The 144,179-nt window shown below is 39.7% G+C and overlaps 1 protein-coding gene across 1 annotated transcript; it reads left to right on the top strand.

The window, feature by feature from the left end:
* Positions 1–34,391: 34,391 nt before the first annotated feature.
* Positions 34,392–131,608, top strand: LOC310638882 (vitellogenin-1-like; the record flags this gene model as incomplete). Its single annotated transcript, XM_083360243.1, has 31 exons — positions 34,392–34,431; positions 34,817–34,965; positions 36,884–37,204; positions 41,209–41,370; positions 44,787–44,944; positions 45,739–45,883; positions 46,022–46,167; positions 46,267–46,432; positions 47,972–48,097; positions 49,202–49,408; positions 51,617–51,834; positions 51,922–52,022; positions 55,007–55,131; positions 55,834–55,923; positions 59,839–60,025; positions 60,140–60,233; positions 60,359–60,544; positions 64,470–64,608; positions 65,910–65,931; positions 67,309–67,433; positions 68,941–69,309; positions 69,759–69,815; positions 71,447–71,509; positions 73,759–73,965; positions 74,812–74,954; positions 75,757–75,895; positions 77,891–78,014; positions 78,559–78,757; positions 80,813–80,889; positions 81,302–81,396; positions 131,297–131,608. The coding sequence occupies 31 exons, from the start codon at positions 34,392–34,394 to the stop codon at positions 131,606–131,608; spliced, it is 4,692 nt and encodes a 1,563-aa protein (XP_083216369.1).
* Positions 131,609–144,179: the final 12,571 nt, after the last annotated feature.

The raw sequence follows: 144,179 nt of genomic DNA, 5'->3' as shown, positions 1-144,179 counted from the left end.
TATTTTGGCATGTAGGGTTTGGTTCAGTCTGTGGGTAATACTGATGTTGTATGGACCTAATATCCATGCCATTGCCTCTGACACATTGTTGACATACGGCAATATTGTCCATGCCATAGGTGTACCTGTATGTTGATTCTTACGAGGCTCAAATGGTCTTCTGTACTGTCTAATGAAATCCACTGGATAGCCATTTCAACTGCAGAAACGATAGAGGTGACTCTTCTCCTTGACTCTTGCCCTGTCAGTGTTGCAGTGAGTATTAACACACTTGAACAGTGTCCTGATACAGCCAATTTTATGCAACATAGGATGATTGATCCTGTAATGTAAGATTCTATCAGTATGTGTTGGTTTTCGGTGGACGGTTGTGTGGAGGGTGCTGTCAAGCTGGCGGCTAACCAGCACATCCAGAAAAGCAAGTGTGCCATTATTCTCTTCCTCAGCTGTAAAAAGGATGTCTGGGTAGACTGAATTTAATTCCCTCATGAACCTGGTGCTGTCTTGCCTCTTGATGATCATAAATGTGTCATCCACGTATCTTACCCAAAACTTGGGGCGATGCATGGACATCACTTTGGCTTCAAGGACCACCTCTGCGATGATTCCCAAAATCGGGGATCCCATTATTTCACTTGCTCATAGATGGCGCCCTGGAACATAAAATACGTTCTAAGACATAGGGTCATGAGTTGTATAAGGTCCTCAGTGTGGAGTGTCCTGGTATGGCCCTTCCTCTTGTTGCAAATGGCTCCTTATTACTGCAATGGCCAGGTCTTGCAGAATCAATGTGAAGAGTGAGATGACATCAAAAGACACCATACCTCATCTTCCTCTACTCTTAAAGAGTTTATCCTTCCTAGGAACTCTTCCGATGATTTCACCGTGGTCTTGCTGTTCTCCACCAGATATCCAATTTGACCACTTAACCATTTACCTGAACAAAACTGGCCTTAAGAAGGTCTGGCCTCTTAAACACTAATGAAACTGCCTTTCCTTCTAGCCAAGCTATCTTACATTCTTCAATCTTCTGATATCCTCACCATCTTTAATTGCAATGTAATCTTTGGTCCTCTTTTGCTTCTAAGGAGTGTCTTTTTCTAGAAGATGCTATACATCTGGCTAAGTAGTTGGATCCTTGACGGTTTGGCTGGTTAATAATAATGATAAAAAAAGCTTATTTTTAATCCCAAAATTATAGCTTCAAGCTTTCATACAGCATAACACAACAGGAACTCTTAGGTGTTTGGCAATTTTCATGCTTTGTACTGCCTGCAGTAAAAAGGGGAAAAAAAGAAAGAGAAAGAAATCAACAGAAATCAACAGAAAGCAAGCCACCATTTATTTACTTTGCTTTGTTCCAAGAAGATAACTGATGGATAAAGTGTGAGTTGCCCTTCATTTGAGTTGCCCCAAATGAGTTATTGGTGGGACAAAGATATGAATCCACTGCTAATGTATAGTTAATGATATACTAAACTATTAATTTAACCTATTGAAAAAAATGTTCCAAAAGATCACAAGATAAAAGGCATAAACATGCAGGCAAGGTTCCAGTCTGTGTTTGCACTCTGCATTAGGAAAAGCCCTGTTACCATGAAATCCTCCTCACTCTTAAATCAGCTTAGTAAATCTTAACAGTGCCGGCTGAATGTTGTGATTGCATTCTAAGATGTTAAAAAGATTCACGCAGCTTAAGATTCATGCAAAGTGGAGTGAATCACTAGAAGTTCAGCTGTCTGGTTTTACATTGGATGGCAAATTCAGAGTTAAAATAACTGTGAAGATAACAGAACGTCTGAGTTTCAATTAACAACTCATTAGTCTCAGAAGAAGAATATTGGAATAAACACTGTCTGGTTTTTTTAATACTTACCAGTGTCTCAGATCTAATTTAACAATCTAATAATCTAATCTATCTTTCTCTAATCCGGGGAATTTTGTGGAATCCCAATATTTTTTTCATGCATGGAACTTGCGAACCCAATTCATGATGCTGTACAATTCCAATTTTTAATACAATATACTAGGAAATATTTGCTTCCTTTGACATAGTGTTTTCAAATGCTTTGAAAGCAGCGGTGGGATTCAAATATGTGAATAACTAGTTCTCTGAGTGGATGCCACTTCTGGAAGTCCATTCTGGGCCTGGGCAAAAAAAAAAAATAGCTACCGGTTCTGCCGAAGTGGTGCAAACTGGCTGAATCCCACCACTGTTTAAAAGATAGCAACAGTGGCAGTGGCTGCTCTTTTTAAAAGTAGCTTGTACTGTACATAAAAATGTTAGGCTTTAGATTGTGCAGTTAAGTCATTATCTTGACTTTGTGGACCCCAATGGACAACTCTGTAGGTAACTGCCTGAGGGATTATTTTTGTATTTGAATCTGCCCAGCCCTAATATTTATCATTCCAATAGACTCAGACGTTTTTGAGAGTTTTCAAGTTCAGAAAAAAAAATGGCAAGCAAACAATAGAAAGAAGCTCTGAAGTGAAAACAGTTCTGGATTAGATATAATATCATCTTGGGGAAAAACATTTTTTGTAGACACAATGAGATATGTCTGGAATTTCTTGATAGTTTGGTTACTACACTTTTGATGTCACACACACACCAAATTTTATTGTTCACTAACTCTCATTTGTTTCTGTCCTATCTATGAAACCCAACACTTTGATATATTATCAGTCCAACTTACTAACTTATTTTATTCAATATGTCTTTCAATTAGGTTTTGGTTTTTTGCATAAAAACTCTTCTACCAGTAATCAGATCATACACCGAAGATTCATTCTTGGCAGTAAAAGCCCTTTTATAGCATTACCTATATCAGACTGTATTTTCTACTGGAATCTCAGGAACTCTTCTTTATAAGTTACATTTAGCAATAAAATAATCATACAGAATAAAGTAAAATATAAGATTAAATCTGGGTTCTTACTGATTCATTGCAAAGCTAATGCTAATGTTTAGAATTATCAGACTTAAATCACAGTTGTAACTCGGTTCAGTTAAAATAAAACCTCTTTCTCTGTATCAAAGAGTAATATACATTACAAGAATGCTATGTGAGAAAACAGTATCACAGTAATAATACTGTATGGTATTCATTGAATTTAAGGAGTAGCACAAAACCGGTTTGCTGTAGAGCTTAAAAACACTAAAATAAAAGCTGGAAAATGGGATTCTAACCCTGCCTTAGATATGGAAGCCAACTGAATGACCTTGGACTGGTCATTCTAGCTCAGTCCTAGGAAAAAAAAATCAATGGCTAATCACTTCTGAAATTGTTGTCAAAATAACTTGCCTAGGTGGTTGCCAGGAGGCAAAACAGGCTTGAATGGCTGACAGCAATATATAATTATTACCTTTTTTCCAAGAGTGTATAGCAGTGGTGGCGAACCTATGGCACATGTGCCAGAGGTGGCACTCAGAGCCCTCTCTGTGGGCACGTGTGCTGTCACCCCAGCCCTGCCTCCCCCGATGCCCCTCTCCTCACCAGCAGCACCCCCGGAGGAAAGTCACTCCTCCACGGCATGGCCCATGCAGAGCAGCGCAGCCAAGGACATGGCAGCTGGGCAGCAGGAACAAGACTCCACCCTCATGTTTTATCATGTGCAGATGATGCTGTGGGGTGTGGGCAGGAGGCATGGCCACCATGGTGCTGCAAGGCTGCCTGGGTGAACTGCGGTGGGCCATGGGTGGGTGGAGCTGAAGGCAGAGTTGGGTGGAGCAGGGGTGGAGCTGGGTGAGGGAAAGTGGGTGGGGCAGGGGGCAAAGCAGAGGCGAGCCGGCGGTGGGCCATTTTTGGGGCAGTCAGTCTCTAAAAGGTTCGCCATTGCTGGTGTATAGGTTCCAATATCCTATAATAAATTCTGTATGCTCCACAATCACATAGGGGTGCTAAAAACAAAGTGAATGATCATTGCATAAATTGTTTCTTAATTATGAAGATCCATAGCTATCTTTTCTTCACTTTTTCAGAGCTTAAAGTATTTTGCAATAGTTTAGATGATATTGGGGTGTGTTAATATGATGCTGAATACCAAATTTAGGGCTGATGGTGCGATTTTTTTCCCATTCCAGCAGCCAGGAAGGGAACAAGCCATGCTTTATCTTCTCTTAGTATTGACTGAATTTGACACTTAAGTATATTTCACTTCCATTTCTCCCATCCCATCTTGTTTCTTTTTTGGGTCGCCTGCCAATAATTTTATGTGCCTTAAATCAAAAATAAGCAGAAGGTTGTATAATTTTGTAAGCTGCCAGTAGGCCATCTGTGACGAACTCAAGCCCACAAAATGTGCAGAATATATTTTGCCTCCAATGGACAAGGGTCTTATATATCTGGAATGTGTGACTGCATAGTACTGTTCAGAAAAATATTACCCATTTTTCACCCTCCCTCTCCATCCTTTTCTAATATCTAGCATTTATCAACTTCTGCAGGAAGGGAATGTTTCTGTGGCATATATATCTCTGAATTAATTAAACATGAATTAAGGAATGCTGAGCTCATAAACAGTTACAGAGATGTTTTAAAAAATAATTTCATCCCTAAAAGTTCATTTGCTTTTTCCAATATTACATGAAATGCATTTATGAAATGAAATAGCTAAGATATATCTGTTAAATAGAATAAATGTACCATGTGCTTATTGTCGTGCATAAAGAAAAATTCATTCAACCATTATTTGCAATAATGAAAAATAAATAACTCAAGAGGACAAGATATGGATGTTTTTTTAGTAGTTAGATATATTGATTTCAAATGGCAATGTACTTTTAGAGTTTCACTCAACTCATTAATGATTTTTGTCAACAATATCAGAACAGCTAGAAGAGATTAAAGATCCAGCAGTCTTAGGCCTTGGTTCTTCCTGGCTTTTTGGATTATAATTTCTGTGAACCAAAAATGCCTAACAAATTAAGTGAAATTTAATCCAATATATTTGGAAGAGATAGCTACTGTTTCTCTTACATTTAAACCCATTCTTAATTTCCAATCTTTAAATTTATGTATTTCTGTTGCTGTTAAATTTATAGCCTATCTTCCCTGCAGGAACTGAGGTCAGGATACAATACAACACTTTGTCTTCCTTGTTTGTTTGTTTTCTTTTTCTTACAACAATCCAGTAGGGTAGGTTAAGTGAAAGATACCAGTGTATGACTATTCAGTGAGTTGCAATGGCTCAAAATAGATTGGTTTGTTTGTTTGTTTGTTTGTTTATTTATTTGATTTGTATACCGCCCTTCTCCCTAAGGACTCAGGGAAATCAAATTTGTATGTCCACCTTTCTCACAAAAAGTTACTCTGGGGGGGGGATACAACAAATTATAAAACAAGCATACATACATACATACACACACACACACATATACATACATACACACACATATATATATACATATATACATATATACATATATACATATATACATATATACATATACATATACATATACATATACATATACATATACATATACATATACATATACATATACATATACATATACATATACATATACATATACATATACATATACATATACATATACATATACATATATATATATATATATATATATATATATATATATATATATATATATATATATATGTAGGCGTGAGCTTAGATGGACTCCAGAAGATGGTAGAGGACAGGAAGGCCTGGAGGAACATTGTCCATAGGGTCGCGATGGGTCGGACACGACTTCGCAACTAACAACAACAACAACAACATATATATATATAATTAGTTTTGAAAACTAACAAGGCCTAAAAGAGAATACATGTTAATAGCAGTAATTGGAGCCACCTCAGCAACTGCTGGAGGTTTTTTGGGGGGGAGGGGGGAACTACCAGGCCTGGTGACGTAACCAGGTACTGAACGAAATCAACAGGATGGACCTAAGCTCACCGAGAGGCCGGGGATGTTCTATAAGGAAAGTATCACAGCAGGGAAGTGTAGTTGCCAAGTGTAGTTCCCTAACAGACAGGATCCACAGCATGTTCTTCTGCAAGGTCTGATGGAAGAGGCAGATATAACTGGGGTGAAGTGATCCCTCAGATAAACCAGTCTTATTTCATGAAGGAGTTTAAAGGTCAAAGACTGGGATTAATATTTATATGTTACTTATATGTCCTTACAGGCCTAATACATATGTTGTATATAGTATGTTTTAAATGTGTGTTATGTACGTGTACACTTTGAGAGGAAGCAACTAAATTTCATTTTTAATGTGTGCCGTTGTGCCCACAGGAAAAAATGACAATAAAGGTTATCTATCAATGCAGTTTATGCAGCAGAGGTATAACTATTCTAGAGGCCACACATAACTATATTCAGTGTCAGCTGAAGCTTCTGAATACTCTTTAAGCCACATGCAGAATGCATGTTACTAATCCACTTTCTCTGACAGATGCTGAGTCAGTTCTCCATTTGACCCTTCAAGTTCTCCAATCCCCCTCTATCTCAGTGGGCACACGTCACCTGATATAGGTCTTCAAGACAGATATCCACAGATGCAATAAGGGCAGAGAAGAACTGTTGTTTTGCCGCCCTCACTACCACAAAGTAGGCCTTAATAATGGCTCTAGCCTGTGTTTGGTGGAGTTCATGCCTTGCTGACTGCCAGCAATGTCCTAGTTGTCTCTACTCTCATTATATCTCCTTCAGATCCTTTGTGAACTACAAGGGGTGATGGAATCTATGAGATGAGACAGGACGCATGGGTGCAATGTGCTCCAAGCCCTCAGCCACCTCTATTATTCCAAGCAAGACCCAAGGCTTCAGATGGAACGAGCATCAGAACAGCAGAAACAGTCTCAAATCAGTCTGAAACACATCTGAGTCCATCAGTTGCTGGGGTGGACCAGTTGTAATGGGTCTGGCCTCCCTGCAGTGGATAATAATGCTAGAGAATCCCATTGTATAGGTAGTCCTCGACTTATAACCAACATTATTCAGCCCAACATTTCTGTTCTTAAACGAGACATTTGTTAAGTAGTTTTGCCCCATTTTATAACCTTTATTGCCACAGTTGTTAAGTGAATCACTTCAGTTGATAAGCTAGTAACCTGGTTGTTAAGTGAATTTGGCTCCCCTATAGAATTGGCTTGTCAGAAAGTCGCAAAAGGGGATCACGTGACCCTGGCACACAGCAGCTTTCATAAGTATGAATCTGTTGCCTAGCATCTGAATTTTGATCACATGATCATGGGGATGCTGCAAAGGTCGTAACTATGAAAAATGGTGATAAGTCACATTTTTCAGTGCTGTTGTAACTTTGAACAATCCCTAAATGGTTATAAGTTGAGAACTTCATGTAATCAGGACCTAATCTGACCATGACAAGAGAAACATCAATAGTCCCTCATTTCAGATTGCATAGCTATTGTTCCAGCAAGAACATCGTGATATATGATGATAGCCAAAAATTATCTAATAATCCTGTATGATGACTTCTTTAATTCCTTGGTAGGTTTGAAGACTGGCAGTAGATGTTGCATGAAAACATCCATAGTAAGCATAAATTGAAATATGGATGTTTTATGGACTCAGCCATGAACGTAAATATTATTTAAATTTAAACATAAATTTATTTACAAAGCTTTTAAAGAAACAGAATAAATAGCTATAGAAATAGGGGGGAAAACACTGAAACAGACCTTGTAGATAACAGATTTTACAATTATCATGATTTTTTTTAAAAAATCATTAATTGCTTAATTAAATGTATAGAACTAAGTTCATTATGGCATCTTAAGAAATAACTATAAAATTATGATATTGATATCTCCACTATTTCTCATTGTTCCACAGATAGTTGCATGTAAGTATGTAAAGGAAACGAAAAAAAGAGATAAAAGGAAAAGGGGAAAATTAAATTTAAAAAAAAAGAAATCACTAAAAATACTATTGCAAAACTACTGTACATCGTTTAAGTTCCCTTCCATTTTACCTGACTGAATATTAACTCTTTTTTTTCTATTTGCCATCTTTACAACATTGCATCCTTAAAACCATACTCTAAGTCTCTGGGTTTATTTTGTTTTTCGACATAAGATGTATCAGGAAGCCATTCTTATTTGAATTTAGTCAAACTTCTGTTCTGAATGTATGCTGTTAATTTTGCCACTAAAGCTTTTTTTTTTGACAGATCAATTGTTTGATTAAAGTACCAGGATAATGTTAAGATACCTTGGAATCCCAGATATCACTTATAATAGAGTACGCTTCTTCTTTCTCCACCCCAGTCCTGAATTAACTCAGTCTGTTCTTTTGAGTTGCCATTATACATCCTTGTCCACTGTACTGGGTTAGTCCCTCCTTAGCTATAATGTGTCTGGAAAAGAATCGAGGCTCCAGTCATCAAATGGAAATTTTTGGTGACTTATTAAAAGATTCCCCGCGGTATTAAAAAAAATGCAGGTTTGCTGTCATGTAGCTATCAATCCCTTTTAGAAATCCTTCATTTTTTTATGTGAGTAAAGAAAATTTCTCTACTTCAACCCTTTGATTCCAGCCTGAAGGAAATGGCTTCAGTAGGCCTCTATTTCAGGAGGGAGGGAGGGAGGGAATGAGCCCCAACGGTTCCAATTGCATTTTGTGAGAGGTGAAAGACTATAAAGTTCCTATATCTAGCTTTCCTTCAATGAGTTCACAGAAAGTGATCCTTCATTACTCAGTGCCAGGTTTAGATGAAATTGAATAAAATCAGATGAGAGGCAAGATGAGCTGCATCCTTCTTGGTCACGAACAACTGAAATAAGAGAGCGCACACACACACACACACACACACACACACACACACACACACACACACGCCGGGAAGCCCTACCTGTTCTGTAATAAGTTTAATATACGGCGTAATAAGAGAGTTTCTTATTCATAAGCTAAGGGTAGGGAAAGAGAACAGAGGAATAAAATCAGATAATTCATTTTCACTGCCAGGCAAAAGATCTCAAAGCTTTCTCTCATCAGTATATCCCAGATGTGTGGCCTTTAACTCCCAGATTCTCAAAGTGAGCCCATGCTGAAACCCTGTTTGAGGAGCAGCAAATTGGAATAATACACAGCCTGACATTTGATGCTGATCCCCAAGAAATTTCTTGCCTAGCTACTTCATTTCCCATCATACCTACCATATTGAGAACATTGCCATGCAGCCAGTGTGTCACTGCCATGTGTTGTGTATATCCAATGTGACCCTGAGGGTTGAAATTTGAGGCCATGAATGTATGATAGTTGATCAATAATGAAATCCAGGAAGCACAGGAATAGTATCAAAACGGGGAAGGGACAACTCTGATATTTCTGTGTGTGCAACAGAAGCTGAGTGTTCCTGTTATCCGAGAATCATTCTGATCGGAAGAAAAGTATTGCCTGGGAACTACTAAATCCAACTCTACGTGGAAAGCTCTTCTGATATTTAAATGAGCTCCAAGTGCCAGAAATGTGGGATTGTGTGATGCTTTTTCAGGAACAGAAAGAGGGGGGAAAGAGAGAGGAGATTAAGGCAGGAACAAATAAAGAGGAAAGAACAGAAATGGCAAGGATTAAAAAAAAGGATGGAATAACATCAGCTGAACCTGTTGCAGATTAGGAAGAAAAAAAGGATTGATAACCTATTTCAATTGAGAAAAATGTAGATCAGAGATCATAAACTGGGAGTTAGAGGGTGGGACTCACAGAGAAAATAGGAAGGAAGACAATCAAGTGTAATGGCAAGTTCTTTTAATACAACCATTATCCAGGAAACAGGTACTTGTGGAAAGACTGTCATCCTAAGGATATTTCTCTGATTTACTGTTCCTAGTCCCCTTTTTTATTACCTATGCATTAAACTTTCTTTAATTTCCTTTCCTGATGGTTTCCCAAAAATGAATTTAAAGATCACCTTTTTAAAATTAAACAGCAAATTGGAAAGCACATTCTGCCATGACTCCCTACATGCAAAGTAATGCATTTGAGAAAGATGGATGGATGGATGGATGGATGGATGGATGGATGGATGAATGGATAGATGGATAGAAAGGAAGGAAGGAAGGAAGGAAGGAAGGAAGGAAGGAAGGAAGGAAGGAAGGAAGGAAGGAAGGAAGGAATGTTGTGGTTATGTGCTGTGATTTGGCCTTATACAAAATCTCTGTTTTCAAAGAGAAAGGATGTCTAAACAGAGTTTAATCAGTGAAACAGCCATGTTCTCCGAATACATTGTAATGGATGTATTTACCCCAAACCAGCAGCAGTTCAGCCCACATTTTAACAGTGCAGCAGATTAGACAGTCTTTGCATTCTGGAAATCCAGAAATAAAACTGTACTTAATTTACTTCATCCCAATCCTGCTCTAGAAGTAAGTTCCCATAGGAAAAAGATTTCATTCTCTAAAGCATAGAAAATGCTGCTCTTCCTTCACTCTTTAATAACCATTGTAGCTTTAGCTAACTTTATCCTTGAATCTCAGCTTTTTTTTCTCATGTATTTTTGGACTAACTTATACTTTTAAAGCTTTTTAAGTACAAGCATACAAATACATGGAGTCTTGTAAATACATCTTGAAGTTTCATCTGAAATCTCAGTCTGTCCCACCCACCTCCTCTCTTTTCTCAAGAGATTACTCTGGCTTGCCAAATGATCTTTTAATATAACTATCTTTTCCAAGCTTCGTTAACATGCATCATTTCCTCTTCTTTGTACCGAAACCATCTAGGTACCTGTATTTGCACTGTGATCACTCCCTTTTATCTCTTCCTATATATCCCCCATAGGTGAATGGAAATTTATGGCGGGAGTTACTGATGTGCTTTCAAGTAAAGCAGACCTTGTTTAAGACTGAGAGATTTCCCATCGAAGTGGCTTTCTTTCCCCAGTCAGTTGCAGTGACTTCTCAGCTTGAAGATTAGATGCCTTGGGCATTTTTTTCAAGTAACATTTCTTTATGGTTTGCATAGCAAGGCAAGAATGAAAGATTATCGTCTAAGTAGCTTCCAGTTACATTCCGAATGATGCAGTGGTAACAAATGGTTCAAACACTGAACATATCCCACTTCTGGCTTTAAGAAATTATTGTTGCATAGTTTATCAGTGGTGCAGATAAAAAGATAAAAGAGCATTGTCCTATAAACAGTTTATAAAGCATTTATTTAATACAATTGGTGCTAACTCCTTAGTGAAATAGCCAGTTCTGAATCCCTTTCTAAACAACAAGGTTGCCATTACAGATAACTTGTGGAAGTTTTGAAAAACCTTTAGTCATGTAAATGTGTGGAGGGGGGGAGGAAGGGAGAGGGAAAGAGAGAAGGAAAGGTAGAGGGGGGAGAGGGGGGAGGTGGAGAGAGAGAGAGAGAAAGAAAAAGAGAGAAAGGGAGGGAGGGAGGACACAGTGACACCATCTCACTTACAAGATTCAGGCAGTAATTGAGTCTACACCAGCATCTTTCATTCTTTTGCACATGATATAAACAGGAGCGGATAATTCAGGAGAGCTCATAAGAAATGTAACAACAAAATCTGAAAAATCTTTACAGGTTTCCAATACTGACATTTTTTCCTTACTTTGAACAACTACAGAAAGCTATAACCATATAATGGTGCATCTATACAGCTTAAAACCAGTAAGATTCCAGTTACTTGACAGCAGTGTTCAAATTAATCAAATTACTCTCTCTGTATTTCTCTCTGTGTGTATGTGTGTGTGCACATGAAGGTGTGTATGTATGTCTGTATCTGTCCCTATGTGTCTGTGTGTGTGTTTAGTTGTTTCAGATATTTTTTTCTCCTGGGATGAAACAAGTAAAAAAAATGAGTTATATGATACACATAACTAGAGAGGAATTTGCTCTCTTAGACTAATGGAGGAAGCGCTAGAGTTCACTCCAGAGAGTTGTAAAGAAAGTAATGGAAATCTAAATAAAATTCATAGTTGTTTGTGCCATTTGTACTAAGGGTATTCATCATTATTTTTTATTTTATATCTATTTTTTCCATTATGTACAGTTTTCTTATGATACATGGTTATCTTAATATTAGCAATGCCTAATTTATATCCAGATTGTTCTATGAGATAGGTTTTTTTTTCATGTGCACCGCATAGAAATACAGTTCATCTTTGGAATGAAGGTGCTAATAACTACTTTATGTGCTGGATTTTGTTGGAATCATCCTGCTTGTTTGAAACCAGAAAAAAAAGATGAATATTTTATCACCAGCGCTAATAAATGATTGCAGAAATGATATTGCTTCCTTACTCCTCTATTTTCTCAATCAATATTCTCACATGCTGCTCGATTGTTTTCCTTCTTGTCTTCCTTCTTTTCCTCTCACTAACATTTATTCTTCCATCTCATCTTCAATAAACTGAAATCCAACTATTTTGAATGGGAAGGCTGTATTTTATGAATGAGAGGAATGGCTTTTGAAATCAAGTCGTAGGTGACATATCAGAAGGGTAACATTCCAGTCACTTTATTTTCCTGTTTCCTGACTTGGAAGCATCTGGTCAAATCATTCCCTTAAAGATGAATATTACCTAACATGGATCCCAGTTCTCAGAACCTACTTTTACAAGTGAGATTTGAATTATTTCCTGAGTGAATTGATGATCAACGAAGCATACGTAGGATCACGCTGAGAAATTACAGTATTATGAACTTGCATCTTATCTAGCTGAGGTTTATTCTAAGCAAACATCCATGAAATTAAGAAACAAGTTCTGCCAATCTCACTTGTGATGAAACACAGCAAGACGCTTTTTTTCTTAGTTAAAACCAGTGTTGATAATTTGCACAATGTGAAAAAGAACACAATATTTCTTCCCAATCATTTTCTTATCTGTCACTCCTTCTGTGAGATCCAGAGTATCGTAACTCCCAAGTTTCATTTACCCACTAACAAAATGTAAAAGATTACACAAAACCAGTTTTCATGATAAAACTCCTGAAACAAATAGAACTGCCAAATGCAAGATTACACTCTCGGTTCAGTTCACTGTTCAAAAGAGAAAAAAAGGTTTGACAGTGTTTTTATAGAGGAACAGAATTATTTGGTGCTAGCATCTTTAAGGGAATACACACCCTTTCCCATCTTATTTTGGCTATTATGGCAAATGCTAGCAGTGAAGATCCATCTGATGACCCACCAAGTCATACTATTCAATAATAAATACTATTTTAAGTTGCAAGAAAAATGGACCCATATAGCAAAATGTTATTTTGCTTTTTCCAAACATTGCCTTGAAATGATTTTACTTGGTAAAATTGCATGGCTTTTAAAGGCAAGTAGGGGACGTGGTGGCTCAGTGGGTTAGGATGCTGAGCTTGTCGATCAGAAGGTCGGCAGTTTGGCGGGTCGAATCCCGAGTGCCGCATAACAGACTGAGCGCCTGTTACTCGTCCCAGCTTCTGCCAACCTAGCAGTTCGAAAGCACGTAAAAATGCAAGTAGAAAAATAGGGACCACTGCGGTGGGAAGGTAACAGCGTTCCATGTGCCTTTGGCATCTAGTCATGCCGGCAACATGACCACGGAGACGTCCTCGGACAAGTGCTGCCTCTTCGGCTTTGAAACGGAGATGAGCACCGGCCCCTAGAGTGGGAAAGGACTAGCACGCATGTGCGGGGGAACCTTTACCTTTACCTTAGGGCAGGGGTCGGCAACCTAAAAAATAAAAAGTGCCACTGGGAACCGGTTCCATCACAAATTAAAAAAAGAGGGAGCCGCGTGCGTGTGTCCATGCACGCGCATGCGCAAAAAGGTTTTTTGCGCATGCGCGGACGCACGCGGCTGCCATTTTTTAAAAAATGAGATGGAACCGGTTCCCAGTTGCCCGACGGCGACGGCCCGTCTGCAAAGCTGCCGCTTTCGGCAGCTTTGCAGACGGGCCGTGGCAGCTTCCTCAAAGAGCGGCGCCCCTGCCCATTCCGAGAGGTGCGCGCGCACCTGTCCGAACGACCGGAGGTGCGCGCGTACCTCCGCGTGAATGGGCAGCAATGCCGCTCTTTGAGGAAGCTGCCGCGGCCCGTCTGCGAAGCTGCCGCTTTCGGCAGCTTCGCAGACGGGCCGTGGCAGCTTCCTCAAAAAGAGAGGCGCCCCTGCCCATTCCGAGAGGTGTGCGCGCACCTCTCCGAATGACCGGACTTGCGCGCGCACCTCCCCAAACCTTTGGGGAGGTGCGCGCGTACCTCCGTGCGAAGGGGCAGCGGCGCCGCTCTTTGAGGAAGCTGCCGAAAGCGGCAGCTTCCTCAAAGAGCGGCACCGCTGCCCGTTCGCGCGGAGGTACGCGCGCACCTCCCCAAAGGTTTGGGGAGGTGCGCGCACAACTTCGGTCATTCGGAGAGGTGCGCGCGCACCTCTCGGAATGGCAGGGGCGCCGCTCTTTGAGGAAGCTGCCGCGGCCCGTCTGCTAAGCTGCCGCTTTCGGCAGCTTCACAGACGGGCCACGGCAGCTTCCTCAAAGAGCGGCACCGCTGCCCATTCGCGCGGAGGTACGCGCGCACCTCTCCAAAGGTTTGGGGAGGTGCGCGCGCACCTCCGCCCATTCGGGGAGGTGCGCGTGCACCTCTCCAAACGGGCGGTGCTACTCTCCATTTGGAGAGGTGCGCGCGCACCACTGCCCGTTGGAAGAGGTGCGCGCGCACCGGGCGGCTGGGAGCCGCAAGAGACGGCTCAAAGAGCCGCATGCGGCTCCGGAGCCGCAGGTTGCCGACCTGTGCCTTAGGGGATAATAAAAGGCCAACTGCCAAGTGAGTTCTACTACCAGGGAAAGCACAGGTATAGAAAGGTAGAAAAATCCCACAGCTATCAAATTACTGAATTATAAATTAATAAATGGAAATTTACTCGTATTTCATTTTATGGTTCCATACCTTTCCATCTCCACTGCACTAACGTTACCTAACAGATGCATCAGCCTATCTTTTCTGGTTTTGCTAGAGTTCTGAAATTTCTTTCTGTGAAGTATGGTAGCCTTAAACCGATTAAGCCAGTTAAGGATCTAAACATAGACATACTTCTCTCTCTTTTTCATGGTTCAACTCAAATTGTTCACTTATTTTCAATATATGAATAGAATACGTATTCAAGATGCCATTAAAGTGTTTCCAAGCCAAACTTGAGGAAAAAAATCAGCAGCTTAAATTCTCCTTTATAAACTTAAATGAAAGCAGGAGAATAATTGTTAATTGAGAGATGGCTGTGCAGGAACAGGGGCCTCAGATATAAATTTAATAAGAGGCCCCTGGTTACTTTTTTAGCCAATTTTTTTGTGGGGTTAGGGAGGGGGGAGGGTTGTGGTTGGTTGGAGATGGGGGGTAATCCACCAACTGTTGTTCAGGCCAGGTCCAGGATAGATCGCATAGAGAGGGAGCCAGGGTTGGCCACCTCCGGAGCTCCGGAGCGGGTCGTGGGATTGCCTATTCCCACGACGGTAGGGAATGGCAGCAGGTGTAAGATCAGAGGGCCGTACCGACCTTCGGGAGGGCATCTCCGCTATTTACAAGCGGTGAGGCGCTCCAACCCTCTGTCTTCGACCCGAGGTCCCGGGAGCGGGGATGTGCAGCCACCTGAGCTCCGGCTGGTGTACCTAAATGCCAGGTCTGTCGCTAATAAGGCTCCTCTCGTCCGGGATCTGGTCGAGGGGGAGCATGCGGATCTGGCCTGCATCACGGAGACCTGGTTGGGCCCAGAGGGCGGTATCCCCCTGGTTGATCTTTGCCCACCAGGCTTCCGGGTGCTACACCGGCCTCGGACTCAGGGTAGGGGTGGGGGAGTGGCTGTGGTTATGAGGGAGACCTTATGTCCGCAGGAGGCCACCGTTCTTCAGATAGTCAGGTGTGAATCTCTCTTATTGAGGTTTGGTCCTAGGGCACAGTTGGGCTTGCTGCTGGTGTACCTTTCGCCTAGTCGCGCAGCAGCAGCCCTACATGAGCTTCTCGATATCCTCTTGGGGCTGGTGATTGAGTTCCCCAAACTCATGGTTCTGGGTGACTTCAATCTACCATCCCTGGGAGGAGCATCTGAGTTAGCTCGGGAGTTCATGGCTTCCATGACGGCCATGGACCTGACGCAAGTAATTCATGGACCGACTCATGAGGGAGGCCACACCCTTGACTTGGTTTTCTTATCTGGACGGTAGTTAGATGATCTTGGTGGGGGCTCTCCAATTATTATGTCCCTGTCATGGACCGATCATCATCTCCTGAGGCTGGTCTTCCGTTTTGCCACTCCCCACCATGGGGGTGCTGAGCCAACTAGATGGTTCTGCCCCAGGCGCTTAATGGACCCTGAGAGGTTCCAGGCAGCACTAGGGTCCCCACCTGCCTCCGCTGCTCACAGCTCGGCAGATGCCTTAGTGGAAACCTGGGAAAGGACGGCCACGGAGGCACTTGACCGAGTTGTACCCTTGTGGCCCCTGACCCAGCGCAAATCCCAGTGGGCTCCATGGTTTTCCGCGGAGCTCCGGGAGATGAAGTGTCAGAGACGGGGCCTAGAGAGCGGTTGGAGGTCCAGCCGATCTGAATCCGACCGATTGTGACTAAGAACCCATATTAGATCTTATCTCGCAGCGATGAGGGTGGCGAGGTCTAACTACTTCGCTGCCCTCATCGCGTCCGCAGATAATCGCCCGGCCACCCTGTTTAGGGTGACCCGCTCCCTCCTTAATCAGGAGGTGAGTGAGGAACCCTTGCAGGGGCGTGCCAAGGAGTTTAGTCAACATCTGTCGGACAAAATCGCTCAGATTCGGACCAGTCTGGACTCTGACTGGGCACAGTCAGACGATCAGGACACGGGTGGTCTTGTCAATGTTACCTGGGAGGAGTTCAATCCTGTAACTCCAGAGGAAGTGGACAGGATTATGGGGAGGCTGAGCTCCACCACATGTTTATTGGACCCGTGCCCTTCCTGGCTGGTTTATGCAGCCCGGGAGGGGACACGAGGCTGGTTCCAGGCGGTTATATCTGCCTCTTTGAGTGAGGGTAGTTTCCCCACCGCCTTGAAAGAGGCGGTGGTGAGACCTCTCCTCAAGAAGCCTGCCTTGGACCCGGCTGTGTTAAATAACTTTCGTCCGGTCTCCAACCTTCGCTTTCTTGCGAAGGTTGTTGAGAGTGTGGTGGCGCATCAGCTCCCTCTGGTCCTGGATGAAGCGGATTATCTAGACCCGTACCAATCGGGCTTCAGGGTACAGCATGGAGACGGCATTGGTCGCGCTGGTGAATGATCTCTGGCGGGCTCGGGACAGGGGATATTCTTCTGTCCTAGTCCTATTAGACCTCTCAGCGGCTTTCGATACCATCGACCATGGTATCCTGCTGCGGCGCCTCAGGGGATTGGGAGTGGGAGGCATGGTTCTTCAGTGGTTCTCCTCCTATCTCCTGGGACGCTCGCAATCGGTGTTGGCAGGGGGGCAGAGGTCGACCGCGAGGCCTCTCGTTTGTGGAGTTCCTCAGGGGTCAGTCCTCTCGCCTGTCCTGTTCAACATCTACATGAAACCGCTGGGTGAGATCATTCGTGGCTTTGGAGTTGGGTATCATCAGTATGCTGATGATACCCAGCTTTTCATTTCGACCCCAAACCACCCCAGTGATGCCCTCGATGTGATGTCCCATTGCCTGGAGGCGGTCCGGGTCTGGATGGGGAGGAACAGGCTTTGACTCAACCCTGACAAGACTGAGTGGCTGTGCGTACCGGCATCTCGGGATATTCAGGATATCCCACCCCTCTCTATGGGGGGTGAGTTATTACCCCCTGTAGATAGGGCTCGCAACTTGAGAGTCCTCCTAGATTCACAGCTTTCCCTAGAAGACCATATAGTAGCTGTGACTAGGGGGGCCTTCACCCAGGTCCGCCTGGTGCGCCAGTTGCGGCCCTATCTAGACCGGGATGCCTTACGTACAGTCACTCATGCACTTGTGACCTCTCATCTTGACTACTGCAATGCTCTCTACATGGGGCTACCCTTGAAGACCACTCAGAGGCTCCAACTGGTGCAGAATGCAGCCGCGAGAGTTGTGTTGGGAGTTTCCCGACACTCCCATGTCACACCTTTGCTCCGCGAGCTGCATTGGCTTCCAGTTGTCTTCTGGGTGAGGTTCAAGATGTTAGTAATGATCTACAAAGCCCTACATGGCATGGGTCCGGAATACCTTGGGGAGCACCTGCGGCCGGCGTCAACTTCCCTCCGCCCAGTACGCTCTCACAGAGAGAGCCTCCTCAGGGTGCCACCGGTCAAAGAATGCCGACTGGTGGCCCCCAGGGGGAGGGTGTTCTCTGTGGGCGCGCCGGATTTATGGAACCATCTTCCGGTCGAGCTCTGGATGGCGCCTGATCTCCGCTCCTTCCGGCGCGATCTTAAAACCCACCTTTTTGAACAAGCGGGCCTGGCCTGATGGGACTGGGTTGGGTTTTATAAATTGGTCTTAACTTTTAATCTGTACTAATTTATTACGGGCATTGCTGTTTAATAACTTTTTAATAATTTTTAATTTTTGTATCTTGTTTTTATTATGTATTGCCCTGTTCACTGCCCTGAGTCCTTCGGGAGAAGGGCGGTATACAAATTAAATTAATAATAATAATAATAATAATTCACCCTACATTTCTGTCTAAAACAGAAGAAAAGTAAAAGATTGAGAGAGAGCTCAATCAAGTGGTGGGAGAGAAAAAACGTTCTCTGCAAAATTCTCAGCATAGGACTTGGGGGATGGTGTAGGAAATCCTGGAAAAACTCATCTTAAGATTTTTTTTCTCCACTAGTTGGTTGCTGGGCTAGGGAATACAGGAAGAAAACAACACCCACCCACCCTCCAAACACACCAATTTCCTAGCATTTATTAAATTATTAAAGATCTACTTTTATAGGTAATGTCTGGAATTATTTGGAAAAGTGTGGGTGATCCTGATTGTAACACAATGAGAATTAAGAAATAAAATAATAATGATGACGTTCAGAAGCTCCCCCCTCTCATATATTATGAACAACATGGATTAGCCACTGAGAGACAACCATTAATACAATCCCATTATGTGAAATTATGTTGGTCCCAAGCCCAGAGACGACACGGCGATAATCAATACAGTTCAATCTTTTATTTGCTTGCATCTAATGGACAGGATCTTTCCAAACTGAAGTTGCAACCTTCTAACCTATCACATATATTCTGAGCAATTCTAGGGTGCAGCTACCTGAAACCATTCAGCTCAGGATTATACAGTCTCTTAGCCTGGGCCTCTCTCCGGGAAAGCTCTGAGTTGCCAAAATTCTGCCCCCTGTTCCTGCAGGTGTACATGCCATCACAAGTTACAACACTCTGAGTCCTACACTTATTTACTGCACTGTACTAAACCTTTAACTGTTTTTCAATAAGCCTGGTGATACATATCAACCCATGTAAAGGTGCATAATGTTTGGGGTGTTTTCTTATAACCTACAATGATCGTCTTTTCTGATTTGTCGCCTGTGAGTAGTGTGCTCATTATTTATATTGGCAGAGATATATTTGTTTCTCTTTTGATATTATAACCTGACTCTCTTATCAACTGAGTCACTGTGACCCGATCAAAAGTTTATTTACAATCTATCTTGTCTGTAAGTAAATTTAAAAGGAACATTTAACCTGTCGGTGTACTGTAGAATCACTTTGGTGTTTGACCTGCTAGAAAGAAAAGGCTTGCAAAGTAAAATAAAACATGGAGGCAGTACCTGGTCATGTCTGTCCCTGAAAGCTATGTAGGAGATCATGTAGGAGGCTACCAAAGAACACCTCACATCTTAGAAGATAGAAAATCACCTCAGCACTGTTGATAAGAAAATTGCTTTCAGTGTGTCCCTGAAATCAAGAAATGAGCTTGACTTAAAGGAGATTTTATTGATTTAACTATTGCAATGAATATTCAGTTAAGAGAGCATAAATAAGGAGAGACATTCATATTAGGATTGGCAATAGGTGCCATGAATAGAACAGTGGGGAATCCATTCTTTCCATATCCGTGCCAAATTACACATGATAAAGACAATGAAGTTTATTAACCCTATGGTTTTTTCCCCCATTTCACTAAAAACCAGGGAGAAATTTAATATTCTGCTTAATATTGGTTTGGAGGACCTGAAGTGATTTACATTTATCTTGCAGGACTTGGCATATTCCTGAAGAAAACCTAAGGTTTCCATCATCAGCAGTTTTTCATCATTTCACACTTGTGTGTTGTGGCTGAAATTGGGATATTTCTGTCTTATGTCAGTGACTTTCCTGAGATCACGCCCTGAAGTCCACGATCCTTTGGATGAAGATGTTATATACCATTCTCACAACAGAACATTAACAGAAAAGCCTACTATTGTTCTTTTCTTTTTTTGTCCTTTTTATTTTCCTCTGCTCCAACAAGATCTCACCAAACGTACCAGAAGCATACAAGGTTGGTGATGGAAACAATGGATATTTCAGCTGTTTAGCAGAAGGGTTCTCTTCTGCAAGAAGACCCCAATGTAAACTGCCTTCATTGACAGAGTAAGCTGCACCTAATGTACCATTCCCACTGCTGAGATTTGTAATCCCAGCCTCTTTTTAGAAGAAATGAAGAATGTTTGCCACCTTTGAGTTGGTGTGTAGTTAAAATAGGCTTGCTAAACTCATTGGAAAAAGGAAAAAAATGACTTGACAAAAGGATTCAAAATTTGGTTAGGAAAGGCCTGATCCAGATTTGATTTGGGGCAAGCTCTGACCCAGGTCATGTTTGAGTTCCACCCATTTATTAATAATTGAACAGAACACTTTTTAAAAGTTTTTTTGGGGGGAGAGAATGCATCTCAGTGTAATAGAAGTGACATCCCAGTGAAAAAGGGCATTTGTTAAAGGAAATCGTATCAACTTTTATTTACTTGTGCCACTTCCAACTCTTGGTACAAAACTAACAAAAGTAACAGTGGTTCTGAAAGAGACAGAAAGCTTGAATCTCAGAGCTTTCGGTGATTATTTACTAAACTCACCAAAATCATATATAGTTCATTTATTATTTGAGGGTATGTATTAACATTTCCTTGGGGGCTGAAAAAACATGCATATAATTGTTTGATTCTTATCTGTTCTTCACTTTAATGCTCTAAGTTTATTTATCATATGGTGCCTTTAGGCAAAACAATCATACTGGGCATACGTTAACAATTATAAAAACAGATAATGTGTAAAGTTAAAAGTCTCTGCAACAAAAATGCTAGTAAGCACAAATGTTATTTGCTGCTGACAGTAATTCTGCCTGTAGGGACTAGAACATCAAGCTAAAAGCAACTTCCAGTAAATATGTGATTAAAGCTTTTTTCTTGAACAGACTTTTCAAAGTTCTTAATGGAAGATGTAACAGTTCAATAGAAAAGGAACAGGTAATTGATTATATGGAGATACTCTAATTCCATTAGAATTCAATCAGAAATTAGAAAAAAAATGGAAGCAGAAATAATTATTGTTGGAATAATTAATGGAAGATAATCGGAATTGTGCATGTTAAATTCAATCTGACAAGCATCCTGGTTAAAAGAGTATCTGATTATTTTAGATGGAACATAATAATTTTTCAGTTTTAAAAGGTGAAGTAACAGATTTATGATTACAGTTCTTTTCTACTTACAGGATATTCTCACCATAATTTTTCTAGCTTTTCATTAAACAATGGTTCTTCAATCTTTGCAAACCAGAGTTTGTTACAATAACATATGTCAATCTAGCCAATCATAGTTTATGAAACAAATCATGTTTAAATAAATCATGGTTTCCTTTAATAACTGAACCCAATCATTGCAAAGCCCATCAAGCAATTGAATAATCAGTTGAATTTAACTGCAAACAAATATTTTCTAAATTATTTGGATGTACCTTCTTGTATCTTAACATGTAATATATTATGTGCCTGCTGGAATCATGCCAAGCAGAGGACATCTTTAGTTACAATAATTACATACATGTAATTATATTTTGTATTATATGTAAATAATAATTACTACTGTTAAAATGTGTTTTAAGTTATGAGGTAAACTGTCTGACAGAAGAACACGCGGGAATTTTGACAGCTGTCAAAATTCCCCGGCAGAGCGCAAGCGCGACCAGCTGACAGCTCACGGCTGTCAAAACAACGAGGAGCTGCCCAGCCACAAGGAGAAGGAACTGTAAGAAGCGGCCAAGACGATTGGAGGAGAAAGCGTGGCGCGAAAAGATTGAACCCTGATTGGTCCGGCCAAGCCGGCTGCCGGCTGTAAAAAGCCGAGCCAGTTGTACTCTTTTTGCTCTGTTCTGAATAAACCCGTTAACATTGCCAGCTGTCTTTGAGTGGTCTGTCAGCCACTTCACTGGCGACGAAGGTGGGATCCGCTCCCCCGAGCTGAAGTCATGGCCAGGAAGAGAATTCCAGCCGGTTGAGCTAGTCACTGGAAGTTTTAACTTCCATAGCGGAGCGGACCACCGGACCCAGACAGCATGGCCAAATTTGGACGCGTCAGAGAGTTTGATACCCGCCACCCAGAGCGATGGGAGTCGCATTTGGGGCAGGTCGAGGGATTTCTTCTTGTCAGCAAAATTACCGACAACAGAGCCAAAGCCGCAGCACTCCTATACATCAGCGGTCCTCCGGTCTACGATGCCGCCGTAGGACTATTCAGCCCAGTACTGATCACCGAGGTTCCATACGCCGAACTCACCGACCGGCTCAAAAAGCACTACATGCCGGCTCGCTCGGAACTGTACTGGCGGGTACAATTCGCCCAGCGAAGACAGCGGCCGGATGAATCTGCGAACGACTTCATCGCAGGAGTCCGGCATGCCACGCGAAGCTGCAATTTCCCTGACCTGGAAGATTGGATCCGGAACCAAGTGGTCATCGGGCTGAGGGACGAACATCTCCAGAAAAAGATCACATCGAAACCAGATATGACCCTCGGCGAGGTCTCCCAGGAGATCTTGGCCTACGAAGACAACCACTGGAGAATCCTAGCCCGGGCTACGCCTGAACCTCAAGGAAGCGTCCATCAGGACGAAGCGTCTTTCAGCGATGACAACGAATCCATAGACCTGACAGACACCGACGCACTACAACGCCGGATGGAAAGGCGGCAACACCGACGGAGCAACAACAACGACTGACCAAACCCAAGGAACCTCATGCCGACACGAAGGGAACAACGCACCAACTGTGCCAGCTGTGGGGGCAACCATGCCCGGGCCAACTGCCAATTCCGAAATGCAAAGTGCCACAATTGCGGGAAGACCGGCCACATCAAGCCCGTTTGCCGAAGCCGCCCCCGCAACAACTTACACGAAGTGGAGGCTAACCCCCCAGGTACGAGTACCCACTGAGCCAGTAAGGGGAAGACCCCGGGAAGCTTAGTGGAGGCGGTAGACAGGGTCCACCACTTAAGCCCTAAAGTAAAAATCAAAACTAAGCTTCAGGGAGTCACCTGCGACATGGAGGTCGACTCTGGGTCAGCAGTAACCCTAATCTCTCTCAAAACTTACAAAGAAATCTGCCGGCGCAGCAAAAAAGCAATAGTGTTAGAACCCCCGCACGTACAATTGGCGGATTACCAGAAAACCCCTATACAGCTTAAGGGTAAGGCCCAAGTTTGAGTGGAGTATAAAAAATTTAAGGGGCCCCTAGAGGTGCTAGTAACACAAGGGGATCGCACTAATTTGATAGGGCTAAACTGGTTTAGCCCCTTAGGCATTGCCATCACCGGCGTCAATTCAGTACAGGCCTCGAGCCTCAAAGCCGTCTGCAGGAAATATGCAGATGTTTTCCATGGCTCGTTGGGGAAATATACAGGTCCACCCATCTCCCTCAAACTAAACCCCACCATACAACCCATAAGGATTAGGGCCAGGAGGGTTCCATTCGCCCTCAAACAAAAAATTGAGGATGAGCTGGAACGCCTCGTTAAGCTAGGGGTTTTAGAACCTACCGAAGGGGGAAGCTGGGAGACCCCTATCGTAACTCCCGTAAAACCTAATGGGCAAATAAGATTATGCGCTGATTATAAAGCTACCCTAAACCTAGTGATCAATGCCCACACTTACCCAGTTCCAGCGGTGAGAGACGTCCTCGCCTCCATCCGCTCTGGCGCCATCTTCGCGAAACTGGATCTCATGCAGGCATACTTGCAATTGCCTGTAACCAATGAAACCGCGGTCGCACAGACAATCGTCACGCACCGCGGGGCATTTAAAGTAAAAAGATTGCAATTTGGCATTTCGGCAGCCCCGGGAATATTTCAAAGCATTATGAAAAAGACTTTGAAGGGAATCCCCGGGGTTTGCCCCTATTTCGACGATGTGCTCATCGCCGGAGAAACAGAAGCCAATCTAGCTGACAGGTTGTCAGCTGTGCTGGATCGGTTCAGAACAGCCGGGTTTAAGCTAAAAAGGGGAAAGTGCTCCATCGGAGTTCCCTCTACGGAATTCCTGGGGTACAGAATTGATGCCCAGGGCATCCATCCTACGAACGAAAAACTCAAAGCCATCCAATCAGCCCCCAGCCCCTAGAACAAACAAGAACTCCAGGCGTTCTTGGGGCTATTAAATTTCTATCACGCCTTCCTCCCTCATAAGGCTACAATTGCAGAGCCTTTACATAGATTATTAGATAAGAGCATGCTGTGGTCCTGGACAAGGACACATGAAAATAGCTTCAAGTCACTTAAAAATATCATTTGCAAGAGCTCCACAGTTACCCTGTTTAAAGAGGACGTTCCCGTCTGCATCGCTTGCGATGCTTCCCCGTACGGAATAGGAGCCGTCTTGAGCCACCTGGACCAGGATGGCACACAAAGACCTATCACTTTTTACTCCCGTACCCTGTCCAAAGCCGAAAGAAATTATGCGCAAATAGACAGGGAGGCACTAGCAATCGTCGCAGGTGTGAAAAAGTTTCACGACTACCTGTATGGCAGACCCTTCACAATCTTCACAGACCACAAACCCCTATTAGGCATATTCACTTGGGACAAAACAACTCCTCAAATTCTATCCCCTAGAATCCTACGTTGGTCCACCTTTTTATCAGCATACTCCTACATGCTGATACACAAACCAGGGAGAGAACTAGGACATGCCGATTGCCTGAGCAGACTCCCTATACAACTAAAGGAACCAGACCCAGCCCCCGCAGGCAACATACTAGCTATCTCAGAGTTACCAGCCAAGATTATAGCAGTCAACACAGCTAAGGACAAAATCCTTAGCAGGGTCCTACGTTGGGTCACTGCAGGATGGCCAACTAAATGCCCAGAAGAAGACTTCTGGCCCTTCTTCACCAAACAAATGGAATTAACATCCCATCTAGGCTGCCTCCTATGGGGAAACAGGGTGGTGATACCAAAAACAAACATACAGCAAACACTCAAAACCCTACACGAAGGACACCCAGGGGTAGTAAAAATGAAGTCCCTCGCTAGAAGCTACGTATGGTGGCCAGGCATTGATAAGGACATCGAGAACCACGTAGGGGGATGCTACCCTTGCCAGTTAACCAGATGGGAGCCTCCCCACGCCCCAGTCCATAAATGGGGAACCACAAAAAAAACCATGGTCCCGCATCCATTTAGATTTTGCAGAACCAATCCGGGGACAAAGTTTTTTAATAATTGTAGACAGTTACTCAAAATGGCTCGAAGTGCTACCCCTCAATAAAACAACTACAACCTCCACCATGCAAGCACTTAGGAGGGTTTTCGCATCACACGGCCTCTCTGACGTCATAGTTTCTGATAACGGACCACAATTAACTTCTCGTGAATTTCAGATGTTCGCTATGAGGAACTCTATTAGATTGGTTACATCAGCGCTATTCCACCCGTCGACGAATGGCATGGCAGAGATCATGGTAAGATCCACCAAGGAGGCATTAAATTTTTTTATAAAAGGCGATTGGCACCGGCGGCTCAGCCAATTCCTCCTGGCCCAGCACACCACACCGTGCACCACCACGGGCAAATCACCTGCAGAACTCAGGTGGGGCAGGAGACTAATAACAAGATTAGATCGGTTACATCCAGACAGAGCAACTGCGGACCCAGAACCACCCACCACCACCACCGCGAACCTTCACACCAGGTCAAACTATCTGGGCCAGGAGCTACTCCAGCAACCAGAAATGGATACAAGGGGTCATAATAAAACAAACGGGACCCATATCATACCTCGTACACACAGACTCAGAGGGCCAACTACGACGACACGTCAACCAGCTCCGGTCCCGGAAACCAGAAAACACCCCCCCACACCAACGGATCAATGACCCTTCACACCAATCTTAACACCGGATGAACTAACCCCACCCTATGAGGATGCAATGCCACCACTACCGCAGGGGGAAGGGGAACTGGGAAACGAGACACCCCCACGACGCTCAGGCCGAACCAGGAGAGCACCTGCCTACCTCCAGGACTACGAATGGGAAGGCAGCAGCAGACAACTACAGGGGGGCGGAAACAATCCAGGGGAAGGGTAAGGGGTGTATTATATGTAAATAATTATTACTACTGTTAAAACGTGTTTTAAGTTATGAGGTAAACCATCTGACAGAAGAACACATGGGAATTTTGACAGCTGTCAAAATTCCCCGGCAGAGCGCAAGCGCGACCAGCTGACAGCTCGCGGCTGTCAAAACAACGAGGATCCTCCCAGCCATGAGGAGAAGGAACTGTCAGAAGCGGCCAAGACGATTGGAGGAGAAAGCGCGGCACGAAAAGATTGAACCCTGATTGGTCCGGCCAAGCCGGCTGCCGGCTATAAAAAGCCGAGCCAGTTGTACCCTTTTTGCTCTGTTCTGAATAAACCCGTTAACGTTGCCAGCTGTCTCTGAGTGGTCTGTCAGCCACTTTATATTTAGTGAGAAGAAATGTGTCCATTCATTTCAACTGATCTTATAGATTTTTTAACAAGTATGGTTCCAAGTAAGTCTACACATAACTATAAGCAGGCGCTGGAATGTAATCTCCATCAGAGATTAGAATACGTTTGCTTTATGTAGATAATAGATAATTTATATAGATAATAGATAAATGATTGATAGATAGATAGATAGATAGATAGATAGATAGATAGATAGATAGATAGAGAGATAGAGAGATAGAGAGATAGAGAGATAGAGAGATAGAGAGATAATTATTTGCTTTTGAGTGATTTTTTTATAAGATTTATTAGTTTTTCCCATACATACTGTACAATAATTTTAAAACCAACGTGCTGTCTGAGTTTAAATACACTGTTATTCTGTTTCTTCTTTTCCTTTCAGTCTCATAGTTAATCTGTCCATCTTTGTGCATTTTAGTATTTTTTTAATTATTTCTTCATCTGGTGATATTCCTTCATTTTTCCAATATTGTACAAATATTATTATTGCCACTGTTGTGACATGTAGAATCAAATGTTGGCTTTGTTTGTTAATCTTTTCTAGCATTATACCTAATAAAAAAACTTCAGGTTTGAAATCTAAATACACTCCCAACATCTTTTCTAACCAAATATGTATCTTTTTCCAATAATTCTTTGCTTTATCACATGTCCACCAAACGTGATAATACGTGCCTGATTTATGTTTACATTTCCAACATCTATGTGACATATTTTTAAACGTTTTTGCTAATCTTGCTGGTGGCAAGGCTTTTGAGTGAAATTTACTACCCTAGCACTTCCAATTCTGTTCATCTAGATTTACAAAATGGTTTAAACGTTAAAATATTGCAATCCTATATTGGGAAAATATATATATATACATATAAATTAAAATGCATAAAACTGGTCTACAAGTTTGTTTTATCAAATGTAGAAGACCTTCAAGAATAGGAGGAAGACGTTCTACTAAATCAATGATCAGACAAGCCTGATATGAGTCTTCTTGAAGAAACTAGTTTGGATAAATGCCTAAGACAGTCTCTGTCACATTAAGATTGTGAGAGAGGGAAGAAGTACATTCAGACTTGCAAGATTCTGTTATTATAACTGTTACAATAAGAGTAGTCCTGGCCTAGTGGCATTGATTTCTTAGTCTGGTTTAACTTATAGGGTTGACATCAAAGCACAACTAACATATATCATCCTTAGTTAAGTTAGCAATATTATTTTTCAGAGCTTCCAGCAAGTTGTTTTTACTATTACTGTTTAGAATATGCTGCATTACTATTTTTGTAGGTCTTATTCTGTATCAAGGATTATTTAAAATGTGTACCATCCTCATTTTTTAAATTTTTGTCATCTTGTAATTATTAGTGAATCAACTTTAAATATGAAGCCCTCCCAATGTTCTTATAAATTATCCTTAGTATGATATGTCATAAAAACATAGCATACAAATAACCATATTATAATAGAAAAAAATCGCACTTTAGCTTGAATCATGTATATATTCATTAGTTTCTATAAATGAATTCATTTTCTTGAATATAAATTGCATATTCAGATATCATTCACTCTTTAAATCCAACAGATCAGATTTCTTATTCTCAAGTGTCTAATGTGGTAAAAAATACAAACTTTATGAATACAATTAAAGAAATCTAACTATTACCTAGAATTTGTCCTCAGAATTGTAAAAGTATTTCTCTGCCACTAAAAGATTGGTATTAAACTTTTCTAAGGTCTAGTGATAATGTATGTTTTTTTAAAAAAATCTAATTTTTTTTAGGATTATTATTTGTACTTTTGTATTATTATTTGTGAAGATATTGTTATTTGTTGGAACTGTTTCACCATGCTTTACAATAAGGCAATATATCTCAGTATGAAAATGGTCTCATTGCACCATAATTTAACAACAACAGGAATATAGAACAAGATTGAGTTTATCAGCAACACTCCAACAATAGATTAGATGCTTCTTATTACCCAGAAAGAATGTGTTAGAGAGAGACAATACAAACAATCATTCTCCAACAGTTAATTTCCATGTTTCATTTATACAGAAAAGATCCTGCAAATTCAAAGTATCCACTCCAATTACACTAAAGTCCACTAAATATTTGAAGGCGGTTGTTAAGTCGTGGGCTCTTGGGTGCAGGAAGGAAGACACAAGGCTGAGTACAAAATAACACATGCTTTATTCTTGCCAGAACTGTACTGGAACTTGGGCTGCAACCAGCCACAATATATAGTCTAGCCCCTAGGTGGCAGCCAATAGGTTTGAACCCACTCTTGCCGCCTGGGGCTAACCAATTGCAAGACTGGAGACAGCTAGTCTGGGTTGCTGGAGAGCCGTTAGCTGCTCCAGCAACGCACGTGGTATAACACCACAAGCCCAATACATAACACCCCTCCCCCCTTAATTCAGACTATGACAACCGTGATTCAGTCTTGATAGCTGTCAAGACTTATTAATCAACTCACATACAACTGTACTAATAATAATAATAATAATAATAATAATAATAATAATAATAATAATAATAATAATAATAATAAAAACCCAAACTTAAGCTCTTGGTAGAGCTACAAGGAGTTCCATGTAAGATGGAATTGGACTCCAGCTCTGCAGTCTCAATCATTTCACAAGACACATTTGACTTTGTGTGTAGGCACAGTAACAATTGGGCTAAACTAAGATATCATTTTAACCGATTTTCAGAACGCTCATATTAAAGTTAAGGGTGAAGCCACAATATTGTAAAATTTAAAGGGTTTGGAGGGCACCTGGGGCACTAATAGTAGTAGGGGGCCAAAGAACGAGTCTTATTGGACTTGATTGGTTTGATGCCTTAGGTATTCAGATTACTGGCATAAACTGGACACAAACTGCAGACCTCATGGCAGTATGCGAAGAATACGCAGATGTTTTTGATTCAACACTGGGGACATACACAGGACCGCCTATTTCTTTTAAGTTAGATCTTAACGTTGTTCCAATTAGAGTTAAACCTCTCAGGGTCCCCTTTGCCTTAAAGCACATAATTGATTCCATAATCAATAAGCTTGTAGAACAGGGCGTGTTACAGCCTGTTGATGGGGGTGAGTGGGAAACTCCTATTCTCACCCCACTGAATTCCAACGGGGAAGTTCGCATTTGCGCTGATTATAAATGCACATTAAATAAGGCCCTCAAGCAACACGCTTACCCGGTTCCTATAGTCAACCATATTTTAGCCTCCTTGCAAGGGGGAATCATTTTTGCTAAACTTGATTTAGCACAGGCCTGTCAGCAATTGCCAGTTGATGAGGCCACAGCCATGGCTCAAACAATCGTGACTCACAGAGAGGCGTTCAAAGTTAAACGCTTACAGTTCAGAGTCAGTGTTGCACCAGTTATTTCCCAAGGAATTATGGAACGTACACTTAAGGGCATCCAGGGCTTCTGCCCTTATTTTGATGATGTTTTTATTGCAGGAGAACCCCCAGAAGTGTTGGTCAGAAGGCTCAGGGCTGTTTTGCAGAGGCTTCGTGAAGCAGGCTTCAAATTTAAAAAGAGCAAGTGTAGTATTGGGGTTTCATCAACAGAATTCTTGGGGTTCCGAATTGATGCTAACGGCATTCACCCCGCTGATTCTAAAGTGAAGGCCATTAAGATGGCTCCTAGGCCCAAATCAAAAAGAGAGCTTCAAGCATTTTTGGGTGTCCTAAATTTTTATCATACATTCCTACCGCATAAGGCAGCAATAGCAGAGCCCCTCCACAGGTTACTTGACAAAAAAGCTCCTTGGAAATGGACTAATTTACATGAAAAAAGTTTCCAGGGCTTGAAAGCACTATTGTCTGAAAACTCCACGGTTACTCATTACATAGAGTCTAAACCTGTATGTCTTGCATGTGATGCATCTCCTTATGGGGTGGGGGCAGTCTTAAGCCACTTAGAGAAAAATGGGAAACAGGTTCCTATAGCATTTTACTCAAGGACTTTGTCCTCTGCTGAGCACAACTATGCCCAGATTGACAAAGAGGCCCTGGCCATAGTTGCTGCAATTATAAAATTTCATGATTACTTATATGGCAGGGATTTCACTGTCTACACTGACCACAAACCTCTGTTGGGACTGTTCACAACAGACAAACAAACCCCCACATACTATCTCCAAGAATGTTGAGATGGTCTATTTTTCTGTCTGCATATAATTTTAAACTAATTCACAAACCAGGGAAGGAAATGGGCCATGCTGATGGGCTCAGCAGACTACCACTGCCACTAATGGATCCAGATCCAGATCCTGCTACTAGAATACTGTCCATACAGTACATACCTGAGTTTCCCCTCCATGGAGGGGACATTGCTGCTGAAACTGCCACAGATAAAATACTTAGTAGAGTGTTGTCATGGGTATACACAGGCTGGTTGGAAAAAAGTCCAGGCTCTGAGTTTCAAAGTTTTTTTCTGTCAGGAGACATGAGTTGTCTGCACATAAATTGTGCATTTTATGGGGGGACAGAGTCATACTTCCCACTTTCCTAAGAGACAGGGTCTTACACTCCTTACATGAAGGCCATCCAGGCATTGTCAGAATGAAAGCCTTAGTTAGAAGCTACCTTTGGTGGCCTGGCCTTGATAAGGCCATCGAGGGTCAAGTCCATGGTTGTTATACATGCCAGCAATTGAGGCCTGAAATGCCACAGGAAGAAATGCACACTCCCTGGTCTAGGATTCATATAGACTACGCTGGGCCTTTTCAGGGACAGCTTTTCCTGATAGTAGTGGATAGCCACTCAAAATAGCTGGAAGTAATTCCAGTTCCTAACATGACTACTGCTAGGACCATCCAGGTACTAAGAAAACTCTTTGCAACACATGGGTTGCCTGATGTCTTAGTTTCTGACAATGGGGCCCAATTCACTGCTACTGATTTTCAGGCTTTCCTTACAGCTAATCTCATCAGACATGCAACGTCTGCACCCTTTCATCCATCTTCTAATGGTCAAGCTGAATGCATGGTGAGGACAATGAAGGAGGCACTCAAGCGCATTGTCACAGGTGACTGGCATCACAGATTGGCAGATTTTTTACTCTGCCAGCATTCTACACCCTGCACGGCCACAGGTAAAAGTCCTGCAGAACTACATTGGGGGAGGCATTTAATTACTAAACTGGACAGGTTGCATCCAGACAGAGTGGCAGCAGAAGCCTCTCAACCAAAGCCTCCAAGGGGGCTACACATAGGCGATTGGGTTTGGGCCAGGAACTATGGTCAAGGGAATTTATGGGTTCCTGGTCAAATAACCAAGGCATCCGGACCCCTGCCTTATGAAGTGGGGTTGGAGGGAAGGCGAGTTGTCAGAAGGCATATTGATCAACTAAGGAAAAGGCTTCCAGAACAGCCACTAAGTGAGGACTGCATCATAAGTCCCTCCCAAACTTGCAGCCAAGCCAGTCCTCACTGGAACCACCAGGGTTTTTCCTTCTCAGCGGAGGTGGAATCTGAGGAAGAACCAGGGAGCACAGGAGTGCAACATTGAACCCCCTGACCAAGCGAGCCAGCCAAACCTCAGCAACCACTGTGCCTACTCTGAAGAACAGACTGACTCTGGGCTGGGCCAACCTGGTGAGGCCAGCCAGAGCATTTTGATTCCCCTTGACACTGGAGCACAAAGGGACATGGGTCTTCCCAGCCCACTGGGTAAGCTGGTAGACCACAAAGTGATGGGAACTCCAAGATGTTCCTCTAGGCCACACAAGCCTCCTGATCACATTGTAAAATAAAATGTTGTATAGTGTTGTAAAACTTGTACCACTAACTACAGAAACTTGTGCATTGTGAAACTGCCATTACTAAAATGTATGCCTGTTCATTAGACATTGTTTAATCTCATTGTAGCCACAGTGAATTTATTATTATTTTTATTATTATCACTACAGTTGTATGTGCGTTGATTAATGTCTTGACAGCTGTCAAGACTAAATCATGGTTGTCATAGTCTGAACTAAGACGGGAGGGTTGTTATGTATTGGGCTTATGGTGTTACACCACGTGTGTTGCTGGAGCAGCTAACGGCTCTCCAGCAACCCAGACTAGCTGTCTCTGGTCCTGCAATTGGCGGCAAGAGTTGGTTCAAACCTATTGGCTGCCGCCTAGGGGATAGACTACATATTGTGGCTGGTTGCAGCCCAAGTTCCAGTACAGTTCTGGCAAGAATAAAGCATGTGTTACCTTGTACACAGCCTCATGTCTTTCTTCCTGCACCCAAGAGCCCACGACTTAGCAGGTACCATTATCAGTTTATGGGGGAGATGGCTTTGCTGGGTGTGTCAGCTTGTACTACCAGCCTTGAATGGATTATTGGGAATATCTGTAGCTCACAACTCTAATTGTTTGAGTCTTTGGTGCTCTCTGAGCTTGGTTGTTTGTTTGCAGACATTACTCAATAGTTAATGAGGTAAGATCATCAGTGCCCTGATACTGTTGTCCTGCTGAATCATCATTAATGATCAGTGACCTAATCAGGTGACCTAATCAGGTCACTGATGAGATTACCTCATTGGGTAATGAAACTTATGCAAGCAAACAACCAAACTCAGAAAACACCAATCTGGCTGCTGATTAAGAGAATATGATGGTGAAAAAAAATATGCTTAGGGCCATTTGCCCCTTTTCTTGCCTTTAGTTGCTTCATTTTTTTAAAAAAAATGGTTTGTAGATCGAGTTTACCTCTATGTGTTTGTTATGACTGATTAGTCAGAATGCCAAGCCTGTAAGGAATTTTATATCAAATTTGGGTCTGGCTTGGTCTAAAATATCTACAGTTTACCTACTTAAAAGACACTCAAGTGTAATTCTTCTTCCTACGCATATCATATAACACCCATATAACCAAGAAACAGTGCTTGGAAGACGTCAAGCTCAAAGACTATCAAGAACCCCAAAATAACTTTCTTTTTTATTGAAGCTAGGTGACATAACTCCAACTAAGTGGAATAATATAATAATAGAGGAAAGGCATTTTTTTGTTGGGTCCACAATAAGTGGTTCAGAATAAGAGTTTCGTAAAGCCACTAGGATTTATTTCATTCTTTGTATTTGTACTACAGCATTGCTCTATGTATTTTACTGTAAAATAGCCATTTTAAGAGCATTGTAATCCAGTGTTTGTTACAGATGAACTCTTAAAGATTTGCATTAGCATTTAGCTACTTTGTTGTTGTTAGTTGCGAAGTCATGTCCGACCCATCGCGACCCTATGGACAACGTTCCTCCAGGCCTTCCTGTCCTCTACCAATTTAGCTACTAGAATTGCTGAATATTTAAATATTGATTTGGCTAAAGTCATTGCATGATTGTGTAATATCAGTTTCTCTTATCAAGAAATATTTCTTGTTTGGCCAATCAATACCAAACTAAACATGTGCTTACTCGTCCAAAAAACTTTTCCAGGATGGTCATGTGACTAAATATGTTTCTCTATAAAACAGGCACTTGCAGTTTCTGGTTGACCTTCCCTTCCCATAATGAAAGCTGTAATTTTAGCACTGGCATTGACCCTTGTGGGTAAGTAAGCATTTTAATTTATAATCTTTCAAAAATTGAACCTTAAAGAGACTTGTCCATTTTCATCAGAACAAATAAGAGAAACATTTTTACACATTAATGGAAACATTAAAAGTTCTGTATGACTATAACAACAGTAACCCAAAATCCTTCCAACTCTTTATGTTTCTTATACCTCTGTATTTTAAACAATGGGAATATTTTTTCCCTCACAGCAAAAAAAGCATCTTTTCTTCTATTTTTATCTTCCAGGTTGCCAACAAAAAACTGATCGTAAGTAGCATTATTTAATCATACAGAATTTTCAAAGCCCATTTATGAGTCTATAGATGTGTAGCAATATGTTTTCCACACATTACCTTAACATGTTTTTGAATTTCCACAGAAAGTGTCTTAACTACTGATGACGTTTTATTGTATGATTATGAATTTGAAGTTCAGAACAGAATGTCTGAACATGGCTTTTCAAGTGCTGGACTAAAAGCTAAGTGTAAAGCAGAAATTGGAAATGTTCAAGACCGGAAATTTCTAAAGGTAAGAGGGGGAAAATCCACTTTGAAAGTGAGTTTGTGCTGTTTTCATGTTTGGAAAGAGGAAAAAACGGGATCCATTTTTCCAACTTGGAATAACAACATACATGTGTGCTGGCTCTTCAGCTTTGAAATGGAGATGAGCACCGGCCCCTAGAGTTGGAAACGACTAGCACGCATGTGCGGGGGAACCTTTACCTTTACCTTTTGTGTGTGTGTGTGTGTGTGCGTGTGTGTGTGTATGTAAGTATATGTATGTATGTATATATGTAGATCTTTGGTCATTCGGGTTTTTCCCCATGTAGAATTGAAGGTATAAGAGCAACGTTTCGATGAAATCTCATCCGTCATCCTCAGGCTGGTGGCTTCAGCTTCGTTCTTCTGGGAGAAGTGTGTGGATATATGTGTAATATTATATATATAATCAGCCCAGGTTCGAATCTCAGATAAAGGGTATGACTAACTGATGAGAACATAAAGAGTTCGAAATGATCATCTTAGCCTCCCAAATTCTTTATTAGCAATTTGAATAATTTGCACAAATAATGAGCTGTCATAAGTTGACTAGTTCCTGTGGATAAGCCCTGAGTCGGGCCAAAAACAGGAATGAAAGAGTTAATTAGCAAGGTCCACTCAAAAAGCCTTGACAAATACTTAAACATACATTTGCCTTGCCTTCCAGCTAATAAAAAAAGGGAGAAAGAACCCGTGGCTCAGGACGTTAAAACACTGCCTGATATATATAATCAGCCCAGGTTCGAATCTCAGATAAAGGGTATGACTAACTGATGAGAACATAAAGAGTTCGAAATGATCATCTTAGCCTCCCAAATTCTTTATTAGCAATTTGAATAATTTGCATATATATATATATATATATATATATATATATATATATATATATATATATCCTGATTTACAGTAAATGCCTTATCACACTTTATCAGATAATTATACTTAAATCAAACAAAACAGAGGCAAAGATATAATTTCAGATCCACAGTTATTTTTGCCGGATTTATTTTATTTTATTTTCCAAAATGTTAGCTCTAAGTTACTTCATTAAATGATCTTCATTTGGGACAAACAAAAATACTTAAATTCATGAGACTATTTTGTTACTTGCAGGATGAAATGTATTACTAAGGCTTTAGTTAGCAACCTTTCTCTTTTTTTATGCTTCTGAGTTACTGTTGATTACTGGTAAACTGCCTAGATAAGTCTCTACAGTTTTCTTGCCAAGATTTTTCAGAAGTGGTTTGCCATTGCCTGCTTCCTAGAGCAGAGAGAAAGTGACTGGCCCAAGGTGATCCAGCTGGCTTCATATCTATGGCAGGACTAGAAGTCACAGTCTCCTAACCTGAAATTTTAATTACCAGACCAAAGTGACTCTCTTTTGTCTACATAGGAGCCTTGTCTCCTGCCTTCCTATATGCCAGGGGTGTCAAACTGCTGGCCCACAGGCCGGATGTGTCATGTGGAAGCCGCACCCACCCCATTGCCAGCAATGGCAAAATTGTCCTGATACTTTGTGCGATGTCACGTGACATCGCGAGTTTGACATGTCTGCTATAAGTCTACCTATGCTCCAGGATTTAAACTTCAAATTCTTTTCCCTTGCTATTGTAAATTAACAGCTCATTCTTCTGAGAACCTTGGAGACATCTGATCTGCCCTGACGTAAGACTTACCTCTATCTTGGAACAATGGATTCCTGACTTACACAACTTCTTTGCCACTTTATATTACTTTAAATACTAAGATTTTAATTCTAAAGTAGTGTTACATCACTATTTTTAGTACTCACAAAGAAAAGAATTTATGGTTTCTTTTCTTTAAAGCTGGCATTTTAAATTCAGATGGAAGATTTAGGAAGAATAAAAATTTACTATGTACGTTTTCTTAATCTCTTTGTGTGACAGGTTGATTGTTTTGAAGGACTGGATTACAATGGCATATACCCCTGGAGCAAGTTCGTTTCATCACCCAAATTAACTGCAGTGTTTCAGGAACACTTGAAGAATGTAATTCTTACATTTCAATACAGAAATGGGCATGTTGATGACATAATGGTTCCAGAACATGTCTCAGAATTTGCTTTAAATATCTGCAAAGGAATTTTGAATTTATATGAAAATACCATCAAGAAAAACCAGAAAACTTATAATTTAAAAGAGGTAATTCCAGTTTTATTTGTGATATGGCATTGTGACCTTCTGCTTTCTCTTTTGTCCAATAACACAGTTGGGGTTGTTAGCAACATGACTGGGGCCAGGGAAGAATTTTGAAGATGAGAATGATGTCTCACTAGTATGATTTTATCTGCAACCAACTTTAGGTTCACTGTGTTTGGATAGAAGTGATTCCTCCAAACTGAAGATCTACAGCAGTTACTGTGTAGTCATTGATATTACCATCAGCAAGAATTTCCAAATTGCACCTTCAAATCACATATAGAGAGAGCAAAGTTTTTCTGCTCTAAGGTTCTGCAAACAGTTGATTGGGTCCATGAGAAACTAGAGGCAACAAGACTCACTTAAGAATAGCCCATTTTGTATCAATACAACTTTGCTTCTTGATTGAAGATTCCAGAAATGTATAAGTTCTACATCCTGAAAAGTTTTAAAAACCAATATTTACAGCACAGCCCAGAGCATAATATATGTATTCAATTTTCAGAACTTTTAGCAGTGCAACCTTATGTCTATCTAAGGCATGAATAGAAATAGGGGATTATTAAGTTCAATGGAATTTGCATGCAAGGTTGCAACCATGAATGACCACCTCTGTATTGAACTGTGGTCCTGCTGTGTGTGTGTGTGTGTGTGTGTGTGTGTGTGTGTGTGTGCGTTACAGACAGACATACTGTTTGTAGACATACATACATTTGTTGTGGTGGTGGTTGGTTGCAAAGTCGTGTCCAACGCATCATGACCCCATGGACAATGTTCCTCCAGGCCTTCTGTCCTCTACCATCTTCTGGAGTCCATTTAAGCTCACACCTACTGCTTCAGTGACTCCATCCAGCCACCTCATTCTCTGTCGGCCCCTTCTTCTATTGTCTTCAATCTTTCCCAGCATGAGGCTCTTCTCCAGTGAGACCTTCCTTCTCATTAGGTGGCCAAAGTATTTGAGTTTCAACTTCAGGATCTGGCCTTCTAAAGAGCAATCAGGGTTGATCTCCTCTAGGACTGACCGGTTTGAACGCCTTGCCGTCCAAGGCACTCACAGGAGTCTTCTCCAGCACCATAGTTCAAAGGCCTTAATTCTTTGGCGCTCAGCCTTTTTTATGGTCCAACTTTCACTGCCATACATTGCAACTGGGAAAACCATGCCCTTGACTATATGTACTTTTGCTGGCAGGGTGATGTCTCTGTTTTTTAGTATGCTGTCTAGATTTACCATAGCTTTCCTCCCCAGAAGCGTCTTTTAATTTCTTGGCTGCAGTCCCCATCTATGGTGATCTTGGAGCTCAGGAAAATAAAATCTGTCACTACCTCCATTTCTCTCCCATCTATATGTCAGGAATTGAGAGGGCCAGATGCCATGATCTTGGTTTTCTTAATGTTGAGTTTCTAGCCCACTTTTGCACTCTCCTTCATCTGCATCAAGAGGTGCTTTAGTTCCTCTTCACTTTCTGCCATTAGAGTGGTATCATCTGCATATCTTAGGTTGTTGATATTTCTCCCGGCAATCTTAATTCCAACATACATACACATTTGAAATAGTTTGCTGGTAGAGCAAAAATAAAAGTAAGCAATTCTTCTTCAACTTCTACAAAATGAAACTGCAAAATTATAATTTGTTTCTATAAAATCCTAAATTAGTTTTATTTATGTACGTAAATTAAATATCTCAACTGGATACTGATTTGGTAAAATAGTTAAAAATATTTTTGTAGAAAATTCAGAATATAACTAATTTAAATTAGAAAGCAACTATCTGAATATATGAATATTGTACTTTGGGAAATTACTTGGCACCCACTGTCTCCTGACCATATTTGATCTCTGAATTGTATAAATTGGTTACTTAGTATCCATGCTATTTTTTTAAGCTCATATATTCCTCTGGTTAAATCAGTCCAAATCAGTTGAAATCAGGGTCATTGTTTGTATTGGTGGCTATATTCTACAGTATCAAACTTATCTAGCATATCATTCCATATACAGTATCTAATAAACAAATAAAATAGTGGTCAGAAAAGTCTATTATACTGATTGCCAAGAATCAGAATAAAGCTGAAAGGGACCTTGGAGGTCTTCTAGTCCAACCCCCTGACCAAGCAGGAGACCCTATACCATTTCAGACAAGTAGCTGTCGAGTCTCTTCTTAAAAACCTCAAGTGATGAGGCCCCTACAACTTCCGATGGCAAGCTATTCCACTGGTTAATTGTCCTCACTGTTAGGAAGTTTCTCCGTAATTTCAGCTTGCTTCTCTCCTTGATTAGTTTCCATCCATTGTTTCTTGTCTTGCCTTTTGGTGGTTTGAAAAATAAGTTGACCCCCGTCTGCTTTGTAGCAGCTCCTCAAGTACTGGAATACTGCTATCATGTCACGCCTAGTCTTCCTTTATTTTAGATTGGCCATACCCAATTCCTGCAATCTTTCTTCCTATGTTTTAGTCTCCCAGCCCTTAATCATCTTAGTTGCTCTTCTCTGCACTTTTCCCAAAGGCTCAATATCTTTTTTGTAATGTGATGAACAAAACTGGATGCAGTATTCCAGGTGTGGTCTTATTAAGGTTTTATAAAGCGGTATTAATACTTCACATGATTTTGATTCTATGCCTCTGTTTGTGCAATCAAGGATTGTATTAGCTTTTTTGGCTGCTGCAGCACAGTGCTGGCTCATGTTTAAGTTATCATCCACTAGGATTCCAAGATCCATCTCACAGTTACTGTTTTTGAGCCAGGTTGCACCTAATCTATACTTGTACCTTTGTTTTTTCTTGCCTAACTGTAAAACCTTGCTTTTCTCCACAATAAATTTCATATTGCTTTGTGGCATTCCTGCTTATAAGAATTCATCCACAGACCTTTTGTTTTTAGGAAGTGGGGGAGAGAAAAAAATGTCATGGAAGGTCACAATAGGGTTTTTTTTTTTTTGAATAACAGCCTTGCCATGCAAATTCTTCCTCCTTCATTTCATATCGGGCTAATTATGTGAAGGTACAGCTACAATGTGGAACGGTGAATAGCAGTTCATTAAGCTAATGGCAAGTATAAAGCACATGAAAATGTCTAGGTTGAAAATGCCTTGAGGGAGAGAAAAACAAATTTAAACTTAGTAGAAATTCTAAGTACGTACTGAGGTTTCACTTTTGATGAATACCAAAAAATATTGATATAATGTTAGAGAGCTGAGTGAACTCTGCTAATAAAAGAAAGGAAGGTCTCATTTCTTTAGCAAGTGAGCTAATTATTGCTGCTTTCATGGCCTGTCTGCTCATCTACAATTCCAAGGCTTCTAACATAGGAATGTGTGAATTGTACATTAGGTATAATAGGGTTTTTAGGGATAATATGGCAGTTCTAGCCCTGAAATGTCTTGCTTTTGAGGTTTAACTCTCATTGAACAGATTATTTGGCCATGTTTTTTATTAAAAAATTCCAAATTATGCTTTATATAAAGCCTAATTGCAAATGAATAAAGAGTTCCCACCAGAACATGCCAGGTCTTTACTAAGGTTTGACATGATAGAAGAGGAGGAGGAGGAGGGGGATTTGATCAAAGGATACTGCAATTCCCCAAGTGAATACATACTTTTCATAGGAATCTTTTCTTTATATTTATTTTTTTATTTAGAAAATTTATATTGCCACCTACTTGCACATAGCTAAAGGTGGCTTACAAGGCATAAAAGCACAACATAAAAGAAATGAAAATAAAAGTAGCAAGGTAAAAATAATAAAAAATAACCCTCCACCCTGGCAACAACACACATTCATATCAGCCATTTAATGGGCTCCATTCCACTCTGCTTTCCTCAGACCCATGGCAGAACCATGTCTTAAGGGACTTCTGAAAGAGGGTTAAAGTGGGGGCCAGTCTAATTTCCTCAGGGATGATGCTACAGAGAGAGGAAGCCACCACAGAGAAGGCCTTTATTCTGGGTCTCAACTGAGGTATCTTCTTAGGAAAAGGGAGTGGCTCAGGTAGATGTGGCCCACAAGAGACATTCCCTCAGATATTATATTTAATGTATTGTTTATATTAATATTGTGTTTATTTATTTATTTTGCAGAATGGCATTGAAGGTATGTGTGACACAACATACCTCCTTCAAAACACTGAGAAACCAGATGAATTCTTGGTGACCAAATCCAAGGATTTAACTAATTGTGATAACATGGCTAGAAAGGTTGTCGGTGCTGCATATGTTACTCCATGTGAGTTCTGCAGACAGGTCAGTACTATTAATGGATGTGTGTGCATGTGTGTGTGTGTAAAGACATAGATGTTAAAAACATGTTAAAGATATACAGATACAAAGGAGAAAGCAAACAATTTTAATAAATGATTGTTATTAAACAGATATACTATAGATAAAGATATACATTATATATTTTTATAATTTTATTAGAAGTTTTAAAAAGGAAAATTAAAACTAATTGTTGTTGTTGTTGTTGTTGTTGTTGGTTGTGAAGTCGTGTCCGACCCATTGCGACCCCATGGACAATGTTCCTCCAGGCCTTCCTGTCCTCTACCATCTTCTGGAGTCCATTTAAGCTCACGCCTACAGCTTCAGTGACTCCATCCAGCCACCTCATTCTCTGTCGTCCCCTTCTTCTCTTGCCCTCAACCTTTCCCAGCATTAGGCTCTTCTCCAGTGAATCCTTCCTTCTCATTATGTGGCCAAAGTATTTGAGTTTCAACTTCATAAAAACTAATACAGACTAATATAAAGCAAGAAATAAAAATCATTGCCAAATCTTTCCATCTTTGTGCACCCAATAATTCTGCAGTAATTATCATGCACAAAAAAGTTCCAAGATTTTTTTCCAACTATTTGTCCATCTGTCCCAAAAGAAGACTTCTTGGATATTAATCTTTAAAATGGTGCAAATCAGTGCACGTATTTGAATCTAGAATTTTCTAGCTTTTTTATATGTCCATCAAGCATGATAAAATATCCCTTCTTGCTTTTCACTTTTCCAACAAAAATTTCAAATGTGTTTATATATTTTAGATGATTTCTTTGGTAACAGACACAGTACCAACAATGCATCATTTTATAAAAATCCTCTTTAAGGTTACAACATAATGTAAATTTCAGTCTTCAACCATATCTTTTCCCATCCCTTTGTATATTGTAACTGAAATGTTTAGTCCATTTTTTCATACATTCTTTCACTCGTTCTTCTTGTGAGCTATATTTCAATAGATGTTGATACATTTTAGCAATAACATATTCATCATTTGTGCATAATTCCATTTCAGACTCAACTTTACAATGTTCAAAATGATATATTATTTTCTCTACTTTAAACCTTTCTAATAACTGTAAATAAGAAAACCATTGGCAAACAGGCCCCTTTGCTACCCATTGTTCCTTTGATTTTATTTTGTATTCCCCTTGTCAAAATTCTAGGTATTCATCTATTTAATACAGAGAGAAGTCACTTACTTTATACAAATTAAAACAATATTGATGAAATGTTCTTTACATGGCCGCACTATCTGTTAATACAGTAATTCCCTTTTATATCAGTATCTTTTTCTTTTCATAATTCATACACCAACATTTTCCCTGCTTCATTTGCAAATTCATTTTTTCTATTACACAATTCATTTCTAATTCTATCTCACTTATTGCTAACATACATAGCTGTCCTAGTAAACCTGTTTATAAATACTTAGTGTGTGTGTGTAGTTGGTTCACATGGTGTAGTAAGATGGAGGGCTTGTTGTCACTGTGTGTTGGGGGGTGGGAGCACAAAGGGAGGCTCAGCTAATCTCAATGTATACATAGTTGTACTTTAACAATAAAGATTCATTCATTCATAAAATAGATAAGCCATTTTAAGTATGCAAGCAGATTCATTGCTATTTATTTACACACAATACTATAATTGCCCCTTTTTTAATTTTGGTTGCTTCAATTCATCATATGCTTTGACCCATTTTAACACATAGTCACATGCTGCAAAAGAGAGAGAGAGAAAGCAATTCTATCAATTAAATATTACTGGCATCCCTTTTTAATATAAATTTAATGAAAGTTTGAAAAAACACGAGTAAGTATTAATATAAACTAAAACAGTGTAAGAAGAAAAAAATAAAAAAGAAGACATAAAAAAGAAAGCTAAAGGGCAAAAAGAAAAAAGTAGAACAAAAATAGAAAAGAAAGAAAAACATGTAAAGAAATCGCTTCCAATATTCTTTACAGCAGTTATAAATACAATTTACCTCTTTCTTTAAAGTTACACCATGACTCTTCTTACTATAATCTATCTTACATAATCATCAAATCTTTAGATCATAAGTTAATTTTTTTTCCTGTTTTATGCAATAAGTTCATAAGGTGTTTCCAGACAGTAATAAACATAGATATTGTCTTTTCTCTAATCGAAAGGGAACATTACTGGCATCCTGAAAGAGTTATTCATGCAGCTGTTTTCATGGGAAACATCAATTCTTAAGATGAAAGTCTGTGTCTTAAGATAACTATATTGTCTGTATTAAATTGCAGGGGAATGATTATATGATTCACTAAACTCAAAAGACAGTCCTAGCAATTCTCCTTTGATTTCCACTTTGCACCTGCAAGATATATTACAATATTCAATGTTCCATTGAATAAATGGATTGCTTATTATCAATGCAAACTGCAGATACAATGTAAAGGGAATAAATTCCCGTACCCTCCATGTACAGCTCAAACTTTGAAAATTATAAGTTCAGTTCAGTTAATTTGACACAGTGCAGTCATGCTACTATATGAAATTACTTTTAAAAACACAGGAAAATTGTCTCAAATTTAATTGACTGAGCTCTGCAAACTATGACATATTCCGCATGTCTCTACAAGAAATTAAAATTGAGTTCTATTAAAATCAATTCCAAGTCATAATTTCAACGTTAGACAAATGCAGGTTACTACAATGGTGATGACTTACAATAATGACTGCGCTAAAAATTTCTGTTGCTACGGAAGACAATGTGGTTGAAACTTTGAGCAGTCATTAAATGAATGGTTGTAAGTTGAAAACTACCTGTACTATTTATCCCATTGGAAGACTTGAAGGGCAGTATAGGATCGATCATCCTGAAGCTGATCTATTTTTGTGGGTGCCAAGAGATGACACTCACTTGATGGCACACAAGCAATCATTATGTAAACATGTAAAAGCTGGGACAATTTTAGTACAAAAATAGTAAACTGATTATCATGTTCAAGATATCCACACATCTTAATCAAACAGGGTTTCTTTTTCATGTACTTTTTTTCTTTATCATATTCTAAATCTATTTCTTTTTTAAAAAAAATCCATTCATGCCTGCTTATTGATTTTCCATACCTATCTTGTTCACCACTGTTTCTATCGATCATCACAACAGATAACACAAAAGGAGATCAGATAAAAGGCATTTTCCTATTCCTCACATGTTCAAGCAAGTGACAATATAAAAATTCAATTTGTTTGTCATATAAAAGGCAGAGATTCCCTTGTCCTGGAGGAAATGTAACTTGCCCACTGTCAACTCTTATTGTTAACTGTATCCAAACAAAATTACTTTATTTGATTGTACGAGTAGTCATCCTACCACTTCTATTGCATAAATTGCTTTCCAGTGACATTTTCATTTTTTTTTTAAAAGAAAAATAGGAATTTTCAAGGCACACGTACATACAACTACAGAATGAAGGATTTGAAGGAAAGGGATGAAAAAATAATCCTACAAGCCACTGCTCAAGAAATTCAGCAATTCACACCATTCAGAGAAGAAACTGGAGAAACTATCATAATGGAGGCCAGGTCTTACAATTCTGTTATGATTGCTCTAAATTTATGAATGTCTTTATTTTATGATAGCATCTGGTTACCTACCTCTAATCTTTAAGATCTACTCCATTGGGGTTCTGAAATTGTATTTGTTAAATCCCAAATTATCATAGAGCATCATGGTTAGCTATAAATATGAAGTATTTTGATTATTTATTATATCATTATCGATCCAGTAATATAGGATAGGAAAATTCGAAGAGTCATTTTGACACCATTTGTCCAGATTCAAAGAGGACAAGTTAACGTTCACTGGTATTGGCCTGAAAACTTAGTAATACTATACAGAATATTTTGTTCAACCAAATTTAAATGTCGAAAGTATTGACTGGTGTACAAAGATTTTGATTACTAAAGGATCACAATAATGAGCCACCCTATTACACACCACATCTACTTCTTTTTTTGAAAAAAATGTAAAATAACACAAAACTGGCTCAGTATTTATTAAGGTAAATTAATTTACCTTAGTTATGTGGGTTAGAATTAGTTTTTAAAAAGAAAGGAATGTTCATTTATACAGCCACTAAAATTATATATGTTGTGTGAACTGCTATCTCATAATAACAAAGGTCTGAAGTTTCAGCGATGTTTTATGACCCGGAGATCAAGCACTATTTGAATTAAAAGATGAGCCCACTATCAAAGTGCTTAGATTTTTGTTTTAACTTTTATCAAAGCAAAAAACAGCTATTCATCAAGGGCAAACCCATAACCAGTGTTCATAATTTGTTTTCTCTTAATTTCACTGTATCTTTATTCTTTAGGCAGAAACTGGAATTCATTGAAGCCCATAGACGCTTGCCACAAATACCTTCTATTTTGAAGAAACATGGCTCACTTTTATATAGTTTTAAAGATAGTCCACAACTTCCTGTTCCATTATTAAAAATCAAGAACAGAAACAAGGAGGTAAGCTTAAAGGTTAGAAGGCAAATGGCTTTTTTGCTTCCATGTAAATATTCTTGGTTCAGTGACAAAACAATATCTGAAAATGTTTTGGAGTTTGTGGTTGCTTTTATTAACCAAAAAAAACCCCTTATCCAACAGATTGAGGATGGATTGCGTTACCTGGCAAATGAAAATTTCCCAAAAGATGGTAAAAGATTTTTGCAACTGGTCAACCTTTTGCGCACTGAAAATGAATTTAATTATTCTGAAGTCTTTGACCCCTATTATAGCCAGCCAGTGTATAGGTAAGATAAAACAGGAAGTTATTTTACTATCGAAAGCCAAAATTGGATATTTTAATCCAAATAATCACTGTTCAAGCATGATTTCTCCTTTTTCCACAGAACCATTGTTTTGGATTTGATCGCTGCTGCGGGGACTTCAATGGGACTAAGATATGTGAGGCACAAAATAGTTCAACAAGAGATCACCACAACTGAAGCAGCCCAGACATTGCTTGTCTTCTTCCATTCCTCCAGTGCCTTTGAAGAAGTAGTTGAAGAAGCTATGGTAAAATACTGCTGTCATTCTTGCCGTTGCTATTGTGATAATGTTAAAGTTGCTAACTGTTGTTATTAACAGTAATTCTCTTCCAACTGATCCTCTGTTTGTGGAAGATTGAATAGAATAATTGTCGGGAAATCTAAAACATGGCAATGCACGCAGGTTGGCTATCTCACAGATTTACAAATAACTTCTAGATTCTAAATTCACTCTCCATATTTTGAGTGGCATTAACCTGAGTGAAATTCTGCAGATGTCAAAGCTGTTGCATTGAAGATGTTGCTGAACCATATTTCCCAGCTTCCCAACACAGTCTTTGCAGTGGATCATCTATAAGGCTCCTGGCTCAACCAACTCATCTAAAACAAACTTTCCTAATAACTTGATTAGAATTTGCATTTCCATCATCATAGACCACAGGTCTGCAACTCGCGGCTCCGGAGCCGCATGCAGCTCTTTCAGCCATCTCCTGCGGCTCCCAGTCCTCTGCCATGTGCAGTCCAAAAAAAAAAAAGTGGGACTAAAAAAGTTCAACCAATCAATTCAAATATGCAGGGTAGGTGCATATCCCGCCTTGGCTCCACTCTTCAGTCAAACCCTGTTCTGCACATGCACACACATTTTTTTGCGGCTCCCAGTTTTTCCTTTTGTGAGGGAACCAGTTCCAAGTGGCTCTTTCACTGTTTCAGGTTGCTGACCCCTGTCATAGACCAAATCATGAATTCTATCTTTTGTAAAAGCTGAGACAGACTGCAAGGTGAAATAAAGAAACCTGAGTACTATACAATATACAAATAATAAATATATGGTTAGAGCTTATTCTGCTTTACTCTTAAATTGGCATTAGCACATTCTGTTGACTATGCTGAATGGAAACTATTGGAACTGCAATTCTAACATATCTGAAAGCTGCCACTTTAAAGAAACTCATATTCTATCTTTCTAAAATAATAATACTCTGCAAATAAACTATGGTGATCCTCTATGTATAAGTCTGTAATTATTGACAGGCTTGCCTGGGACACTGACCCCATCTAATGGAATGTTCTTACCTGAAATCTTCAAAATGCTGCCAATATAGCAGAGAATTTGTCCTGAAATTGTTTTTACTGTATTCAAGTCTCATTATCAGATCTTGGAAATACTTTGCTTGAGAAGTAATATCTGTGTCGGCTCAGGAAACTGAGCTGGATTATCCCTATGTTTGTCTGTTTGTTTAAATGAAGGATTGTCATAAACTCATAAAACAGGGCTTTAGGCAAGCCATTCATCTTTGATGTGGAAAAAGTGATCCTGATCAGTTCTTATTGGAAATATTGGGCTAATACATTGTAAGAAATCTTACATGGTAGGATATAAACCCTATAGACAATTTTACAGATGTTAAGCAGGGTAATTGCTTTATATTTGGATCTTTAATTTCTGGCTGTGATCTCATGTGTACTTGTATCAATGTTACAGGTCCACATGTTAAATATAAGCAAACCGTTTGTAATTGCAACTACTTTAGATAGTTTTAGTAACAGCCAAATATTCTTTCCACAGGCCATAATGATAGAAGTTCTTAAAGGTCCACAGAGTCTCTATCGTACTACCACCTGTCTCGCCTATGGATCATTACTTTCCAGATTCTATGCCATCTCAGACACAATCCCTGACAAATATCTCAAGGTACATTGCCCAGTTTCAATTCTGTTTCTTCACCTAAAAATCCTTAAGCTCCAGAGTACTAACTCAGCTCAGGTGAAGGAACTTTCAAATGAAAATATCTCTGTTGAATAGTTTTCAGGTGTTACTACAAAACATTAAAATGAGATTTTTGCTTCACTGACATCAGAATTGTTAACGCCAACCTGAACTGGGGGGGGAGTGAGAACAGCAGAAAATGTTTAACATTTATAAGGCATAATTGCCTAATAGGTCTCATAATAGTTTTATATGACTTGTTCATTTCTTTTATAAAGCATTTCTATGAAGCTTTTATTATTGTAAGTCACCTTTTAAAAAAATTAACTGTAAGATTCCATAGCTTAATTAAAAGCAATGGTAAATGTGCCAATTATATGTGCCTTAATGTTGCCTCTGAAGAAGAATTTTACCAATTTTTGTAGAACAACAGTTAGAATAATTATCAATGTCTTCCATACATTTTTTAATTTACATTGAAGATTATGCTATTGTGTACTAGCATTGGAAGCATTATGTTGTTGTACATTTGCATTGGAAACATACCGATATATGTATGATTTTATATATGTTTATATATGTTTACAAATATCATATATGGATATGAATATATGTATGTGTGTATACACACACATACATATATACATATACATATATACATACATACACGCTAATTTGTAAGCATATATAAAATATTTTCTAGAGTTATAAGAAGAGGCAGCTATGGGCATCTATAACATTTTTCACTAGACTGTAAAAATCTAGTTAACATTTAATATAACTAAATCCTTTACTTTTCAAGAACCACATTGCATTTTTGTAAGGTATATTGGTCAACTTAGCAATCTAGAATCATGAATCTACAGCTAGCCAAATGAACTCATCTAAACCAGTGGTGGAACAGCTGCACCTCCTTCTGATGCCCATTATTTTATATATCACTCCATCCATCTTACAAAGAATAGCTATGCCTTTCCCACTTGTGGGGATACTCATAAGAGTACCTTGTGCATTTGCATTCTTGACTAGAAATATTGACTGTTCATAATACCGTAGCATGTTTAATATAACACAATTTTTTTTTCAAAGCCTCTGACTGATTTTGCAACTAAAGCCATGAGTTCATCTGACATAGATGCAAGTGTCTTGGCTTTGAAAACCTTTGGAAACATCAGACACATCATTGTCTTGAAGCCCATTATGAAGTATCTGCAAAATGCTCTTCCCTCTGATATTAGAATTCAACAGAATGCTATCATGGCTCTAAGAAATCCTGCCAAAAAAGATCCTATACGGGTAAGAAGTAACATTTTTGTTTGTTTTTAAGACGGAGGATGATTAATTGGCTCATTATTTTCTTGTTTATTACATTAAGAATATCACGGAACTACTGGACTAACATAAGCTGATCATAATTATATGGCATTATTGTAAGAATCTACTTTTCACATTGCCAGGGAACTTTCCTGAAAAAAGTGAATGGAGAAAATAATGACATAATCACTGATGGATTCTCCTTTGGGGTTCCTTGTACAAGTTACAAACTGTTATTCCTGCTTTCACAGAAAAGAAAAAAAATTGTGATGGAGGGAAGCGACACAATCACTTTGAATTATTCTGCTATTTTCTCCATAATTCAGAAATGACCAGAAGATTCTCTTTTCAGTAAAATATGAGAGAATAAGCACCTAAATATTAGCTGGGTATGATTTTTGAACACAGATAGTTTCTTACCCAAAACAGCTCCTCTCGGTTAGACTACTGCAACGCTCTCTACATGGGGCTGCCCTTGAGGACCACTCGGAGGCTCCAACTGGTGCAGAATGCAGCCACGCGAGTTGTGTTGGGGGTCTCCCGATACTCCCATATTACACCTCTGCTCCGTGAACTGCATTGGCTTCCGGTTACCTTCCGGGTGAGATTCAGGATACTTGTAATGACCTACAAAGCCCTACATGGCATGGGTCCAGAATACCTTAGGGAGCACCTGCGGCCGGCATCAACTTCCCTCCTCCCAGTGCGCTCCCACAGAGGGGGCCTCCTTAGGGTGCCACCGGTCGGAGAATGCCGTCTGGTGGCTCCCAGGGGGAGGGCGTTCTCTGTGGGTGCGCCTGACCTTTGGAACCATTTACCGGTTGAGCTCCAGATGGCTCCCGACCTTCGCTCCTTCCGACATGATCTAAAAACCTATTTGTTTGAACAAGCCGGCCTGGTCTGATGGGTTTGGGTTTTAATTATTGTTTTAATGTAATTTATTTTTACATTTGGGCACTAGGGTTTAATTTGTTTTTAATTTTGTATTTTGGTTATTTTGGTATTTATGGCCCTGTTCACCACCCTGAGTCCTTCGGGAGAAGGGCGGTATACAAATTAAATTAAATAAATAAAATAAATAAATATTCTTTGCCAGTAGGACTCTGCCCCAAATGTATACTTGCTTTAAGCCAGACATGGAATAAGGTTATTCGCATAGTCCTTAACTCATTTGCAACAGGAAAATATTCCCTAACTCATCTCTCATTCAAAATCCTCACTTCCTATAGGGAGTTTAATAGCTCAGTCTGGTGGGAAGAGTCACACCAGGTATACTAAAAGATTTGAAGAATGGTACTAGGCAGCCAAAAAGCACTTTGCCAAAAGATCTTTGGCAAAGACAAGAAGAGGTAATATTGAATTCAGGCACTAGCAATCCTTTTGTCTAATCAGTGTGATCTTTCTCCAACCATTTGTTTCATTTCCTGTCTTTTCCCTTCCTCCCTTTCCCTTACATTAAATGCCACTATTAAATGCCACTATTTTATGTTGGTTGAAGTCAATTTTTTACTTCATTGTGTTAGTTGCTGCTGAATTCTCTCTTGCTTGCTAATCTTTGTTTATTTTTGTTATTAACTGTACAAAATTGTACACTTGGCAGATGGCAATGGAGACTGAATCAAATAAAAAAGCTTCATTCGTGCTGTAAAAATATCCTTGCTATGGTCAAAAATGGTGCAACGTGGAGTTTATTTCATCCCCTTGTAATAACTAAACATCCCTGTAAATTTCGTCTTTCTGGTGAAGAAAAGGGGGGGGAAAGGAAAATATAGTTGTATCACAAATTCTTAACACCTATTTCTATGAAATTTAACACCCTTATTCCCCCACCTAAAATGGGCAACTTTTCTGGAGAAAGAAATTTATTTGTTTGCTTGTTTATTTGATTTATACATTCATCCTTCTCAACAAGAGACACAGAGTGGCATCTCAACCTAATGATAATGAAAATAAAGATATTAGTGCCTTTAGTTGTCTCTCTTTCCAGTACAGTAACACTGTCTTTTTTTTTCCCATTCTAGAAAAGGAGAACCCAAATCTGGCTTTTTCAGGCCAAGCTCTTAATCAGGGACAAGCAAGAATGGGCTCCCAATTCTAGTTTAACATAAGATGAATCTGTTACTTTTCAAGGACATGAATGTATCAGATGGTATTTGCACAACTCTAATATTTCCTATCTATTTTCCACAGGTTCAAGGGATTTTACTTCCAATAATCAAGAATTACAAAATTGCCCCTCTAGTCCGAACATGTGCTGCCTTTGTCCTTCTGGAATCAAAGCCTACTTTCCCTATTTTGATGACCGTAGCTAATGCAATGGTACATGAACCTAGTAAACAGGTTGAAAACTTTGTCTTCATGTACCTCAGCACAATAGCCGGAAGCCGATCTCCTGAATTCCGATTGATGTAAGTCTCATAAAAATGTTTTTAGCCACAAATGACAAAGAGTAGAGTTCAACGTGAACCTTGGTGGATCCATCCTTTCTCTTTCAGGGGTCCTGCTTACAGGATGGCTCTCAAAGTACTAACTCAAACAAGTCAAAGATGGGAAGGTCATTTAGTCAGCAGATATTCCCTCGTTGAATACTTTGACGGTAAGTAACATATTGTCTTCTACAGTGCTTTTTTTGTAAAAGAAAAAGGTGCCGGAAGTCACACATGTCATACAACCCACCTTGCCTACCCTACAAGGTTCCATCCAAAAAAGGTGCCGGAACTCCATTCTGAGAACTCCGTTCTCCGTTCTGACAAAAAAAGCCCTGGTCTTCTACTATTATCTATTACTTATAACCAAACAGTGACTTAAAATGCCTCTCTGTAGCATTTTGTTTTTTGTTTTGCCACCTTGAAATTAATCTTGGCCCCTGGTGGCTGCAGACTTCTTGGCAAGATTTCAAAAGTGGGTTTCCATTGCTGAATGAGAGAGAGGTTGTTGTTGTTTTTTAAACTGGCAACTGGCACTCTCCCACCCACCCACCCGAGACCCTTGTACAATTTGCACACTGGCCTGCAGCAGTCCTGCCAACGTATACTAAAATTGTTTCTTTTTCTAACCAAAGGGTAATATCAAGGCATTCTAGTTCTAGATTTTTTTTTCTTAGACATAAAGCTATAAACTCATTGACCAAGCCCTTCCACACAACGACCGATCACATCATTTTCTGCAAGATTGACTCACTGCATGATCGTGCCCATTCTGCCCTCCAGTATCACAAGCCAGCAATCATTCAATAGAAGAGTGGAGCCTAAATGGCCTATCTCTGTTCTTGTTGCATTTGCTTTTCGTCTCCAGAAAAAATAATAATACTTGAAGTAGCAGCAAACAGGAGTTTTGCAAACCTCCAAACCATTGGCGTACGTCAGGGCAATCAAAGTATGATAGAAATTCTTTGAGTTTCAAATGATTTGAGATGAGGAAGGAATTCTTGCTACAGAGGGAACATCAAGGGCGAATAATCTTTTTGACTAGAACCAAGACTGACCCTCTAGTTAACTGTTTAGCTTCTCAAGCCACACCCAAGGTCACAATAGCACTGGGACACCAGGAAAGATGCCAATTTCAGATCAGTGCACTTCACAGTGTAGACACAACCGACTTATAGAAGAGGAGTCTATACTAAACTGCAGGCATATAAAGAATTTTCACAACACTGCATTTTACATTTTGTAAAATTTGCTGAGAAAATCCTAGAAATTTACCCTACGTTGAGGGAAAGAAAGAGTTCAAACCATACCTGAAAACTTTGTGCATATAGCTTAACAAAAAAACTTTCCCCCACCTTTTTTTTGGGTAGAAGTGGAATTAATTAGTACAATTCAAGTAGTTCAATTAGTGCCATTCAGGCAACATTACAGATGTTCTGAGTTGACATTACATGACCATTTAATTAATTTCATGATGTAAAAGTAAGTAGTGCACATAAAGCTGTGTCCAAAGTTATTTGCATTATTCAGACCTGCTGTCTCCCAGCTGTATTTTCAGGAATGCCAAAAGCATTACCAGATGAACTTTGTGCCCTCTAAAGAATGCTCATATTCATGAAATAACATTGGGTTTTAGATGCAACTTTATCACCCATCTACATTTCTATTATCATTCCTTTACCAAAGTATGGTTTGGATCCAGATTGGCTGTTCTGCTGATAGAAAGATTCTTTTCTTTTATGGAATCCAGCAGAGCTGCTGCAGGGGGAAAACATGATTGGTTCCCTCTTTCTACCTGCAGAATCTAATGATATTTTTTTTATCATACAACATTAGCAACTACTAACCCTCCAAAAGATTTTTTTTTACAAATATAGGCAGGGGTTAGGTAGATATTACCCTCTCTATCTTTCTTCTAAAAAATTGGGACTCTGCTAACATCTGGATCCAAGTCTGTAAAAGAAAACAGAAAAAATAAGGCCTACTAATTAGGAATACTGGATTATTATTTTTTGTGTGACAGACACACTCATTTCATAATCATGAGCTTTTGTTTGATAATGGTTATTAAACTATTAATGTCAATGTCTTAGTGCAGCATTTATTACTGAAAACATAAATTCTTAAGAATCATTTGACTCAGCAATCCATATCTTTGCCATTTATCTTTACCAGAACATCTGTATTATGGCTTTAACAGCATTGGCAAAAATGGTAAATCTTTCATGGTTTTTTCATCCATTCTATTAATATTCACAAAATTATGCTTAGTAGGCAATATAAATATGATCAGTAGCATATATGGGTATAATATAAGATGAATTGATTTTTTCCCACTAGTACATGTAAATGTATGGATTCAGAGCATATTATGCCATATTATACTCGTCAGTTGGTAACAACTCTCCCAAGGCTTGCAAAATAAAATAATCCCAAAGCATTTTGGAATATAGACATCAGGAAATCTATGCCATTCTACAAGTAGAGAATAGGTTTTATTATCATGCCGTTATAACTTGTTTTCCATCCATCATCCAGAATAACCATGAGATTTGAATATATTCTCCTTTACTAATGGAGAAGCCCAGGCCCAAATCATATAATCATACAGTCAGAGGAAATGTTAGAGGTAATCTAATCCAGCACTCTGTTCAATCCAAGATCAACCAAAGCTATCAGACAGATGACCATCCAGCCTCTGTTTGAAGACCTCTACTATATGGCAGCCTGTTTTATCGACATTAGGAAGTGCCTCCTCATATCTACCCTAATTCCACTTCCTTGTGGTTTTAATAACTTTTGTTTCTAATCCTGTCCTTTGGAGAAATAGAAAATAACTTCATTTCCTCTTCCATGTAATAATGCTTCAAATATCTGCATAGAAGAACAACAAAGATGATTAGAGGGCTGGAGGCTAAAACATATGAAGAACAGTTGCAGGAATTGGGTATGTCTAGTTTAATGAAAAGGAGGACCGGGGTGATATGATAGCAGTGTTCCAATATCTAAGGGGCTGCCACAAAGGGGGTGGGATCAATCTATACATACTGTAGACTTCATGGCTATTTTATTAATTGCACTAAGCAATTGAAAATTAAAGTTTTTCTTTTTTGTTTTGAAATAATTGGACTTACTGGATTATCTATCTTGTCAGAATTTTATAAGGCTCGTCTGGGAATGTATTCAATGTTTCTTCATGAAGAAGAGAATACGCAGCCAACATTTATAATGACCCATTTCAAGGCACTCTTCATGGGCAGCTTATTTTCTCCTTTTGAGGTATTTAAATATTGAACCATAATTATCGGTTGAACAGAATCACAAATTAAAGTTCCTTGGGGGGGGGTTGTTTCTGACCCACACTTCTATCTAATGTATTGGGAATGCTGACAGCAAGCATAAAAGTGTAATCTATACTGAAATTCATACTGAAAATACTGTTGTTTTTATTTAGATGTGCCTTGTTTTTCAACTGATACTGATAATTGTACTCATCTGAAGTGAACATTAAGTGTCCTGTACATTACCAATGAATTCTTCATGTATTTATTTTTTTTAAAAAATCCCATTAGTATCTGTGCATCATTTCATCTTTAAAAAAAAGTAGGCCGAGAGATATATGGCCCTCAAAAGCTACACATGACAGCTTTTCTTTGTTATATTCTCTGTTAAGCCATTCTTAATTAAAAATGACTCCTTTTGTGGCAGTTTCTGAATGCAGAGACATTGTAGAGCAACGTCACATGACGTATCGTGACATTTTTGCCATTGCCAGCAATAGGGTGGGCGCGGTTTTGCTATGATGCATCCGGCCCACGGGCCGGCAGTTTGACACCCCTGTTGTAGAGTCTTTAAATATACTACAGGCTATGGATCAATTTATTTAGAATTATTTAAATATTAAAAAACAATAACACAGCGCTCAAATTTATGTAGGGCATACAATTCTTTGTCCCAACTTTATTTTTCTTTCCAATATAGACAGGAGTTCAAATACGAAGAATAAAGGAAAACTCAGAGGTTCTGCAACAAGTTAACAAAGGTCATGATTCACAGCAACTTCAGAAAACGGTAAATGGGCAGCAGTTCATTGTGCCTTGAATGTTTTTACTGAGGATAATACCTTCCATGTTAATCTAAATGAAAGGTGTAAGGGAGCTATTGTGTTTCCAATGAGAAAATTTTCCAGACTAGTCAGTACTTCCAAAATCAGTCTCTTCCTTTTTGTCACTTCTTTAACAAAGAAACAAAAATCCTGTAAGGTTTGCCTTCTGCAGCTCCATTTTCAGTTCTTTAGTGGAGGGGTTGTCATGGGTTCTTTTAAAACTATACCCTGTTTGATCAACCCAAACTCAAAAATTCATCAAAAGACTAGATCGTAGACTATTGGATTCTTATGGCTCCTAATAAGGACTGGAGGTTTTTAAGAAGAGACTGGACAGCCATTTGCCTGAAATGGTATAAGGTTTCCTGCCTGAGCAGGGGGTTGGACTAGATGACCTCCAAGGTCCCTTCCAACCTATTATTATTATTATTATTATTATTATTATTATTATTATTATTATTATTATTATTATTATTATTATCATTATTATTATCATTATCATTATTATTATTATTATTATTATTATTATTATTATTATTATTATTATTATTATTATTATATCCAAGGTACAAAACTGAAAGATACAAACATATATGTGCAATTTTTTTCTATCTCTTCTGCATTATACCATATTTCTATTCTACTTATACAATATTTTCTATACTATATTCCACCACTACTTCTATTATACTATATTCTATACTATTATTTGTACTTCTGTGCTACTGTACTATTTCTACTTCAAATATATTATCACTATTATTACTATACTTCATTGATCTGTGTCCCATCTTTATTATTTGCTCAAATAACTCAAGGCAGCAGGGTTATTCCACATATCTTCCTCTTCCCATTTTCCCCACAACAACTTTATGAGGCACATTGGGCTGAGGGAAAGTGACTGACACCAAGTCACCCAGTTGGCTTTCCTGGCTAAGGTGGGACTAGAATTCATGGTCTCCAGCTTTCTAGCCTGCTGCCTTAACCACTACACCAGGGGTAGGCAACCTCGGCTCTTTTATGACTCATGGACTTCAACTCCCAGAATTCCTGAGTCAGCTGACTTAGGAATTCTGGGAGGTGAAGTCTATGAGTCATAAAAGAGCTGAGGTTGCCTACCCCTGCACTAGACCAAACTGGTTCTTTAATCTGCTACTCAACTCAACTCTACTATTACTGTATATAAAAGTGTTTTAACTTTTACAGACCTTGATCTGCTTTTACATCCCCCCCTCCCCCAAAGAAGAGCCTTGGTGGAGCAGTGGGCTAATGCCTCCTTAGGTAACACCAGCTGCCTGCAATTAGTGCAGGTTCGCATCCCACCAGGCTCAAGGTTGACTCAGCCTTCCATCCTTCCGAGGTAGGTAAAATGAGGACCCAGATTGTTGGGGGCAATAAGCTGACTTTGTAATAATGCCGCTGGGGGGGGCGAAAGCCCTAATAAGCAGGCATATACATAGAATGTAAAAGACGATGCAGTAAAAGTGCTACGCTCAATTTGCCAGCAAATTTGGAAAACTCAACAGTGGCCACAGGATTGGAAAAGATCAGTTTACATTCCAATTCCAAAGAAAGGCAGTGCTAAAGAATGTTCAAACTATCGCACTATTGCACTCATTTCTCATGCTAGTAAAGTTATGCTTAAAATTCTACAAGCTACACTCCAGCAGTATGTGGATCGAGAACTACCAGAAGTACAGGCAGGATTTCGAAGAGGCAGAGGAACTAGAGATCAAATTGCTAACATACGCTGGATCATGGAGAAAGCTAGAGAGTTCCAGAAAAACATCTACTTCTGCTTCATTGACTATGCTAAAGCCTTTGATTGTGTGGATCATAACAAACTGTGGCAAGTCCTTAAAGAGATGGGCATACCAGACCATCTTATTTGTCTCTTGAGAAAACTATATGCGGGCCAAGAAGCAACAGTGAGAACTGGACACAGAACCACTGATTGGTTCCAAATTGGGAAAGGAGTCCAGCAAGGCTGTATACTGTCGCCTTGCCTATTTAACTTATATGCAGAGCACATCATGAGAAAGGCAGGGCTAGATGAATCAAAAGTTGGAATTAAGATTGCCGGAAGAAACATCAACAACCTAAGATATGCAGATGATACCACTCTAATGGCAGAAAGTGAAGAAGAACTAAAGAGCCTCTTGTTGCGGGTGAAGAAGGAGAGTGCAAAACTTGGGTTGAAACTAAACATTAAGAAAACCAAGATCATGGCATCTGGCCCTCTCAATTCCTGGCAAATAGATGGGGAAGAAATGGAGGTAGTGACAGATTTTATTTTCCTGGGCTCCAAGATCACTGCAGATGGGGACTGTAGCCAAGAAATTAAAAGACGCTTGCTCCTTGGGAGGAAAGCCATGGCAAATCTAGACAGCACACTAAAAAGCAGAGACATCACCCTGCCAACAAAAGTGCGTATAGTCAAGGCTATGGTCTTCCCAGTTGCAATGTATGGCAGTGAAAGCTGGACCATAAGAAAGGCTGAGCGCCAAAGAATTGAAGCCTTTGAACTATGGTGCTGGAGAAGACTCCTGCGAGTTCCTTGGACTGCAAGGCGATCAAACCGGTCAGTCCTAGAGGAGATCAACCCTGACTGCTCTTTAGAAGGCCAGATCCTGAAGCTAAAACTCAAACACTTTGGCCACCTAATGAGAAGGAAGGACTCACTGGAGAAGAGCCTCATGCTGGGAAAGATTGAGGGCAATAGAAGAAGGGGACGACAGAGAATGAGGTGGCTGGATGGAGTCACTGAAGCAGTAGGCGTGAGCTTAGATGGACTCCAGAAGATGGTAGAGGACAGGAAGGCCTGGAGGAACATTGTCCATAGGGTCGCGATGGGTCAGACACGACTTCGCAACTAACAACAACAAATACATAGAATGAAGGCTATTGCTAAGCACATTGATTTGTGCTTTAAATTGTAAGCTGCCCTGAGTCTTCGGAGAAGGGCGGCATATAAATGGGATTAAAATAAAAATAAATAAATAAATTCTTCTATTGTCAATTTTTCCCTTATTAATGAACAGCAGGTAAAGTACCAAATATTGGACTTGGCTTGGCTGTGCTTCTTCATTCATTCATTCATTCACTCACTCATTCATTCATTCATTCATGGACCCTTTAACTTCTATCAAGAAAACTCATTTTATTTGGGGTTGTTGTTTTTTTTTGTATTTCTTGTTATTCTACTGCTGCAGAACTTCCAAAACACAAGTGTCTTCCATTTGTCCTCCATGTCTTCTGTCCTACTGCTTTCAAGTTTATAATCAATTCTGTAGTGTTGATGCTGAGGAGAAGCTCAAACAGGAGGCAAGCAAGGCGGCACAGATGTTTTGCAATTTTTTTCTTCAGTTTGCTTTTCCATAGAGGTCCTTTTTATAAATATCTATGTTTATTGTGATGCTTATTTTTGCACATTATTTAATTTCTACTCACCTTCATTTTTTAAAAAAAAGGCTACTGTATGATGCTCGGTATACACAAATGCAGAATCAGGATGCATAATCAAGGAAAACAATAAACATTCCAATTTCTACTTCTTATCACAACACAGGAGTCGAATGCTCTAGAAGTATATGCCAAAATATTTGACCAGGAAATTGTAACTGGATACATAAGGATGGATAGAATTCGACAAATATTACAGGTGCCTTTTTTACCTACTGTTTTCACATTTACTATTAAACTATTATCTACTCTTCAAGGTCTTGAACATTCATATTTTAAATATTATCTAACATTCATATTTTAATAATGTCAAAATACTGTTGACCATTGGCAAATTTTTCTTTTGGGCAACAATTATTCCAATAAAATTTGTATCTGGTTATCAGATATATTTAAATGAATCAAATCTATTTTTGCAGGTGTTCCATGAAAAAGGACATCTTCCTTGGATAAAATATCTTACAGATGTCCTTAAAAATCTTCCAAATATTTACTGGCAGAAATATATCAAGTCTGCAGAAATCCAGCGTATAGTGCCAACGTGTGCTGGGCTACCTTGGCAAATCGGTTTGGTCCATATAGCTCACACAGAAGTTGATGGAAATGGTAGGGCAATATGTTTTATTCATTATTGCATACATATACATATGTATATGTACATACATATATAAAAAACAAACAGTAATGTATGCATTTATTTATTTTCTTTCATTTAAACAGTTCAGTTACTGATAACCCCAGAACCAGCATCCCAAATCACTTGGCCTGACATAATTAACAGTGATATCAAACTGAAAACTAGACTGAGACTTCGGTAAGTACAATCAATGTTATCCAAAGTTGTCATGTTAAAAGAACATTGTGCAAAAATGCCTGGTATCACTTATTCTTCAGCGTTACAAAATGTCGGACAATCTGTTGTTTTCTTTGCTGTTTCAGGATGAAGAAGGACATGATCTTAAGTGTGGGAATTATTACACCTGAAATTCATGCCCTTCTGGAAAAAAAGGCCACAGTGACAGCAAACGTCCCCATAAATATGGATGTTGCTATGAATATTAAAGAAAAGACCTTCAAACTTGAACTGCCACCATGCAAGGAGGAAACAGACATAATTTCTCTAAGGTAGGCTCTTGTTACACTATCAGTAAAGGGTTTTTTGTTGTTACTTTTCTAGTTTTTATATGCAGCTTTAGATATATCTATACTGGAAAACTAAATCAGTTTCAGTAAGGTAGATTTGTAGGATTTATCCAGTATAAATTCAGAAAAATACACCTTAAGAAGTGCTTTCATTTTAGTTTTAAATCGTATGTTGTTGCAATCATAACAGAAGATGTCACATGACCACAATGATTTACGACAGCAATCTTGGCACTCTACATTACAGTCATTAACTGGGAAATTCATGTTATTAAGTGACTATGCACCCCAATCTAAGTCTTAAGAGTTTTGGTCTTCCTGGCTTCAGCATCAGCAAGATTAGGGTATTCTTCCAACTCCCCTATCTCCCCCTCATGTCTGCCTCTGATTACTTCCAAGGTCTGATCATGGAGCTTAAACTCCTTTTAATGTTAGAAAAGTATCATGATTCAGTCATAGTCACTGAAACAAAACCAAATCAGTTTTCCTTTTGGTTAGTTTTGACTAAACTATGTCTTTGATGTCCTTGGGAGAAATGGGAGATCTCAGCTGGATCCCAGCAATCATATCTTAGGCATCTGAAACATAATGTCGGGTATTGCAACAAATGTAATTTAAGCAGGTAACACATTATGCTTTGTTTTAAATAACAATGTATGTACTATCCAGTTGGGATACCAAGTAAAACACAGCTACAATAATACATGGGGACTCCTAAATACAACTGGAGCACCAAAATCCACTCTAAGGCAAGTTTTCAAGGTATGCTGGAATGCCACTAAAGAGGGAGCCAACTAAATTTCTGGGAGCTCTTCTCATTTCATGTCAGAGTACAACCTGGAGCAAGCCCTTTCTAGGTATCCTCACAAAGCAGACAGTTTTGATTTGGATCAGCAAATCAAAGATGTCCCTTTATACATCTGAGCACTATAACAATAGCAATAGCACTTAGACTTCTATACTGCTTCATAGTGCTTTACAGCATTCTCTAAGCAGTTCACAGAGTCAGCATATTGCCCCCAACAGTCTGGCTCCTCAGTTTTCCCAACACTGGAAGGATAAAAGGCTGAGTCAGCCTTGAGTTGGTCAGGATCAAACTCCTAGCAATAGGCAGAGTTAGCCTGCAATACTGCACTTTAACCACTATGACACCACAGCTCATATACAATATATATTGAGAGAGATTTAAAACTAATAACCAACACTAGAAAGTGGTCCTGAAAGCTTTCTGGTAATCCCCACAGGGATTACTAAATGGCCATAACTTTGGAGTATCAGATTTCTACAGCCATTGCATGATGTGCCAGTTGTAGCTTTCAAGCCATTGTCAAAAATATGGAGCGGATAAAGGCTCATCAAAATTCAGTGACTATTCTTTTAGATTTATTCATCTTGCCACTTCTTTGAGGTACAGACTGTCATTTGCACATCAAGCAAAAATAAGCCAGTGCAGCCATGGCATCCATGCAAGTTTGAACTGATTATTTAAGCGTTTGAAGGTCCACCACGTCAGTTGAATAAATGCAAAATAAACAATTATACCCACATGTATATATGTAAAATGTTGCTGCTATTTTAAAAAAGAATCACCTCTTGTAGTCAGGAAGTGTACAATTGTTCCGTTTTTATTTCTCCCTCAAGTAGGGAATCACAGATCACAAATCCTCTTTCATACTCTACCTTTAGGCCTTCTTTGTAACTTTTTTCTTTCTGCCAAAGCACAAAGAAACAGTAATACTCAACTCTCAGGCATCTTCTTGCTGTGCTATGTGATTTGGCAGAGAACAACTAGTGTATCCTGTGATGCAACTCGATTTGCTGGCTTCCCATGCTCAGTGAGGAAAAATTGATAATTAAGGTGATAAATCTAGGCTATTGGCTTAAAAAAATTAGAAAGGGCTAAGAAAAAAAGAAGCAGGAGTAAGGAGGTGGGAGTGCCAATGATCTGTGCCTAGAGATATACAGCCTGTGATTTCAGGATGGTTTAAATTATTGAATTTGAAAATGTGAAATCTACTTCCTTTTAATCAATTTTGCCTGGATGAGCCATCATATAATGCAAGTTGATTTGTAGTTTCTTTGATCCCTTCAGCTTGTCCTCAAGTGTATCTAGTTAACGGATTTTTATTTGTATTTTTAGTTCCTGAATGTTCTAGCTAAGCTTACCTTAAGGTGTGGTTATCATATCTATTATGAATAAGAGAGAACTTGGGGGTGGGATGGAATAAACCTTATTTGTTCTCTGTTGTTTACTTATTGCAATGGCAGCACACCTTATGAATTCAGCAGCAGAGATGAAAGGAATGCAAAGCCACTTTTCGGATAGAAAGGATGGTGCGTTCTGGATTTCCTGCCCTGAATGTGAAATGCTGAAAAGCTTCACATTCAACATGGGTACAAGGATCGCTTCTCAGTTCACAGCCAGACAGCTAACATCAGCCTATGTTCCTAAAACAAGCCCAAGGCAATGACATCAGCGGCTTTCAAGATACACCATAAGTGGAGAGAGAGAGAGAGAAAGACAAAGAGAATATGTCCATGTGGGTACTAAGTAAGGAAGGTAACAGAGATAGGCCACATTCATTACCAAAGCAGTGGGGGGTGAGAGAAACATGGCTTAAATTCAAAACAAGATGAAGGAATGCACTAGCCACTCAGGCAAACACCTCAGTAATTCACGTACATATCGGGGGGGGGATGCTTGGAGGAGAAAGAAATAACAGTCAGACTTACAAGATTCTCTTACTATAAAGGTAAAGGTAAAGGTTCCCCTGCACATGCGTGCTAGTCGTTTCCAATTCTAGGGGATGGTGCTCATCTCCGTTTCAAAGCCAAAGAGTGTCCGAGGACATCTCCGTGGTCATGTGGCCAGCATCACTAGACGCCAAAGGCGCACAGAACGCTGTTACCTTCCCACCGTAGTGGTCCCTATTTTTCTACTTGCATTTTTACGTGCTTTCGAACTGCTAGGTTGGCAGAAGCTGGGACGAGTAACAGGCGCTCACTCTGCTACGTGGTACTCGGGATTCGACCCACCAAACTGCCGACCTTCTGATCAACAAGCTCAGCGTCCTAACCCACTGAGCCACCGCGTCCCTTCTTCTCTTACTATAGATAATATTAATAAAAGAAACTTCTCAGGAAGCTGATTTCTTCTTTGTGGGGCTGAAATTGATCTTGCAAATCTTTAACATAATGCATTCAAATCTAAAGAGTTATTTTGGGGCAGGGTGGCACAGAATATATTATGGGTTTTTGCCCTCTATTTTTGAAATTTTTAGATAGCATTAACCAACCTTGTCTGAATATGGAGGATATAAACCATATACAGTCACAGCTACAGAATTGACCAATTCTGGCTAAAAATTCTGAGAGTCCTAATATATCTGGACAACATCAGAATTAATTATTTAAGGCTATTTAAATAATTAACAGAGAGTCATTTATTACAGCAGAATAAAGAACTTGCTCTATGGGATCCTGTACACTAAGCAACCAGATTAGCTAATTCGCAATAATGGAAATTCTCAGAGAATTATGATAGGGAATTCTATGATGAGTCAATGCTCTTTTTTTTAATCAAACAAAATAATTTCATCTCACTGTTGTTTTTTTCCTTCTGCCTGGACTATACAGTCTCTGCTTTATAATTACAGAAGCAGGGGCTGGTGCAACGAATGACTCTCTTAGAGGCGTGTACGAGAAACCATTTCTATCCCTAACTGTGAAAACAACTTCAGGCCACCATCTTAATTTTGTGTGACTCGTCATGTTAAGAGCTGGTGGAGCAAAATGGAAGGAGAGGGTTTTTGTCACCAGTTCAGTATTATAAGCCATATCTCAATCCTTTTTCGGCCACGCTTGTGTTTCTAGAGCAACGTTCTCTATGTTTCTTTCTCTCCTGCAGAGTGAAGACCTCTGCTATCACAAGCAATATTGAAGAGGCAACTGCTGCTGTATCTACTCCTGTTTTCTTCCCTGCAAATCTGTCTAGAACAATAGTAGAATCCTTTGATAGGTCATCAAAAAAAGAGGATGAAAGAAAGGTAACCCACACTGGATTTCCCGAGGTTGTTTATTTGTTTGCTGGTGTTATATGCAATAGAAATGGCATGGAATAATTTATTTTTATTGTTTCCTATCCTCCTCTCCCACCAACATACTAGCAATAACTTAAGCAATCGTTATACTATACAGGTAGGCCTGGACTTACAGCCAAAACTGAGCCCAAAATTTTGGCTGTTAAGTGAGACATCTGTTAGGTGAGTTTTTAACCACCTTTCTAGCCACGGTTGTTAAATGAATCCCTGCAGTGGATAAGTTAATATAGGTGATTCTGGTTTCCCCCATTGATTTTGCTTGTCAAAAGGTTGCAAAAGGTCATAAGCAATGGTCATATGTATGAACCAGTTGCCAAACATCTGAATTTTGATCACATGATCATGGGGGGGGGGTGCCACAAAGATTTTAAGTTGAAAAATGATCATAAGTCACTTTTTTCAGTGCTGTTATAACTTTGAACGGTCACTACCTGTATTATATATAATATAATATTAACCTAGAGACATCTAGGAACACACACACACACCGCCTGTTTATTCTCTTATATCTAGAATCCAGGTGTCTAGTATTTAATGAAAAGTAAATTGAATACATTCTGATCCAATAATGTGATTAAAGCTTACAAAATTTGATTCAGAGTTAATCATGTTAATCATTAATGACAACTAACTAGTATTGATCGCAGTGGATTGACCATTACTGGCTACAAGAACAGAAAATTAGATATCATTTATGTTGTTGAAGCAATAGCTGCATTTCTTTTATTGTAGCATCCAGATTTGATCAAGTTAAAATATTATGGCACAGTTGAATTATTTATCCTTATCCAAAGGAGTGAAATATAAAATAATCTAATGGTACCTTAAAGATTAACCAATGTAATATCATGTCATGTGATAATTAGATAGATAGTAAGCTTGTAAGGTATCACTTACACTGCTGTTTTTGCTCAAAAAAGTAATATTGGCCACCTTCAGGGAAATAAATAAACTTTGGGGGAAAAATGTGTCTGAATATGTTCATTATTCAACCAGGACACACTTCCATCAGAAAAAAAATCAGCTGAAAATCTCGATGCACAGCTGGAAAAGTATTTAGAATCATTTCACCAAACACAATGCTTTGATGCCTGTACCTTCGGTTGCAAGGCTTGCTTCCACTGGGCAGATATGTATGCTGGGTATCTTCTACGAAGATCTATATACAATTACATTGGAGAATATGTTTTCAAATTCTCCCTTAAGGAATGTAAGTCATATTTATTTTTATTTTATTTTTTGTCTAGATTTCTAGTTCATACCAAAAACGTAAGAGCTACAGGAAAAAGCAATATAAATGGCGCTTTTAAGTGTTGTGTTCTAATCTGTGAATATCTCACTGTGACACATAGTTCTATGTAGAATACATGACACTTACTCCTAGTAATTAAGTTAAGTAAATGATGTAGTAATGACATAAATTCAATAGTATATTTCAAAAAGATGATGAAATCCAACTGGTTAAGCTACCAATAATTCTTTTACCGCTTACTAATTTAAATTATCCACTGTTCTGGATTACTGTTCTCAATTGCTGATCCTTAATTCAGAACTCCTTTTGTTGTTGTTGTTAGCTGCGAAGTCGTGTCCGACCCATCACGACCCCATGGACAATGTTCCTCCAGGCCTTCGTGTCCTCTACCATCTTCTGCAGTCCTTTTAAGCTCACACCTACTGTTTCAGTGACTCCATCCAGCCATCTCATTCTCTGTCGTCCCCTTCTTCTCTTGCCCTCAATCTTTCCCAGCATTAGGCTCTTCTCCAGTGAGTCCTTCCTTCTCATTAGGTGGCCAAAGTATTTGAGTTTTAGCTTCAGGATCTGGCCTTCTAAAGAGCAGTCAGGGTTGATCTCCTCTAGGACTGACCGGTTTGATCACCTTGCAGTCTAAGGGATTCGCAGGTGTCTTCTCCAGCACCACAGTTCAAAGGCCTCAATTCTTTGGCGCTCAGCCTTTCTTATGGTCCAACTTTCACTGCCATACATTGCAACTGGGAAGACCATAGCTTTGACTATACGCACTTTTGTTGACAGGGTGATGTCTCTGCTTTTTAGTGTGCTGTCTAGATTTGCCATGGCTTTCCTTCCCAAGAGCAAGCGTCTTTTAATTTCTTAGCTACAGTCCCCATCTGCAGTGATCTTGGAGCCCAAGAACTCTTTTTAATGTTTAGTAATGCAGCATTATGTATTATATTTATTGTTATTTTCCACACAGAGATAAAAATAACATTAGGAGGAAACAGTAGGACTTTTAGACAAAGATAAAGGTGCCCTCAAATCTAGGTTGACTCTGATAATTACATAGCCATTATTCTTTGCAACAATATGGTAGTGGTTAGCCAATACCTTCTTTAATATGCTTTTTTGACTTTACACTCTTGCCTGAAGTCTTAGAATCCCTGGTGGTTTCATATTTAAGTATTAAGCAGCCCCAATTCTATGACTACTTTAAGAATAGCCAAAGTCAGCTAGGTACTGCTATACTCTGTTGCTAAATTCATATTACTATCAAATGGCTCTTGCTATGTCACTAAAGTACATATATGTGTTTGTGTGTGTGTGTGTGTGCGCGCGTGTGTGTGTTTATATTAAAAGTAAAACAATGATTGTATCAATAGTTCCACTAATAATAATTCAAATAATTTCAGCTGATCCAAAAGTTCCAATTGAGAAGCTACGATTCACCGTTCAAGGAGGTGCTCGTGTTGCTGAACAGATGGTACATTTGTTACAAAATGAAGAAATGGATCTAGTAATTAAAAAATTGAAAAAGGTATTTACTTTTTGGGAGAAGGTATCTTAGCAACCATTCAAGTCCCCCTCCCACCATCATACAGGATCTATAGGCAAACATTTGATGGTGTTATTTTAAACTTTATGGGTTATAGCAATATCTTTAAATACCATAGAGAACTACATAAATTATTAGTTATATACTGTTAGGGTGATATTCTTTTCCTTTATAAATACCAAGTTATTTTGGCTTTGAAAATACTGTGTGGGTTGTTAGGGCTCTACTATGCAAGTAACTGCATTCTCTCCTCTAATTTCTTCAGAAAGAAATCCATCAAATGCTTTGCTCTGCAGAGTAATAAACAAAATTTATATGGTCCTGAGAAACATTTGTTTAAACACAGAGACTATATGTGAGGATGCCGGAAAATCATGGCCTTATTCCACAAAAACAGATTGTTATCCCTTAGGAAGAGAGAGGCTATTAGGTTCAAGTGATTAACAATAATAAATAATACCTAAATTAATACACTCCCAAATTTGTTGTACTTTGTTGTACTTTGACAATAAAGGTTTATTATTATTATTTCATATTGCCAGCACCAAAATTCACTCCTATTATGAACTATGCAGTTAGTTCCATAAATCATCGTGTAGACAAGTTGCCAACTAATGTGAACAGCATAGTTAGTACTATGAATATGATTGAGTGCCATTAAATAAAAGAGCAATGCTTACAGTTCATGGAATGTGGCTTATAACAGAGGTCCCCAACCTTTTGGACATCAGGGACTGGTTACGTTGAGAGAGGTTTTTCTGCAGACTGGACAGGGTGTGGTTTTGTGTGCTGCCTGCATCCTGTGGATGGGGCTTTCCTTGTTTGTGCAGACCAGTTGCTGGCATGCCGCAGTCCGATACCAGTCCACGGACTGGGGGTTGGGGACCCCTGGCCTATAAGATTCCATGAGAGCAAACTTCTGCAAGAGGTCCGTTTACACAGATAAATTCAAATCTGGATGAAGTGAAGGTTAATAATAATAATAATAATAATAATAATAATAATAATAATAATAATAATAATAATAATAAAAATAAAAATAATAATGATGATGATGATGATGATGATGATGATGATGATGTTGGAAGGTACCTTGGAGGTCATCTAGTCCAAACTACCCCCATATAAGAGTCAATCTCCTGCAATCCCACTGCCCATTCCTACGTGCTAACTACTCAAGTCAGAAACATATGATTGGAAATCTCAGCATGACCGTTTAGCATTAAGCCAAGTGCAATGATATTATCTTCTGCTCAACACATCAGTATCTTCAGAAGAACCTTGCTCTTTAGGAAAGCTAACCCTCACTTTTTCAATATGTTGGATTCATTTCTGCTTGCTTCAGAGTAAGACAACTGTGCAGAGAAATCTGTGCTTTTAACATTGACAGTATTGCTCTTGGAACATTAATTCTGTATATCAATTTGCCTAAACCTTCAGATTACATGAGATGACAGATATTCTTCTCTCTGGGCATATCCCATGCTAGATCTTTACAGATGGCACTGATGAGAGGACTGAAAGTTCATCAAGCAGTGGTTCTCAGGAGATTGGTTTAAAGGAAATTATAGGTCTAAAACTAGTTCCTGCCAGTCAGCAGCAAGATAATGAACAAGAGGGACAGGATCAGAAGAGGCCTCAGCTCCAACCTCTGAAAAAAAAGCAACAACTTAATGATACTAGCAGCAGCAGCAGCAGTGATACCAGCAGTAGCAGCAGCAGCGACAGCAGTGACAACACCAAACATAATAAGCATATTAATGGAAGACACCAAAAGGAGAAGAGTCATCCATGGAGTGAGAAAGTTGGGGATAAAAAGAAACGCACCAAGAGGCCAGCTGAACACTCCGATGAGAAGGTACCCATCAATTCTAACTGGGAGAACTCTTTCCTTGCAATGTGCATTAACTCAACATCTCTGTTGGCTGGGATATGGTTTGTCTATTCCTTTAACAGTGAGCATCTAGGAGCATGGTGGCTCTCGTGGTTAGGATGCTGGGTTGACAATCAGCAAGACCACGTTCGAGACCCAAGTGCTGCTGTGTGATGGGGTGCGCTCCCGTCATTTTTTCCAGCTCCTGCAGACCTAGCAGTTTGAAAGCGAGTAATTGCAAGTAGATAAATAAGTACCACTTCAATGGGTACATGAAAGGAACTCCCAACTGGGCATCCTGTGGACAATGGTGGTGTCACCCACTAATTCTTTCCACCTGGAAGTGCTTCAGAGCTTCCTACCTAAATGCATGCATGTAGCAGTGTGCATTTGGGTAACTCTTGCTTTGCTTTTTCTTCTTTGACATTTTGCAGGAACTTGGAGCCCTAGAACTAGGCAATCTTCACTTCAGGGAAAGCCAGATCGATCAGGTGAGTCTCAATATTATTGTGATTTTTTCAACTGACCTTTTTTATATTAAAATGGATAGATTGCAGTGATTGATACTTCCACCCTTCTTTGGAGAAAAGGAATCCAAATGAGACATGATTGTGGAATGCTGTGGGGTGGCAAAGCTGATGCGAAAATAATTTAACTCAAGCAAATCTGTCAGCTAGAGAATGAAGATCAGATTTCCCCATCCACAATCATAAATTAACCAGCAGAGACTGTTTTTTATGACTTACCAGCAAGGTATTTCATATAACTGCTATTATATTTAAGCAAGCATATAAGTTGTCTAAATAAATAAATAAGCCAGTCCATCAGTCTAGAAGGCTGGGCAGAGCTCTGAAGCTGCAGAGAAGTTTCCAGAGAAGTGCTGCTTGGAAGTGAAGAGAGACCTAATTCCAAATGCTGGAATGAGTGGTGGCCTCCTTTCAATCTAATTCATTAAAAAGGGTGCCACCCCCCCAACATCTAATTGAAATGTTGAGTGGTCAGGCATAATCTCCCTGTAGTTTCAGCCAATGAATACCAGCCAGGCTTCTTTGTGTAATTTAGCCTGTAGTGGATATTTGTATTTCTTTATAGATTTTAAAGGGACATGGTGGCTCAGTGGGTTAGGACGCTGAGCTTGTCAATCAGAAGGTTGGCAGTTTGGCGGGTTGAATCCCAAGTGCCACGTAACAGAGTGATTGCCTGTTTCTCGTCCCAGCTTCTGCCAACCTAGCAGTTCGAAAGCACGTCAAAATGCAAGTAGAAAAATAGGGACCACTCTGGTGGGAAGGTAACGGTGTTCCGTGCGCCTTTGGCGTCTAGTCATGCTGGCCACATGACCACGGAGATGTCCTCGGACAAGTGCTGGTTCTTCAGCTTTGAAACGGAGATGAGCACCGTCCCCTAGAGTCGGAAATGACTAGCACGCATGTGCGGGGGAACCTTTACCTTACCTTTACCTATAGATTTTAATCTCTGCTGCAGTAATACAGCTGTTTTCATCCTGTTTCATGTATTGCACCAAGACTTCCATTTGAGGGTCTCTACAGGTTTCTCACCTGATTTGGTTGATACAAGCAATGCTATGTGTCCTGAGCTGATACAATCAGTCCACAGGATAGTAATTCTTCAAAGCATGCATGCTCCTCTGATGTAGATAAAATCACTTTAGCTTCATGGGGACTTTCGGATTTGTGTCTTAAAATGCCCCAAGCTTCCTTCTTTTAGCTTCTTGAAGGACATTCCAAAAAGTACAAGACCTGGATCTGGGGGTCCAATCCCTAAAACTAAGCCTATACTATTTTAGATGGTACTTTGGAAAGGACAAACCAATTCTTACATCAACACAATATCTGATAGTGCATGTAGATATGACTGCTTTAACTTTTTGTTGCCCTCCCGTTCCCCGATACAAATGTAGAATGCTGCTGTTTGCACAGATACCACAACTTTCTAACATAACTGAAAATGGCTTTCAACAATTAATGCTTAGGACACAGAAACAGAAAAAATATTTACTCCTGTGTTTTGATAGACCTTCATCATTCCCTTCCATTCTTCTACCTTTGTCCTCTGCCACTCAGTATCCCTAATTCTGTTTAAATTGTTGTATTACATGGTGCAGTCAGGCAATCCATTGCCTTATTCTGAAGCAAGCAGCAGAAATGACTCCAGCTGGCAAGAGGAGGTATGTTTTTATATAATTAATAGGAAGTAAATTGATATGCTTCTAAAAAGAACCACCGTTAGGAATCTGATATATCAAATGATATATGTATTTTCAGGGGGGGGAGAAGGATAAGAAATAATGTACCAGTTGAGATAAGGACTATTAGGCCATTATGCTGTTAACTCATTAGGTTAGAGAGATTAATTAGGACTGGGCTGACCAAAATAAAGATTTTCTCTCTGCCATGAAACTCCCTAATAATCTGGCTACTACCTTGGAAGGAAAGGCAACATGTGTATGAATCCAAAAACGTATTAACCCCAGTTCCTTTTTATACGTTTCTGATTATTTATAAAAAGTAAAACAAAATGAAATGGATTGAACTGAATTGAACTGAATGGAAATGGTATTTCAGCTGCTTATTCATCCAGCATTTTTAAAATATTGGCTCAAGTAGTCAACCTACATCTTGCTTCAGGGTTTCTTCTGGCAGATGGTAGAGGGCTGCACAAAACCAATTTCACTTTAGAAAAGTACTTTAACACTTCAACACTTTCTTCAGGTGCCGGGTCCACTTTTCAGATCCACCAAATGTTGATCCATTGGCTACCACAGGGATTTACCAAGTGGATTGTCATCCAGGCCTAATTTTGTGGCCTGAAAGAAAATGACTGGCCCAGAGTCACCCAATCTTCTTTCATGCCTAAAGCAGGGCTAGAACTCACAGTCTCCTGGTTTCTAGCCTGGGATAGATGATAGACAGATAGGTGAGAGGTAGATGGTTGATAGATTGATGATAGACAAATAGATGATAGAGAGAGAGAGAGAGACAGACAGACAGACAGACAAACAGATAGATATAGGAGAGAGATAACAGATAGGCACATACACAGTACTAAAACTGTTATCCCTGTTTGTTTGTAACAAACAATTAGACAAAATTGGAAAGTAAAGGGCAACAACTATTGAACCAAGGTAACTTAAATAGGCCAACTTACATAATACTGGGACCCATGACTGCCATGGGAATGAAATTTAGGGAAATTGTGGGCTCTTCAACATCACCATGCCTTCCAAGTATACGTCCCAGAAACCTGTAGGTTGCATAGTGAGATGGGGCTGGCGAGGGACTGCTGGTGGTTGTTCAGTTCCTCCCTGCAGGAGAGATGGATTTTGGGGACACACCAAGTGGGGAGCAAGGGTAGAGTTTCCACACAATCCACAGATTATTTGGCCCCCTCCCCTCAGCAATGGGTCACAGGTTGTCGTGTGTGTGTGTGTGTGTGTGTGTGTGTGTGTGTGTGTGTGTGAAATCTTCCCTGGAAAGAATATGTAATACAGAGAAACATACACACACATACACACACACACACACATGTATTTATATACCTACACACACTTACGTACCCAGACATACACAAATACATCCAACTTTAGCAATGAGCACAGCTTGAGCATTTTGCTTATGTATATACAAGTAATAGCTATTTATTTTTAGCCTAGTTTAAATTATTTCTCTTTTGCTTTCTTTTATTTGACTAAATAATTTGTTTCCATTAGAGAAGACAGCGTATTCCAAAACTTTCTGTGTTGGGCTACAGTTTAAAGATATCAATCTAAAACTAGCCAGAATAAACTATAAAGGTGCAGAACTCCTCAAAATACAGTTGAATTGAAATATCAATGATCAAAATTATACAGGTAGCTAGAGATCCAAGGTCCTTTCTTTTGCTAACATTACCCACTTATCTAAGCTACTACTCCAGTATCATTTTCTGGTTGGAATATCTAATGAACAGTTTTAGACGCTGTTAAGTATTTGGTTCTTGAAGGCATTAAGCGAGCCGAAGTGTTCAAACAGCAACAAGTTTATTTAGAATCAGAACAGAACGGAAGCAATGAATAGCTGCTTGCACAGCTATTTATACAGTCAGCCTCTGGGCGGTGACCAATAGGTTTAAAGCATCAGTTTCCCACCTCAAACCTCATTACCAAGCTGGAGACAGCAAGTTTAGCTCAGCACAGCAACCTTACATAACAGCCAGAAAGTAGGTCAACCATTAACCAAACAGTCAGACATAAAGCAAGTGAGTTAAACATACAAGGCCAATACATTACAGACGCCCCGTTTAATAAAACAAAACAAAAGAAGGATTAAAATGCCTCTACCTTATCTGCTGCTTGCTCAATTCACCAAAGAAATACTTTTGGAATTTTACCTAATCAAAATACGGATTAAAATCTCATCTTTTTGTTTGTCTGTTTAGGAAATAATTCCTGAAGGTGTGCTTCTGCCATATGTCACTGTTGTGCTTGAAGCAGTTAGGAGTGACAACAAAAAGCAGGGCTACAGTGTTTCCCTGTATGAAAAGCGTGACTACCACAACGTCTATTTCAAAATTGTTGCAAGTAAACTCAACCAAACTAAATGGAGAGCTTGTCTTGACAGCCTTATACAACCTTTTCGATTCCAGGTATTTTTTTTAAAAAAAATTCCAGTGGCAAAGTTGCTTTTCAGCTAAACTTCATTGCCTTATAGAACAACATATTTTTAAAAACCATACTTACCCCTGTACTCTATGTCTTCTTCAACCTCAGGCCTGTACAGCGGCCTGGGAATTTGAGGGTTCTGTATAGTATCTTAACTGGTCAGTCAAACTGTACATCCAGACGAATGCGCTCCAATTTTAAATCTTCATTGGTAAATGGGTACCTATTAAAATACTGAAGAATTTAAATCCTTCCATTATTAACAATAAATGATTCTAGTGATTATTTTATTATTTCACTTTTGCTTTTGGATTATTATTTTTTTACTAAACAATTAGCCTCCATTATGGAAGCCAATGTACTCTGAAACTTTCTTTGTTGGGCTACATTTATAGCCTAAAGTTAATCCGGATTTTTATATTAAATCAAAATCATTTTAAAATCAATGGCATCTTCAAATAGGGCTCTTGAAAGGACTCCAGTGCCAGATTAATACTCTAAGAATCACAAAGTAAAAGAGGAAATGCTAATCAAAACTTTAACAGGAAGAAATTTTAGCATCAAAATGCAAAAATGGCAAATGTTCTTTTGATTTAATCATTCACCATACCCCTATCCATTTTGGTAGCACTCATCAGGCTTAATTAGGATGGAGCAGAAAATATTTCTCCAAATCATTTGGAACAGTCAGGCATGGCTAACAGCCATAGGTTACACAACATTGTGACACAAAGTCCATTAATGAAGCAATGCAACCCCATAATGATCCCTACACACTGTTTTTCTTTCAATTTCTATCATATTTTGTGTGTGTTTACATCCTCTTCAAGAATTCTTTGAGCTGGGGAGATGAATGCAAGGATAACAGAATAGAAGTCAGGTTGTCCGAGGGCCAAGTTGCAATTTATAAAGCTGTCCAACTGAAAATGAAATGGACCAAGCTTCCTTTTCTCCGACTAGAACATTATTTCGGGTAAGATCTCAGTAACTTCTCATTCTTCCAAAGGTGGATTTTTAAAATGTTTCTTTCAATGGGAAACATTGAAAGTGGGAAACAAAGGAAGTCCTCGACTTACAATCCAAAATTTCTATTGCTAAGGGAGATAGTTGTTAAGTGGATTTTGCCCCATTTTACAATCTTTGTTGCTACAGTTGTTAAGTTAGTAACATAGTTGTTAAGTGAAACTGGCTTCCCCATTGATTTTGCTTGTCAGAAGATCACAAAAAGGTGATCACATGACCCTGGCACACTGCAGCCATCATAAATATGAGTCAGTTCTAACCATCTGAATTTTGATCATGTGACCATGGAGATGCTGCAATGGTCATAAGTGTGAAAAACGGTCTTAAGTCACTTTTCCAGTGCTGTTGTAACTTCAAACTTCAAACAATGAACTTTTTGTAAGTTGATGACTGCCTGTATGGGAAGAAATGTGGCTGAAACTTGGGGGAAGGACCTCATGGTTAGAAATGGAGAAAAAATTGCCTACACAATCTCTATCCATTATCCCCACAATATGCGCACATGCGCACATGCGCACACGCACATGTGCACACACACATAAGCACAGATGTACAAACATAAACACAAATACACCTAAGCAGCAATTTCAGGCCATTTTGGGATTATGGAAAGGGAATTAAGGCTTCTAACCCCGCCCTCAATTTTGGGAGGGAGAGAACATTGCTGAATTATGGAAGCTGGTTTCAGGGGGTGGGAAATTTGTTGCCTTTCTTTGAAATAAATCACATTCATAACTTGATTTTTTTTCTAGGTTTAGGTATTTACTTCCTGCATTTGCATATCATTTGGGCTTTTTCACAGTTATTCAGAAGAATCCTGAGCGTGAGATTTTATTCAAAGTTATTGAAAAAGCTCCAGATCATCAAGTTGCTATCATTAAAGTTCCCGGTGTAGGTGATCATTTTCGATTTTCTCAAATTACTAATTCGGTTCCACTTTTGAATTTGGATAATTAATGGAAAGATATAGTGAAAAGAATAGACTGAGCTACAGGCACGTATTTCAAAGGACATAATACTGAGATCATTTAAAAGTTCAGTGTGTAAATTATATCAGTTCTCATCCTTAATTATTTTGTGTGTATGCTTTTCTAGAGTAAGAGACATAAATATAGGCCATTTCCCCACTAATTTTAAACTATGAAGATATATTGGTCACGTATCTGAGCAGGTTTATCAACTAAACATGCTTTAATTATTCTTGAAAATCCTAATACTCTCTATTACCTGACTTGGGAAGATTTTTATGAATTAAGAAAACTGGATCAGAGAAATAAATATCTAAGTCTTCTCAGTTTGAGGTAGCCTTTCAAAACTGTATGCATCATTAACACTGAGAATATTTACACTATGAAAAACAGTGTTGTAATGTGGGTCTCTGCTTACAGTCACTTAGTTGCTTATACATATTTTATGAAAACCCACTTTCCTTGCTTCCTACCTAGTACAACAACTACCATGTTGTTGTACTCAAAAATAAGGCTGGGTCAGGTCTTTCTTACTTACTTACTTACTTACTTACTTACTTACTTACTTACTTACTTACCTATCTATCTATCTATCTATCTATCTATCTATCTATCTATCTATCTATCTATCTATCTACTGTATCTATCTATCTATCTACAGTATCTATCTATCTACAGTATCTATCTATCTATCTATCTATCTATCTATCTATCTATCTATCTATCTATCTATCCTCCAAAAGAGACACCAGGTCTTATTTCCGGGATAGGCCTTACCTTACCTCCAGCACTGACAGCCTCACCCAGCTAGTCCACTTCTTCTGGGGCTGAAGTTCTGCGGCTGTATTCAGGCCTGCATTTTACAGTCAGGTCTTTCCAGAAGGCCTAAGCAGCCAAGTACTGAGCTATGGATTCAATCCATAACTTAGTGCTTGGCTGCTGAGATCTTTCAGAACTGACCTATGGATTGAATCTGTAGCTCGGTTCTTGGCTGCACATACCTTCCCGAAGGCCCTGTGAGTGAGAAATGCAGGCCTGGCTGTAGAAGAGGCCTCAGAAGAAGAGGTGGGCTGGCACGGAGAGGCCTGGCTCCAAGCTAAGTGGGTGTGGGGTGGGTGGGGCAGCTCCACACCCCCACTCCTGCCCTAACTGGATTTGTAGGCCTGTGCCTCACCCCAAAACTAGGGCTTATTTTTGGAATAGGGCTTATATTAGGCCCACCCCCAAAATCAAGCTATGGCTTATTGTAGGTGTAGGCCTTACTTTTGGGAAAACACGGTAAATAGGTGAGACTGAGGTTTTTGGCACATAACCCTATCGAGCAAGGGGGAAAGTCTGATAAGAAATGCATACTTTTTCAATGGAGACATCTCAATGGAAAGACCAAAGTTTCCCTCAAGTATTAGAGCAAAGAAAGTCCGAGAACTCAGAACAATACTGTATTACAGGTGCATTATGAACATGCACAGATAGTCCTTAACTAGTGGCCATTCATTTAGCAACTGAATTTATGATGGCTCTGAAAAAAAGTGATGAGCAGTCCTTGCCATTTATAACCACAGCAGTGTCTCTGCAGTCAAATGATTGTGAATCAGGTCCTTGGTGATAATCACACATTTACGATGGTCACAGCTCAATTCTCTATATTTTGCTTTTTAATCTGCATATTAGGGACTATTTTATGCATGTATTCATAACCCTTTTACAATCCATACAAAATTATTGTGACCAATAGAACTGGGTGAATGGAAGAAAATGTGTTTTCCTTCCTTGTACTTTGTTTCAATCTATTGTTTATGGCTCAATAAATAAAATAATGGTTTTAGCTGATAAACATTTCTCTTTACATAGTGAAATGTTAAATCTAAATGCATTTGTAGCAGCATTGATCTTTATGTCTTCATTATTTTCTTTCCAGAGAACCTTGTACAATGATGATTTCTTTCCTGATATTGTTTCCTCTGGCATCCCAAGTTTATATTATCAGAATCCAAAATTAAGCAGATTTAATGTAGCTTTATGGCTGTCCAGAGGAGTTGAAGGTAAATTAATGCTGCTTTTACACCAAGCCAGTACCTAGAAGACTGATCAATATTACCTATGTTTATTTTTTGTGGCAATTTTTCAGTTAGCATAGAGCTGAATCTAGCCTTGTGTGGTTTCAGCTGGGCTGGTTGAAATCAATGATACTTAAGGTAATTATTATGTTGTTTACGTCTGGTTGATTTCAGCAGATCCACTTTAATGATAGCAATGATTAAATATGATTTAATGATATAATAGTTATAATAATATAATCAATAATGATTCAGCCCATTATCTTGAGCTTTTGCTCTTTGAGCTTTTGCTCATATCAACTAGAGGTTCTTAAGTAAGCCTTATTCCTAGGTAAATATATTAGCAAGCAATATTTGCAACATGGTTTGAAATTGTTACCTTAATTTTTTATGTAGCAGGATAGGTTTATAGATGTTGCCATGCTTAATGTAATTATTAGGCAAAAGTTGAGGATTTGTTTAGGTTTTTCACTTTCCGATAGATAGGACTGAAGTTTAACTCTGACCTTACTATTTAATCTCTTCTCAGCTGTATGTGAGGTGCAGGATGAAATAATTAAGACCTTCGACAACAAGAAATTCAACACGAATATTGCCAAGAAAGAATGCAACCTTCTGATAGTTAAGGATTGCACCACATCTGACAGTTATGAACCACACTTCCAAATATGGATCCAATATCCCAAACCTGGTTTCCCCAAAGAAATTCACATAACCATTAATGTAACGTAAGTTTAACCAAATGGGAAGTTTCTTTCCAATAGCTTCTTTTCCAATAGTTTTTTTTAAAATAAATAGCTGATGGGTCCAAGATAAGCTTTTTTTAAATAGAAATTATTCTGTCATTCTTGATAAGAGGATTTCTTATAATCTGGGCTTTTAATTTATCAATTCTGAAAAAAAATCATGCAACGATGGCCAGGTTTTACGAATAGTAAAGGCCATAAAATCCCACTGAGTTTGAACAGTTCAACTAATGCAGCCCTACAGAGTCTTACAGCAATGAATTTCAACATGATCATTCAAAGTTCAAAACTTGGCCCATTCATGGAATTCCTAGCAAGCCTAAACCTGTGAGTCTTTAGGGGGTAAAAAGTAAAATGTACTTCCCATCATCTGGTAGTTATGCTGTTTGGGTTTCTAATTAAAGCTGGAAAACATATGATCCATACAAATCATTAGGATCTCATACTTCTTACTTCATAACTGTGCAAGGCAATAAGGCAATAATAGAATTACTTCGCAAAAAGTAAGCACAGCACTAAAGTGCTGATATCAATAATTAGCTGCCTTCTCTAAACATATATTCTAGAATATAATATGGCTGCCTCCAGCCTTGACAGAATTACAGGACAGCCTTCATCTGAACAAGCATGTAGCCATGAATGTGAGTTGCAGATAATTACTTTTAATTAGTAAAACAAAATAATAAAGAAAAATAAACAGAGTTTCTAGAATTCTTACACAGATAGCTTAGGTGTTCAATAACCTTCTATCGATAGACTTGTCATAAATGCTGTTACATTAAAGTCTATGAAATTACTGTTACCTATTGTGTCATTTACATACAGGCATTTTTCACACCATGTGAGGACATAGCTCTAGAGTTAATGAATTATTTATAAATTTATATTATTTATAAATTTATATTATAAATTTATATTATAAATTATTTATAAATTTATTAACACAAATTAAATAAGGAAAACAACAGAGAAATGTAAGGTAGCATGAACAGGGGAAGAATCTTTATTTCTTTATGACATTTAGTTTTAGTTGAAAAGGACCGGTCATTAGGAGAAGTGTGCTAGATGATTTGAAGTAACTCAGTATGAGTTCTGATAAAAGAGAATATTTGTGCACTGATAATGTTACCTAGTTTGATAATGAAACATCTACAAGAAAACAACTAAGCTTGGAAAGCACCAGGGACCCGTGTATGTTGTTGGTGACAATGTAACAGGTTTTTATTTATCAGTTTCCTCTAGCTAGATCAGGGGTGTCAAACTCAATTTCATTGAGGGCCACATCAGCATTGCAGTTGCCCTCAGGGGGCCGGTGGGTATGGCCTGGGTGGGTGTGGCCTACTGGGTAGGCGTGACTAGAGTGCATATGGCCTACTGGGTGGGCGTGGCCAGCTCTACATCGTTCGCATCAAGGGTGCCTATGGGGGCCTGGGCAGGAGTGGGACAGATCTGAGGGTCTCTGGCAGAAGGAAGGTCTCTGGGCCATGGCCAAGGCAGTGGGGGCCATTCCCTCACTGTTTCCAGGATGGCTTCACGGGCCGCATGAAACCACTTCATGGGCCAGATCTGGCCCCCAGGCCTTGTGTTTGACATGTCTGAGCTAGATCAACAGTGGGAATTTTTTTCAGGTCAGTCTGAATTATATAAGAACATGGCATCTTTTCAACCCTAGGCAACATCATATCTTTCTGTATTGGGGTGATAGGAAAAAATATCTGCTGCAAACTCCACATAGGCGTCAGGAAGGGCATCCAGCCAGTAAATGCTCAGCTCCGTTCAGTCATCCCAACTCCACCCTGATAAAAGGGAATACAGGGTCATAAAGAGAAGAAAAAATTGCATCTGTTTTCATGTTACCAGAGCTACAAGTCCACTGCAACTTTAGTACTTTGTATCAAATTTCATCTGTTCAAGCCATAGTGGGTATAGCAAAAGCATTTCTTCACGGAAAGGCTGACTCTTTTCTGCTAATTATTATCCTTTGTTCCCTTGTTTAATTTTCTAACAAAATGGATTTTTTGATTTTACCAATGGCAGAGAAATCACAATCCAAGACTCCTCAGGAATGCTGAATGTGTTACACAATGAAGCACCAATGCCAACAAACAAAGAAGGTACTGCATCTGATATCATATTCTATCTTAGATAATAGAAATCAATTGATATACTCCATGTAGTCTGGCTCTGTTACTTTATTTTTTCAATAATTATTTACTGAATTACTTAGTAGTAATTTCTACATACCATAAGAATGTAGCAAAATGCATTTGAATAGAAAGAAAAATTTATCAATAATGGGGTAACTCCTTTCAGTTGACTGAATATCCTGCCCACAAACTGGATGTGCATATTTGTACTTCAGGCAAATTAGCATCCCAAAATTTGAAAGATCTGATAGAAAACATGATTGGATGGAAAGAATCACATCCTGAAGCAAGAACCACATAGAATTAAGGGTTTGTATGCATGTTTGAAAACTCTCGCAGTAAACAGCCAGCCTTTTAAAGCGATGTTTTTTCTTTGCAGCAAACATTGAAATTTTGAAAACAACCAACAATGTTAATGTCAAGGCTCCCGAATATGGCCTGGAAAGTGTGACATATGATGGTGTCACACTTAGAGTAAGTCAGACTGCTGTTTTTGTGCAAGAATTTCTTTAAAAAATGGTATTGCAAGAAAATTCACTTGAGCTTATATGGTAACATCTCATTTATTTACTGTATGTAGATAAAAACTTCTGCAAAGATGCAAGGCAATACCTGTGGACTTTGTGGAGACTACAATGGAGAAATAAAACGTGAATACCTGATCCCAAATCCAGCTGACACTGAGCAATACTGATTTTTTTAATTCCCGAACGTCAGCAGGATTCAGGTAAGCTTGTCACATTTGAACATTTTAGAGATAGAAAATAATTGTAAAATGTTTGAAACAGCATCTATTTGTTAAAATAACAGTGCTTTTGATTTTAAGATGTCCACATAATGCTGAGTCTGAAAGAAACTGTTCTATTTCTGCCTCCTGGTTTCATAAAGGAATCTAGTTAGAGAACTCAAGAAAGAACTGGCACCTTATTTTTCTCATTCGTTAGTTTCTTTCCCCAAACATGAAAATAAATTATACAAAGTTAAGATATGATGGTAGACGTCCATAGGTAGAAATAGTGCATCCTTCAGAAGTTCCTAATTAATTCTATCAGAATTATACCAGGAGTAACTTCTGACCATATGCCTCCATACCAGTTCAGTAGCGATCACAACTTTTGGTCACAGAAAGAGAAAGAGAGGAATGAAACACCATGCCATCATCTAGCCCATAACACACATTATTTTCCTAAGGGTATCACTCTGCACATCCTGGAGGTACTAAAAAGGCTGTCATGATAGCTTTTTTCCAGTACCTGAGACGCTACCACCGAGAGGTAGGGATCAATTTATTTTCCAAATTCCTGGGGATAGGACAAGAAGAAATAGATGGAAGCTCATTAAAGAGAGATCCAACTTGGAACTAAGAAGAAACTTCCTGACAATGAGAAAAATTAACCAATGGCACAGTTTACCTCCTGGAGTTATGGGTACACCATTGCTAGAAGTTTTCAAGAAAGATGAGCAAGGGCCAGGGCATTTGACTAGAAGACCTCCAAGGTCCCTTCCAGCCCTATGATTTTATTTTCTTCAAACCAAGATTCATCCCTTTTCTGACCAGGATTGTTGTTCTGTCACATTGTACTTAAAATGAGAAAATCAGCTCTGCTCCTTAATGTAGCAATTGAGAGCTTGAAACATTTGGAAGTAGTCTCCTTTATGGGATTTGGTATTTGTAGACAGACGTCATTTGTATCTGGTAAAAAAAACACCCTAAAAATAATAATTATTTGATTGTTTGAAAATTGTATTTATAGATAAAATCATAAAAATAAAATGTCTAGCTTTTTGTAATCCCACACCTGTTCAAAAATTGATTTGACATTCATTATTAACTCAAATGGAGAATGATATTGTTTTATATAATCAAAAAGCCTACAAAATTTTCCTCCAATGTATTTGCTTTGAATTCTATTATTTATTAATATTGATTGTGTTTTTTGTGACAGAAACTGCAACGGATTCTATTTAACCCAAGAAGACCCAAGAAGACCCAAGAAGATTCAAGAAGACCCAAGATTTTGTCAGCAAAATCTGAAACAAGATAGGAAAAACCTTGTGAACATTTCACAGATAACCTCTCTCAGACAAACACTTTGGCCCATAGATGAACTAAATAAATTGAGGGATGTGGAAGTCCTGTGTACTATGAATATTTTATGCTAATTTGAAATAAATAAAAAATCAAATATGCTAATCACTGGATGAATGTCTCAATAAATGCATATCATATTAAATAAATTTGCATGGCCTTTCTTATTGTTTCTTATTCCCAGAAAATATACAGCTGAAAATAAAGTAATACCACTATTATTTATTAGCAAGAGGCCAACTCAATTATTAAAACAGATTGTTAAAATGGTAAGTTTTGAAGTAATTTAACATGTGAATTACAACGTACATCATAGCAGAAGTCCCTAATGTGTTGATGAGTTCTGCCAACCTATCCCAAATGAAAGCAAACATATCAACAATGCAAATTATTAGTCATGTTCCCATCAGAGTTTTTTTAGAGGGGGGGATGTAGCCCTAGCCTCACAAAATGGTAGTGTTTGTAAGATTAGGGGCAATGAACACCAGACCTTAATATCAGTGCTGCCATATTTAAATCTGGATTAATCTAGATTGTCTTACAATGACCATTTGTGATTATATGGCCAATAAATCTATTTCATAACTAGAAAGTTCCATTGCATTTAACCACGAGTAAGCATATAGATACAGAATCCGTAGCATCCAACTTCGCTTGTCTTAGCTCAGAAGCTAAGCAGGTCAAGCCTCAACAGTGTGTTGATGAGTAACCTTCTAACAATATTAGACTATAGTCAGTGTTGGGATTCAAATATGTGAACAACCGGTTCTCTGTGTGGATGCCGCTTCTGGAAGTCCATTCTGGGCCTGGGCAACAAAAAAAGTAGCTACTGTTTCTGCTGAAGTGGTGCAAACCAGCTGAATCCCACCACTGACTATAGTCTGTGTATGTAACGAAATATTTCAATAAACACAGCACTAAACTACTGCCCTGTGTTGCCAGGAAGTCACTGGGAGGTGAGTTTGACTTGAAAAAGAATTTTGTCTATAAGCAGATGTGGGACTGAAGGCTCACAGAGGGTTTTAATGCGCTGAGAAAGTAGATCAAGAAAGAAATGCTACAGAAATTTTGTGTGATAATTTTATTGAAAACATCCCTATGTTAGATGTAACATAGCAAGCAACTTACTTGCTTGCAGTAAGTTTGAGAAATAACTACATGAGTAAAAGTTTGGTGCAAGCTGGTAGAAGTTGACCAGAATAAGTCAGGAAACTGAAATAAGTCAGAATCAGAGGAAGAACCTTGAGAGAAAAAGTAATTAGGAGATGAGTAAGAGAAAGGTAAAATGACTGCAGCTAGATAGCTTGGGGCCAGTAAAGGAAATTAGAAGTAAGGACTTCTGTGGTTTCAAGGAGCAGGAAGCCAGAAACAAAACTTGAGAGATTTAGAAAATGTATTAAAAATTGTGCTGCTAGGGTGCAAGAGAGCCATAACTAGGGAGAAAAAGGGAAAAAAAGGATTTGCCTAGAGCAAAACTAGGAAAAAGAAGGAAAAGGAAAAAAAATAGCCTGGAGAGAGATGGACTGAGAAATAAGGAAATAAGCAGGGCTTTTTTTTGTCATAGAACCCTCAGAACGGAGTTCCGGCACCTTTTTTGAATGGAACCTTGTAGGGTAGGCAAGGTGGGTTGTGTGAGTTCCGGCACCTTTTTCTTTTACAAAAAAAGCACTGGAAATAAGAGATGATGTTTTAAAGAAATAAAGGCTACTTATGCTAAGCAAGAGATAAAAGGAAGAAAGCAGGAAGCTTTTCTTGTTTGACCAACCAGGGGTCCCACTTCCTGAAGCCAATAAGAAAGAAAGAGAACTTGGGGAGATTAAGTTTATAGAGCTTTGACAAAAAAGCGAGAGAGACCCTGGCAGTTTCACACGTGAGGAAATTGCCCAGTGAATCAGTGAGAGATCAAGCTTTGAAGAGCCAGAAGGAGAAGCAGATTGGGTCACAGGGGATATCCGGCCCAGTAGAAACATATAGCAGGCAGGAAGAATAGAAAAAAATGGCTTCACAAGACTTTTGCTGACCCTATTGCAAAGGGAGAAGGAGAGAACTGGTATGGTAAAGGTTTCCTCTGTCCAGTCATGTCCGACTCTAGAGCAGTGGTGGCGAACCTATGGCACATGTGCCAGAGGCGGCACTCAGAGCCCTCTCTGTGGGCACGTGTGCTGTCACCCCAGCCCCACCTCCCCCATGCCCCCCAGAGGAAAGCACCCCCAGAGCTGGGTGGGGGGAAGCAGGTGGGGCAGAGGGCAGAGCAGAGGTGAGCAGGGGGTGGGCCAGTTTTTGGGTAGTGTCTAAAAGGTTCGCCATCGCTGCTTTAGAGAGTGGTGTTCATCTCTGTTTCCTAGCTGAGACAGTGTTGTCCAAGACAGCTTCCCTGCTCATGTGGCCAGCATGACTATACACTGAAGCCCACAGAATGATGTTACCTTTCCACCAAAGTGGTACCTATTTATCTATTCACATTTGCATGCTTTCAAACTGCTAGGTTGGCGGAAGCTGAGGCAAGAACAGGAGCTCATGCTGTTATGCAGTATTTGGGTCTTGAACTGCCAACCTTCCAGCCAACAAGCCCAGCATCTTAACCACTAGGCTACTATCACCCCCCTTATGGTTATGGTTAGATATGTGCTGTACCTTTAAAATGGGCAGTAAATACAGACTGCTAGGTTTTCAATGAATCCTCTTTATCAGAAAATGAGGACTCACCCCAATGTGTTCAAGAGCTCAGAGCTGCTAAATTCATCCTTGTACCTGTGTAATACTGCTCATCCATCTCGCTTGCATTTCTCTAATCCAAGTAGTAAAGCTATTTTATTTGTTCACAGTTAAAGGTTTTATTTTCTTTTAATTGAATTTGCAAAAGAAGAGAGAAGAATTACTTCTTAGAGTCCTGCTGCTGATTGGACACTCAGTGTCAGGCTTTGATTAAAGTTAGCAGCAGATATTAACAGAACTATCCCTATTTTAATATTTCTGGTGGACCAGCTTCTTGAACACAGTTTCTTGTTAAAATTGCAAATACATATGTCATTTATCATTGTAACCTCTTCCAGTCCTTCTTATAGGAACCCAGTCACAGAAAGGATAGATCTAATTAAGCCAGGTATATTTTTAAGTTTTCAGACTGCCTGGAGTTATGCCATGGTAACACGCCTTGACCCCAACTATAGCTCCAAAAATATACTGAGCATCTTCAGTTTCATCGTGAAAAGTTCAGTTCCTCATGAAACATAGCTCTTTTAATGAAAGTGTGTATCGTCTTCCTTACCTAAGCCTCGTGCTCAATTGATGCCATGCCCTGTTTCACATCAGCTGAAGGTCTCTAATTCTTTTTCCCCCTCCTTTTTTCTTTTGCCAAGTGCTGTAACTTTCAAAGCATTCTTTCTCTGTAACTTAGAAATGGGCCACAAGTTTCTTCATCTCCCACCAAACAGCATAACATAAAATTAGGTGAAAATGCGGTCGTATGGGAGAAAAATATTCTCTGCTTGGTTTTATTTTTTCCCCAGTTGCCATAAAAAAAGAGAGTGAGAGAGGACAAGTTAATTCTTTTTTTTCCCAACATCAAGAGGAACCTGTATCCAGCTTTATAGTGCATTCAAAGATTCAACTGGTACATTTGAATTGAATGTATTCTGGTATTGTCAGCTGCAGCCCACTAGTTCCAGAAGAGAACTGACATCCATCATGTTGAAAAGAAATAAGGACAGAGCAGTTGCTTGCTTTTTATCTTTAGTAGCACAGAGAAGAGCAACTATTCATTCCAAGTCAAGCAAAGTTTTGCTCCCAAAGTGGCTTCAGATATAATAAGACTCCCTTCAGGGGAAGAGGGCAAAGAGTCGGGCAATTCACTTTCTTGGATTTCATTAATGATAGAAATTAGGTATATTGTATACTGTATTACTTCCACTTTTAAAGAGAGCTCCTTCCTTCCTTCCTTCCTTCCTTCCTTCCTTCCTTCCTTCCTTCCTTCCTTCCTTCCTTCCATTGGAAGAAAAGTCTTCATCATAGTTCAGTCCAAACTGGGAACAAACATGGCAACTGCTTTAGAAAGAAGGTTGTAGTTTATTGAAGAGGAGAACCAGACAGGAAGATGGCTGGCAGAAAAAAGTGAGTGAACACATGTAGGGAGTGGATTTTTATACCCTCTTGAGCCTTTTGTTTGGAGTGATTTCCTGTTCCTGTTTGAGGCTATTTCCTGTGTCATGTTTTCTGAGCTGAGTCTGGGTTTGCCCTTTGGCATCTGTGGGTTAATCCTATTATGTCCTGTCTTAGAGTTTGGGTGGGGTATGTAGATTTTAGGTGTCTTTGTCTTCCCAAGCTTCTAGCTCCAACCTTCCTCGATTTACATCTGCATCTCTATAAATCTGGTCCCTGCTTGGGGAAGGGAGACCTGGTGCTATTAAGAAAACTGGGCATGCTTTCCTGCCTCTTCAAGATCCCTTGAGGAAATATATTTTTCTGCCCTTTTAATATTTTCTTCTTTGGGGGCCGACTTCCCACACACTTACTTACTTACTTACTTACTTACTTACTTTCTTCCTCCCCCCCCCATCCTATTAAAGACAACAATTTGTATTTATTTACAGTCCAGTTGTGAGATAATTGAGAATCTATTCAGAGACAAAAAACATCCTACCAAGGCTACTGGATATGAAAGAAGACATTGTAAAATCTAGTAACATACCTTGATCTGCACAAGGAACAAAAGGCACACACACACGCATAGAATACAGAAAATATCTTCCCCCAAAGCTGTAATTTACATTGGATAATTGGAATCATCAGTAGATTGAAAATCATTTTTTTTCTTTTTTAATAAGTTATATTAACTTATTTAATAAGTTTTTAATAAGTTTTATTAATTTTTAAAAACTACAGTCTTTAGAGCTTAGTAAACAACATGTTGTCTGGGTTCACATATTTAATATTAACTTCTTCAATATAAATCTATTCAGTACTGCACAAACCAGTATTTTTTCCTTGATCTTCCTTTCTTCTCCATATTTTTTCCATTTTCCCCTCATTAGACAATTACAATTCTTGATACTATTGATGTATACAAAATTAGATATAGACAGCTTCATCATATTTTTATAATATTATACAAATAACAATGATATCATATCATAAGTCAATATCCTGTTTTTCATGCTCTTATTAAAATTTGATTTCCCATCAATATTTAAAGTATCTTTGTCAGTTATGATTTTCTCAATATTAATTACATTTATACAGCTAAAAAAATTATTCATAGCAATCTTCCTCTTATTTTCAAATTTCCCATATCAAAAGAAAAAAAATGCTATTTTAATTTTTCATTATAAAAATCTAGTTATATCTAAGGGTCATCTGTTCTTTTAATCATATTCAAACAGGTATATTAAACAGATAGCGCCCCCTCTGATAGATCAAATCCTCTGTTTTTTAAATCTAACTCTGGCTTTCTTTCTTTGCCAAGTAGCTTTCCAGGCCAAGGCAATTAAATCATCCAAGAATTTTCTTTCTATTTTTGTGAAAGCTACTTGGCATGAGGAAGACAATTTAGGCAAAGTATTTTAATAATAATAATAATAATAATATTTGCATTTGTATACCGCCCTTTCCCTGAGGACTCAGGGCGGTTTACAGGGAATTAAAATCGAAACATACAAAAGTTAAAACCAATTAAAAAAGCATTAAATTCACCCTGTAGATTAAAACCCCAATTAAAATTTTCTCCTCAGCCTGGGCCCGAGAGCTCAAAGAGCCAGGTCTTCAGGCCCCGGCGGAATGATCGGAGGTCGGGAGCAGTCCTCAGCTCTACCGGCAGCTGGTTCCAGAGGGCAGGCGCTCCCACTGAGAAGGCCCTATCCCTGGGTGTCACCCGCCGGCAATCTCTCACCGGCGGAACCCTGAGCAGACCCTCCCTGTGGGAGCGCACTGGGCGAAGGGCGTTTGATGCCGGCAGCAGGTGTTCCCTCAAATAACCCGGACCCAGGCCATGTAGGGCTTTATAGGTGATAACCAGCACCTTGAATTTCACCCGGAGGGCAACCGGAAGCCAATGCAGCTCGCGGAGTAGAGGTGTTACATGGGAGTATCGGGAAACCCCCATTACAACTCGCGCGGCCGCATTCTGCACCAGTTGAAGCCTCCGAGTGGTCTTCAAGGGCAGCCCCATGTAGAGAGCGTTGCAGTAGTCCAAACGGGAGGTCACAAGCGCATGAGTGACTGTGCGTAGGGCGTCTCGGTCCAGATAGGGACGCAACTGGCGCACCAGGCGAACCTGTGCAAAAGCCCCCCTGGTCACGGCTCCAATGTGATCTTCAAAATTGAGCCGTGAATCCAGGAGGACGCCCAAGTTGCGAGCCCTATCAACGGGGGGTAACACCTCACCCCCCATCGTTAGAGATGGAATAACTTGGTTAACCCGAGACGCCGATATGCACAGCCACTCAGTCTTGGCGGGATTGAGACGAAGCCTGTTTCTCCCCATCCAGACCTGCACCGCCTCCAGGCACCGGGACATCACGGAGAGGGCATCACTGGGTTGGTTCGGGGTGGAAAGAAAAAGTTGGGTATCATCAGCGTACTGGTGATACCCCACCCCAAGATCACGAATGATCTCGCCCAGCGGCTTCATGTAGATGTTGAACAGGAGGGGCGAGAGAACCGACCCCTGAGGGACTCCACAAATGAGAGGCCTCGGGGCGGATCTCTGCCCCCCTGTCAACACCGACTGCGAGCGGCCCTGGAGGTAGGAGGAGAACCACCGTAAAACGGTGCCTCCCACTCCCAGCCCCCTGAGACGCCGCAGCAGGATACCATGGTCGATGGTATCGAAAGCCGCTGAGAGATCTAATAGGACCAGGACAGAGGAGCAACCCCTGTCCCTAGCCCTCCAGAGATCATTCACCAGCGCGACCAATGCCGTCTCCGTGCTGTGTCCAGGCCTGAAGCCCGATTGGTACGGGTCCAGATAATCAGTTTCCTCCAGGAACAGAGGGAGCTGATGCGCCACCACACTCTCAACAACCTTCGCCAGGAAGCGAAGGTTGGAGACTGGACGATAGTTGTTTAAAACAGCCGGGTCCAAAGCAGGCTTCTTGAGGAGGGGTCTCACCACCGCCTCCTTCAAGGCGGCAGGGAAGACACCCTCCTTCAAAGAAGCAGTTATTACTGCATGGAACCAGCCTCGTGTTCCCTCCCGAGCCGCATAAGCTAGCCAGGAGGGGCACGGATCCAACAAACAGGTGGTGGAGCTCAGTCTCCCCATGATCCTGTCCACATCATCAGGGGAAACAGGGTCGAACTCAGTCCAGATAACGTGCTCAAGACCGCCTGATTCCTCCGCATCAGACTCTGCCCAGTCAGAGTCCAAGCCGGTCCGGATCCGAGCGATTTTGTCCGTCAGATGATGACTAAACTCCTCGGCTCGTCCCTGCAAGGGATCCTCCCTCACCTCCTGGTTAAGGAGGGAGCGAGTCACCCTAAACAGGGCGGCCGGGCGATTATCTGCGGACGCGATAAGGGCGGCAAAGTAATTAGACTTCGCCGTCCTTATCGCCGCAAGATAAGACCTTATGAAGGTTCTTAACTGCAATCGGTCGGATTCGGATCGGCTGGATCTCCAACCGCTCTCTAGACCTCGTCTCTTTTGAGGGGGAACTCCGCCCATCCACATTCCCTAAACATTTCCCCTAGCCTAGCCACTCTATGTTCCATTTACTAGAATCTTCTTCCTTGTCATTAGGTGTGTTTTGGAGAAAGGAGTAAAGGGTCTTTTGTATTTTCATTGTTATAGGTAGATCTTGCAGTATTTTATTTGTGTATGGCAGTCCATATTTCCCTTCTCCTATCTCCTCCATCTCTAGCTGCATTTTTTCTGCTTCATCCTCTGATTTCTGGTTTATTTGTTCATACTTTTTAGTCATTGTTGGGAACTTTCCAGTTATGGCTTTAATTTGGAGATTTGGTCATTTATATCATCTATTATTTTTAGTCTCATTATGGTTTCATTTTATGTACGCTTTGTGTGCAACAATTGTTTGATGAATTAGCTGTAGCATAGGGAATATTTTCTTCTGAAAGATATTTGTTTTTTCTTGAGGCATCATTCTTAGAAATCCTCTAGTATCACCAGTATCTATAGAGTGGAACAAAGTTTCCTCTAATTTTCTGGTCTTTGTATGTAGCCTTTATAATCCAGTCCGAAAGGCTATATTTTATAGTAATCCTTTGTCTCAAGTATCCTGAAGATTATCAATTGGGCAAGGTTGTAATCCACAATGTTCCAAGTGTTCAAAATGTTCAACCTCCCTGCAGCCAGACATATTCAAAAGTCAAATTTTTCTTTCTCTCCCACTAACTCTTGAGATTAAAAGTCCAAGCTTAGTAGGTATTTAAAGTCCAAGAAGTTCAGGATGATAAATATGCCAAAATATTTTCCTTTATTCCCAGCTGTTCTCCCTTAAGCTAAAAGTCACCAAGCAGCCAAGGAGCTAGTTATAGTGCTGTACTCAAATCCACCACTAGATGTCATTCAAAGTCTATTTTCCACTCTTAAAGCAAAGGGTTTGTTTTCTTATATTTCTTATATTTCACCTCAATGATTTTTTTTCTAAAGAGAAAATCTTAATAATTATCTCAATTCTCAAATTTATCAAAACTGTAGTTTTATATTACTTTCACTTCAGTATTGTATATTTCTGTCACCCATAAAAAAATTAAAACGCCACTTCTGTTCACATCTGGAGGTTTTTAGCTTCTTGGGAGCCTTTCCCAGGAAATTCAGTTGTAAAATAGTAAAGAAAGGATCGATTTTTTCCCCAGTTCCAAATATGCTGTTTACGAAAAAGCTAATTGAAGCTTTTGTTCTAAATAAAGTAATTGGAAAGTATTACTGATATATTATTAAAAGTCAATTTTAAACTATAATAACTGAACAGTATATCTTATTACTTTTAGGTCATTAACCAATTTATATATTGATAGTTGATATGAACTACCTCATGCTGGTTTTGGTGTTTTAATTGGTGTGTGTGTCTGTGTCTGTGTCTGTGTGCTCAGATCATATTATTGTCATAAAATTGGTTTATTTTGGTATGTTTTCTTAAACTTTCCCTTTACATTTACTCTGTCACATTTGCATGTAATAATAGCTTATCGTATTTTCTGATATTACTTTCTCTCAGCTAACATTAACACAACCAAATTCATTTGCCTGCACTGTGATTATTGCAGGATCAGCACCCCACTATATTACATGGAACATTTGATTGTCATTTAAAACTGGCGAAGAGATACAAAGAGCATAGTTTGCAAAACTTTGTCCCAAAATTAGTCATATTATGAAAACATTAGATTGCTTTAATGAATCTATAAAATGACTTAATAATGAATCAGAATATTGTCTCACAATATCCAAGCCCTTCACTGTTTCTACCATGATGTCCTGAAAAATAGTCAATCTCAGTCCTGACCATTAATACAAAAAAGCAAATATAATTCCTATTCTAGAATAGGTACTGAAGATGGGAATTTGTTTAAAAATGTAGGATATTAAAGAAAAGAATTTCATTGTCAATTAAGCACACATTCACAGGAATCCAAATGGCTGACTCCTGTAATCTTGTAGACCAGACATGTCAAACACAAGGCCCAGGGGCCCGATCCGGCCCATGAAGTGGTTTCATGGGGCCCGCGAAGCCATCCTGGAAACAGTGAGAGAATGGCCCCCACTGCCTTGGCCCTAGCCCAGAGACCCTCCTCCTGCCAGAGACCCTCAGATCTGTCCCACTCCTGCCCAGGCCCCCATAGGCACCCTTGATGCGAACGATGCAGAGCTGGCCATGCCCACCCAGTAGGCCATATGCACTTTAGCCACGCCTACCCAGTAGGCCACACCCACCCGGCCCCCTGAGGGCAACCGCAATGCTGATGCGGCCCTCAATGAAATTGAGTTTGACACCCCTGTTGTAGACAATGTCTATTTAGAAAAGAAATACATGGCAAACAAAAACAATTCAGTTATTGTATGCTAATCAAACAAGATGCTGTAAAATCCATCAAACAAGATGCTGTAAAAAAAGTAGATATTTAACTATGTCATTGTGTACTTAGTGGTACACAATCCTTGCTAAAATGTAAGTTCCCATTTTGTGTTGCTGGCAACTTTCTTCTTCAGAGGGTTGTAGAGGGCACAAGAAATTTAGCTGTGCTTCACTTGGGAATGCCTGAGTCCAACAACTGGAAGTAACAAAAACACTGAAAGATAGTGACTATCTAACAACAATTTCAGTGAAGATTTGGAAAAAACACAAGACACATATAGGAGGTGGAAGAGGCCAAGATACTAAAGAAAATATTGTGACTAATCCAAAATTGTGGAGATCATGTGAATATAGCTAAAGCTCATATTAATGATAGTTGCTAAGAACAACAACAAAAGGCTTCTTTAAATATGTTCAAAATGAAAACAGGAAAGAACTGATCCAGGAAAATGAAAAATAGCAAATAAAATAGAGTAGAGTAGAGTAGAGTAGAGTAGAGTAGAACAGAACAGAACAGAATAGAGCTGGAAAGGACCTTGGAGGTCTTCTAGTCCAGCCCTCTGCTTAAGCAGGAAAACCTATACCATTTCAGACAAGTGACTGTCTAGCCCAGGGGTAGGCAACCTCGGCTCTTTTATGACTCATGGACTTCAACTCCCAGAATTCCTGAGCCAGCCAAGCTGGCTCAGGAATTCTGGGAGTTGAAGTCCATGAGTCATAAAAGAGCCGAGGTTGCCTACCCCTGGTCTAGCCTCTTCTTAAAAACCTCCAGTGATGGAACACCCACGATTTCTGGTGGCAACTTCTGTTCTACTGGTTAATTGTCCTCACTGTTAGGAAGTTTCTCCTTAATACCAGGTTGCTTCTCTCTTTGGTCAGTTTCCAGCCATTGTTTCTTCTCCTGCCCTCTGGTGCTTTGGAGGAATAGGCAGAGCTTCTCCTGTTTGGTTCAATTTCTCTCAACAAGAAGATAGATGTCTTGTAGAGAACTGTAAAATGCAGAATAAAGAAAGAAGGTTTAAGCTTGGGACTAACAGAAATATGGTCAAGCTAGATCTGTTTATTTTGAATTAGTTCTCACCTTCCAGGCCAGAGGAGTTGCATCTTGGGATGCTGAAAGAACTTGGAAATTGACTGGCCAAAAGCTGATGCATTCAGGTTGGGAAATCTTAGAGAACTGATGAGGTAAATACTGTCTTGAAGAAGTGGAGAAAGGATATTGGATCTCCTTATCTCAAACTCCGTGAGACTATGAAGCTATTATGCAACTCTAGAAAAAGCTACTTTAAGAGGGATCAACAGGTGAAATCAGTAGGACCATCACATCAGAACTACTAAAAGCTAATGAAGATTGGAGGTCATAACAATTAGGTAGATCATTGCAGAACAGTAGAATAAAAGATTTACAGAGTTATTCTTCTAGTCCACAGGTTGGCAACCTGCGGCTCCGGAGCCGCGTGCAGCTCTTTAAGCTGTCGCCTGCGGCTCCCAGTCGCCCGGTGTGCGCACATCTCTGAACGGGCAGTGGTGCACGTGCACCTCTCCGAACGGGCGGAGGTGCACATGCACCTCTCCGAACGGGCGGAGGTGCACACGGACCTCTCCGAATGGGCAGTGGTGCTGCCCTTTTGGAAAGCTGCCATGGCCCATTTGCAGAGCTGCTGCCTTCCCCCGAAGGTGGCAGGTCTGCAAACTGGCCGCAGCACCTTTCCAAACCGGCGGCAGCAGGTCTGCAAATGGGTGGCGCTGCCGCCCGTTCAGGCGGAGGTGCATGCGCACCTCTCTAAAGGTTTGGAGAGCTGTGTGCACACCTTTTGGAATGGGCAGTGGCGCCACCCTTTGGGAAAGCTGCCGTGGCCCATTTGCAGAACTGCCGCCTTCCTCCAAAGGCGGTAGCTCTGCAAATGGGCTGCAGCAGCTTTCCAAACCGGTGGCAGCAGGTCTGCAAATGGGTGGCGCCACCGCCCGTTTGGGCAGAGGTGCGCGCGCACCACTCCAAAGGTTTGGAGAGCTGCGCACGTACCTCTCAGAACGGGCAGTGGTGCCACCCTTTGGGAAAGCTGCCGCAGCCTGTTTGCAGCAACTCTGAAGGCAGCAACTCTGCAAACGGACTATGGCAGCTTGCAGACCTACTGCCGCCCAAACGGGCAGTGGCAGGTCTGCAAACAGGTGGCGCTGCCACCCGTTTGGAGAGTGGAAAGGTTTGGAGAGCTGCACCCGCACCTCTCCAAATGGGCGGCGGTTTGGAGGTCCCGGGGGTGGCTCCGGCAGCACCCGGGCTGAAAGCGCCTGTCGCCAGGGAGACCCGTCGCCATGCAGGTGCCTCCCATTTTGTGCATGTGCAAAACATTTCGTTTTTTGTGCATGCGCGTGCGTGGACACACGCGCATGCACTTTTTGCGGCTCCCACTTTTTTGTTTGTGCGATGGAACCCGTTCCGAGTGGCTCTTTTGCTTTTGCTTTTTCAGGTTGCCAACCCCTGTTCTAGTCCAACCTCCTGCTCAAGCAGCGAGCCCTATACAGTTTCAGACCAATAGTTTTCCAATCTCTTTTTAAAATTCTCCAGTATTGACTTCTGGAGTCAAGTCATTCCACTTATTAATTGTAACTTCTAACTATCAAGAAATTTCTCCTTAGTTCTAGGCTGGCTCTCTCCTTGATTAGTTTCCATCCATTGCTTCTTGTCCTGCCTTCCGGTGCAGGTTGGGACATCATACTCAAAGAGTGCCCATTAGTGAATCTTTATTAAATGGGATGGGTATCAGTCTCAGGACCCTATTTATTCAAAACTTTTATTAATGTTTGAATTGAAATGATATGGGGAATGCTTATAAATTCTGCAGGTGGCCCAAAATTGAATGTCAATTAATGCACTAATAGGCACAGCTATGAGTCCATAAGGAATTCGGCGGTATATAACTAAAGCAAATAAATAAGACAGTCAAATATGGGGGGGGACATTCTAGCATCCCTAAAATCAGTCAAGCAGTGGGATTTCTAATATTTAAAAAAAATTAGGTATGGGATGGGATCAATTTTTCAAAATGTAGGTAAGTGTATGCTCACTTTCATTAAATATTTTTGAGTGAAGACCATTATTTGTTGAATTGCTTTAATTTAAATTCCTGCATCTGATTGGATTACATGGCCTAAATCAGGGGCCCCCAACCCTCGGTCCATGGACCAGTACTGGGCCGCAGCATGCCAGCAACTGGTCCACACAAACAAGCAAAGCCCCATCTGCAAGATACAGCCAGCACACAAAACCACACACTTTCTGGTCCATGGAAAAACCTCTCTCCATGGAACTGGTCCCTGGTGCCCAAAAGGTTGGGGACCTCTGGCCTAAATGACCCTTTGAGATCTTGAAAAGATAAAACACAACCTGTTTTAGTTTTTGCCCACTTCCACATTCAATTAACCAAGCATGATTACCTTATTTACCAAAGATTTCAGTCTGACATTTAACTAAAATATGCAGGGTAATATAAGGTACGTTTAAACAGACTCACTCATCTTATGGCAATCAAGGATGTGGCAGCAGAGCCAATAAAATATTTGACTGGGTTAATGTTAAATGTCACCCATATTGAGAAAGGCTAAGGGTTTTAAAATATGTAGCGATTTTTACATCCAGAGAAAATGCATAGCACAAATCATTAGTAGTATTCATAGTAGTGATACTTAAATTTAATATACCTACCTATTCCAGTGGACTCTAGGCAGTTTACAAAATACAATGCTAGCTGGAAAAGATTAAAACAATTCAGCTACCTTTACTTCGAACTGAGTTTGCTGTTGTAACACAGTCATGTGCAGTATTTGGCTGGCTACGTGAAAGAGGAATGTCACAGAATTACAGACTTGAAAGTGGTCATTGCAGCAATCAAGTTAAACCCCTTGCTCAGTGTGAGAACCCTAATTAAAGTATCCCATGCAGATGGCTGTCTAGCCTTTTCACAAACATATCTCTTAGGGAACTGGCTGACAAGGATATTTTGAAATATCCAACTTGCTATCACTTTTCAAAGCACCAGTGCATTGAACAAAATCAGGAGAAGCTAGGCAACGCTTTTCTTTTTTTTCCTTTCTTTAATACTAAAACATGAGCCCCTACTGCCATCTAGCGGTCTTTATTTTTAGTTCAACCTTTGCTATGTTGAGAAACTGATTTATAAGCAGTTCAGGTAATTTGATACATATTGTCTCCAATACTTTCCAGTTCAGAAGCACTACATTTTGAACTGTGGTGCTTCGCAAGCATACTTAGAGAAAGGCATTCCTTAATCAGATGACTTTGGATAGGATATAGCTTACTTTCTGCTGCAAAAGTGAGTAGAGTTTTCTTGAAAAAGAAATGAAGCTTTCCAAGACCCTGCATTAAAAATTTAGTATATACTTGCTATTCTCTTGTTCTCTGTACTTTAGAGATTGCTTCTTGGCTCCTATTTTTCCACAGCATAAGATCAAAAGTGAACTTTCTTTTTCCCTGTGAATTTTTGTATGGTTTATCTGTTGGGGACAATTGTATCATGTGTCAATAACTGATCAAAGCAAAGCAAGTGGCGGGTAGAGGATCCCAAAGTCCACCAATTCCTTTCTTTCAAAAAAAAATACTTCTCCCGTCCCCTCTTCCTCTCTCTCATTCTCTCACCCTACAGTACATGATTTGTACTGAATTCTAGCTTGACATGAATCTTGCAGTCTAAACCTAATCATAAAGCGTTAACAGATGATCGTTGCATATGACACAAAACATAAAAAAGTAGAACACGTTTGACTGTTTTGGAATGCAAAAACAGACACACGCAAGAATTGTCAATCTGAACCATGTGTGATGTTCTTAGGTCCAAGACATGCATTTTTCCATTTCTGCATCAGGATAGATAGTACACTGCAGGCAGCATCTTTTCATTGGAGTTTATTCAGGTGCTGTATGGGAGCATAATTTGTCTTTTATATTAATTTATTAGACCAATGTCTAATTAGACAGTATGATGTCATATTCTGGTCAGCTTCCATTTATGGGGAAATTGTTTGACATGATCTTTCCAAAGCTCTGTACCTTACTGCTGGGCAAATTTGCAAGAATAGAAGGTGCATGCAAGATAGAGTTTCTGCTCCCAATTTAGGCTCTTCAAGATGGTTAATAGTATGATCTAATACAGTGATCCTCCAGTTAGATGTGGGGCCAGTTGTGGGTGGTGTAGAGTCCATTGGCAAGGTGGTTCTGAGATTTGCAAAGCTTGCACTGAAGGAGGCCATTTGAAATATTAAATATGTTTCTTGATGGCTTCTGTAGAGTGTGCAGGGAACACATCAGTTGGAAAAGCTCTGTTTTAAGCATGTTTCATATCAGAGTTGATTTGCATGTCTTATTAGTGCTTCATCACCTTCTTTAAACTAATTCTGTCTTTTTGATTCAAGAGCCACCACTCATTCAGCATTCAGTTCCTCAGGATGGTGGTGAAATTTATTTATACTAAGACTCCACTTAGATAGGAATTGTGCATCGCCAAAGCAGAGAAACTGACTAGAACTAGTTTCATTGCTAGTAGACAGGTCATCCATGCTTTGTTTCCATCTCTACTGTAGTCTTGGATTCCAGAAGGATCAAGACATTTCACTCTTTGTTTCCTTGAAAATCAACAGCAGGAACCTTCTGCAGGGTGATTAGCCAGTGGTGGGATTCAAATATGGGAATAACCGGTTCTCTGTGTGAATGCCACTTCTGGAAGTCCATTCTGGGCCTGGGCAACAAAGAAATAGCTACCGGTTCTGCCAAAGTGGTGCAAAACGGCTGAATCTCACCACTGTGGTTAGCCCAACAGAAGGAGGGTGGGAATTTTAGTTCAGGTACAATACAAAGAACCCAGACTTAAGAACATGTATTGTATCCAGTGTTCACCACAAGGAGACGCCCAGGCCACATAACCAGACTAAATATAGTTATTTCCATAAATAAAAGTTTTACTAATTTTTTATTATTTTTATAGAAAGATAGAAAGATAGATCTTCTGTTCAATCATGTCCAGTTCTTGGACAAGTCCCTGCAGTTTTCTTGGCAAGGTTTTTCGGAAGTGGTTTGCCACTGCTTCCTTCTAAAGGCTGGCCCATAACTGGCTCAAAGTTACGCAGCTGCCTTTGTGCCTAAGGCATAATTAGAACTCATGGTCTTCCAGTTTCCACCCTGAATCACCCTGCCAAACTGTTCTGATACATATAAAAAGGCTGTATTATTTTATACCTATTATTATTTTATAAGAAAATATTTTAACATATGAGAGCCCTTAATTCCCGCTCACACACACACACACATACACAACAGGGCAAACTTGGTCCTGTCCCTTTTTTCCGCCACCCATTCTTAATGAAATAAAATAGCCTAATACAACTCTAATAAACCCTAGCATCTACTTCTATTTGCTATGGCACTTTAAACTGCAGCACTCTTTTGAAAGAAGCATTATCTTAGATTTCAGACCACAATTCCTTTCCTAAACAAGTTGCATAGCTATTTGCAAGGCCAGCTATTTTCACAGGTTCAATCATTTTTGTCTTAAAGCATATCCCACTTAATTATAGGCCTAAAGCAAATTCATGCTTGTTTATCTTTTTGGAATCTATTCAGTTGTTACTATGGTTTGAGAAGAATGATCTTTCCGCTAGGTAAGAAAGACACTTCCTCTCTGGCAGCCTGTGGCATGCACCACTGAAGTTAAAGCATAATCCAAAGTTTATCGACTAAATCAGAGCCAGGTGGAAGGTTATCTGATTTCAAGGTTCCTTGTTGCCAGAATTTCTCCAGCATTTAGTTCAGATGATAATATGGGTCTACACCTATTCCATACCGAAAGGAATAGAAACATCTGTTTCTATGAGAACTGGATTTCCAATAGACCACAGATCTGATTGTGTTGTGAGCTCAAACTGGTAATACTGTGGTTTTATAAGCCTTTATCAAATATTCTTCAAGATGACTCTTTTCTAGATTAGGAAAACAACCAACTCTTTAGTTTTTCTTCATGTAATGAGCAGATCTGCTGGTGAGGTGTTCTCCCCCTAGTGGTGCCACTAGATACTGCCCGCCTACCAGGGCGGTGTGCTGAGCTGAATACAGACCAAACCCACATCAGTCCCAGGTGACAAGTCGGTCATCATTTTTTTGTTACAACCCATGGATCTAAAACCATTTCTGTCCAAATGCAGATGTGACCTAGATGCTGTGTTTGATTATGCAAGATGGCATTCGTAAATCCAAAAAGTGGAGCTTGCACCTGAAGGAAGAAGAAGAAGAAGAAGAAGAAGAAGAAGAAGAAGAAGAAGAAGAAGAAGAAGAAGAAGAAGAAGAAGAAGAAGAAGAAGAAGAAGAAGAAGAAGAAGAAGATCTGAATTTTTATCCAGCTTTTGTTTATTTTTTATTTCCTTTTGTTTTATTATGTTTGAGTCTGTGCTGGCTCCTGTCATCTGCCTGGAAAGTCCCTGCAATTTTCTTGGCAAGATTGTAAAAATGGTTAGGCTAATTTTGTAATAATTACAAAACAAGTTAAATTTAAAACCAATCCATTTTAAGTATTTTGAATTCACATATCTTCTTTTCTCCAAGAAATCAATAGGCCAGATGGGGTCGTGCTATTTCCTAGTTGAAAAGAAATTCCATAATATTGATTCCAATATATTTTGCTACAATCCAAATTTAGTGAACTGGCTTCTTTTTTATATTAATAAGTTTAGTAGTATTAATGGAATTCATTTAGAAGTGAACTCTTCTAAAGCAAATTATTTTCAAGACAACTTACATCAAAAGAATAAACATATATACTTATAATGCAATAATGTTAACTGAAACAACTGAAATGAGTGCACTGAACTTGAAAGAATATTAAAACATTTGTGCAGACTTTAGTGTAGTAAGATGCAGTGATGCCTGTGAACCCTTCAAATTTCTAATTTCAACAGCAACATCCTACCAAATTCACTGTAAAGCCTTACATGCAAATCACTGGTGCAAATTGTTACTTGAACACTCATTCATTCATGGTCAGGTTGTGACAGAAAAGTATTTGAATGAACTTAAAGGATTCTAGAATGTAATGTCTGGCTGTGGAATTCTGGGAGTTGAAGTCCACAAGTCATAAAAGGGCCAAGTTTGAAGACACTTGACTTACACTGATAGAAAGTGTCTTGTATCCCTTAGCATAATGCTCATCTTCATATCTAGAGACACCACATCAGAACTACAAACAGGAACAGCCATTCTTTGTTTGATTCTTTGTTTGATTCTTCAACAGAAATACATTAAATAAGACAATATTTAGAATATCATTTTATTTACCAAAAATCATTTCAAGGATAGAGACTTTGTTAAAAATATTTCACACAAAGGTATTTTATGATTAGTATGAGCTGGTTCTATGATATCTTAGATTACAAGTCATTTCAGCTCTCCTAAGTGGATGATTCAATTTCATCTTGGTCATAAATAGCTGATGTAGCCATGTTGAGAAAATAGTTTACAAGCAAAAATTCACTCACTTTGAGTATGTGAAATGAATGCATCATACTTGCAAAAATTGTTAATGGAGAAGACATCAACAGATAAAATAGATTTGAAGTGTATACTGGAATGTCATTGGACTAAGTCAACAGAGTTAAGACTTACATCATAAATTAAGATGGCAAGAATTTGTCCATATTGTCCATCCAAAAGTTGAACCCAACTCAACAACATTTTTATTGTTGTTATTGCTCTTACAGGTACAGTAACTGTACAGACTCTTTTTGCCTTGATGATTTAAAGTTAAATATTGTGACTTTAAATCCTAGAAATAAATATGTTACCCAGAAAACTTCAAAAACTCAAAAAATCTGTGGTAGCATTATACTGATGGTTTATGCAAAACAAATTCACCCAAGAAACAATGGCTTACTAATCAATTCAGTGTGATATTGTGCATTGTTATTATGGTTTCAAATGGTTCCAGGAACTTTGTTACTTGAATATCATCCACAGAAAAAAAAGAGCATAGATGTTATGGAGGAAACTGACTACAGAGAGGTGTATTTCTAACAAATAGCTTGCAACCTGGAGTAACTTTTGTGCATCTGTATTTTCATCAGCTGCCATGTCCTAGAATTACTGATGTGAAACTCTTTTACACTAAAAAGCATAAGTGAAATGCAACATTAAAACACTGAGGCCATTACAATGAAACGATGAAATCAGCTTTCTTACATAAATAAATTAAAATTATAAATAAGAGATTTTAAAAACTCAAACAAGCTTGAGCATCAAAATGATGGATTCTACCTCAAATGTATTAGGAATGTGACCTTTTAATAGGATAGGCACTCCATCAACAGCCAAATTGCCTCCTTATTACTCTTCCAATCTCTCAGTGTCACAGAAAATGATGGGTTGTGGCTTTCCATCACTTCCATTTTGAACTGGTGCTTTTTTTAAAAAAAGAAAAACCTGCATGATATTATAATATATTCTATCTCGTTCTCCTTAACTTGTCATTAATAAATATATCTACTAACACAAATTAAAAAGGGCATTCCAATTCTGTTTTCCAACATTTTTAATGTACAAACTGTGCTACTCAGTTTAATCCTGAATTGAATATGGAATATAGAAAATATTTTACCAGTTTACCATTGCAGAACTTACTATATATCATTCTTGTTTCAAGGAATGTCACTTGAGCTTTGTATTTGTTATCATTTGCCATTTTGTTGCTTTCCCTCCATTTTGAGAAAATCTTTTGGAGCTCTTCACCGATGCCTTAAATGTTGCCTGAATAATTCCATGACACTTTGATTACTTCAGTGTCCATCATGACAAGTAAATTATTTATTTTATGATGTATATGTCTATATAAGAATACTGAAATAAATTTAACTGATGACATAACCAAAGTTTGGAATCCAATTCTCCCTATGAGTTCACATAGCTTTGAAAAGTAAAACTCACAGAATTTAATTAATTTGCCACCTCCAACTGGTCTAAGAAAATCAGGGAAGGCTTATAAGTTTTTACTTCTCTCATCAGATTCTTCCTTCTCTTTGACATAGAGAAGGACAGTTCATATACATGACTCCTAAAATACCTAAAAAGTATAGTTTTATATATATATAGTAATCTTTTTAGCATAAGCTACTCTAATCGCAATATAAATGTAATAAAACCATGCAATGCTATTTCAGTTCAATGGTCTTCAAACAACTTTAAAGGTGGTTTACCAAAAACTGTGATGACCTTCTTCTGAACATCAAAGTGAAGTTAGTTTATTTTGTGTTCTAGGAATCCATCCAACAAGTTCAACAACTGGAAGATACTTGTGAATATCCCTCAAATCAATAAACTGCATGCAACATGTTGAGACTGATTTGAAAGTGGATTTAAAAATAGCAGGCAACAAGAATGACATGGGAAATGATGTTACACTGGATAACCAAAAAAAAACCAGCTGATGTCTTACTATTTTTTAAAAAAACCAAATGTTACCTTATTTTTATGGACTTAAAATGTTTTTACCCATTTGGCCTAGGTAAATCCTCATCCTTCCTCATACAAATCCACAGTTGTGCTACCTCCTTATTATTCCAGTCCTGGGACTTTTCCCCAGTAACAGATGAAAGATTTATTTGACCTGGAAGGTGTTAAGGTCCAGAACAATTTTAAAAGGATCTTCACAATTATGTCAAGTAGTCATTAAACTCACCTCCAGGTAGAACTCAGAAGAAAGATTTCTGGAATGTAACACAACAGTAAAGAAAGCATTGCTTCAGTTGCTAAGCTAAAAAGTCCATTTGTGCTCAATTTTCTGCTGACAAAAGCCATAGCTTCTATGCAACGTGCTAATAGAAATGTGGCTAATAAATAGTCCTCTTTAGCATCTCCCTTTATGCAAAAAAGAAGCTTGGAAAGGATGCTTTATAGCCATTCTTGCTTTAGTTGATAGATTGAAAATATATATATGGTCTTCTGTGCCTCACACATAAGTCTGCAAAGCCAAATGTTGACCCCTTTGTGGAAGGCCAGAAAAGTGGGGGCTCGTCTTACTTCTGGGGGCAGGATGTCCCATAATGCTGGGGCAGCTGCAGAGAAAGCTCTCTTCCTAATTGATATAACTGTACTATAGTGCAAACTACAATTATCAGAATTTCCAGGTTTCTTTCTTTGTTTGTTTGAGTTCTTAATACAAAGTCTAAGCTATTTCTGGCTGTTATTTTTTTTAAAAAAATCCAGTAGTTTATTTGGCACTTTCCAGATGTAAAGATTTAGGCCAGGGGTTTTCAAACCTGGCCCTTTTATGACTTGTGGATTTCAACTCCCAGAATTCCTCATCCAGGCACGCTGGCTGAGGAATTCTGGGAGTTGAAGTCCACAAGTCAAAAAAGGGCCAAGTTTGAAGATCCCTGATTTGGGCTATAATATACCTCAAGAAGTGTTTAAATATGAGAACATAGTGGAAAATTTTCACATTTTGGTTCATTATGAATAGTAAAGAAATGACCCTTGATATGAATAATAGATACTTAAAGATAATCAACACCACTAATCCTTTATAGCTTAGAAAATTGTGATAACTATGCAAATGATCATGAATGGTGCTATGACAACTATGAAGGTATACATGTATAGCCTGTGTTTCTTCTGAAATTCAGTTTTCATTCATTCTCTTTATACATCCAAACCAAAATAATGTGCTTGTTTCACACTGGTTTATATCTCACCCATAGTCACTCAATAACCCTCCCTTTTTACCCACATCTTGTCTTGCTTTACCACACATAACTTTTAAAGGCATTCTAAACTACACTATGTTTCTACTATAGATGCTTATAAGCTTACTTCCATAAAACAAAGTTAGCAAAAGTTTATATACCTCTACATATAGCTGATTTTACTTCAACAAGCATTTCTTCTTTGCAAATGACCACATAATAGTCACTATCTTTCTACTAGGATTTGAACATTTTCACATTTGTCTTTCCATTTTCTCACCTTTCTACTAAGCTAACATTATCCTTCCTTCCTTCCTTCCTTTCCACTTATATATAGCTACCAGCTGGGCCATCTCAGTTTGGCAATGCATTTTTGGTTAAGTTACAAAACATATAGATTAGGTTACCAGTCCTAATCAGAGTTACCCCATGCAGCCAGATGATATACGCAAAAAACACTCTCACACAGTCAGGTAGCTTCATAAAAACTATAGAGTGAAAACACAGCAGTTACCTTCGAATATATAAATTGATTTGGAACCATTAGTTCTGCAGCTTTTATATCATTAGCAACTTGGATGAGAGTGATTTAAAATATCCCCCAGAATATCTGTTTAAATAACAGCTGTGGAATAGTAGATAAAATATGCTGGGCTATGAAATAATAGAATTAGATCCAGAGATCTTGGTTTCACTTTACCAAATTGACTCCGAATGCACATTATCTCTCAGCAAGATTCCCAATAGCTTCTGTTAATACTGTACAGGTAAGCAAAGAGCTTAACTTGATTCACTTGCAGTGTCCCATTACAGCCCACAGTCCCCATTCTCTTAGCAGCTGTAGGATCAGAAGAAGACTGGCTGAATTCCAAGGTCATAGTAGGTCAATTCTCCTGCTTATCTGAACTGGGTTTCATGGTAATTAATCACAGATGGCTTTCTCACAGGAATTACAGAAATTGTGCTCAGCAAAGTTCTGGACAAACTTCTCAGATAACATCATTTATAAGTTTATTTTTTCTGCAGCAACAAAACGATTTGTTTGAAAACATCAGAGTTCTCACAGTTAACAGGCATGGATTTGCAAAAAGAGGTCTGCTGAAAAAGAAGCTTGCTGCATTGTATGGTAGGCCTCTTCTAAAGATAATAACTTCTCCATCTGCTCTTCATTAACATAAATTATTAGAAATTTCTTTCCCGAAGAAGAGGATGAGTCATCCAAAAGATCATCAGTCTTCAAAACAATTTATCTATTGTAAGTGAAAACAGAGCTTGAAAAATGTTCCTAGAAACTGTTTTTAGGTATTTGATAGACCTTACTTGGTATAGAGATCCCAGGTTAGAGCAATTGCATTTATTACTCATAATGTCTAACTGCTTTTCACTGATGTTAGCTGATTTATTCTTATCAGGCTTTTGATAATGATTTTTATCAGACTTTTGATAAAAAATGACCTAAAAATCTGTACATGTCTTGTTAAAGGGAAGAAGCAACTGAACTGCAAAAATCTAGTTTTCAGGACTTGCTACAATCCTGGCCACTGTCACTTAATATCAAAGGCAAAGACTGTTTAAATTTGCTTGCCTTTACTTTTGTTCCTCCCATTCACCAGAGCACCAGAGGGAAGGATGAGAAACAATGGTCGGAAACTGATCAAGAAGAGAAGCAACCTGGAATTGAGGAGAAACTTCCTGAGAGTGAGGACAATCAACCAGTGGAACAACTTACCCCCAGAAATCGTGGGTGCCCCATCACTGGAGATTTTCAAGAAGAGACTAGACCAGCAGTTGGCAACCTTGGCTCTTTTATGACTTGTGGACTTCAACTCTCAGGAATTCTGGGAGTTGAAGTCCACAAGTTATAAAAGAGCCAGGTTGCCTACCCCTGGACTAGACAATCACCTGTCTGAGGTGGTATAGGTTCAGGGAGCTGGACTAGAAGACCTCCAGGGCCTCTTCCAGCTCCTATTCTATTCTATTCTATTCTATTCTATTCTATTCTATTCTATTCTATTCTATTCTGTCATACAGATAGTAAAGTGGACTTAGCAATTGGATGCTAGATGTATAGATCTTTACTGAAAAATAAGTCCAATTCCACTTAAGAACGTTTATTTTAACAAAAAGGTGATCAAAGATACTCATTAGTTGCAATTTTTTAAAATTTGATTTTTACATAGTTTTAAAATATCTCACTATTTTTTCCTATATAAATAGAAAACAAAATAAAATCTGATGGGCTATTTTGTTCCGGAAAGCAGAAATGTTTTACACATGAGCAGAAATGAACAAAGTCATATTGAGGACTTTGAGGAGCAAAGTGTTTGGCTCCCAGAAATTCTTTGATAGTAACGCCATCAAATTGCATTGATAATTTTGCATGAATGTGAAATGCATGTGTTTACATTCAGACACAAATGGGCTCCTTTATTTGCACTTCTCCATATATGGAAGGATCCAGGAAAAAAGAAATAGAATAATTGGAAGATCTGCCTTTCAATCAAAGCTATAGTTTTCAAATAATAATTTGGGGAAGTTTGGAATGCTATTATTATTATGGCTGGGAGCACAGATGATTAGATTGTATTTAACATTTTTATCCATATATCAAGTCCTTGCCAAGGAACTGGGATAGCCAGATATTGTTTGTTGGAGTTAAAAGTACCATTGCAGGATGTAAGCTGTTCCAAGGAAAGCTGCCTTTTGCTATTGACTGATGGTGAGTTTGTCAATGTCAATGATGTTCAAGTGGTGCTCCATATGTTTTGGCATTGCACCCAATGTGTCTATAACAGGGGTGTCAAACTCAATTTCATTGAGGGCCACATCAGCATTGTGGTTGCCCTCGGGGCAGGTGGGTATGGCCAGAGTGGGCACAGCCTACTGGGTGGGCGCAGCTGGAGTGTGTATGGCCTACTGGGTGGGCATGGCCAGCTCTACATCATTGGCATCAAAGGTGCCTATGGGGGCCTGGGCAGGAGTGGGACAGATCTGGGGGTCTCTGGCAGAAGGAGGGTCTCTGGGCCAGGACCAAGGTAGCAGGGACTGTTCCCTCACTGTTTCTAGGATGGCTTTGGGGGCCACATGAAACCACTTCACGGGCCGGATCTGGCCCCCGGGCCTTGTGTTTGACATGTCTGGTCTATAACTATTGAAACTATCTTTACTTTTTAATATTATTTAAATATCACACTTAAACAATACATACCCATCATCTCTCAAGGGCTATAATTTTATAACTGCAAAGAGGGCATTAGCATGTGAATCAGGATCAATTTCGCATCACTGGGAAGCAATATTCTGATTAGGGAATTCAAATAAATCTGTAATTCAACTGCAATAAATTAATGGTCCTTGTTGTGATTCAGGGTCAGCCTGTGGGTTCGGCAGTTGGGTCGGATGACTCAGAGGAGGAGGGGGGTGTTGAAGAGCTTGCTGAGGGGGTTGAAGTTCTTGCTGATGAGAGCCCTCAGCCAGGCCCCTCCCACCTGGTCACGACGGAGACCCAGCTGTGTGAGCCTGACAGCGTGGATGAAGATGACCCACAGCTGGCCCTGTTCTAGGACGCTCGACGCAGGAGGCAGTCAATCAGGAGTAAACAGAGGAAGGCAATGGGGCACCACGGAAGGAGGCAGAGAAAAGCCACGCCCTGAACTGTATAAAAGGGGAATGTGTGGGAGGGCTGGTTTGCTGAAGGCAACCGCTTGATTAGTTCCTGTTTCATGGTTGGTGTCTTGTTTTGCTCTGTTTTATCTTAATAAATTTGGCAGGCTTAATTCCAGCCTCTTGCCGTTTGTAAAGGGGTTGTCCCTGCCTTTTCTGCAGGGCCGGTAGCAGGCTGGTACAGAACAGTCCTCTACTTTAAAGCCTTTTTCATGGGAGTTTTTCTTACCCTATACAACGTATAATATATAGCAAGTGAGTATTAACCACTCAATAGCATCTATTGAAGAAATCCAGAAGTATTCTGGAGAGACAGACCATGTTTCTCTTCAAAGACTGAGCAAATGATCCATTGAAGGGATCCAGAAATAGCAAAAGTATTTAAACCACAAAATACTTTTTAAACCATAAAAACGTATAAAATCTAAAGTTCACAGCTGGGGTCACTTTACTTAATATTTTCACTTTTTTTTAAAAAAAAAGTCTAATTTGAAGCAAAAATTGATTGTCACAGTAAGTCTCCAGCATGCAATATTTAACTAAAGGGAAATTATCATGGTAGTTTTTACCAAAACTCAGAAACTGGTTCACTGCCAAGAATATCTGATAACTGTGTTTCAGTTCTAAAAAGCCATTTTTAACCAGAACTATCTGCTAAGTGCATCTGTATAGAAAATAAAGCATAATTTGCTATCAAGAGAACTGCATTTTCCTGCTGTATTGCTCCAGGCAAAACTGCACCCTGACATCGTCTGGAACCGTTGCTATTATCAAATTATTATTTTCTATAAATGAATCTTTATTTACATTTCGTGTTAAAAACACACCATACACCAACAAAGACAAAAAAAACCATTTACAATATACAAAAAACGAAGAAATCGAAAAATTGAAAACCATTTCAAAAATTTCACATTATATCTACTTCTAAACTAACAATTATATTCAACTCATTAAGTCTCTTATAACTATTCAACTCCAAAGCTTATTCATTAACAAAGACTATATCACTTCATTTTTTTTTTATTGAAAAGTTTTAAAATACAATTTTCCTTTAAAAAACCCCCCTTCCCCCTCCCTCCTCCCCCCCTACCTCCCCCCCTCCCTCCCTCCCTCCTCCCCCCCTACCTCCCCCCCTCCCCCCCTCCCCCCCCGACTTCCCAGAGCTGAATACAAGGTATATATATAAAAAGAAAAAAAAGAAAGGCAAACATAAGCAACCATGTACTAACAACTATAAATTCTAAAATCCATCACTCTCTAGCTTATATAGGATAAAACAAACCTTAGCAATATTAAATATATATAGAAAACTAAAATAAAAAAAACACTTTCTAGCTTATATAGGATAAAACAAACCTTAATAATATTAAATATACATTAAAAACAAGAAAAAAACCCCAAAATAGAAAGAGAAAAAAAAAACAGAAAAAAAAGGAAAAAAGAATTATTCAAATACTATATAATACTTCTCAACCCTATACTTGTCCTAAATAGACTCCATCCATTTTGTCCATTCCATGATATAACGTTCTTACAAATAATCTTTCAAATTAACCAAAATCTTCGCCACCTCAACCAAATCAGAAAACTTTAAAGTCCACTCTTCTGTAATCGGCCGTTCCTCTTCCAGTACCACATCTATAATTATTCCAAACAATAAAAAAGATTGCGAACAAAACTTTAACCTCCATTTGGAAATCTTCTATATATTCCACCAAACTTTAATCCAAAAAAACTCACCCTTTCCACAAAACCACCACATATAAAAAATATATTGCGTCTACACCCAGATCTTTTCCCACCTCCCATACTTGACTATGAATACGTCGTAGAAATTCCATAGACTTCTGCAAATCCTGCTATTTTCTCTTCTTAGATCGTTTTGCAGCAGCACGCGTCACCCTCTGTTCTATAGAATCATCCGACGAAGTTGTATCTTGATCTCCTCCAACACCGTTGTCTTCTATCTGACCACCTTCAACCTCTTGATGCACTCCTTCTCCAGATCCCTTTTCAGCTTCCAGAAGTGTTAATGGCGTTGCATTTAAAACATTATTATAGAAATCACGCGCTTGCATCACAGTAACCAGACGGTACCTTTTACCTTCGTGCGTCACCATCAACCCAAGTGGGATCTCCCATCTGAACCTTATATCTCGTTGCTTGAGCTCTTGCACAAGAAATGTAAAATCCTTCCTTCTCCTTAAAATCTTTGGAGGAATTTCTTTTAAGACCAAAACTTCTTGATTAGCAATCACAAGTTTAGTATCATAAGCAGCTCGTATAACTTCATCTCTAGTTTCCCTTTTTGCAAAATATACCACCACATCTCTAGGCAACTTTCTCTGTCTAGCAATCCATGAATTCACACGAAACACTTTATCCATGCCTCCTTTTATTTCAGATGCTGGCTGTTTCAACACTACTTCAAAAGCCTCAGAAACCAGCTGCTTTAGATCTTCCTTGGTATTCTCCTTTAAGCCTCTAACTCTAATGGCAAACTGCATCTGGTAATATTGAGCAAGACTCAGTTCTTTTTCCACTTTATCTTCATTCTCCAATACTTTTGCTTCTAATATAGCATTCTTTTGAGTCAAATCTTCTAGCTTTTCCTCCAATTCTTCCACACAGCGAGCCACTTTACACACTGAAGACAAGATGTCTGCCTTCATCACTCTGAACTTCTGTTCCATCCTCTCCTCCATTCTCTCCTCCAATTTCTCCAGTTTCTCCTCCATCTGTACAAATCTATCATTAATTGATTCCAAAATTACCTGGGTGTGTTTTTCAAGAGCATCTTGTAAGTCCTTTGATGTCAATACATCAGGAGGATGCAGCGCCTGCAGTAATGATTGTTGCACAGGAGAAGTTCCAGCACTCCGAAGACTTTTAGGGGGTGGTTTAGCCGCCATCTTTTACCAAATGTGACGCACTTTCACTTCAGATTTATAATCCAAAAAAGTCCATCAAGCTGGAGAGTAAAATATAATAATCCTCTTCACCTTTTCCTCTTGTATCGCTCTGCCTGCTCCTTTAATCCATAGTCATTCCTTCAGGCAGGGGTGGTCGCAGACGCCTGGCTCTGCTCCAAGAAATCAGGAGCAGAGGCGCCAGCCAGCTGGGAGCAGCCCAGGCTACGGGGGAGTTCAATCCTTCAGCCGCCCAAGCCATAAGCTCAGGCGGCCCTGGAGAACTCTACCCCTACCTGGGAGCTCGCCCCCTCCTCTTCTCCTGAGGAGGGGGCTTCAAATTCGCCCGAACAGCTGATCGGCGCTGTTTCGGGCGAAAAAACAACAGCTGAGCCGCGGGCAGCCCGGGAAGGCTGTCTCCGTCACCGCGGAGCCACCGGAAGTCTCTATATCACTTCATTTTTGACCAACCTCCAAGCCACCCTCATTTCTTTAATCTTTTATCCATCCAAATATACCATTTATTCCATGATAGAAATGCTGGTGTCTCTTCTTTACCCTTCAACTTCTTGGTCAATGTGTCTGCTTCTGCACAATCAAGTATTCTCCTAATTATAACTTCATCCGGCGGGGTATGATTTGCCTTCCAAAATTGAGCATACCCCATCCTTGCCACCGTTAAGATATGTAAAACCAAATACCATATTTCCTTCTTAATATTTCCAGGCCTGGAGCCAAGCAGATACGTCTCTTGTTTAAGATCAACTAAACACCCTGTGATTTCCTCTATCTATTTTTGGATCCTCATCCAATATCTAACCACTTCCGGACATGTCCACCATAAGTGATAGTATGTGCCAATCCCTTTACCACACTTCCAACAATCGGCCGACAATCCGGGGAACATTTTGGAAAGTCTAGCCGGAGGGAGATGCCATCTATAAAGCATTTTGTATATGTTCTCCTTATATGACGTGGAAACCACCAGCCTCATATTAGTCCACCAAATCTCTTCCCATTTCTCAAGTGGAAGTGCATAACCAAAATTCTTCCCCCAGGCAATCATCGCATCTTTTACCACCTCCTCCCCTACTACCCTAGTTAGCAACAATTTATAGCACTTAGATATCATCCCTTTCTCCGGACCCAGCAAAATCTTATCTAATTCCTGCAGATTCAGATAAATACCCCTTCCTTCCTTATCCTTCTTATACCTTGACTGGATCTGCAGGTAGGCCCACCACTCCAATTGAAACCCTTGCTGAGCCAGATCTTGTCGTGTTTTGAGTTCTCCCCTGCTATCTAAAAGTTCTTTATAAGTTGGTCTTCTTCCCTTCTTGAGTAGGGTGGGATGGGTCAAGGCTTCCAAAGTTGATAACCAACACGGAATTTGCGCATAGTACATAGCCCTTATCTTATCCCAATTCCGAATCAGTATATCCCTTATGTAGTGGCGACTAAACTGTTTGCTTGGAGGAGTACCTTCCCGCCAAAGAGCTGCATGCCATCCCTGCAGCAAATCAAATCCTTCCAAACTCAACAATCGATTATTCCTTAGACTTATCCATTCCTTGCCCCAAACTAAGAGGGCAGCCTGATAGTAAAGTTCCCAGTTCAGTAGGCCAAGGCCCCCTCTTTCCTTAATTTCTTGCATCATTTTTTCCCCAATCCTGGGCCGTTTCCCCTGCCAAACAAATCTAGAAACTACCCCCTCTAACTCTTTAAAAAAATTCAGCGAAAGTTTAACTGGTGCTAATGAAAAAGAAAATTCCATTTTGGCAAAACATAAGATTTCACCATGGCTACCCTTCCTAATAATGACAACTGTATCCTATCCCATTTTCCCAGGTCCATTTTTGTTTGTATCAGTAATTTAGAATAATTATCCTCCCTAATACTTGAACATCTTCCGGTCAACCAGATTCCTAAATATTTCACCTTCTCCATGATTTTAAACCCTGTAGTGTCCTCTAACATCTGTTTACTTCTATTTGAAAGATTTTTCGTCAATATATTTGTCTTATCTTTATTTACTTTCAGACCAGCCATGTTTCCAAATTCCTCAATCCTTTTTAGTAATGCCGTGCTGGATTCCAGAGGGTTTTCCAAAACGAAGACCATATCATCTGCAAACGCCTGCAGTTTATAAATTTGGTCTCTTATCTGAAGCCCAGTAATCTCCTCATCTTTCCTTACTATTCTCAGTAGGGGTTCTAAGGTTAGGATAAATAAAAGTGGGGAGAGTGGACAACCCTGCCTAGTGCCCTTACAGATATCAAATTTGTCAGTTAAATTCCCATTTATCAGAATTTAAAAGCTTTACAAGGAGAATTGAAAACTAGTTTATTTTAGTTATATGCTGTCTATCTACCTTCTTCCTTTTTCATGGGTACATGTAACTTTTGATTAAATATTATTTTTAGGGATAGATCATAGTTTTTCAGTAAACCAAACAGCCTCCCTCTCCCTCCCTCCCTTCCTTCCTTTCCTCCCTCCCCCCATAAATGGCTAAAGGCTTTTCTACCTTACTTGCTTTGTACTTCTGATTTATACCTGAAATATGATATATTCATTTTTATTAAATAATTTTCACTATTACTGCTGTTTGGAATGACAGTTCTACAAACCTTGTAAGCAGTATAATTCACATATGCACTGAATTACAGTGCATATAACATAAAAATAAAATTACAAAAAACAGAAAATGGATTTTAAAAACCATTTAAAAGTGTAAACAGCTTCTTGTGGGAAATAGATCCTGTTTTGATTTTTTACAAAACATAACAAAGATGCTCTTTCAACACTTTTAAAAAATATTTTATCCCGTTTTTATCACTTTATAAGTAACTCAAGGTAGCACATATACATAATACTACTTCCTGCTATTTTCCCCCAGACTGCTTGATTTGAAAACAGATGTTTTCCAGGCAGCACAGGTATGTGGCTGCCTTTTAAATTTTAGTTAAGATTGAGGAGAACATGGAGGAGGAGAAGAAATTGAAAAGAGCAAGGAACACCCAGAAATGATACCAAAGTAACAATGCAAGATGATGTATATTAACATGGAACTATGTCTACTGATTTGAATGGCATGTTTATTTTAATAAATTTACGGTTGACTATAGTCTTCTCGATCTGTTCATGATATATGGTCATTCAGGCTTTAAGACAAGGGTGAGAAACTGGGCCACTTTCATCTTCCGCAGTTGGAGCACCAAGGCCAAGCCACTCAGCAATCAGTCATAAACTGAAGGGATTGTGAGATGGGCCTCACTCAAGTTTCTGTGAGGTAAATGTAGATGATGAGGGAATTTATGCAATTAATGACAGGCAGGCCATATTGTACTTAAAACTATGTTTTAGGCAGTATTCAGAGAGGCCTTTTTCCCCTCTAATCAGCTCTCAATACTTCAAGCTGATATAATCTAAGTTACACCTAATCCTGAGAATTTGCTTTCAAGTACACCATGTCACCAGCAAAATCCGTGTTTTCTGCCAACATTGTACAGAATGTTCCAATGGTTAGTGATTTCTCTTAACCATCCTCTGGCAGGATCTGATTTCCAAAATTTTATATGCTGGCATCATTCTGAATGAAGTGGTTTCGGCTCAGGAAGAATTAAATTAAAAAGTAGGGAAGGATGGATAAGAGAAGAAAGCTGCATACTGGCTAAAGATATATTTCTATTATCATGCATGCTTGTGAGGGTCCCAGAACATTGTGCTCAAGACCATAATGTAATAAAGTATTTCAATCAAAATGTGAAGGACTGAAAAAGAAATCCCACTGCAAACACAGACTGAGGTCTAAATCAGCAGCCCCCCAACCTTTTGGGCACCAGGGACTGGTTCCATATAGAGAGTTTTTTCCATGGACCAGAGAGGGCATGGTTTCATGTGCTCCCTGCATCCCACAGATGGGGCTTCACTTGTTTGCAGAGTCTGGTTTCTGGCATGCCACGACCCAGTACCGGTCCATGGATCAGGGGTTGGGGATCTCTGGTCTAAATCATACTTTCAGTATAGGCTAACACTGAAGAATTAGCTCTGCACAGTACTTTGGAGCTTTGATGATGTAGCCTACCTGATATTTATGAGGAATAAGACTTTTTCATAAAATTGACTGCTTCATTATTATCTAAACCCATTCCTTGCTTTTCTTCTATTGTCCTAAAGTGTTATTGAAAATTATGAGTACTACTTGCTTGCTATCATTGTTGTTATGTTATTAGTTGTGAAGTCATGTCCTACCCATCGCAACCTCATGGACAACATTCCTCCAGGCCTTCCTGTCCTCTACCATCTTTTGGAGTCCATTTTCTATCATTGCCAATCTTTAATTGGCAATAAATCCTGCCGTTTTCTTTCAATGGAACTAAACAGAATGAAGTGTACTTCCATCCACTTGTCTTTCTTATTTACATCTCTAAAGGTCAACTGGTATAAACAGTGTTGCTTGTTCTGGAAAATATGTAGCAAATCAGTTTGTAATAAGAAAGAAAGGTTAGAACAACAGGTCAACAAGATTTCTTGAGAGAAAAATATCCTGATTTGTAATCAAGCTGGGGGGAGGGGGGGAATCACAGAGTAAATTCAGTTGAACTAAATACTACAGCATATGCATGTGCTGTTAGTTAAATCTTTAATTTGCCATTTCTTATCCAAAATAACCATCTCATTTATCAAGGACTGCACTCCAAAAGCTAATGAAAAAAACAGCCATATTTTTATTTCCTTTATTTTACCTTTCTTGAAATTACTTAAAGTTTCATTAAAATGGTGTATTAATTAAAATGACATATTTCATGAGTTTTTCACTGAATTTTTTTTTTACTGGAAAATAAATCCAAATATTTAAAAACAGCATTTTTACTTCTCTTCATTTCAATTATTTTGAGGGTTGGAAGTGCATAAATTCTTTTGCAAAATCCATATTGATTTCATTCTGTGCATCTTTGTCGTAAATTCTAATTTTTAATCAACCTTTCCATCAGTTTATTGGGAATGAAAATCGAAGTAATTTCCTGTTAACAAGCTTCCCAACAGAACAACTCCCATAGAAACTGGCACAAACAGAAAGGTAGAAGGAGAGCCATATGGTGACTTTTTCATCACCTCTGTAACTGCTGTGACCCAACTTTCCCCTCTATATTTCTGGTCAGTTATCAATAGAATGACAGTAGAAGCAATGCAGCCTACACTACTGCCAGCCTGCCCTCTTGCCTTTTCTCACTTGGGGGAGAGATACCTTGGCAAGACCAAAGAGGTTAGGAGAAATCTTCATGTGTTCAGCCCCTAACAGGAATGAAGCAGGTGTGCAACTCTTCCCCTCCCTACTGGCATCTGCCACAGCCTGGAAACAGGCTGTTCACCTGAGTTCCTTCAAATTATCACTAGCACACCTTTGTGGAGAAAGATAGATAGATAGATAGATAGATAGATAGATAGATAGATAGATAGATAGATAGATAGATAGATAGATAGATAGATGATAGATAGATAGATGATAGATAGATGATAGATAGATGATAGATAGATGATAGATAGATAGATAGATAGATAGATAGATAGATAGATAGATAGATAGATAGATAGATAGATAGATAGACAGATCAGAGAGAGAGAGAGAGAGAGAGAGAGAGAGAGAGAGAGAGAGAGAGAGAGAGAGATGATTTTTTGATCATCAGTGACCCTCTAAAAAGATAAATTTGAGATTGGAAAATGAATCACATAGCAATGACTTGATAGACTGATTGGCAGTTTTTATACAGTAAGACTGCATCACTAGAAAGCAAATAAAATAAATAACAATAAATAGCAGGGATTTCTTGACCAATTAAAAGGATGTAGTTAGGGTCCTGGGAATATTGCAGAAGCTTGTCATAGAGGTAGAAATTTAGTGAGGTTGTGTAATCAAGTCAGTTAAAGTAGTAGTACTGATGGAAACTTATATGTCTCAAGGTTCTCCTATGGCAGGGCTTTTCAACCAGTGATACGGGTACCACCTGTGGTACATTGGCACCTGGCAGGTGGTATGTAGCCATCCTAGAAAAGTGGTAGCGGGGGAGGGGAATGAGCTGAACCAGTGGCAGCACTGCACAAACCTGAGCGAGAGATGGCTGGAGCTGCAGGGCTGTCAGGGCTCTGTGGAAGTGCCAGGATCGGCTCCAGGCTCCAACTGGATCTTGGCACTGATCCTGGCACTTCTGCTGAGTCCAGAATAGGCACCGATCAGCAGGAATGTTGCAGCATCTCCAGGGTCTTGTGATTTACATTCAGATGCTTGGCAACTGATTCATATTTATGACGGTCACAGTGTCCCAGGATCATATGAAGTGACCAAAACCTGCAGCAACCACCCAGCAGAGGGGGAGAATAAAAACCAAACACCCCCCCCGGCCCACCCCTTCTGCCAATCCTCAACAGAAATGCTCACAACAATGAAAACCTTGAACAGGAGGAAGAGCGCCACTGGGCAGGAAGGCAGGTGTCTTGCTTGGTTATGGCTTGGGGGGCACTTTTTCCAGTGCCATTGTAACGTCAAACAGTCACTAAGTGAACTGTTGTATGTTGAGGACTACCTGTACTTTATCACTTTTTTCCTTTTTGGGGGGGTCAAGTTTTTAACACCTTACTAGGCGACTGGTGGTACTCGGATGTTGCCATATCCTAAAAGTGGTACAATGGGTGAAAAGGTTGAAAAGCCCTGTCCTATGGAATATAATCTATGCAGAAGAACATTTAATTATGCCAATTTGTTGCCTATAGTCTGAATTAGAGTAATCCAGGCCAAGTTGTGGATTGATAAAGCAACAGGCATTCTATAGAATGCTAAGGGCATTCTCACAAAATGACTGTTATGATTGCTGATGATCAATCTGTAAAATCAAGCACAAGTTCAAAATATTTGCTTTACAATTCATTCATAAAACATTAGATACCAAAGGATGGGAAGGAGCTTCAAAGTGTCAGTTTTTCAAGTATCCTACAATAGAGTGCAGGGTGGGGAGGAATTTAATTCTCTGGAGCGATTTCTGAATTATTTGTCACAAATCAATAGGGATTTTATTTTCATAACAGTCTAAGAATGCTACTATAGCAGCATCACCTTCTCTTAAAGCAAGGAAGCTTTTGAAAAACAAGACACTAGGGAAGAAAAACAAGCAGGCATGAGCATGTGAAAGGAAATGAGATTTCAGTTCAGTAGATGCATTTTTCATTTTTAACCTAAAAATACGCAGCCAGTTCAACAAAACTCATCCAGGACAAGATATTTGCAAAAGATTGTTTGATTATCTTACTCATTCTCTGGTAGTCTAGTTCGTGGAATTGTTCTGTTAGTTCAGTAGAAAACCTTAATATAAACAACATTCAGGACAAATTCATTTCTAAATTCCTGGGTACAGTAAACAGATATTGAGAATGACATGCGTAGCATTTAGAAGAAAGGTCTAAGGCCACAGTGCATACTGTTGCTATTGAAGCCATTATGTTACATTTTTATATTTCCATACACCAGCATCATTTTTATCAGGTACATGGTGCATTTCTTCTTTCACTTGTTTAGATGTCCTCTTGGAACAAGGCCCCATAGCTATTGCCTTTTCTTTCCTTGTGCTGTTCTTGGGCTTATTCATCCACTTCTGTGTCCTGTCTCTCAAAAGTAATAATTAGAGACAGCGTGTTCCTGATCCTTGAACATACATCAGGACATTCAAGAATCACACATCTCTGATCCATGGCTCGGATAATCACACATCCTTCTCCAAGAGTGATTACTTTTTTTTTAATACAGGAAGTATAAAAGAAGAAAATAGCTATTCTTCGCGGAGGAAGAACAAGGGTACTTGTGTAAAATAGTTGCACCATTTATCCGATCAACTCTGAGCATTGTGAATTTGGCAGTCATTTTTCCTGATCTGCGGCAATTACCTTCTCAAACTATTTTTTTTTCTCATCAAGAACGGTTCTTACAGTAATTGTGTGTTCTCAAAATCACACATTTCATCATGCATTTCCAGCCAAAAAATATACCCCTTTTGGAATAAAAAGGACTTGTTGGCAGACACCATGTCCCAGAACCTTTAGCATTGCAAGAGAAAATGGCAAAAGAAGGCCTTGTTGCACTTTGACCATAACCTGCCCTCTCCCTTTCCTATCCTTCCATCTTTCCTTCCTGGGTCATTCATGTGGATCACAAAATGACCCACTGGCAGAGGTCTCCAATATGTTTCATGTTTTCTATAAAATACTTGCAGAGAATAATCAAGCAAAAAAGGAAAGCAATCCTGAAAGGACATACCTTTAATAACACTAGTATGATCATTTACTTGGAACCAAAGGATCATGGGATTGGAAGAGGACCTTGGAGGTTTTCTAGTCCAACCCTCTTCCCCAGGGCAGGAATCGTCATACCGTCCAGACAAATGTCTGTCATGGATCCCCTATGACTCTAAGAGGCAAGCTAGTCTAAAAAGTAAAGGTAAAGGTTCCCCCGCACATGTGTGCTAGTCGTTTCCGACTCTAGGGGCCGGTGCTCATCTCTGTTTCAAAGCCGAAGAGCCAGCGCTTGTCTGAGGACGTCTCCGTGGTCATGTGGCCGGCATGACTAGATGCTAAAGGAGCATGGAATGCTGTTACCTTCCCACCGTAGTGGTCCCTATTTTTCTACTTGCATTTTTACGTGCTTTCGAACTGCTAGGTTGGCAGAAGCTGGGACGAGTAACAGGCGCTCACTCTGTTACGCGGCACTTGGGATTCGACCCGCCAAACTGCTGACCTTCTGATTGACAAGCTCAGCGTCCTAACCCACTGAGTCACCGTGTCCCTTAAGCTAGTCTATTGCTTAATAATTATCATAATTCTAAAACGTCTCATTTCAGACTTGGATCTCTTCTGTAAAACTTTCCTCTTTAGTTCTTGTCCTATATTCTGACTCTAAGGAAAATAAATCCACAATAGATTCTGTATGTTTAAGTAACTGGAAATAAAATCAGCAATATATGCTCAAAATTCATTTTGCTGCCATAGTAGTGGGGTTTTTTTTTGTCTCATACGTCACAAATTCCAGATTATAAGTTGCTTACTTTGTGGCCTGGGGACCACCCTTAATCTTTGACTGATTGAATGCAGTCTTCCCATACACCATTAAAGGCCAAACTTGGCCCTCAACTTGGACAACAAGCAAAATTTCATTTCATTTACACTTAAATTTAAATGTATATAAAATTAAATTTACTTAATATGGTTATTCTTCAGCTACTCCTCAATCGTGCATACAATATTTTTCTAGTGTTATCACATTATTATAATTTGGCAACCTATTTTGGAAGTTTCTTGAAACCATATCCAAGATTTTTGAAGGGAAAGCCTAATGTCCTGCGTCTTTGGTTCTTTAATTTTGTTCAAGCTACCAAGTATAAAACCTTACGTTGTGTTTTTATCTTACACTCCACTGTTTTGAATTTACTATGTTTTCTTTGCCAATTACTGATCAGCAAGCAATGGATATAATGCACAAGTCTACATATGAATGTAGTGTTCCGAATCACAGACAAGATAAAGTGCAAACAACAACATGCTTTAAATAAATATAAGCTTGCAGTTCATTTCTATGAGTCCTCAGATAAAAAATCCTCAGAGCTGAGAGTGGATTTTGCAATTATTAAATTAAAAGTTGCTCGATGTCCCTTAATTATATTTTAAACTGTTTTAGCTTTTATCTTCCATATATATAGAATATGAATATACAAATTATTGGAAACTTATCACACTCAAGTTTTGTACCCATAGAGGTGTTGAATACTTAATCCATAGGTCTATTACAAAGCTTGAAATTTGATTCTATAGAAAAACATTTTATTCAGTTGCCACATGATGGCCCTCTCAACACAGGCTTGTATTTACACTCATAGACCACATCATAGATACAAACCCAAATTTAGAAAATCATGTCACACAGCTTATCCCACTCACCTTTGCATGATTCGTATTCCTGGCTTGTCTTCTTACTCTTGGATTTTTATTTTTTTTAAAAAAGAAGAATCCACTGTCTATACAAATACAGAGAACCAATATTTCTTTAGCAGTTACCAGTTTTAAAATTCAGCATTAAGCCAATGATATAATTATGCAAAATTGTATTTCCCAGGCTTATGCATAACATCTATTCATGTATCTTCTAAATATGTCATAATTCCTCTGGATTTCATTAAGGAAAGACATTAATACTTTAGATGATTGAAAGAGCTAAAAGATGAATCAGTAGCCCAAAGGATGTTAGTTTACACTTAGTCAAGCAATCAAACAATGCTTCACCAAAGTATCCCAAATTTTGAAATCCTGAGGAAAAAAAAAAGAAAACATTGGCCTAGAACAGGGGTAGGCAATCTTGGCTCTTTTATGACTCGTGGACTTCAACTCCCAGAATTCCAGCTGGCTCAGGAATTCTGGGAGTTGAAGTCCACGAGTCATAAAAGAGTCAAGGTTGCGTACCCCTGGCCTAGAATATCATTCTCTTTTCTAACTAACATAGATTTCAGTAATAATCATTCATTACATATTTTAAAGGTGTTTTTTTTTAATTCAATATGGTACCTTGGTTATACACTGCCCATATCTGCAGTTCAGTCCTGACAGAGCTCAGTGTTAACTCTACCTACCATCCTTCTGAGGCTGGTAAAATGAGGACCCAGATTGCTGGGGGCAATATGCTGACATTGCAAACTGTCCAGAGAGTGCTGTAAAGTGCTATGGTGTGGTATATAAGCCTAAGTGCTATTGCTATTCCCAAGCTTTTAAATATTGTCTAAAATCTGATAATATTCAGATTTAGCCTGTTTGAAAGTTGCACTGTTTGGGTCATCATTATGACAAAGAAAGGCTTTGTGAGGCTATCTGGAGAATATAATTTGTGATTACAAGTTTATGAATTGTTTCATTAGACAATACTTCTCTTAGGCAATTTTTTTTAATGTATTGGATGGTTGGTTCTTCTGCAACAAAAGGATTTCTGGATTTCTGACTGTTTAACATGGTCAACAGAATTAGCATGTTCCAGATCTCATTGATTAAGTAATGTTACCTGGTGGCATCTATTTTGGTACCTGCCTTCAAGAACACTAATGTGTGCAAATTTCATATGACCTTCCCTCTGCTCCTATTTAAATGAGCCTTTAAATATATTTTCCTATCCCCAAGTCTTTGTCTAGAATGGTTGATAGACTCTTCTTTTGGTTGTTTAATTAATTGTTGATTTTCATTGGACTTCCTTTTGCACAATATATTTCTGTGCATTTATTGTGTTTTATAGCTGCATCCCAAAATTATAAATATTGAAATAGAATATACATTGAAGAAGAGCCTTGGTGGAGCAGTGGGCTAATGCCTCCTTAAGTAACACCAGTTGCCTGCCATTAGTGCAGGTTCGCATCCCACCAGGCTCAAGGTTGACTCAGCCTTCCATCCTTCCGAGGTAGGTAAAATGAGGACCCAGATTGTTGGGGGCAATTAAGCTGACTTTGTAATAATGCCGCTTAGGGGTGTGTGTGAAAGCCCTGATAAGCAGGCATATACATAGAATGAAGGCTACTGCTAAGCTTGTAAGCCACCCTGAGTCTTCGGAGAAGGGTGGGATATAAATGGAATTAAAAAAAAAGTTTATACATTTCAAAAATCTAAACCTATGTTGGTAAGGAATGGCACATAGATACCACAGCAGAAAATTGTATTATAGTGCCTTAAAATGTTTATTAGGGATAATTCAGGTGAACGCTTGGCAACTGCATTATAACTGTTTACTTTAGCAGATTAAATTAATGGAAATATATCAAGGCAACAAAATCCAGTCAACTTGTATCTAACAAACAAGGCGTGTAATTAAAATTTTATCCAAATAGCAGCACTCTATTGTTATCATCAATGGTATAAAGAGTACTTACTCAAATAAATAGATGAAGCATGAAGAAACCAAAAGCTTCTTATGCAATAGAATGGTTAAAATGCATCTGTACATTCTTAAAAAGCACCAATTAGTGATGTATAGATGTGACTAAATAATTAAACATCTGATGCTGTTCTTATCTGTGCCATTTTTATAACATTCTTGTCGAATGTTATCTGGCATACTGAAGCCAATGAAGGTATGCAACCTTTTACATCAGAGATTATGCATTATGTATTGTCTGATGCAAGATGCTTTTAGATGTTCACCTTTAATCAGAAGGATTTTGTGCAGCCTGAACAGTTCTTCCTCAAAAGAGATTTATGGTGGTAAACAAAAAAAATAATAGGATAATTGGGAAAATAAAGGAAGTATACAATGGAAGGAAATGGACTCTGGTCATCCAGTTGCTTATTGTGCAAAGTTCATTCCCAGATCTTTTGGGGGATGAGGTGGCATTCAGTGTAGCTTAGCAAGCCTTAGAAAATGACTGGCTGGGTGGGTGACAAGCATTTTTAACAATCTGGAAAAAAATAACATTTGAAGAATAGTCATTTTCTATCATTGCCCCCACCACCGCTACCATCCTCATCCAACATACCACAGTCTTCACCACCGGCACAGGAAACTACAGGGAGTTACAGAATATCTAACTGTCCATGTGAGATACCCCTTTTTCTCCAAAGTAAAAAAAAAGTGGTATTATATTATTGGTAGTTTCTGTATCAGAGAAGTGATGGCTTTATCATTATTTGGCTTTCATACAAATTTTATAGATCCTCACCAGAAGCAGCAACAACTAAGACCTAGAAAGTAATACTTTTCTTTTTCCTCTGGCAGTTTCCAAACTCACTGCTTGTATTTATGGATTTATTCTCACTTGTTTTTCATTGTCTTGAAGGCCTGTAAAAAGCAGGAATATAATATTGCTCCTGGCATGTCCAGATGGTCCTTGAAAGCAAACACTGGAAATATTAGGGATTTTTTTTAAAAGTATACCTCCTATAGCTATTTCACAAGTCGGGTAATATTTTGGTAATGTTTGTCATGTTTTGAAAAATTGATACTAAACCTTACTTCCATTATTTCTGAGTGCTTTTCTTGAGCCCTGGAGAAATAAAAGGATACCTTTCTTATCTAAGATTTTAGGCACTGAGTTATTCTAAAATATATTTCTATTAACTTTGAAATGGGATAGGCTTATTAGTTTATGATGCATTGGCCCTCTGTTTGTCTCAAGCATTTTCTCCCACAACTTGTATTGTCCTCTCCCACACTGCTGGGAAGAACATATTTAGGATCACCAAGTACTTTATTGCAAGAAAAAAAAAAGATATCTGTGTATCAATTTACTCATCAAGAGAAAAGTGGCAACTTCCTCTGCCTTTCTGTCAATATGGTAGGCAATGTGCTAAAATGAAAATCTTTTCAGAACGAGAGGCAGATTCAATAAATAAAATCAAGCCTTCTTTCTGTACTTCAAGGCTAGGGAATTATAACTTGTGGAAAAACTGGCTAGTCTTTAACAAATTATTGTCTCTTCATCTAACCCACCTCTCAAAGCTTTAATGAAAAAATATCACACCGAATTCTCCTTCAGAAAGAAGAAAAAGCACATTTACCTTTTCCATAGGCACGTAGGGTCTGCAAATGCTGTTTTCAAATTAAGTCTGGCTGAAGACAGAAGTGTTTGTATGAAAGCTACTTTTTGTGAATTTCCATTCATAAGAGGCATTTTTCTCTTTCAGAGGATCTTGACTGAAGATTACTTTTGAAATCATGCTTGTTCCTTCTGTACTTTCTTAAAAGGCACATATGGGGGGGGGGAAATAACAAGAATTGAGAAAATAATTCAGAAAATGTTCCCTCAGCCAGCTACTCGTGATGGGTTGGGCCTTGATACTTATGGTACCGTAAGAGCTGTGATGGCGCAGTGGCTAGATTGCCATATTGCAGGCTACCTCACTGCTCAGTCCAGGAGTTCGATTCTGACCAGGTCAGTAAAATGAGGACCCAGATTGTTGGGGGCAATATGCTGATTCTCTAAACCACTTAGATAGGGCTATAAACCACTATGACTTGGTATATAAGTCCCAGCGCTATTGCTATTGTATTTGATACTATGGCACCTGGGAGAAAGAGCTTTGGTGGAAACAGAAGACAAAATGGAGTGGACCCATCTTTCTTTTATCTGAGGGAAATTTTCCTGTTCCTGTTGAATGGTTCTTCAGGATATGATTTTTTCCAGAGTTTTGATGGTATCCGCTTACCATCTAGAACAGGGGTGTCCAACCTTGACAATTTTAAGATTTGGAGACTTCAGTTTCAACTCCCATGGCTGGCCTGGAAATTCTGGGAGTAAAGGTTTCCCTGTCTGGTTGTTTCTAACACCAGGGGACAGTGCTCATCTCCATTTCTTATACAAGGGAGCCACTGTTGTCTGAAGACATTTTCATGGTCATGTGACCATGAAAATACACCATGGTGCATGGAACTCTGTTACCTTCCCACTGAAGTGATACCTACCTATCTACTTGCATTTGCATGCTTCTAAACTGCTAGATGGTCACCTTAAATAGCTCTTTCTATTTACACTCAGCATCACTGTCTGGCTCTTACTACCTTGCAGCCTTGACAAGGCCATGCTTTTGGACCCATATCTCCACAGATACAACACAACATAAGCACTGCAAAAAAAAGTGGACGGGGGGGTCATTAAAAAAAAGATTTCCAAGTGCAGCTGGCATAAGAAATGGGTAGAGCAGAAGAAATTAAGAGGATCAGTTCTCATAGAACCATCTCCCAAAGAGCTAAAAGAAGGGAAGGAGATGAATCAAATGAAAGCATGAAAAAATGATTTATGAAATATACAAAAAGCATATTTATGTTTAGATGAAAACACCTGGATAATAAATAATAATCTGTAAGTCACCCAGATCATAATGATAATCTCAAAAGAATTGGAGCACCACTTGAACACCATCAGTATTGACAAATTCACCATTAATCAATTGCAAAAGGCAGCTTTACCCAGAACAGCTTACATCCTGCGACAATACCTCTAATACCATCAAACATTGACATCTGCCTATCCCAAATCCTTGGGAAGAACTCAATAGGTGTATAAAACGCCAAATCCAGTCTCTACATCATCCTGACTGTGTATGAACCCTAATCTGTAAACTGCCTAGAGTGGCCTTATGAGGGAGTTGGGCAGCATAAAAATTTAATTAATAAATAACATAAAATGTGTTTTGCAAGAGTATTGGAAGAACTAAACAATTAAAATATTTAATCTTTTATTTTATTTTTATAACCCATATTCCCTCCCCCCCAAAAAATACAGCATGATTGAAAAAGAAGCAGAAATAAATCTCTGTCAGACTTTTCATTCACTTGATTTTCAGCAGTTATTTTTAAACATGCAGACAAATACATACACTGGAGAGTGGAATGGAATGGAATGGAATGGAATGGAATGGAATGGAATGGAATGGAATGGGGCAGAATAGAATAGAATAGAATAGAATAGAATAGAATAGAAGAGAAGAGAAGAGAAGAGAAGAGAAGAGAAGAGAAGAGAAGAGAAGAGAAGAGAAGAGAAGAGAAGAGAAGAGAAGAGAAGAGAAGAGAAATCTTTATTGGCTAAGTGTGATTGAATTCACAAGGATTTTTTCTCCAGTGCATAAGCTCTCAGCATATATACAACAACAAAGTATATAATCATAAGATACCAGTGGAAAAGATAGTAGATAAGATGAGAAGGATAATAGCAAGCAGGCATATTACATTGATAAATATTCTTACACATAAAACAGTACTGTGGGAAATAGGGGTTCAGCAAGTGATGGCAAAAGGGGAAAAAAACGTGTCCCTGTCTAGATACTTTGGCATATAGCCACATCCTGAGGGGAGGAGTTGAAACAATCTATGTCCAGGATGTGAGGGGTCTGTAGTTATTTTCTCAGCCCTCTTTCTGATCCCTGCAACAGTGGTGGGATTCAAATATGTGAACAACGGGTTCTCTGTGTGGATGCTGCTTCTGGAAGTCCATTCTGTGCTGGGCAAATTAGCTACCGGTTCTGCCAAAGTGGTGCGAACCGGCTGAATCCCACTACTGCCCTGAAGTATACAGATCCTCAATGGAAGACAGGCTTGTGATTGGTTTTTGAAGTCTGTACCTGTCATGTTTGGTTGCTGTACCAAACTAGACAATTACAGTAGTAGAAAAGACAACTTCAATAAATCCTCTGTAGAAGTGTATTATCAGCTCCTAGGGGCAGTCTGAACTTTCTGAATTGATGCAGGAAGAACATTCTTTGTTGTGCCTTTTTAATGATGGTTCTAATGTTTAGGTGTCCATTTCAAATCTTAGGATATTATAGAACCCAAATACTTGAAGGTCTCTACTGTTTATATTGTATTGTCCAATATCGTAAGAGTTGATAGAATAGTAGAGCTTTAGTGTACAAAGTTCATCAAGATTTTTTTTCCTAGCATTCAAATGAAGCATTACAATCTGCCAAAAGGATTGTTTTCTCAAACCTTATGAATATTCAAAATCAGCATGCCCAACTAATGGCCATCTTCGTGGCTTCCAACCGTTTGATTTTCCATGAAATTCAATAATCTTATTTTTTAACATTACAACAAAAAGCCTGAAATATTTTCTGCATGCTATCTTTTATCCACAAGATGGAAATCACAAGCCACTATCAACATTTGCAATACTGAATCTTATTTTCAGTAAGAAAATAAATCAGCTTGGAATACTGCATCCAGTTTTGGTTACCACGATGTAAAAAAGATGTTGAGACTCTAGAAAGAGTACAGAGAAGAGAAACAAAAATGATTAGGGGACTGGAGGCTAAAACATAAGGAACGGTTGCTGGAATTGGGTATGTCTAGTTTAATGAAGAGAAGGACGAGGAAGGACATGATAGCAGTGTTCCAATATCTCAGGGGCTGCCACAAAGAAGAGGGAGTCAAGCTATTCTCTGAAGGCAGGACAAGAAGCAATGGATGGAAACTAATCAAGGACAAAAGCAACCTAGAACTAAGGAGAAACTTTCTAACAGTTAGAACAATTAACCAGTGGAACAACCTGCCTCCAGAAGCTGTGAATGCACCAACACCAGAAGTTTTTAAGAAGAGACTGGACAGCCATTTTTTTGAAATGGTATAGGGTCTCTTCCAATGTTTTTGTTGTTGTTATATAAAACTTTTATTCATAAAACATGAAACTCAGTCAACTGAACACTCAAATTGACAGGCACTAATGGCTGACACAGGTTGCTGCCAGGTATCAACCAAGTATCTCCTTAAAATGTAAGATGTTTTGAATAGCGCAGTTTTTTGTAGCTTTGCTGGAGTTATTGCAGGAACCTGCAATTTCTTGATGTATTTTGCAAAGTTTTTGGACATAGTTCCCAGTGCCCTGATGACAATGGATTTCACTGTTACACATTTCATCCATAATCGCGCAGTTTCAATGGCCAGGTCGCGGTATTTCGTAATTTTCCCCAGTTCTTTTTCTTCGACTCTAGCATCTCCTGGTACAGAGATATCAATCAACTTACACTTCGGTTCTCTATGACTGCGATATCTGACGTGTTGTGTTCCAAATGGCGATCTGTCTGTATTCGGAAGTCCCACAAGATCTTCACCCTCTCATTCTCGACAACTTTTTCCACCCTATGTTCCCACAACTTTTCAGACACAGGCAAGTCATATTTTTTTACACAATGCCCAGTGGATTAGTTTAGCAACTCGGTCATGCTAGCTTTGTAATCAGTTTGCGCAATTTTGCTGCACTCACATATTAAATGTGAAACAGTTTCAACTTTGTCATTACAAAGTCGACAATTTGGATTGTCAGTAGATTTTTGTATCTTCGCTTTCATGGCATTAGTTTGTAGTGCTTGTTCTTGAGCAGCCAGTATTAAGCCTTCTGTTTCTTTCTTGATGGTTCCCAACTTAAGCCATGCCCATGTCAAGTTGTTATCACATTTTCCTTCAATGTTTTTCAAATGCTGTCCGTGCAAAGCTTTGGTTTTCCATCTATTTAATCTGTCATCCAGCCATTTTTCCTTATATTCTGCCTTTGTTTCTGTTATTTTTATAATGCTCTCTGTTTTCACAGCCTGCAGCAATTTTTCTGTACTTTGATTTACATAGTCATTCAAACTTCTTCTTCTTCTTCTTCTTCTTCTTCTTCTTATTATTATTATTATTATTATTAATAATAATAATAATGTGTGTGTATAAGATAAACTAATAATTTATCTTGTTATCGTTGCTCTTCATTTGGGATTCAAAATCTTTCATGAGTTTACAAAACAGAGGTATCTGGTGAAAGAATTAGTTCTTAATCAGTGATTCATAACACCAAATATGCATTTTAGCCTCATAAAATTCTTCCAGAATACTGCCAAGAGAGAAAGTTTTATATATCTGGTTGAAGCCAAAGCTACATCTTAAATTAGGTGCATCCTGTTTGAGGGGGGAAAACTGTTGTATAACATTGCTTAACACGTCTTGGATATTTGGCAAATGTATTTTTATAAAAGAACAATTAAAATCCAAAGAAAAGAAAAGATATGGGAAATATGCACCCCTTATGTTCATGTGTTTAGAAGGACATTTGCTGGAGATACGTTAATCTGGATTCCTTCATTGAGTAGAAGGACTTAGTGCCCAGATGTTCTTTACACAACTTTAGCTACATAATTGAAGACTTATTCTCTGATTCTATTACAGGAATTTCTTGCAATCCATTCCCCTTTTTACTAACTCATATTTCCATATTTGGTGTTTTGCTTGTGTTTGTACCTTATATTAGCAATATATTTAGGGAATTCATTGCTGATTTAACTTTTTACTGTGTTTTAACTAGCAGTATTGCCAGGAATCTATAAGGGACATTTCTCAGCATCTCTTGCTGAATTCCAAAGAAAACATTGTCTAAGCATCAAACTGAAATATATGTCATTGCTTTTCACAAAACCGTGCCATAAAGTATTTCTTGGGCATGCCTCAAAAGAATTAAAAAAAAATATTTTCATTGGCACATACATAAACTTCAGTGTTGGTTTGTTGTTGTTTTTTATCATAGCACACTCAAATTCCTGATCTGGGTTTTTCTTTCATTTGGGCAGCCCGAAGAGGTTCTGGCCTATTCCTTCTTTATGGGTCTATTTATAATGTTTTTTAAAATACTAGAACTTTGTGCAATTTGCTCTTTCCATTCACTTTGCCTTGGATATATCAGAATTAAATAACAACAATTCAGTTACATGCACCATCATTTTAATATTCCACAATGGCCCGAGGAGGCCACATCTGGCCTGATGTTTTGTTTAGTTTTTCCCCAGAACAGACATTAGGGTAAGTAGCAACAGACTTCTTATCAGGGTGCTGGAGCATCAGCAGCTACCGATCTTTAAAAAGTAATCGACTTGAGGAGGCTACTGTGATAATACCTATCCCATAATGCATGGATTAAGTTACGGTATGTGTGCACCTATAAACAGATTTTAGAAATCACATCCACATAGGGTTTTCAAATTACACAATCTCTTTTCCAGAATCTACATGTTTTGTTACTGCTGTGCTGAATGTCCAAACTAATTTTCATGCCATCTATTTTTTGTAACAGTCTACCATAGCATGATTTCTAGTTATGTTATGGTGAATTTAATTGAACTCTAATTAGATGATAATTTAAAGCCATATTAAATCCTCAATGACAGTCCAAGTGGGATGAATGCATACAATAGTCAGGCATTTTATGTTCCTTTTTAGATGTACTTTTTGTTTAAAGTCTGTGAGGTGGCTGCAGTTCACCACAATAAGAAGTTTCACTTGACAGAGATGACTTGAGGTAGAGGAGATATCCATTTTACCTTGCTGAAGTACTCTGCATCCTACTGCAGACTTAACTGCCACATTCAATAACTGGAGGGGCTTCTGCTTGTGCATGTGTAAAAACCTCTATTTTCAGCTGTTGGAACTGTCACAGGAGGCCTCAGTCATGCGGGACCACATTGCTTGGAGAGCAACTTCACAAGGCTACTTTGCACAAACTTTCAGCAACACAAAGCATCCCTTCAAAGTTTTTGTCATGGATGCCCTTAAAGTGGGCTTAGACAATAAGGAAGAGCCTGCTTCAGGAACTTGGGAGCAGGGTGTGGCAAAACATTTGGAAGACTCTGAACCAGGAGGGAATGGGGAAAAAAGAGGAGAGGCCAGGAACTTTGATCGGACAAGCAGCTGGCTGACAACAGGAAGGAAGAAATACAGCTGCAGCCAATAGGCTCAGAAGACCCTCCAGAAGCAGACGGTGGAGAAGGGGCACAGCTGCAACCAATGAGGAGGGATGAGGAGGAACTGCCTCCTCTGCTGAGTCCTAGGGCACATAGGCCGAGAGAAGTCAGCAAGATTACTTGCAAGAAAGCAGCCTTGCCTGTTGTAATGAATTGTACCCGCCAGGGATTATTTATCCCTGCAAGTGGAGAAGAGTGATGCTGAGAACAATTCTTCCATTTCAGATTGTGCGTTTGTTCAGCCACTATATACCTTGCCTTAGAACTTTGCCTTTGACTCTGTTTCTGGACTTTGGACATTGCCTTGTGGAGCTTGGAAGTGGATTTTGGTTTGTGCGATTTGTGTTTTTGGCCCTGGATTTGTCTTTGTTGGACTTGCTCTGGGGTTTTTTCCCAACTTGGGAAACTGGACTCATTGGGTCTGGCTCTGGTTCCTGTGTGGGGAATCCTAGGGAATGCTATTCAGGGCTGGTGAAGCCTCACTAAGCCTCAAATCCTTCTGGTATATGCCTGTGTGAGCAAGACAGGACATTTTTGCTTTGGTCTAATACTTGATTCTAGTTTTATTTTTCAAATTTATATAGCTGCCCATGTCACAAAACAAGTGATTCTGGGTGGCGTACAGCAGAATTAAAAAATAATAGTTTACAAATAACAATTATTAAACACATTAAAAACTATATAATGCAACTAAAAAAATGGGCAAGGAGATGTTAATAATAATAGAGTCATCGTACTAGTTTGCCAGTTCTCAGAGGTCCCCAGGCTTGAGGGCACAAACTAGTCTTGAGGACCTCTGAAAAATCAGGAGCAATGGTGCCAGCCTAATTTTATGAGGGAGGATATTCACAATGCAGGTGCCATGCCCAAGAAGGCTCCCTTCGTCCTGTGCACTCCCACAGGGAGGGCCTTCTCAGGGTGCCGCCGGCAAAGGATTGCCGGTGGGTAACACCCAGGGGGAGGGCCTTCTCTGTGGGTGCACCTGCCCTTTGGAACCAGCTGCCCATAGAGCTCAGGACTGCCCCTGACCTTCGTTCATTCCGCCGGGACCTGAAGACCTGGCTCTTTGAGCTTTCTGGCCAGGACTGAGAATTTTAATTTTAATTTTATTTTAATTGGGTTTTAATTGGAGTTTAACAGGGGGTTTACATTTTATTCAAGGACTAAATTTAATTATTTTAATTGTTCTTAACTTTTGTAATTTGTATTGTTATTTTAAATACCTTGTGAACCGCCCTGAGTCCTACAGGAGAAGGGCGGTATATAAGTCCAATAAACATAAACAAACATAAACAACAAACATCTGGAGCTCACCAAATGTAGCTCCCTAAATAAGCCATAATATGTCCTCTCTACTAGATCTAGTTGGGCTGAAAAATGTAATTGGGGAGATGTGGTCCTGAAATAATCTGGTCCCATGCCATGTAGGGCTTAGACTGTTGTCTTCAAACCCTAGAGAGAAAACAGGCAGCTAAATAGAAGTATAGTGATACAAATTATGGTTTGTGACATGTGTCCCCTAGTTCACTGAAGAAGCATAAATAGCCCTTCGACTGTCTGAAAGCTATAACCAAGAGTTAAAACAAATTTTCCCATCAACATCTGCTCTAGCAATTTTATTTAATGATACAGTATAAACATCTATAATATTCTGCATGTACTGTAAAAAGTTAATACAATTTGAAGTATTCCCTTAAGTCCTTTGATCCCAGCACAGCTATTAATAAATTAGAATGATTATGATCAGCTGATTTGAAAGAAAAATAAGAAAGAAAATTTTCTGGGCTGTTTAGAGATATCCTTGCTAGCACTCTAAACTGCTCAGAAGTTGAGGCACTGCCCATTTTGAAAAGATTTGCCAATTTTTGAAGATCTGCTGCTGACTTCTGGGCAGTCTGTTTCTTTGTGGGAACCTTCTCAGCTCTTTTTAGCCTTTTAAACCTTTCTTCTTTCCTCTTTGTTCTGTCTTTCCAACTTTACTTCTTTATGATGCTGTTTACTTGGTCTCTAGCCAAGCCCATTTTTTTAAGGGCTGGCATGTGGGCCCTGAAGGAAGAGAATGGTATTACCAGCCAACATGCGTTTTTCCTGTCCCACCTGGTCTGAAATCTTAACTATTGTATCACTCTTCAGTAAAACAAAGGTAGTCCTTAACTTACAGCCATTTGTTTAGTGACCATTCGAAGTTTTAAAAAAAAGCATTGAAAAAGTGACATGTCCATTTTTCACACTTATGACCATTGCAGCATCCCAATGGTCACCATGATCAAAATTTGGATGCTTTGCAATTGGTTCACAGTTGCCGTATCCTGGAGTCATGGGAGCATGACTTTTGCGACCTTCTGACAAGCAAAATCAATGGGGAAGAGAGATTCACTTAACAGCCGTGTTAACTAAGTTAACAACTGCAGTGATTCACAACTGTGGCAAGAAAAATCATAAAATGGGGCAAAACTCATTTAACAACTATCTCACTTAGCAACAGAAATTTTGGGCTCAACCATGGTCATAAGTTGAGGACTACCTGCATGTGCAGAACATTTTTCTCCACTGTAGCTAAATAAAAGACAATGTTTCTCGGAAGGCATTTATATTCCATTGCAGTAGTTAATGGAAGTTCCATTGGGGTCATTAAAATCCAAACTTAAATTATGCAGCAAGTGATCAGTTGATCACTAGAGTCACCAAACTATATTAAAAAAAATCAGGTTCATGAACTTCTAATGATAAAGCTAGCATTTAAATGGACAAAGTGCCAGATCCTAATGTTTGTGTAATTTATATTTGTCATTTTAATAAATGAACATAATCCAGAAGTTCTTCTTGACTTCAGTGAATGACATCATACTATCCAAACATTCTATTATTTTAGGAAAATTTGAATGACTTATATGATAATAGTTACAAAGTTATGATGCAAAAGATTTGCAGTGAAGGCAGGCAAATTTTTGGACAGTTATAAAAGAAGATTTTACAGATAGAGATGAGAAAGAAATGTAGATGCATCAGAGGTATGTGCAGATCTGAATTTGTTTAGATGGAAGCACTAATCAACATCTGTTAATGCCAATCAATTAGTTAGAATTTGCAGGTTTTATTCACATTTGATAACTGATCCATATGCATTTTTTCTTATACTTTATTTCTGTTATAACTGCTTCAGTTTTCTGCAGATATGATCGGTCACTAAAAGAGTAATGTTGTTGCAAACTAACACAACAGTGCAGACCCTGAAAGACAGCAAAATGATTGTAGTTAAAAATTATTAAGGGTGAAAGAAAATCAGTAGACATGGGATCTTCAGTGCTTCCATTTTGATCTGCAGCATTGGGCTGGAATATCAGTTCAATGTTAGACCCACCTAGTGAGTGTGAAAAAAAGAGGAATGAGACATTTAACTGTTTCCTAAAAGTCCATGCAGATATATTTGTACTAAAATAGTGGGAATTCTTTGGACTTTGAAACTGAAGAAATTATTTTAAAATTATTTTCTTTTGTCTATGAATGCTTGTTCAGTTTGTAAATAACTTTGCTATGAAAAGTTTCAGGATGCAATACATCTAAATTTTTAGAAAACAAAAGTTTGTAATTTGATCTGGAAAGTCAACTGAAAGCACAACTGTAAAATAAATTTGAATCAAAATTCCTTGTTTAGTCTAAGTGGAACATTGCTTACAAAAGACATACATGAGGAACGATGAAAGAGTTCTTCACAGAACATATTTATTTATGTTTATTATATGTATTGACCAACAAAAAAACCAATCATTGGTTCTTTGATTTATAAACTAAAAAACAAAAAAAAACACAAAATGTAATTAATAAGATGATTATGAAATAATTATTTAGCACAACACAGATAGAGAAGCAATGACAAATCTTGTCTTGCTAATTTGCACTTTCCTTAGTATTCAAAAAATATTTAAAATTAATCTTCTGAAATTTATTTGCTGCTCTTCTTGCTGTGGGGTTACTCTGAGTGGCTCACAATAATAAAATGGAAAAAATATTTTTAAAAATGTAAAAATAACAATAGTAAAGGAACAAAACAGGACTTCCAGTTTCGTTGTGTGGCGAGGTGGGAAGAGAGAATTGAAGCTCTGGTTCCCATGCTCAGTTTTGGTCTGTTGTAGGTCCAAAACTCCTTCATGGATTACTGCCTTGTCGTGGCGAAGGGGCTTGTGTAATTCAATGAAGCTATGAGCTATGCTGTGCAGGGCCACCCAAGACGGAAAGGTCATAGCAGAGAGTTCTGGCAAAATCTGATCCACTGGAGAAGGAAATGGCAACCCACTCCAGTATCTTTGCCATGAAAACCCTATGGACAGTACCAAAAGGCAAAACGATATGACGCTGGAAGATGAGCCCCTCAGGTCGGAAGGCGTCCAATATGCTACTGGGGAAGAGCAGAGGGCTAGTACTAGTAGCGACAGAAAGAATGAAGCGACTGGGCCAAAGCCGAAAGGACGCTCAGCTGTGGATGTGTCTGGTGGCGAAAGGAAAGTCCAATGCTGTAAAGATTTTTTCTCCATAGGAACCTGGAATGTAAGATCCATGAATCAAGGAAAGCTGGACGTGGTCAATAAAGAGATGACAAGACTGAACATCGACATCTTAGGTATCAGCGAACTAAAATGGACAGGAATGGGTGAATTTAATTCAGATGACCATCAGCTATACTACTGTGGGCAAGAATCCTCAGAAGAAATGGAGTAGCCTTCATAGTCAATAAAAGAGTAGGAAAAGCAATACTGGGATACAACCCTCAAAATGACAGAATGATCTCAGTTCGAATCCAAGGCAAACCATTCAATATCACAGTAGTCCAATTCTATGCCCCAACCACTGCTGCTGAAGAGGATGAAATTGACCAGTTCTATGAAGCCCTACAGCACCTTATAGAACTAACACCAAAAAATAATGTCCTTATCATTATGGGGGATTGGAATGCTAAGGTAAGAAGCCAAAAGATAACTGGAATAACAGGCAAGTTTGACCTTGGAGTACAAAATGAAGCAGGGCACTGGCTGATAGAATTTTGTCAAGAGAATACGATGGTCATAGGAAACTCTCTTTTCCAACAACCCAAGAGACGGCTCTACACATGGACATCACCAGACAGTCAACACAGAAATCAGATTGACTATGTGCTCTGCAGCCAGAGATGGAGAAGCTCTATACAGTCAGTAAAAACAAGACCAGGAGCTGACTGTGGCTCAGACCATGAGCTTCTCGTTGCAAAGTTTAGGCTTAAACTGAAGAAAGTAGGGGAAAGTACTAGGCCAGTCAGGTATGAATTAAATCATATCCCTGTTCAATATACAGTAGAGGTGACAAATAGATTTAAGGAATTAGATGTGATAGACAGAGTGCCTGAAGAACTATGGACAGAGGTTCGCAACATTGTACAACAGGTAGCAACCAAAACCATCCCAAAGAAAAAGAAATGCAAGAAAGCAAAATGGCTGTCTGAGGAAGCTTTGCAAATAGCTGAGGAAAGGAGGGAAGCGAAAGGCAAGGGAGAAAAAGAAAGATATGCCCAATTAAATGCAGAATTCCAAAGAATAGCTAGAAGAGATAAGAATGCCTTCTTAAATGAACAATGCAAAGAAATAATTTAATTTAATTTAATTTAATAATATTTCTATAGAACTAGAAAAATGGCAAAGCCTTTGGGAAAGAAATTTGAAAATAACAAAAGTGGTAGCGTACAAAGAAAATTAATATAAAATGTTTTATAGATGGCATTTAACACCTGTGAGGTTAACAAAAATGTTTAAAGATGTATCAAATAATAGTTGGAAATGTAAACAAAAAACAGCCACCTATTACCATCTTTGGTGGACATGCTCTAAAGCTAAAAGATTTTCGTTAAGATTGTTGTGTATTCACATGTTATTAATGTTAACATAAGTAAGTAAACACAAGGCTGAGGTAAAAGCCGCGGCAGCTTTTGACAGCTGTCAAAAGCTGCCGGACAGAACCACGCAGGCGCCGCCGTCTGACAGCTCTCGGCTGTCAGAATCACCCGGCAACCGCACGTGCAACCGATGACAGCTCCGAGCTGTCAAAACCCAGCCGGCTCGGATTGGCGAAGCAGACGGCGCGGGAAACCGGCTCAGCCCTGATTGGTCGAGATGTTGACAGCTGCGAGTATAAATAAGAGCGCTGTTCTTCTGTTCCTTGCCTGGTTCTTAATAAAAGTTAAGTTGCTTAACTTTGCTGTCTCGCCTGCTTCTTCGCTAAAGCACTGGCGACGAAGGTGGGATGCCTGCTTGCATAGCTGAAGTCACCGCCTAAGGGGAGAAGAGATTTTTCCCCTTAGCCTGAGCTAGTCACTCGCTGAAGTCACTTGGGAGCCTAGCTTCCACACAACGCAAGCAGCTGCACCCACAACTAGACAGACAGTGTATTATATGTATATAGTTCATTTAACGTGTTAAATAATGCTATCGGTTCTTAACATGAGGTAAAGCGTTTGACAGCCGAACACGCGGGAGTTTTGACAGCTGTCAAAACTCCCGTCTCACGCAGGCGCACTAGATGACAGCTCTCAGCTGTCAAAGCAACACAAGCCGCCAGCACGAGGAACCGAACTGTCAGGCGTTCCGCGAAGCTGATTGGAGCGGAAAGCAAAGCGGGAAAAGACCGGCCGCTGATTGGACCTGACGACCGGCTCCAGACTATAAAAAGCCTAATGCCCCTGTTATCTGTTGCTCTGTTCTAATAAACGTGTTAAAGGTTACCAGCTGTCTTGAGTGGTCTGTCCAAGCCACTTCACTGGCGACGAAGGTGGGATCCGCTTCCAGAGCTGAAGTCACGGCCAGGAAGGAAGTTCCTGGCCGCCTGAGCTAGTCACGGGAAGTTTTAACTTCCACAGCGAAGCGGACCACCAAACCCAGACAGCATGGCAAATTTCGGACGAGTGAGGGAATTCGACACCTGACACCCCGAGCGAAGGGAGTCGCATCTGGGGCAGGTCGAGGGGTTCCTCCTCGTCAGCAAAATTACGGATGACAGAGCCAAAGCAGCAGCACTTCTATACATCAGCGGTCCACCCGTCTACGATGCTGCTGTCGGGCTATTCAGCCCCGTGCCGATCACCGAGGTTCCATATACCGAGCTCATCGACCGGCTCAGCAAGCACTACATGCCGGCCCGCTCAGAACTGTACTGGCGGGTACAGTTCGCCCAGCGAAGACAGCGGCCGGATGAAGCTGCGAACGACTTCATCGCAGGGGTCCGGCACGCTGCGCGGAGCTGCAACTTTCCGGATTTAGAAGATCGGATCCGGGACCAAGTGGTCATCGGGCTGAGAGACGAACGCCTCAAGAAAAAAATCACATCTAAACCCAAGATGACACTCGCCCAGGTCTCCCGGGAGATCTTAGCATATGAAGACAACCACAAGAAGACTCTCAACCGAACCACAACGGAACCCCAAGGCAGCGTCCATCAGGACGAAGCGTCCTTCAGTGACGAAGAGTCCGTAGACCTGACTGACACCGATGCTATACAACGCCGAATGGAGAGAAGGCAAAATAGACGAAGTGACATCAACGACCATCCCAAAACAAGAAACTTCACTTCAGCTCAAAGAGACCAACGCAACTTCTGTGCCAGCTGCGGGGGCAACCATGCCCGGGCCAATTGCCGGTTCCGGAGCGCTAAATGCCACAATTGTGGCAAGACTGGCCACATTAAACTCGTCTGCCGAAGCCGTCCCCGCGACAATCTGCATGAAGTGGAGGCTACCCCCCCAGGTACGATCACCCACCGAGCCAGCAAGGGAAGGTCCCCAGTAGTGTTAGTGGAGGCAGTTGACAGGGTGCACAATTTGAGCCCTAAGGTAAATATTAAAACAAAGCTTCAGGGAGTTTATTGTGACATGGAGGTGGACTCAGGTTCAGCTGTAACTCTAATTTCGTTAAAGACGTATAGGGAAATCTGCCGGCGCAGTAAAAAAACAATACCGTTAGAACCCCCACAGGTTCAGTTAGCGGACTACCAGAAAACACCAATTCAGCTCAAGGGGAAAGCTAAGGTTTGGGTGGAGTACAAAAAGTTCAAGGGACCCCTAGAAGTAATAGTCACCCAAGGGGATCGCACTAATCTAATAGGGTTAAATTGGTTTAGCCCCTTAGGTATCACCATTACCGGCGTCAATGCTGTACAAACTTCAAACCTCGAGGCCGTCTGCAGAAAATATGCTGACGTTTTCGACGGTTCCTTACGCAAATATACAGGCCCTCCTATCGCCCTTAACTTAAACCCCGCCATACAACCTATCAAAATTAGAGCCAGGAGGGTTCCCTTCGCTCTCAAACAAAAAATTGAGGACGAACTGGAACGCCTTGTCAAGCTGGGAGTTTTAGAACCTACTGACGGGGGCAGTTGGGAAACCCCCATCGTAACACCAGTAAAACCTAACAGGCAAATTAGAATATGCGCTGACTATAAGGGGACTCTAAACTTAGCGCTCAATGCCCACTCGTACCCCATTCCAGCAGTAAGAGACGTCCTAGCTTCAATTCGTTCCGGCGCCATTTTCGCGAAATTAGACCTCACGCAGGCGTATTTGCAAGTGCCTGTGACCGATGACACCGCGGTCGCCCAGACAATTGTCACACACCGCGGAGCATTTAAAGTGACAAGACTGCAATTCGGCATTTCGGCAGCCCCAGGCATATTTCAAAGTATCATGGAAAAAACATTAAAAGGGATCCCCGGGGTTTCCCCTTACTTTGACGATGTACTCATCGCCGGAGAAACAGAAGCCATTCTAGCTGACAGGCTGTCAGCTGTTCTAGAGCGATTCAGAACTGCCGGATTTAAACTAAAGAGAGAAAAGTGCTCTATAGGAGTTCCCTCTACGGAATTCCTCGGGTACAAAATAGACGCCCAGGGCATCCACCCTACCAATGACAAACTAAAAGCTATTCAAGCAGCCCCCAGCCCCAAAAACAAACAAGAACTTCAGGCGTTTTTAGGGCTATTAAATTTTTATCACGCCTTCCTTCCCCACAAGGCCACAATCGCAGAACCACTTCATAGATTATTAGACAAGGGCAACCCCTGGACCTGGACAAAAGTACATGAAAATAGTTTCCAGTCACTTAAGAACATCATTTGCAAAAGCTCCACTGTCACTTTATTCAAGGAGGACGCCCCTGTCTGCATCGCTTGCGATGCATCCCCATACGGAATAGGAGCCGTCTTGAGCCACCTGGACCAGGACGACACTCAAAGACCCATCGCATTTTATTCTCGGACCCTGACTAAAACAGAAAGAAATTACGCTCAAATTGATAGGGAGGCTCTGGCCATCGTCGCCGGGGTTAAAAAATTTCATGACTATCTGTATGGCAGGCCGTTCACTATCTTCACAGACCACAAACCCCTATTAGGCATATTTACCTGGGACAAAACAACCCCCCAAATACTATCCCCTAGAATCCTGCGCTGGTCCACCTTTTTATCAGCTTACTCCTACAAATTAGTATACAAGCCAGGCAGGGAGCTAGGACATGCAGACTGTTTAAGCAGGCTTCCTATACAACGCCACGACCCAGACCCAGCCCCCGCTGGCAATATACTTGCTATCAATGAATTACCAGAATGCCCCCTAACAGCAAAAATCATTGCTGACAACTCCGCTAAGGATAAAACTCTCAGCAGGGTCCTGCGATGGGTCACAACAGGATGGCCACACAAGTGCCCAGAGGAAATGTTCCGACCCTTTTTTTCCAAACAATTAGAACTAACCTCACACTTAGGCTGCCTACTTTGGGGAAACAGAGTGGTGATACCACACAAGAACATACAACAAACATTAAAAACCCTTCACGAAGGACACCCGGGGATGGTAAAAATGAAGCTACTTGCAAGAAGTTATGTATGGTGGCCAGGGATTGATAAGGACATAGAACAACACGTAGGGGGATGCTATACTTGCCAACTAACGAGAAGCGAGCCGCCCCACGCCCCAGTCCATAAATGGGAAACTACAAAAAACCCATGGTCCCGCATCCACCTAGATTTCGCAGGACCAATCCGAGGGCAGAATTTCTTAATAATTGTTGATAGCTTTTCTAAATGGCTCGAGGTGATACCCCTAAATAAAATAACAACATACTCCACTATACAAGCTCTTAGAAAAGTTTTCGCGACACATGGCCTTCCAGACGTCATAGTTTCTGATAACGGCCCACAATTCACTTCTCATGAATTTCAGATGTTCGCTTCGAGGAACTGTATTAGACTGGTGACGTCAGCGCCATTCCACCCATCGACTAATGGTATGGCAGAAATAATGGTGAGGTCCACCAAAGAAGCACTTAACAAATTCATAAAAGGGAACTGGCACCGGCGACTCAGCCAATTCCTCCTGGCCCAACACACCACACCTGGCACCACCACCGGGAAAACACCAGCTGAGCTACGGTGGGGCAGGAGGCTAATAACGAGATTAGACCGGCTGCACCCTGATAGAACATCTAACGACCAAGAACCTCCAACACCATTACCACGAACCTTCACTCCGGGCCAAACTATCTGGGCCAGGAGTTACACCGGCAACCAAAAGTGGATTCAAGGGGTCATAATAAAGCAAACCGGACCCGTCTCATACTTAATTCAGTCAGACACGCAAGGCCAACTACGGCGTCACATCGATCAACTACGTATCCGCAAACCACAAAATATACCCCCACCAATTCAACAACCCTTTTTACCCCCCTTCATACCAAATATCCCACCGTCCAATGAGGCGCAGCCACAACAACCGCAGGAGGAAGGAGAACCCGAAAATGAGACTCCCCCGCGTCGATCCAGCCAATTGAGGAAAACACCGGCCTACTTACAAGACTATGAATGGGGAGGAAGCAACAAACAAACACACGGGGGTGGAAACGATCCAGGGGAAGGGTAAGGGGTGTATTATATGTATATAGTTCATTTAACGTGTTAAATAATGCTATCGGTTCTTAACATGAGGTAAAGCGTTTGACAGCCGAACACGCGGGAGTTTTGACAGCTGTCAAAACTCCCGTCTCACGCAGGTGCACTAGATGACAGCTCTCAGCTGTCAAAGCAACACAAGCCGCCAGCACGAGGAACCGAACTGTCAGGCGTTCCGCGAAGCTGATTGGAGCGGAAAGCAAAGCGGGAAAAGACCGGCCGCTGATTGGACCTGACGACCGGCTCCAGACTATAAAAAGCCTAATGCCCCTGTTATCTGTTGCTCTGTTCTAATAAACGTGTTAAAGGTTACCAGCTGTCTTGAGTGGTCTGTCCAAGCCACTTCAGACAGCATGACGAACCACGGCCACATTCGCGAGTTCAACACTCGCCACCCAGAATGCTGGGAATCTCATCTAGGCCAGGTAGAAGGATACCTGGTGGTGAAGAAGATTACGGACAACCGGGCGAAGGCAGCCGCCCTCCTCTGGCTCAGCGGGCCCGCTGTCTACGATGCCGCTGTGGGACTCTTCAGTCCAGAACCAATCGCAACAATCTCCTATGCTGATCTCACCGAGGGGCTGAGTAAACACTTCATGCCCACGAAGTCAGAGCTCTTCTGGAGGGTAAATTTTGCCCGAAGAATACAGCTCCCTGACGAGCCCGCCAATGAATTTATAACCCGGGTCAGACACGCCGCACGGTGATGTCGGTTCCCTGATTTAGAGGACCGAATCCGGGACCAAATCATCATTGGGCTTAAAGATGAGCGGCTGAGGAGGAAGCTGATCGCCAAACCCACACTGACACTGGCTGAAGTGGCAATGGAAGTCATCGCCTACGAGGACAGCCACGGTGACAACCAACGTTCCCCTGATAGCGGGCCCAGTGGGTCCGTGCACCAGGAGGACGGTGGTTTCAGCGGTCCAGAGGATGACAACGTCTCCATGGACATCGATGCTGTGCAGCAGCGATTCGAAAGGCTCAGGCTGCAACGCAACAACCGAGGGGGCCCTGCCAACAACCAAAAGAGCGCCAGCTACCAGCCGAACATGGCTAAATGTGCCAGCTGCGGCGGAAGCCACCCGAGAGCAGCGTGCCGGTTCCGCAGTGCCAAGTGCCATGGATGCGGAAAAACAGGTCACCTCAAAGCCGTGTGCCGTAGCCGGAGCCGAGAAAATCTGCATGAATTGGAGGTGACGTCCGCAGGTATGAACCAGCCCACACCCAGGGTCAGGCACAAATCCAAACCCCTAGTGAAAAATGTGAAGGGAAAAGTGAGGGAACACACAGTCCACAGCACCCTTAAGCCCAAAGTCAAGGTGGACGCCCTAATTCACGGAATTCCCTGTGAGATGGAAGTGGACTCTGGGTCCTCCGTCTCACTCATTTCTTGGCAAACTTACAGGGACATTTGTAACTGCACCAGAAAACGGCCCACCCTACGCCCCACCAAACTCCGCCTAGCGGATTTTCAAAAAACACCCATTAAACTCCGGGGAAAGGCTTCCGTCCCAACGGAGTTTAAGCAATTTAAAGGACCCCTTACTATACTAGTGACCCAGGAAAACAGGACCAGCCTGCTAGGACTGGACTGTTTTG

This window comes from Vipera ursinii (assembly GCF_947247035.1).
Source record: "Vipera ursinii genome assembly, chromosome: 3".
NCBI classification, from domain to species: Eukaryota; Metazoa; Chordata; class Lepidosauria; order Squamata; family Viperidae; genus Vipera; species Vipera ursinii.
This window is presented reverse-complemented; position numbering and strand designations above follow the sequence as displayed.